At 44.1% G+C, this 144,179-nt stretch overlaps 3 protein-coding genes, 1 long non-coding RNA gene and 2 pseudogenes across 6 annotated transcripts in view; 3 read left to right on the top strand and 3 right to left on the bottom strand.

The window, feature by feature from the left end:
• LOC311631752 overlaps window positions 1-32,038 on the bottom strand; it is a 37,003-nt gene extending 4,965 nt beyond the window's left edge. Inside the window, exons 1-2 of the long non-coding RNA XR_014796644.1 lie at window positions 31,543-32,038; window positions 20,406-20,559 (exon numbers count right to left, since the gene is read on the bottom strand). This is a non-coding gene — a long non-coding RNA (uncharacterized lncRNA). The remainder of the gene's footprint in view (window positions 1-20,405; window positions 20,560-31,542) is intronic.
• On the top strand, window positions 16,892-17,788 carry LOC311632149 (dynein light chain roadblock-type 1-like; annotated as a pseudogene). Its single transcript has 2 exons — window positions 16,892-16,915; window positions 17,450-17,788. The product of its transcript is annotated as a dynein light chain roadblock-type 1-like (transcript).
• A 97-nt stretch (window positions 32,039-32,135) lies between the features above and the next one.
• DYNC1LI1 (dynein cytoplasmic 1 light intermediate chain 1) lies at window positions 32,136-62,261 on the top strand. The gene is made up of 13 exons (XM_084902215.1): window positions 32,136-32,472; window positions 32,710-32,783; window positions 44,741-44,857; window positions 45,569-45,799; window positions 48,710-48,879; window positions 51,341-51,434; window positions 54,668-54,803; window positions 55,326-55,437; window positions 56,778-56,837; window positions 57,203-57,247; window positions 59,178-59,298; window positions 59,912-60,067; window positions 61,338-62,261. The coding sequence occupies exons 1-13, from the start codon at window positions 32,327-32,329 to the stop codon at window positions 61,448-61,450; spliced, it is 1,575 nt and encodes a 524-aa protein (XP_084758341.1). The 5' UTR covers window positions 32,136-32,326; the 3' UTR covers window positions 61,451-62,261.
• Window positions 62,262-68,005: 5,744 nt separating this feature from the next.
• On the top strand, window positions 68,006-91,440 carry CMTM6 (CKLF like MARVEL transmembrane domain containing 6). Its single transcript, XM_084902222.1, has 4 exons — window positions 68,006-68,244; window positions 80,603-80,779; window positions 85,662-85,760; window positions 88,813-91,440. The coding sequence occupies exons 1-4, from the start codon at window positions 68,107-68,109 to the stop codon at window positions 88,945-88,947; spliced, it is 549 nt and encodes a 182-aa protein (XP_084758348.1). The 5' UTR covers window positions 68,006-68,106; the 3' UTR covers window positions 88,948-91,440.
• On the bottom strand, window positions 79,334-79,969 carry LOC311631751 (large ribosomal subunit protein eL42-like; annotated as a pseudogene). Its single transcript has one exon. The product of its transcript is annotated as a large ribosomal subunit protein eL42-like (transcript).
• A 16,892-nt stretch (window positions 91,441-108,332) lies between the features above and the next one.
• On the bottom strand, window positions 108,333-143,563 carry CMTM7 (CKLF like MARVEL transmembrane domain containing 7). Its single transcript, XM_084902223.1, has 5 exons — window positions 143,335-143,563; window positions 117,931-118,104; window positions 113,503-113,601; window positions 109,637-109,718; window positions 108,333-108,995 (listed from the first exon to the last, which is right to left on the bottom strand). The coding sequence occupies exons 1-5, from the start codon at window positions 143,506-143,508 to the stop codon at window positions 108,982-108,984; spliced, it is 543 nt and encodes a 180-aa protein (XP_084758349.1). The 5' UTR covers window positions 143,509-143,563; the 3' UTR covers window positions 108,333-108,981.
• Between the last annotated feature and the right edge of the window lie 616 nt (window positions 143,564-144,179).

Below are 144,179 nucleotides of genomic sequence, written 5' to 3'. Positions count from 1 at the left end.
AAGTCTGTGTGCAAGTGGTCACTAGAGCAGGGCTTAAGAAAAAGGAGAAAGCACGATAGTAGTGTCTGAATAAATGTTTAGCAACCAGCTTTTAAAGATAGGAAAGAAGCTCTGATTTGTAACGTTGGCCAATATCCATGGTATAAATACTCCCACCAGGGTCAACTTCCAGCCTCCAAGGTGCTGCCATTGGAGACAGAGTTGGGAAGAGATGTGCACAATGGACTGGTAGGAACCAGCTCCAGGACACCTATGGAAAAGGATGTGGAGTAGTGCCCAAGCCTTGCATGATACCCTATTATTCAGATTCTTATAGTTGCAACTCAAATTAGTTTAAGATTTTAGAGCATTTTACGCAAAGAGGAAATGTATTGGCTCACATGATTAAGAGGCAGAGGAGAAACTGACCAGATAGTTGCTCAAAAAAATGTAGGTGAGCATCTGTTTTCATCATTCGCCTCTGTCTTCTTCCTACTGGCTTCATTCCCAGGCAGTTTCTTCCCCCATAGTAGCAAAATCAACTTCAAGTTTACATAGCAACTATCTTTTCAAATCTCTAGTGCATTTTTATATGGAGGTTCCCCCCTCCTTGTCTACATATTTCATAGATCTGCCATTGAAAAGTTCTAGAAACAATGATAAAATAAACCCAGTAGAAATGAGCACCATTAGCATCCAGAGTATAGTTTTCAAAGTTCATTTCCCACTGGAAAAATAGAGGCTCTTTGGGGAAATGGTTGCTTCCAAATTTGGAATAATAATAATAAAAAAAAGTGTACAAGATAAACCCAGAACATCCTGTCATATGAACTAGCAAGGAAGCTATCCAAGAACCTGCTGTCAAAAGTATTCAGAAACCAAGTTGAAGGGTTGCACTGGTCAAATGTGAGACAATCTGAACATTAAAAAAATGCAATGGGCCCTGGCCAATTTTGCTCATTGGTAAGAGCATCAGCCGTGGACTGAAGCAGGCTTGCTCTCTGCCCCTAGTGGGGGCAAGTGATGGAGACAGCTCATCAATGTGTCTCTCTCTCTCTCTCTCTCTCTCTCTCTCTCTCTTTCTCTCTTTCTCTCTCTCTCTCTCTCTCTCTCTCTCTCTCTCTCTCTCTCTCTCTCTCTCTCTCTCCTTTCCCCTCTTCCTTCCTTTCACTCTCTCTGAAAATTAATGGGAAAATAATCACCTCAGGTGAGGATTAAAAAAAATTCAATGAATTAAAAATTTTTTTTAAATCCATGAGTCTATAGTAGTGTTCAAAAATTTTAGTGACCATTTCAAGATGTTAGTGAACAAGTTCAGTTGGAAAGCTTAGAAATAAAGGTAAAGAATCAGCTATGTATGCTGCCTTCCTGGTCCCTACTGGTACTGTCCCTCCAAGTAGCCAAATAGTACATGCAGAGAACTGCTCTTTATAAGTATTCCAGACAATACATGAAGAAATGACCAAGTTAGAATATCACTATATTGTAACTCCTAAGGAATAATTGATCAACACTTGATCCTAAGAGAGACACCAGTCATTATGTGCTTACTAATAGGAAAACACAATATAATCTATGAGGTAGTCTTACCAAAAGAAAACCTAACCCAAAGCAGATTAAACCTCTAGATCTAACTACAGGAAATACAGAGGGCAGAGGAACGTGTTAAATACACCATGAGGAATGCAGTCAGCAAAATTGAGCCAGCACTACTAGAACTTAATTAATTAATTATATTGATTTAAGAGAAGAAGGAACAGGGATCATTGATCAACTGTCTCCTGCAAGCCCTCTACTGGGGGTTGAGCTCATAACCCTGGCATGTGCCCTGACCAGGTATTGAACTGTGCATGAAGCACATTATGTATATACGTCAAAATGACAGAACTTTTTTTTATATAAATAAATGGGAGATGGTGATGTAACCGTGAAACGACGTACATCAAGTCTGACGTAGCCCAAGGATTGCCTGTATATCCATATAGTGTAATGCCATTCGGCCATAAGAAAGAAGACAATACCAAGACTCACAGATAGGCAAATCCATCGACACAGAAAGTAGATTAGTTGTTGCCAGGGTTGGTGGGAGTGGAAATGTGGAGTGACTGCTAATGGTAAAGGGGTTTCTTTTAGGGGAGATGAAAATATCCTGGAGTCAGATAGTGGCGATGATTGCACAACTGTGAATATACTAAAACCCACTCAATTGCACTTTGCTCTTCTTCAATCTGAAAAGAGTTCTTCAGTCTTTCATGGCATTTTGATACCTTTGAAGAATATAGGTCAATTATGTTGTCAAATGTCCTCTATTTGAGTTATTTGACGTTTCTTCTTGATTAGATTCAGATTAAGCATTTTGGGGCAGAAATGATACAGTTACCTCAATACATCATTTTAGGAAGCACCTGATGTCAGTTTTCCTAATGTCCGTTGGTCCCGATATTGGTGATGTTAGCTGGGATCATTTAATAAAGTTGGTGTCTATAGGTCTTACCACTGTTAAGTGACTATTCTCCCCTTTACAATGTATATGTAATTTGTGGGGACTGATACTATATAAATAATTTATTCCCCACTAATTTTCATTCACTAGTTTTAGCATCCTTTCATGATTTTCTCAATACTCTATGGTTTAAAATAACTTGTTCCTACTCAGACTAGAAGCTGTTTAAATAAATTATTGTCTTACTCCTAAGTTAATACCAATTCCTCTACAAAAAGCTGTTGTTTTTTAAAGTCCTGATACTCTGAATATGTATCTTCTGATCACAAGAGAGGCATTTAGGCTGAGAAAGAGTTTGACACAAAGAATTGAAAAACAGCAGGGTGCATTCTCCTTTCTGTTCTCTTGTTTTCAAATGCAAGCTCTGTGTCTAGACATAGAAATAAACACACAATTGTTCGGTGTAATTATATGTATTGTTTATGGGACTGAATAAGCCTGGTGGGGGAGGATAGACTAATGAAGAGGTTAACACTATTTCTTCCTCCCCACTCAGGCACAGATTGGAAGCAGTACAGTTTTGGAAACACAAAATAATGTTTATTAAGCCCATCATTTGATTTCCGTTTCTTGTCCTGGTGATGGTGGGTGCAGATTTGTGGTGAAGCTAGTGGCTCAGGAGACATTCTGGAAATAAAATGCTGCAGGAGCAAGCCATTGGGGCTCCATTGATTGAGGCTCTCTGCATCAGTTCTCCCTGGCTATTTATGCCCTTACCTTCAGCTTTCCAAGCCTGTTTCCTCATCTGAAAAAATGGGAAGGGGGTGATAATAATAATATCCAACTAATTGTTTAACAGATGAAATGACTGGCATATGAAGCACTTGAAATGGCCTTGGCACCAGGAAAAAAGTAATATTGGGCCGAAACCGGTTTGGCTCAGTGGATAGAGCGTTGGCCTGCAGACTGAAAGGTCCCAGGTTCAATTCCGGTAAAGGGCATGTACCTTGGTTGCGGGCACATCCCCAATGGGGGGCATGCAAAAGGCAGCTGATCGATGATTCTCTCTCATTGATGTTTCTAACTTTCTATCCCTCTCTTCCTCTCTGTAAAAATTCAATAAAATATATTAAAAAGAGAAGTAATGTTGGTTATTATCATTAGTATTGAGCAGTTTTAACTGGGCTGAGGTATATGTAATGACAATTTATTTATTTATTTTTATTTTAAAAAATATATTTTTTCAATTCTAGTTGACATACAATATTATGTTAGTTTCAGCTATACAACTCAGTGATCAGACATTAATATAACTTACAAAATAATCATCCTGATAAGTCTACTACCTATCTGATACCATACACAATTACTGCGATATTACTGACTATGTCCCCTATGCTGTACTTTACATCCCCATGACTATTCTGTAACTACCAATTTGTACTTCCTAATCCCTCCACCTTTTTCACATCCCCCAACTCTCCTCCCATCTGGCAACTGTCAAAATGTTTTCTGTATCTGTGAGTCTGTTTCTATTCTGCTTATTTATTTAGTTTTTTAGATTCCACATATAAGTGAAATTATATGGCATTTGTCTTTCTCTGTCTGATTTATTTCACTCAGCACAATACCCTCTAGGTCCATCCATGTTGTTGCAGATGGCAGGATTTCATTTTTTTCAATGGCTGTGTCATTTCATTGTATATATCCATTCATCTATTGATGGTCACTTAGGTTGCTTTCATATCTTGACTACTGTAAATAATGCTGCAATGAACATAGGGATATATATGACTTTTCAATGTAATGTTTTGGGTTTCTTCAGAGAAATATCCATCTATGGAATTGCTAGGTTCTTCTTTGTCTCTGGTTAGAGTCTTTGTTTCATTTAAAAAATATTTTTATTGATTTCAGAGAGGAAGGGAGAGGGGGAGAGACATATATAAACATCAATGATGAGAATCATTGATTGGCTGCCTCCTGCACGCCCCACACTGGGGATCGAGCCCACAAGCAGGCATGTGTCCTGACAAGGAATAGAACTATGACCTCTGGTTCATAGGTGGATGTCCAACTACTGAGCCACATTAGCCGGGCCCAAACACTTGTTTAAATACAATATGAACTCAGGACTCTTCACCAAAAGCCTATTATGTAGGTTGTATTAGGATCTCTGTTTTGCAGATAAGATATGTCTCAGGGAAAAAGAGGTCACAACTAGTAAGGGTGGAACTGATTCAAACTCAGGCAAGTTCATGCTTTTCATCTACAGGCCGTTTTTTAACATCCAGAAATACAAGAAGGGTAGAACCCAACATCACTAAAGACTTAGATCATCACAGACGGTCATCAGGCACTTAGGGCTTGGTTTATGGAGACAGGAACTTGCTACAGGGGTTTGGCACCCTGGGGATTCACTCCTGCTTTGTGGGGCTTGTTTAAGCAGGAGCCTCTGTGCAGGTATAACAACACAGCATTGCTCTCTCCCTGTGAAGACTGTATCTATGGGGGTGAGGTGGGGAACAGGTTCCCGGTGCTTTCTAAAAAAATAAAATAAAAGCTTTAAAAATCCATAGCTCACATTATATTCTCACAGATGGAAGCAAGCTCACCTCAATTTGCTAAACCTGGCAGCCCTAGGCATTGGCCATTCAGCTCTTCTGCCCCATGTTTCCTTCTCTTGACCCAATTTTTCTTCCAGCAGTTGCTGAAAAACCCTGCTGTGAGCAAGTATAATCTAACAATACCTATTCTGTTCAGATAGCCAGATTTTTTAAATAAAAAAGTAAAATCCAATAAAATTCTAACTATGAATTTTTGCTTCAAAATTGGGACCAGTTCTGCACTCTGCCGAGGATTTAAGGGAAGAGCCTAATTTCAATTTAGAGTCATTATTTTAAGAGCATCCCTTCCTGATTAAGGCTGCCTGCTTTGGAATCCCAGCTCCACCATTAATTAACTGTGCTATTCTGTACAAGTTCCATGATCTCTCTGGGCTTCAATCCCCCCATCTAATAAAACCAGGGTAGTACCCGTCTAATAAAATCAGAGTAGTAATACTACTTAGTTCATGGGATCATAGTGAGGCTTAAATGAAATAATGCTTTAAAACAGATCCGTGTCTGGAATGTGGTTAATAATGAGTGTTCTTTACTTTTCCTAATCCTGTATTTCCAATGAGCTGTGCGTAAATCATGTTTTGGTGTATTTTAATTACACCTGAGAGGCCATACTAAATGATAAGGCCTTACGCCTTACCAAGAGATAAATTTTTTTTGGCATGCAAATAAATGACCTCTTAATCGATCTATTTAATTGTAACAGCCTTTTCCCACAAAGCTTTCAAGGGAAGAATGACAGCCCCCCTCACTAGGTGGCGCCAGAGTAGGCTCCCCCTAGGGGAAAACTAGGGCCTTAGAGAGCATCCCAACCAGAGTCTGGCTCACCAGCTGCCAGATAGCATCATAGGTGTGGTCAATTTGGCCTGCAAGGAATTCACGTTTTTTTAAAAAAAAATTTTTTGCCAACATTAAAAAATCAGAAGATTTTATAAAAAAAAACAGATATCCAGCCAGTCAATAAGTCGGAAGATCTGACAACCCCAGGCCTGCAGTGGTGCCTCCAGAAGATGGGGCTGGTCCCCGAGTCCAACAATGCCTCCAACTGCCCCCCCAGACCACCTGCCTCTCTCACTTGTTCCTCCCTGGCTCCTCTGGGCCTTTGAGTTTATAACCCCCAATTCTTCCAATCCCTCCCTTTTCAGATGTGGAGGCTGAGGTCCTAAAGAGAAGTTGAGGGCTGGACCTACAATCGCAACACTCAGACCAAGGTCCTTTTTACACCTATTGTTGTTTCTTTTACTTAAGTTGTTTGCAGAGAAGGAATGAAGTGAAACAGCAAGAAAGAGACATAATGGGAGAACTGAAGTTTGGGGGAACTTGAAGCATCATTTAGATGTCTAAAATGAGATGTGGGGGAAAGTTGAGGTCAGAGGATTTTTTTTTTCTTTGTGGAAAATAACTTCTTTTTGTGGGGGCGGGAGAAGTGATATAGGTTCAGTGCAAAAGATGCAAACAATATGGAAAATACAAAGAAGAGGGGAAATGTGGTGATTACAGAGGTGGGATGGAGGTAGAAGAGAATCTAAGAGGGATAAATGGTGATGGGGGGGAACAAAAGAGGGTAAAGATTACCCAGAATTTCACTTTCATTTACAAGTTCCATTAACATTTTGGTGTCTATCCTTCCAGCCCTCTCTGTGTATTTATAGAAACACTTAATATAGGCACTGTATGGGCCAAGGAATACCTGAGAGTGTGGGATTTTGGGATTCCACATAATTTTCATTAGCTCTTCTCCAACTAATCCCTCCCCCCCTCAAATAATTCTTTAATATGGCCAACTGAGGGTTTTTCAATTATACTGAAGTGCTTGAGCAAATGCAATGGCAAGCCTTTTTGCTTACCCTACCTCCCTTCCAATCAGATTGTTATTTAGTCCACCTCTATAGAAATTCTGGAGCTGCCAGCGTGCATGTTTGAAAATTTCCTAATTGAGAACATATAAGTTTTTCTGTAAACCGAGTACTCCCTAGTTTATAAATACAAATTTTAAAAAAAATCTCACGTCGAAGCAGGTTTGGCTCAGTTGGTAGAGCGTCGGTCTGCGGACTGAAAGGTCCCAGGTTCAATTCCGGTCAAGGGCATGTACATTGGTTGCGGGCACATCCCCGGTAGGGGGTGTGCAGGAGGCAGCTGGCCGATGTTTCTCTCTCATCGACGTTTCTAGCTCTCTCTCACTCTCTCTCTCCCTTCCTCTCTGTTAAAAATCAATAAAATATATATTTTTAAAAATCTCACCTTCAAGAACATCCTTAGTATTCTCAAGACAAGCTAATAGGTATCCTTGCATATTACCACTTTATTATATAGACTATCCTATTAATAAAAGCCTAATATGCCAAAAGTGTCCAGTTGTCCAGTCATCCGTTCAACCAATCAAAGTATAATATGCTAATTATATGCTAAGGCCACTCAACCTCTTGCTATGACATGCACTGACCACCAGGGGGCAGACAGTCAACTAGTTGACCAGTTGTTATGATGTGTACTAACCACCAGGGGACAGATGCTTCGACCAGTAGGTTAGCTTGCTGCTGGGGTCCAGCCAATAGGAGATGGGTCCTACATGCCCTGGAGCCTTCCCATGGTCCCTTCCCAGCTAGCCAACCTCCCGCATTCCTCCCCGGCTTGGCCTATGTCCTCTCACAATCTGAGAATATATATATATTCCTCCCCCCCCCCATGCTCTTTAGGGTTGTGGAGACCTTGTTTGGGTATTTTAAAAAAAGATTACGCTGGCCTATCCATTTTTGAGTGTTGAGAAAACTATATTTTCTTTCCCTTTCTCTGCCAAAGCTCCACCAATCAACAAAAATAAATTTCCCTGTGAATAAAATCAAAGAGTACTGCTGCCAGGCAACTAAGAAAGTGCTATTTTTGTTTTTTGGAAGGTGTTGCATCTTGCTCCGCTGTTTCCATGGAGAATCCCAATTGTCAAGATAAATCAAATGCTGAAAAATTGAAATTTATCCAAAGAGACTAGCTTAGTAAGCAATTATCTATGCTAAGTGACAACCAGGAGAAATATTTAGATGAAACCTCTTAGCACGAATCAAGCATTATCCTCTGGCATCAACTGACTCAAGTTAACACTTTCATGTGTGCCAACTTGCTTTTCTAAAGTTATCACAATGATATGCCATTAAAATCACTAATTACGTGTATGTCATTCCCAGTGTAAATCAGCACTGGATGTTTAGAATGCATTTGAACTGCATCAGAATACTGTAAGCAATATATGTAAGGAATGGTTGTAAACAAAGTTGTCTCTATTTTGTTAGCATGATAATGTGTCAATTTTTGAAGTTCTCCCCAAAAATTAATAAGAGAGACTATCCAAGACAATTCAGAAAAAGTGAAAAAAACAAAAAAACTCCTACAACTCAACAGCATAAACAAACAACCAGATTAAAATATGGCCAAAGGACTTGGATAGATATTTCTATAAAAAAGATACACAAATGGCCAATAAGCACATAAAAAAGATGCTCAACATCACTAATAATTAGGGAAAAGCAAATCAAAACTACAATGACACACCACTTACACCCATGATGATGGCAATAAAACAATCAGTAAATAGCCCTAGCTGGTTTGGCTCAGTGGATAGAGCATCAGCCTGCAGACTGAAGGGTCCCAGGTTCAACTGCAGTCAAGGGCACATGCCCGGGTTTTGGGCTCGATCCCCAGTAGGAGGCATATGGAAGGCAATTGATTAATGGTTCTCTCTCATCATTGGTATTTCTCTCTCTCTCCCTCTCCCTTCCTCTCTGAAATCAATAAAAATAAAAATATATATTTTTTAAAATCAGTAAATAGTAAGTGGTGAGGAAGTTGAGAAACTGGAATCCTTATGCATTGTTGGTGAGAATAAAAAATGGTAAAGCTGTTGTAGAAAACAGTATGGTGGTTCCTCAAAAAAAAACCCAAAATCAACCATAGAATTAGCACATGAACCAGAAATCCCATTTCTGTATATATCCAAAAGAATTGAAAATATGCATTTGAATAAATATTTGTATACTCATGTTCATAGCAGGATTATTCACAATAGCCAAAAGGTGAAACAACCCAAATGTCCATCAATGGATGAATAAAAAAAACATGTGATATACATATATATCATGAAATAATATTCAGCCTTAAATAGGAAGGAAATGCAGACACATGGTATAGAAAATATGGACCTTGAGGACATTGTACTTAGTGAAATAAGCCAGACACAACAGAACCTGAATATAATTTTAAAAATCCTAAATGCTGTTGCTGTGCTATTGCAATATTTATTACAATCATGGTGTTTTTTATTTTCCCCCCCTTCTGCAGGAAGGAAATGCTGCAGACTTTTCTCTCTTATTAAAGAAGTGATGTTTAGAAGGTGAGGTCCAATGATTATCTGAACTGTTTTAAAATTAGGGAGAGTTATATTTACAGGGATACAAAATTTAATATACCTACTAGAAATACACAGGAAATGATTTTTTTAAAAGGGAATCCAAGAAGTGTGTATAAAGGTTACTGTTTCTGAGACGTGAAAAGGAGTATGGTCTAGCACCAGCCCAGGCAGCAGGTTATGAACCATCAGTGCTTTTGGGAGGAAGTTGCAAGAATTGAACTTCCCACTGCAGGTAACCCTCCACACTGCTGGGGAGCCACAAGAGAGGGGAATCTACATCAATGTCAGGGTCCTTCTAAAGGGGATCAGTGAGGGCCAATCATTGGCAGCAGGCTACACAGAACACACTGACCATCCAGGGAGGGGACAACACCCATGGGGACAACACCCAGCACAAGAGCCTAGAGCAGAAGGTGAAAAATTGGATGTTGAGAAGGATCTGGTGATGAGGAAAAAGGAAAAACTCAGCACTTGACTAAACTGAGACCAGAAGGACCCAGCCATAGATCCTTTTCTGTAACACTTCTCCTACAATGTGATGGACCAGATTCTGCTCTAAAAAAGACTAACTCAAAAAAATAGAGACAGAGTCCTAGGTTACCTCAAAATATGTGCACTATAGAGAGACCCCATAGGGACTCAAATGCCTTTCCTAGACAATTATTCCACCTCTGGCTATTTCTTGGACTAACAGTGTTTTGGTGGTAATAGTGACTTAGTTGTAGACACAACTTTCTGAGGATCAGTTTAACCAACTTGTGTTCCTAAGGTTGAGTCGGGGTTGAGTGAGGGGATGAGAGTTTTGAAGGGCAAAGAGGAGGCCAGGAAATGAGGAGGACGGAAAGTGCTGAGAGGGAGGTGTGAGAATAGGACCAGGAAGGAAATCAGGAAGAAACGGCCTATTTCGTAGCCATTTAGTTAGCCTTTTATCGGTGTTTCAAATTCTTCCAGTAATTTCCCTTTTGTGTAAGGTCTCTCACTCAGGTTCTCTTTGTTTAAAATATATGTTTATTGGTTTCAGAGAGGAAGGGAGAGGGAGAGAGAGCTAGAACCATCAATGATGAGAGAGAATCCTTGATCGGCTGCTTCCTGCATGCCCACACTGGGGATTGAGCCCGCAAGCCAAGCACATGCCTGGACCGGGAATTGAACCATGACCCCTTGGTTCATAGGTTGATGCTCAACACTGTGCCATGCTTGCTGGGCATGGAATCATAGTAGTACAGCTACTTTATTTTCTTTTGTCTATGTGCAGAGTAAAAAAAAAAAAAAAAGAAAAAAAAAAAGAAGAAGAGAGTAAATTAAGACCTTCTGAGCTTGGTGAGAAAAAGCCTACTTGGACAGCTCTCTTTGTGTCAACGAAGAGGTAGGAGCTAAAAAGCATCTCTCAACTGGTTAATTTATACTTTCATCCTATGTCAGAGGCTGAATTAGTTTCTCCTCTTAGAAAGTTGGTGTCTGGCTTTCAGCCTCAAAACTATACACTTCAATCTGCAACCCCCTTTCAGTTGGCATTTTTCCTTTTTTTTATATGTACATGCATTTCCCCACATTTTTTCGTATATGTTCATGCAATAATCCTGAAAATAGAGCAATTTGACTGCATGAAGATAGCTGTACTTCATAATAAAAATATCTTCTGAAGAAAAAGAATCTTCCTTGTGAGTGAAATTTTTATCCCAAAATTGTTCAGTTTTTAAATTGTAATGAAGGAAATGAGCTCAACAAAAAAACCAAAATAGACACTCATGACTCCAGATGAATCTAAAGACAATCCTCCAATCTGAGTTACCCCTGGTAACTATCTCTCTGAGGATGCTGCATTTAAATTTTATAGAAGAATCAGGCACGTGATTTTCTGACTCAAGAGACTGTGGGATAATAATGAATTCATCTTTTAATATTTTAAAAAAATTATAAGCAGAAACCTCTCTCTTGCTTGGTGCATGCTTATTGTTTTTTTCTTTCACAGTTTCTTTGTTGTGTGCCTTCTGGCAGGCAGAAGCAGTTAGGGGCAATCAGGCAGGCAGGTAGGCGAGCAGTTGGGAGCCAGCAGTCCTGGATTGTGAGAGGGATGTCGGGCCGAGACTGGTTTGGCTCAGTGGATAGAGCGTCAGCCTGCGGACTGAAAGGTCCCGGCTTCGATTCTGGTCAAGGGCATGTACCTTGGTTGCGGGTGCAAGAGGCAGCTGATCGATGATTCTCTCTCATCGATGTTTATAACTCTCTATCCCTCTCTCTTCCTCTCTGTAAAAAAAATCAATAAAAAGAAAAGAGAGGGATGTCAGACTGCCCATTTAGGCCTGATCCCTAAACAGGCAATGGGACATCCCTTGAGGGGTCCCAGACTGGAGAGGGCGCAGGCTGGGCTGAGGGACCACCCCCCCCCCACCTCTAGAATAATATAAAAACTAACTAGAGTATCTACTCCATTCACAAAGTTTCCCAGTTGCTGGGAAGACTAAAATATATAAGGGCAGATCCCTCTTAGTCACGTGTGAGCCACATGAACCTACCACTCTGGTCATGGTTGTTTGGACTAAGGATGGGCCAATTAGGTTCTCTCCCCAGAAATCTGAAAACTTAAGCAGAGGGACAGAGCACTTGGGACTTGTTGGCTTGAGTCACACCATAATGGCATCATCACCGCCCAAAGGGGAAGGTCCATGAACTCCTGGTCCTGCCCTATCCAGGGCCTGGATGTTTAACTCTTTCAATAGTTATATTCCAATAAATTTCCATTTTTGCCTAAATTTGCTAGAGTAGCTTTCTGGTTGTTGTTGTTTTTTTGTTTGTTTTGTTTTGTTTTTGTAACCAGAAGACTTAACTAATATCATATATTAACATCTGGGATAAACATTACTTATTTGTCTTTTTCACAAGCTTAGTACAGATTAGGCACTCAGTGAATGTTTGGTGCCTCAATAAACAGCTCTCTGCAGGAAACAGAAGAGTAGCTTGAATATATATAATACATATATGATTTGGATACATGTACAGGCTTGAAAATGGGGAGATGAAGGCAATAGAGTGATTGAATTAAAAGTGTCTGACTTTTTTAAAATATATATTTTTTATTGATTTCTTACAGAAAGGAAGGGAGAGAGATAGAGCGTTAGAAATGTTGATGAGAGAGAAACATCAATCAGCTGCTTCCTGCCCACCCCCTACTGGGGATGTGCACGCAACTAGGTGTGTGCCCTTGACTCGAATCGAACTCGGGACCCTTCAGTTCACAGGCTGACGCTCTATCCACTGAGCCAAACAGGTTTCGGCAAGTGTCTACCTTTTGACAACAACAACAAAAAAACAACAATTGGCCTGTGTTTCTCAAAAGTGTTATGCTCATGAAAGATTTTAAAAATAAAAAAAGTTGAGGAATTGCTGCTAATTAAAAAAGGTAGAGCGTGTAATCATGGATTGGTTCATGATGAGAAGAGGGGAAGGTTACTTGTAAAGGATATAATGGGGCAATTTAGAAGTCTGAATATGTGCTATATATCAGATGACATAATTATTTCTGAAATGTGACTATTCTATTGTGATTATTTAATGTAGTATCCTTGTTCTTGGGAACTACACACTGAAGTATTCAGGGGTAAAGCTGCATGATGTCAGCAATTTACTCTCAAATGATTTATCAAAACTACTACTGCTGCCTGGCCAGCATGGCTCAGTAATTGAACATCAACCTATGAACCGGGAGGTCACAGTTTGATTCCCGGTTAGGGCTCAATCCCCAGTGTGGGACATGCAGGAGGCAGCCAATCGATGGTTCTCTTTAATAACTGATGTTTCTATCTCTCTTCTCTCCCCCTCTCCCTTTCTCTCTGAAATCAATAAAAATATATTACGTAAAAGATATATACCTTTTTACACTGCTTAAATGAGTCAGGACTATGAATAAGGAGAAATAAATCTGGAGATATAACTTAATGAATTAAACCATGCTGTTGCTTCTCAAGCATCTTGAGTACAGAGCCAGAAATTTTACCTTCAGAAATCAGGATGTTGCTGACACCATAGAAAGTCAGGCCAGCAGAAGGGTGTTCTCAGGCACAAAACAACTGCTTTTGCCGGTGGTGGCTTCTTAGATAACATGACAGTGTTAACTGTCGCCATCAAAACAGGCAGAAACCCAGAGGAAAAAAAGTTGGGTAGTTGTACCTCCTGCTTATCAGCGGACAGTCTATAGTTATTTTTGAAGTGATTTTGAAAGTTCAAGCAAACAGAATAAGCCCTTTGAAGGATTGTTAGGTACTGCAGCTTAATTAGGAAGGGTAAGCCAGAGGCATAGGCATGGGGCACGGGGACCCAAAGAAAATGCTTTTGTGTGTGCAGAAGAAAATGGACTTGAACCGTAAGAAGTGTGAAGTGTTTTCATTTTCTGCCATTTGAAAAGGATCTGTGACAAAGGTGTCATCTGAACTTAAGAATAGAAAACAGCCTATGAAAGACACCTTACTATGCAAGGGTGTGGCAGTTAATGAGAAAAAGGCCTTCTCTCTGGGACTCCAAAGCATTACCTCATTTTGCCTTAGGGTGGCTCAAATCAAAGTAGAGAAACTGTCTGAACACGGGGAGCACACCCACTAACATGCTGTTTGTTAACTCTGGACCTGCTGATGACAGTGGGTTCTTGCTTCCACTCTTTTTAAAAATATATTTTATTGATTTTTTTACAGAGAGGAAGGGAGAGGGACAGAGAGTTAGAAACATCGATGAGGGAGAAACATCAATCAGCTGCCTCCTGCACACCCCGCACTGGGGATGTGCCCATAACCAAGGTACATGCCCTTGACCGGAATTGAACCTGGGACCCCTCAGTGTAAAGGCTGATGCTCTATCCACTGAGCCAAACCGGTTAGGCTTGCTTCCACTCTTAATCCCATCCTTGCAATAGGGAGACAGGGCACCATGTATTGAGGTGTTTTATTTATTAAGTGTGCCAGGCACTCTGCTAGGCCATCATTCACACACAGTCACAAAATCTCCTGGACAATTAATTCAATTTGGCAGCTAGTATGCCCTCCCACTGTTTTACTAACGAGGAGACCGCCTCAGAGGGGTGAAATGACTTGTCCAAGACCACACAGTGGGTGGAGAGCCAAGGTTAGCACACAACTCCATCTGATCCCAAAGCTCAGGCTCTGAGCTGCAAGGAAATGCCCAGACAGACTGAAGTGTCTGTTGCCCTTCGGAGCAGCAGGAAGATGTCCACCGTCTGCCCCATGCCTCCCTTGTTACTTAGCAACATTTCCTTGCTGAGTGTGATCTCCAAATCAGCATCAGCCAGAATCTCCTGGAAGCATCTTAGACTTGCAGAAACTCAGGCCCCACCCCAGACCTACTAAGCCAGAATCTGCCCTCTGGAGAGGAAGCCAAGAGGGCAGAGGACATGACCACCTTCCTTAAGTGCTAATTATCCTGTGGCAGAATGCAACTCTGAAAACCTATTTCTGTGCCCTTTGTCAAATCTTTGACTTTTAAAGGGTGTTCTACTTCAAAAGGGATGTCACTTCTAACTGGCCCCTGGAAAGAACAGAAATCTCCATCAATCCAGCAGGGGGAAGAAAGAAGGGCAGTATTAGGAAAGTTTTGCTGGTAAGCCCAGCCAGCTGCATTTACTGGCCCGTGGGTAGTAGAAGGTAATGCTAAATATTAGCATCTAAGAAGATTAGCAGAGATTGTAAGGAGGAAGATTTTAATTGTGTTAAAGGTCATTTATTCCCAACTCTCTTCATTTCAAGGGAGCCTCAAACAGTCCTTGAGGAGGGGCCTCATCCTGGAAGTGACAGTGTCTGCAATACACAGCAGACCTGGAGTCTACGTCTCCATTCGACAAACAAGGAGGGTTCTAGTCTAGCTGCCCTCACAAAAGTGCTTTGCCTTTCCCAGGGTAGTTTTCACTGAGTCAGTCTGACCGGATGGGCTGTACTCTCTCTGGTTTATTTTTGCTCCTAGGCACCCCACGGAACCTCAGGGTTCTTCCAAACGTAGGAATGTATATTTCATCTTATGTGTCGTCAGCTGATGGGGAGGGAGGCACCCTTTCAGGGAGTCCCCCAGCATCAGAAGAACACAGCCTCCCTTCTGGTTGAGGAGCCAGTTGTCTGATCATTCCGTCTTCTGCGTCGTGATGTAATTTAATTTCTAAAAACAACCCAAGTCTCGAGTCTGAGTCTGGCCCATGTGTGCTTCTTTCAGAGGCTTGTCAAGGGCTGCTTACATGCGTGCCAGGAGAAGAGGTACATAATTGCCAAAAATTGCAAGAGGCTAAAGCTCTTTGAGACGCAGTTTCCTTATCTGAAAAACAACAAAGAGGGTTTGGGAGGAAACCATCTCTGGGGTTCTTTGCAAGTTCAAGGATCCTGTATGTTGGCACACCTGGCCTGGCACTCCAGAGCCAACGAATTATCTCCACCAGGGAGTACTGCCGGAGAGCAGGAGAGATGGTCTATGCTAGACATCTTATACTCATTGGATTTAATTGTCACGGCCATCATAGGTAATCAACAGTGTCCTGCATCGTCTAGATATAGATGATGGAGTCTGAGCCCTGTTCTGCCTTGCTTCTTGCAAATACTGTCGCCTCAGTTTTCTGCTGAGTGTCAGTGGCGTCATCTTCTGCCCACACTTGTGCTGACTCTACAGGGAGAGGGTGACCTCATTTACTCCGAGTACAGTTGGAGAAGGGCGATGGAAATGACAAGTGGTGAAGGCTTCAATTCTAATTTGCTTTTGCTCCACAGCCAGTAGCTACAGCTGGGTTTTCTGCTACCTTACTTAAAGGCAAACATACCTTGCAAGGCAAAAATGGTCTTTCAAAAAGACAGACTCTCTATTTTAAATGAGGAACACAATGCTTGTTTATGAGTCTGTCTTTGACACTTGTAACAGACGCTGTTAGTGTCCCATCCATCATGTCCTTTGCCTACCTCGAGGGCTTCCTATGCCTCTGTTTGAGGACATTCTCTGACCTTGGAGGGTGGGGCTGTTCAGTCCCTTTAGGGCAGGCCAGCAGTGTCAATTAATGTCCCAGGAGCAATCTTCAATCATTGAGGAATGGAAGTTGGTGTATCAGTACCCCAACTCATCCCCCATAGGGAACGTTTTGAGGCATGTACCTGCAGACTCTCAGAGAGTCCTCAGCAGGATTAAGCACCAATTGCCCACAACTGAAACTTGCTATTTAACATCTGCTTTACCGACTCTCCACTCTCCCCTTCTCCCTTACCCACTCGCTCATGTGGTCCTGAATAAACTATTGGCACCAAAATCCTTGCCTCAGAGTCTGCTTCTGCATTTGAGGGAATCCAACTAAAAAGAACCTCACTCCTTGTCAATCTGACAATGTTCTTGGGCCATTTGGAACAAAAGACATCACCTTTATCTCCCCCCATCCCCTGGTATTAAGGATGTTGAGTTCATCCATGGTATAGGTCATAAAGCATGAAGGTGCCCTACATTCCAGTGGTTTGAAATTCTCCAAGTTGCCGAAACCAGATGGCTCAGTGGTAGAGCGTCGGTCTGCGTACTGAAGGGTCCCGGGTTCGATTCTGGTCAAGGGCATGTACTTGGGTTGCGGGCACATCCCCAGTAGGGGGTGTGCAAGAGGCAACTGATCGATGATTCTCTCTCATCGATGTTTCTAACTGTCTATTTCTCTCTCTTCCTCTCTGAAAAAAAAAAGAAAAGAAAAGAAAAGAAAGAAACTGTCCAAGTTGGATATGCTTAGTCTCGGTTAAAACTCCTGGTTCCAGTAAGCAGTGAATTATTTCCTGTTACTACAGAGAAATAATTCATTCTGGTCACTGGTTGCAAAAAAAAAAAAAAAAAAAGACAGAACCTACTTCATTTCCCTAACCTTTGAAGATGTTGCCCCATAGGCAAGTGTGCTTTTCAATTATTGCACCCTAAAAATAACATTCTCATTCCCAAATGGGTTATAGAAATTGAAATGGCGGGGGCTATGCTGGCCATGGGGAGCTTGCCGATTGGTCTGCAAAGGCAGAGGCGGAGGAGACACTGAAGTGACGTCAGAGCCAGAAGGGAATGCAGGGAACCATCATGGTGAACTCAGAAGGCATTTGCGTTAAGAGCACCATGGACAATCCCACCACCACACAGTACGCCAGCCTCATGCACAACTTCATTTTGAAGGCCTGGAGCACTGTGCGAGAAGTTGACCCCCAGAATGATCTTTGAATTCACCCCCAAAAAAATGAAATTATAGTTGTACCAGATAAAGAGTATTTCCTGATTGTGATTCAGAATCCATCTGAATATCAACCAAAGAATTTGTATGCATATATGCATAACCCATGGATACGGACAGGAGGATGGTGAAGACCTGGGGGAGGGGTGCGGAGAGCACTAGAAGGGGTCAATGGAAGAAAAAAGGGAGCATATGTAATACTTTCAACAATAAAGATTTAAAAAAGAAGAAGAATGCAACTGAATAAGCCATTCTCTTGGCTCCACACGTCATTCCTTAATTTAATGTCCCCCAAGAATAATAGTGTTAATATGTCAACCAACTGGCAGGGGGTAATCACCTTAGAGTCCATGCAGACCAATTCAGTGACCAAGGTGGGCTGCAGCTCCACGCCATTCCACTAGGCACGCCTCTGCCGGCCAGTTGCCCCTGAGATCCTAGGAGGGCCTTCTTTCCTCAAGTCCAGGTTTTGGAGCAAGAGCTTGTGAGAAGCCTATACCCTGCTTCCTTCCAACCCTCAGTTCACTTTGTTGCCCTTGAAAAAGGCTGTTTTTCTTTAACTAAAAATAACTGAAACTTGAAGAAGAAGAAGAAAAAAACTGAAATGGTGGGTTATTTTCATCCACCTCCAGAGCAGCTGCTCAAGAACTCTGAATGCTGGAGGGAATTATGCAATGACTTGGTGCTGTCTTCAACTTGGCAAAGCAAATCATTGTTCTGTGATGGGCTTTCAAGGTAATGCAACAGGACATTCGAGGCTTTATGCAGGAAGGGAAGAAAAGGGATGAAGACTGGGACAGATGAAGAGAGGACTAGATGTCTGCATTACATGCAGGGCCTATCTACCTTCCTGCTGGACACAGGCTCAGGAAGGCCCTGATCCTCTGCTTTGTTCTCCCTACCTGTGATTTCCCTATACTACCCGTAAAATTGATCACTGACCTAGAGTTAACCAATGACTTCATACTGTAAACCATTCACCTAGGGTTGACCACTGACCGAAAGAATTTGCTGACAGGTGTCTGGAAAATGCACAAGCTTTTGAACTGTCTTCTGATGTGGAGTCAAGCACCCCAGCTTTGTAGAAGAAGCCACGGAGGCCACAGTCGATTGCAATTCAATTCACATAGTGAAGATTACTGCAGATGCCACTGCTGTTTAGCATGACGAGAGCACCAAACCAGCCCAGCATCTTCATGGGAAGCCACAAGTTCTCAATGCTTATTTAAAACAAAGCAAATTCTCCATTAGCGGTGATCATTCCTCTGCAGCCCACCACTTTCTAATATTCTGAGCTTCTGAACAAGCCTTTCGTTACAATATAGGAGATTGTGTAATTATACCGTGTTTCCCGGAAAATAAGACATCCTCCGAAAATAAGACCTAGCACATGGAAAGATAAGACATCCCCTGAAAATAAGACCTAGCACAACTTTGGGAGAAAAAATTAATATAAGACACTGTCTTATTTTTGGGGAAACAGGGTAGAAAACATGGAATATACCTACCCAGTGGAGGAGAAAGTACAGAGTAATGGGAAGTATACGTGGACAGAGGAAAGGCATTTCTTAACTATTTCACATTTAATATGGGGTCAATAAATGTTCATTTGAATCGGAAAAAAAAAAAAAAAGACTGGATGGGCTTTGTGAGATCTAAGAATATTTTCCAAACAACAGGGATGAATGATAATTAATATTTGTATTATGATTTCTACCTTACAAAGCCCTTCCATCTACTTAGCCTTACTCAACCCTTAACAGCTCTGTAAGTATTTAACCCATCCATGTAGAGATGAAGAAACTAAGGCTCAGAGAGGTCAAGTAATATGCTGCAGTAAACCCTGTCAATATAGTTGAATGTCAGTTGCCACATGACATCCCTCTTGGTAGTTTTGTTATAATAAAGGGGGCAAAGAAATATCTCTGTATGCATACTCTAACAAAAAAAAAAAGGGAAAAATTAAGTACAGATCACAATGGCTATGTATTTAAAGAAAATTATGAGAGCAGTGTTCTTTGTGGAAGAATATTTCTAAATCTTTAATGTGCACAGTATGTGTATATCAAAAGGAGAGAATGTAACATGCTGTTCTGAAGTGGCCCACAGGAAGAGTTATAATGGGTAGAGAGGGAAAAGGCCTGCTGAAAAACTTATTCCTGAAAAAAATGGGGTTTAACTCAGTTGGTTAGAGCACGGTCCCAATAAGCCAACTTTGTGCATACAAGAACAATCAATAAATGCATAAATAAGTGGAACAACAAATCAATGTTAAGTAGTGGTCCCAAATTACACAGATAGTAAGTGGAGGAGTGAGGATTCAACCCAGATAGTTTGACCCTGAACTCCAAGCTATTCACTATTGCTTTCTCCTTGAGAACGATAGGTTAAATGGATAAACTAATCTATACCAACATTAAGTTGTTACCTAATATTGGTTTATTATTTCTTCAGAAAACATAAAATCATAATTCATTATATGTATAGAGGGCCCTAAAGAAATGAATCTAATGAAGGGATTTGGCCCTTATGATAAGCCACTGCAGATATAATTGGAAGGTGGTATTTTTTTCTCATGCCCCTCAGATCACACTCTAACTTCAAGGAAGGCCAAGGTTCAGCAAACTGAAAACTTACAAAGAGAAATTTTTGCGGAAAAATACTCTTTTGACCATGTGTACTCCACATAGGGAACACACATACTGGATGTCAATCAATGAAAATACAAATACTTCAGGACTTTCTTACCCTTAAAGGTTTAAGAAACTTGGCTTAAATTCTCCTTTCTGAGGCTGGGCAGGTCCAGTCCTGCCTGGGATTTTAGACTCCACTTCCTGGTGCTTGTTTATATTCTTGTCTCCATGTCATGTCTAGATACAAAACTCTGCCTCCTTAGTGGTTCCTGCAAAAATATCAATGAGACCAAGCATGTGATCTTTTCTCTTTTTACTAAAGATTGTAAGACACAGAGGAAAGGATCACATCACAGATTATGTAACCATTTCCAATCTCCTGAGGCCCCAATCCGTTCCTCAGGTCACAAAATCTTTACACTCTCTACACATGGAGTATTGGGTGGGCAGTCACCCAGCACTGGCTGCTTCTCTCAAGAGGAACAGTCCTGCCGAGACCGGTTTGGCTCAATGGATAGAGCGTTGGCTTGGGGACTGAAGGGTCCCGGGTTCGATTCGGGTCAAGGGCATGTACCTTGGTTGCGGGCATATCCCCAGTAGGGGGTGTGCAAGAGGCAGCTGATCGATGACTCTTTCTCATTGATGTTTCTAACTCTCTATCTCTCTCTCTCCCTTCCTCTCTGTACAAAATCAATAAAATATATATTTTGAAAAAAAGAAAAAAAGAAAAAAAAAAAGAGGAACAGTCCTATGAAGCCACCTGTTTTTCTGGCTTTCAGTCACCCTTTCCCCTAGAATTCGGATAAATACAAATTTAAAAAATATATATTTTATTGATTTTTTTACAGAGAGGAAGGGAGAGAGCTAGAGAGCTAGAAATGTCGATGAGAGAGAAATATCGACCAGCTGCCTCTTGCACACCCCCTACATGCCTTTGACCGGAATTGAACCTGGGACCTTTTAGTCCACAGACCAACGCTCTATCACTGAGCCAAACCGGTTTCAGCCAGATAAATACAATTTTTTAAATTTTGTTACAGTAAAAAATATTTTACAAAAATGATGAGTTAAGATAACTTGATTACCAGTCCCTCACAAGAAGATCTACAGATTTTCTATAGGTAAGCTATTGGAATAAATAAAATAGTTCAGCAAAATAGGATCATAGGATTGATATATAAACATTAATAGCATGCCAATATGCCAGGATTATTATTATATTAACAAACAATAATAAATTATAAATGAACCAATATATACTGAGTGGCCAGATTATTATGACCTCTGAATGCATAATAATCTGGCCACTCAGTGTGTGTGTGTGTGTATTAGAGGCCCAGGTGCATGAATGTGCATGAATTCGTGCATGGGTGGGGTCCGGCCAGCCTGGCCAGGGCTGGCCTGCCTGCTGGTCGAACTCCTGGTCAAGTGGACAATTTGCATATTAGCCTTTTATTATATAGGATATACACTGAGCGGCCAGATTATTATGCGTTTAGAGATCATAATAATCTGGCCACTCAGTGTATATTTTCAAAGCTTCCATTTAGCCTATTTGCAAAATTATAGGGTACCTAGTGATAAATATAAAAGAAGTTGTCCAACAGAACAACCCAAATGTTCCTCTCTGAGGAAGAGTGAATTAAATAAACTGTGGTTAATTCATATAGTAGAATTCTATTCAGCAACTAAAATGAATGATCTAAGATCCACCTATATATCTACATAGCTCAATCTTGAAAACATTGGGTAAAAACAGCAATTTGCAAAATGTACACATCATATGTAATTCATATAAACATTTAAAGCATTCAAAACAACCTGGCTGGCATGGCTCATTTGTTGCGTGTCGACCTATGAACCAGAAGGTTCTGGTTCAATTCCCAGGCAGGACACATGCCTGGGTTGTGAGCTTGATCCCCAGTGGGAGGTGTACAGGAGGCAGTTGATCAGTGATTCTCTCTCATTATTGGTATTTCTATCTCTGTCTCCTTTCCTCTCTAAAATCAATTAAAAAAATATTTTTTAAAAGAATATGAAAGGCTTTTATTTTTTTAAGTATAATTTTATTGAAAGGTGATTTCATTCTGTGCAGATGTATGTTTATACATACAATTGTTTTGTAGGTTTTATTTATTTAAAAAAATATATATTTTATTGATTTTTTTTTACAGAGAGGAAGAGAGATAATTAGAAACATCGATGAGAAACAACGATCAACTGCCTCCGTCACACTCCCCATTGGGGATGTGCCGTAACCAACGTACATTCCTTGACCGGAATCAAACCTGGGTCCCTTCAATCTGTAGGCCGATACTCTATCCCACTGAGCCAAACCGGTTAGGGCTGTATGTTTTATTTTTAAAAACGTATTTTTATTGATGTCAGAGAGGAAGGAAGAGGGAGAGAGAGATAGAAACATCAATGACGAGAGAGAATAATTGATTGGCTGCCTCCTGCATGCCCCACCCTGGGGATCCAGCCCACAACCCGGGCATTTGCCCTGACTGGGAATCAAACCACGACCCCCTGGTTCATCGGTCCACGCTCAAACTCCGAACCATGCTGGCGGGGCACCTTTTATATTCTTTAATGACTTGTGTGTGCTCTAACCATGTTTATTTTAAAATGTCAAAAACACACTCAAAAAATACTTTAACCCTTAGTAGGTAGTCAGAGAGACTAACCAAATATAGTAAAATAAGAGACAAAACTCGATTGAAATTTAATGATGATAGAAAGGTCAGATTAGATGTGAAATACTTGGTTCTTATTTTGAGAGGTTTTTAGGTAATCATGAGACAGGACAAATCATTTTACATTCCTGCCTTTGTGTTCATATGTAGGGGCTCAACTATGAAGTTCCTCCCAACTCTAATGTTTTACGAGATCCTGGGACTCTAAGCTCTTTGTGAGAGTTTAGAACTCTGATCAGCTTGCCAGGAGTGACCTGCTCCTGGCAAAAGTTAAAAGCAGTCTCCTTCTATCAGCTGGAGAGAAGTAAGCAGGGAATGCTCAGGATACGGAGGACAATGTGGAAAGAAAATTGACACCTAGAGTTGGCAGGCCAATTAGGAACCAGTAGGAGCAGTGAGAGGAGGGATGCTGAGAATGCTAGTTCTGCAGATGAGATAATTGTTCTGCTTTGTTGGGTAACAGCAATGTTTAGGGAACAAGTATATCTACTTTGTTCTTAAGTATTGGGATATTTTGAAATCTATGTTATATATATATCTCTTTACTTGTAGTAAAAGTTGATGGTAATTAAAATAAATACTGTCAGCCAAAACCGGTTTGGCTCGGTGGATAGAGCGTCGGCCTGCAGACTGAAGGGTCCTGGGTTCGATTCCAGTCAAGGGCATGTACCTTGGTTGCGGGCACATCCCCAGTAGAGGGTGTGCAAGAGGCGGCTGATCGATGATTCTCTCTCATTGATATTTCTAGCTCTCTATCCCTCTCTCTTCCTCTCTGTAAAAAAATCAATAAAATATATATTTAAAAATAAATAAATAAATAAATAAATAAAATAAATACTATCAATTCAACAGTTGCATTTTTGTTTGAAATGACTAGTATAGCCCTACCCAGTTTGGCTCAGTGGATAGAGCATCGGCCTGCGGTCTGAAGGGTCCCAGGCTCGATTCCAGTCAAGGGCATGTACCTTGGTTGCAGGCACATCCCCAGTAGGGGGTAGGGGGGTGTAGGAGGCAGCTGATTGATGTCTCTAGCTCTCTATTCCTCTCCCTTCCTCTCTGTAAAAAAAAAAAAAGAAAAAGAAAAAAAAAGAAAAAATGATTAGTATAATGGTATTATAGTTATATATATATATTTTTTTTTTAAATATATTTTATTGATTTTTTTACAGAGAGGAAGAGAGAGGGATAGAGAGTTAGAAACATCGATGAGAGAGAAATATCGATCAGCTTCTTCTTGCACACCCCTTGCTGGGGCTGTCCATCTTAGAGATGAGGAAGTTTGGCCTTGCTGAAGTCACATTGCTAACATATTTGGGGCCAGGATTCTAGTCGGTGGGTGGATAAATCCAAAGCCTGTGCTGTTTCTACTGCATAACCTTGGTTTGTAGCTCAGCAGTAAGAAAACCCACCTGGAAGCTTTCAGAGGTGCAGACTCTCAAGCCCTCCTCACCCCATTCCTACTACATTAGAATCAGCATTTTAACAAATGCTGGAATTCATATGTACATTTAAACCATCTAAACATTAAGAAACCCTACTCTACAAAACACCTTATAAGATTACCTCAAATAATAACAGACATTTCTGCTAACATTTATATGGTCCTTACTATACGTCAGATTTTGTTTAGTCCTCACAAAGCTAGTAGAGCTGAAAGCTAGTCAGCCTACAGAATTTAAATAACTCCAAGGTCACAAAGTGACTAAGTGGCAGAATTTAGATTTGAACTCAGATTTGTCTGATTCTAGAGCTTGGACCCATTACCCCATGTACCTCACTTCAAACATTGAATCCAAACATTTTATTTTCTCTAAAGGATGCAAATTAGCTGTCTATATCACTCAATTTTTCACTAGTATTGTTTAATCTAATACTTAGGTCTGATAGTGTGGACAAAGTCTCAAATGTCAGACTCAATATAATAGTGCTGCTATTTAAAACGCATTTCAAAACCATGAGATCATATAGCCAATATACTTCTTAGACTGCGGAGCCAGGGTATCCAAATACATCATGGTGAAAATTCTAGTAGGCTTTCTGGCTATTCCTCATTTACCAAAGGGTGAAGTGAAATATAAAATGAGCTTGACTCCTCAAAACAACCCTGGGGTCTACTGAGGAAGGATTAGAAAGAATGTTCTGCTTTTCATTTCATTTTCACATTCCAAGGCAACTCTAACTTTGTTTCCTAGTAGTAAAATGCTTAAGATCATTAAAATCTACTCAAACACCTTCAAATAAACAAATCTTTGTTTTATATCCAGTTATTTTAAAATAACTTAATAGTTTTGCTTATAAGAAATTTCACACTGGGCAACTCTTTTGTATTCTTTCCCATGTGAAGAAACAAAAAAAACCCCACACAATGTTTTTGTTGTTGCAAAATATAGTTTATAATGTCCCGCAGTTCATAATTCTAGGCTTACTTTCAGTAAAGGCAGTAAGAAACTATAATTAACTCTAGACTAACAGTAGACTGAATTATTATAAATATGAAATCACCTGCAACTACAATAGAAAGCATTTTTTAAAAAATACCAGAGAATTTCATATTCTTTTCTACTTTGCCTCATATAGGGTTGCCGAAGCAGAAAAACTGGATGACTTTTATGACCAAGTGTTGGCATATCTCAATCTATAAAACCAATTATTAGGTAGGTAGCTTTTCCTTTAGGAAGTAAGGAGGTTGGCAGAATATAACACTGGAAATCTAAGAAGTAAGCTGCATTAAAGTCACAGGGTTTTTTTTTTGTTTTTTTTTTAAAGATAATGGATTTGAACTTCAGAGTATTTGATTACTTGGAAATGAGATCCTTCAAAAATACATACTCAGCTAACAATACACTAGTCAGCGAACCTTTATCTTTCTTCTTTTCAGTGGTAAAGAACAGATTAAAACAATGACACTAAGTAATTCTAAAAATCATATCTATTGTGTATTTTAAAATGTATAAGTAGATAATCAAAACACATTGATGAAGAATAAATTTCTTCTAGCCAATAAGATAGTCTTTTTGTTTTCCCTGTGCATTTTACTGGTTGTCTAGTCAAGCTACTGTGAATGTAAATTGATTTATAGGTTGTTACCCTTCCAATCATCACATATTTCCTAGGAATGAATTATTTATAGTATGGTGGTGGGTTCAGCCTGAAATAAAAAGACAATTCCAAATATTGCTTTATCTAAGAATTTAAAAATATTCAGGGTATATATTTCAATCATGTATATTTAAGCAAATACATTTTTTTCTTTGTAAAATTTAATCCTAAAGTATGCTTGCACACAAACACACACATATACATACATCAGTAGATTCTAATGATTTTTTTAAGAAGGAGGGGGGTGAAATTAATCTTAGACCTACAAATAGAGATTTTTTTTCCTAGTGTTTTCTATGAAGGGAAAACACTCCTTGCTTATTTCCTTTTCTTTTGGTTTGTGGCTTTTCAGCTGGCATTTATATCCACTGTGATTGCCAGCATTTGGCACAGTGGGTGAAGTCAGTCTTATCTGAAAATCTGCTGGAGGCAGGCAGCCTGTGGGAGCTGGTACAACAGGAAACTGCTCAAGGGGTGGCTGCCTTGTCCTAGTTCTCAAACATAGAAGGAAACATCCCCAATAGAAAGAGGAAGTGGTCTCTACCACCCGGCACCCCCCCCCTCCCCCTTTCAGCCCTCCAGAAAGCTCCCCTCCCAAGCCAGTTTTCTACGGAGCTCTGTGCCTGCCAAACGACCACTTTTCTTGAGATAAAGAAATGGCCTTCAGAAAGCTGATGAGTAAGCAGGGGATGATGATGATGATGATGATGACAGAGAGAGAGAGAGAGAGAGAGAGAGAGAGAGAGAGAGAGAGAGAGAGAGAGAGAGAGGTGTAACTCCCAACAGATAGAAAGCCAGAAAAGAGATAGAGCTGTCTCTTTTCTGGCTAGCATCCCATTTCCCACTTCCAGGCCCTGAGGCTTAGCTAAATCAGAAACAAAAATGAAAAAGACATCTGGGGTACACCGCTGGGCATCCCAGCAGTATCTAAGCACTTCCTTATGAAAGCAAGTTATTATTATCAATAAACCTAAGGAAACCCAGAGCCTCCAATAAAAAAAATCTGTGTTCATATTACCTGTTAACGTAGCAAGAGAAATGTGTAATATATTTTATTTATTTTATTTTATTTATTTATTTATTTATTTTTATTAAATTATTATCTGTGTACATATTTTAACATTGCCCCCCCCCCATACATACCCTCCCTCCCCAGAGAGAAATGTGTAATATATTTTAGAAGGATTTATATTAAAAAATAGTTAAAATATTGTAAATGAGAGCTTTTAGCTAAATCAGAAACAAAAATGAAAAAGACATCTGGGGTACACTGCTGGGCATCCCAGCAGTATCTAAGCACTTCCTTATGAAAGCAAGTTACTATTATCAATAAACCTAAGGAAACCCAGAGCCTCCAATAAAAAAAATCTGTGTTCATATTACCTGTTAACGTAGCAAGAGAAATGTGTAATATATTTTAGAAGGATTTATATTAAAAAATAGTTAAAATATTGTAAATGAGAGCTTTCAGGTGTTGGAGTGAAGAATTTTTTTTGTGTGTATCCACTTCTTTTAAAACACACACACGCCGAAACCGGTTTGGCTCAATGGATAGAGCGTCGGCTTGGGGACTGAAGGGTCCAGGGTTCAATTCCGGTCAAGGGCATGTACCTTGGTTGCGGGCATATCCCCAGTAAGGGGTGTGCAGGAGGCAGCTGATCAATGACTCTCTCTCATTGATGTCTCTCTCTCTCTCTCCCTTCCTCTCTGTACAAAAATCAATAAAATATATTTTTAAAAAAACAAACACACACACACACACACACAATAATAAGTACATTATATACTAATGTTAGAAGGCAATAAATGTTATGGGAAACAAAAAGGCAAGCAAGATATGAAGAATCTGGAATTCCAGGGATAAAGGTTCAAGTTGCAGTGTTAACTGGAGTGGTCAGGGTAGACCTTATCAAGAAGCTGAAAACTGAGCAAAAACATTGCAGGAGGAGAGCGAGTTAGCTAACAGATTTTCAGGTGAGATTTGCTTCACCAAATGCTGCCGATCACAGTTTATATGAATGTCAGCTGAAAAGCCAAAGCCAAAAGAAAAGGAAATAGGCATGGGAATAAGCTAGTGTTTCCCTTCAGAGAAAACACTAGAAAGAAAAATCTCTATTTGATTGTTTAAAGAACAAGAGCGGGGCCAATATGGCTGGATAGGAGAAACTGAGGGAGAAAGGGGAGCAGAAACATTCAGAGAGCCAATGGGTCCAGATCCTGTACAGCTCATGGGTCACTTTAGCTTTTGCTCTGATTAAAATAAGGAGCCCATTATAGGTTCTGGATAGAGGAGCTACAAGATCTGGAGATATATATATATATATATATATATATATATATATATACACACACACACACACACACACACACACACACACACACTTTACAGAGAGGAAGAGAGAGGAGAGAGGGATAGAGAGTTAGAAACATCGATGAGAGAGAATCATCGATCAGCTGCCTCCTGAACATCCCCAACCGGGGATGTGCGTGACTGGAATTGAACCTGGGACCTTTCAGTCCGCAGGCTGACACTCTATCCACTGAGCCAAACTGGTTTCGGATGCATTATATTTTTTAAAGATTCCTCTAGCTGCCATGTTGAAGAGTCTTTTACAGTAATATAGGCAAGAAATGATAGCTCAGACCAGGGGGGTATCAGTGGATGAATGATAAAAAATTGGATTGAGGGTATATTTTGAAGGTAGAGTCTATAGGATTCCAAGGGGATTCTATGTGGGAGGTGGGAGAAATACTTAGGCAACAAAGAGTTGCTACCTAGTGGGAAAGGCCTTTTGCAGGGATAAGAAGTAGTTCAGTTCGGAGCATGCTGAGTTTGAGACACTATCAGACATCTGAGTGGAGGTGCAGAATAAGCAGTTGAGGTACTAGTCTGGAGTTCCAGATGGAACTCTGGGCTGGAGTTTTGACAGAGACTTGACTTGGGGTGGTGAAAGCACAATACAGTTTACAGATAATGTATGGTAGATCTGTGCACCTGGAACCCTATAATTTTGTTAACTAGTATGTCACCCCAATAAATTCAATAAAGAAAAAAATAAATAAATTTGGAAGTTTAATCACAGAGATGAAATTTAAAGTAATAAGACTAGAGGAGGTCACCCAAGGAGTAAGTGTAGGTACAGAAGAGGAACAAAGGCTGAGTGAGCCCAGGAGTCCTTTAACTTTAATTGGTCAGGAAAAGGAGGAAATGGTGAAGGAGTCTGGGAAGGAGCAGCTAGTGAGGCAGGAAGAGAACTTCAAGAGGATATGGTGACCAGAAAGCCAAGCGAAGAAGGATACTCAGAAGGGGTGATGAACAGTGTCTAGTGCTGCTGATGGGTCAAGGAAGACAAGGATGGAGAATTTACCATTAGATTTAGCAACAAGGAGGTCACTGACATAAGGGCTGTTTCTGTGGCGTCATAGGATAAAAATCTGATTGAAGTGGGTTATAAGGGCAAGGGGGGAGGAAATTGAAGATAGTCAATAAAAACAATTATTTTAAAGAGTTTTGCTGTTAAAGGGAGGGATAAAATGTCCTTGAGTTGAGGAGATGGAATTTAGTGCAAAAATGGAGGGATTGCTTTCAGTGTAATAGCATGGATTATTCTTTTATTTACTATTATTTATTATTTTTATTAAAAATATTTTTACTGATTTCAGAGAGGAAGAGATAGATAGAAATATCAATGATGAGAGAGAATCATTGATTGGCTGCCTCCTGCATGCCCTCTACTGGGGATTAAGCCCACAACCCAAGAATGCGCCTTTGCCTGGAATTGAACCTGGGACTCTTCAGTCCGCAGGCTGATGCTCTGTCCACTGAGCTAAACCAGGTAGGGCTCTTACTATTTTTTAAAATGTATTTTTATTTATTTCAGAGAGGAAGGGGGAGGAAGAGACAGAAACATCAAGTGTGAGAGAGAATCATTGATCAGCTGCTTACTGCATGCCCCACACTGGGAATCGAGCCCATAACCCGGGGCACGTACCCTGACTGGCAACAGAACTGTGACCTCCTGGTTCATAGGTTGATGCTCAACCACTGAGCCATGCTGGCTGGGCTCCTGTCAGCTATCTTTTTTTTTTTTTTTTCTAATATATTTTATTGATTTTTTTTACAGAGAGGAAGGGAGAGTGATAGTCAGAAACATCGATGAGCGAGAATCACCGATCAGTCGCCTCTTGCACACCCCCTACCGGGGATGTGCCCGCAACCAAGGTACATGCCCTTGACTGGAATCGAACCTGGGACCTTTCAGTCCGCAGGCCGACGCTCTATCCACTGAGCCAAACCAGTTTCGGCTTGACAGCTATCTTAATGGAATAATGATGGGTATGGATATTATAAAACCACAATGAATACAACTTTGGCCTCAATATAAGCTGGGCATCTAGAAGTGATGGGGCGTTAGCAGCCTGACACTGTTATAAAATTAATACTTCCCAGAATACGTAAATATGATATGGAACTGACAACTCTATATATAAACAAAATTGAGGGGGGAAATGCTGAGGAAAAAAGATGACTGGGGGAATAAAGTACTGACAGGGCATTGACTCTGAGGGGCCAACTGCACTACACAGTTCTTTACAACAGTGACTTCGAGTCCCAGCTTCCCCCTGGGAGTCCCCACCCTGCTTGTCACCATAGAACGCCTGGGATTCCAAGGCAGGGTTCTGGTTCCTTTCCTAACCATACAAACAAACAAAAACATGAAGAGTTTTAGCTGCAGGAGTTCATTAGGCCCATCAGTTCCGGGGTGTGTGTGTGTGTGTGTGTGTGTGTGTGTGTGTGTGTGTGTTTGGTCAGATATCAAAGGTTTGAAAGGTAAACTTCAGTTACTAATCATAAACATGTATTGAGCTCTTAAAATGTGTCAGTCACTGGTCTAGGTCATTTTACCCGAATCATCTTAACCTTCATAACAATCCTGGGTCCTTTTATACCCATGGTACAGCTAAGGAAACTGAGACTCGGCGAGGTTAAGGAAATTGTCTAAGGTTACGTTGCCGGTAACTGATGGAGCTAAGACAGAACTCGGATTTGCCAGCTTCCAAAGCCATCCAGGCTAACTGCAACACTCACGCATAGCAGTCTGTAGCTGTGGATGTTCTCACTAGCCTAACAGAACGGATGAGGTCATCTATTATCAAGTGATCTTCAAAGACAAGTACATTTCAGTGAAAATGTACAAAGCCCAGATTATTTTAAGCGACTGCTCTTCTAAGGTGTGCCAGAATAGCGCCTTTTAACCCGACAACTCTTTCTGGACATGGGGCGCGACCGATATTCAAATATTTTGAACCAGTCAAGTTTCGAGAGAAAAGGGGGCTTTTTTTTTACAGCTCTTTTAGGTTACTTCTCTTCCATCTGTGTATTCCCAGGACCCACTGCGCCTAGCTTGGTAAGTGTTGAACAAAACGTCTGTTGACTTGGAGGGATGAATAACTCACCTAGTGGATCTTTTCGAATCTCATCAGGAGCATCTCCTACAAAATCCTGGCCATGAAAACAAAGTCTCTCGCCAACACACTTTTTTTGTGTGTGTCATGCTGCTGCTTAGGAGCTGGGGGAATCTGCTCCTGATTTGGGGGGGCGGGGGGGAAGACAAAGGTTTGAGGAATACGTTGCCCCCCTTGAGAAGGCAGAGATCGGGACCAAAACAATACTGCAGACCCCGGGCTATGCACAACGGCGGCCTCTTTTGCAGCGGAGCGGCCCGCTTCCCTGGAGGCGCCGGGGAAGCCCAGGCGTAGGCTGGGAACCAGGCGCTGAGCCTGAACGGTGGAACGGCCATGGCAGCGCAGGCATTCCACGCCGGCTGCGGCGTTTGTGGACCCAACTGAAGGCTGGGAGGGAGCCCTGTTCACCTGACACACCCCATTCCGCCCAGATGCAGCTCAGGGCTGAGAGCGGGGCGGCGCGAAGCAGGTCAACGTGCTGAGCTCGGCGGAGCCGGAGTTGCAGCGCACACCGGGCGTCTCGGCCGTACGCGGCGCACGCGCATGCGCACGCACCCCCCCCTGCGCCCGCCAGCCTGTGGCGCACGCGCAGTCCGTGCTCGCGCCCTCCCTCAGTCCCTGCAGGGCCTGGACTCCGCCCCCACAGGCCACGCCCCGCTCCCGTGCGCCGAACGCTCCATATCCGGGTTCCCGCCGCCGCTGCCGCCGCCGCCGCCGCCGCCGCGGCCGCCTCGCTCATTCAGCTTTGCCGGGAGTGGTGTGATTCCCGACCAAGATGGCGGCTGTGGGGCGAGTCAGCTCCTTCGGCTCTTCTCCGCCGGGATTAGCCTCGACTTACACGGGCGGCTCCTTGGCCAGCGAGCTGATCTCGGGCAACGGCGGCGCTGCCGCCGGCGACGACGAGGACGGGCAGAACCTTTGGTAACGACCCCACCCCTCTTCCCTGGGTCCCCGCTGAGCACTCGCTCCCGGCCCTGCGGGCGGGCGCCTCGGGATCCGTGCCCGCCCGAGCTCGGCGCCCGGGCCCAGGCCACCGCGTCCTCCGCAGCCCCCGCCCAGGCGCGCCGAGGCCGTGTCCATCCCTCCCTCCCTCCGTCCCTGCCGCCCGCGCTGTGGCCTCAGCTCCTGGCCTCAGCCTTGCGCCTTGCTCCCCGTTAGGTCCTGCATCCTCAGCGAGGTCTCCACCCGCTCGCGATCGAAGCTCCCCGCGGGGAAGAACGTCCTGCTGTTGGGTAAGTGTCTCCCCCATCTCCCTGCACCCTCTCGCCCCGCCCCGCCCCGCCGGGGTCCGAGCCGCCCGCCGCCGGCTCGCTTTGTGCGGACTGTGGACCCGGGCCCCGCCCCGCCCCGCCCGCCGCCGCCGGCCTGGGTCTGACAGCTGCGGGAGCCGGAGAACCCGGACCCCCTGGCCTGGGACCTGCCGGGACCCGCCCTTTCCCGGGCTCTTCTCCCTCCTCTGGATGTGGGGGAGGCCCTGCCAGCCACCAACCACCTCTGGCAAGGACGGAATCCGATAGAGCCTATCGGAGCAATTCTTAGGGTGTATCTAGAAAAAGAAGGATGTTTTCCCCCTTTCCATAACAAAAACCGGTAGCAGGAGGCTCTTCCTTCAAAGAGCTCCAGTGCAAATGGCAATGCCATTAATATTTAATAGCCGACTCTTTGTATAATTGACAGAGAAGCTAGACCTGGGACCTGGTGCTCGGGGGGTAAATGTTCTTCTTCAGCTTTTTTTTTTTTTTTTCTTCTCCCACGTACCATGGGCTCATGTTGCAGCTGCCTTAACTGTCGCTTAACAATTGTTGAAATTTATAAATGGCACCAGGACACCTTTGAGAGTTCAGTTCCGCGGGCCACATGGATGATGTACGGAAGGAGAATGGTCTCATGTCTCAGTTCTCCTGCTTGTTCTGTGTGTATCTTCTGTTCTCTGGAAGTTATGTATTTTTGTTTCTTTATCGATCCTGGGGGTGGGGTAGAGGACAACAATTCACAGGGTTCATAATTTTTACAGGCGTGGCTCCTGAGTCATTTATGTGAGATATTTCTTCCCTATTTTATATATATTGGCTTATTTTAAAAGTTTGGTAGTGATGTCTCAAGACGTTTTTGCTAAGTACATCTAAAAATAGGAAACACGTCAAATCTATTTGAAAGGGTCTGCTTTTAATAGGAGTGTTTAGATAGAAGCAAGTCACTTCTGCATGAACTGCTGCCAAGCTAGAATGTGATTATTGAAGTTCTGTTCTTTAAAGGTTACACGTACTAGTGGAAAAATTCGTTTTTACCTTACTAGCTGAGTGATCTTCAGCAAGTTTTTACATCTATAGACCTCAGTTTCTTCATCTTTTAAAAAATGGATGTTGTAGAAAGAATAATGTCTACCTCCTATGGTCAGGTCAAGTAATAACAGCACAGTGACTTTTTATGGTGGATTTGTTTTAACTGGATCAGAAAATATTTTATCAGAACTCTTTAAAAAAAATTGAATTAGTGCCTGCATCAGTGATATTTATATTGGCAAGGATAGATTAGGATCCAAAAGCAAAAATAAATAAATAAAAAATCCAGAAAATACTGTAAAATTTACGAATTTAAACAAATTACTATTGATTAGCATATTAGAGTGGACTTAATGACTTCATTGAAGTGAATTATATTTAATTACTTTAAATAAGACTTCTTTTCAAATATTGCCATTGTAAAGACAAGATTCCTGAATTTTGTTTTCATTTTATAAATTCCTCCCAGTTATTCCTGTGCATTAGATATTACTTGGATGGTTCTGTTTGTCATGGAACAAAAGTGACAGTTTTGTTCATTTCTTGATGTTTCTGATTTGCACTGAAGTTGCACCATGTTTGTTTTTTTTAGCATGCTTTAAAAAAATACACCTGCTTTTGACACTGGGTCAGTGCATGGGACTGTGTGTATTTAGAGGCCCCAGACTCTTCCATTCCTCCATACTTAGGATAGATTAAATTTCCTTTTTTGTGTGAGCTTAATAGTTTATAAAGCTCCATTTAGTATCAAGTTATACAAGCTTGAAATGCAAAATTTTTATTTGAGTATATTGGGATTTTCATCAAAGTCTTTTTAGCTTTGGAAGAAGGTAATAGATTTGTGTACTGATTGTAGAAATATGATTAATTTCCTAAAATAACCCTAAAGATTTATTTTTTTTCCTATTTTTTTATTCAATTATTATCTGTGTACATATTTTAACATTGCCCCCCCTCCCATTTAAAGATTTCTTAAAGACATTTTACTATCACATATTATGGTAGCATTCAGTCTGTGCTGGTTGAGGGAATAAATATATAAATAGGGATTGTGGTTTTCTTTGTTATGAGTTTGAGACTGTTAGGCGGGAAGATGATTGGCCCTAATATGGCTTTCATGAATTATGGGGATCTCTGGAGTCCCATATTTAAAAAACCAAATCTGAGACTATATCAAGGTTTTACATTTCCAGAAACAGCCTAGAATAGGAATGATGATCAAAGCTTAATGTATCCCAGACACAAATGGCAGTTTAACCTTAGCTTGCTACTTGTCCTCCTCTCCCATTGCCTATGGGAGGAAAGGGTCAGGATTGGCGATGTGTGAGCTATTCTCGAAGCATTTTCATAAAATCTTAGTTTTCCTCTTCATTCTCCTTGTTCTCCCCCCATCCCCAAAAAATAAGTCCGGGAGATAGATGTTAGCACCAGTTTTTGGATGAGGTAATGATTTTAGAGACCTTTTAAGTGAGTGTTCCAAGGTCACATAGCTATAAGATCCTGTGTTCTGTGACTCTGGCATGACTTTCTAACTTGATAGAAGTTCCTGCAAGGGAGAGTGCTATGTACTCTTCCTACTGGATAACTTTAAAAGGCTGTCTTTGGCCCTGGCCAGTCTGCTCAGTGGTGAGAGCATTGGTCCTTGAACCAAAGGATGTCTGTCAGGTTCGATTCTGGTCAAGGGCAGTACCTGGGTTACAGGTTTGATCCCAGGACCCCAGGCAGGGTGTGTACAAGAGACAACCAACAGATGTGTGTCTCTAGCATTGATGGTTCTCTCCCCCCCTTCTCCCTCCCTTCTACTTCCTTTAAACATCAGTGGAAAAAATATCCTCAGGTGAGGATTTTAAAAAAGGTTATCTTTGAGTGAAATTGAAATCCAAATATTTGTGGAATTCTAGGATGAAGCTTATTAAGGGACACCACTCTGGCTGTGTCACTTGTGTTTAAGCAATCATTTAATTATCTAGGCCTGACCCCTATCAGAATGTCCAAACACTGTGACATTAGTGTTTAACCATTGAGAAAGAGCTTCTGCAAAGTTTGTTTTTGAACATTAAAGGCAAAACGTCTTCTGTATGTTTTTTTTTGTGTGTTTGTGCATGTTTATTTAGTAGGATTTGACTCATAAATTGTCCTTTTAGGGACTTTTTAAAAATATATATATATATTTTATTGATTTTTTACAGAGAGGAAGGGAGAGAGAGAGAGAGAGAGAGAGAGAGAGAGCTAGAAACGTCGATGAGAGAGAAACATCGACCAGCTGCCTCTTGCACACCCCCTACTGGGGATGTGCCTGCAACCAAGGTGGTACATGCCCTTGACCGGAATCGAACCTGGTACCTTTCAGTCCGCAGACCGATGCTCTACCAGTTTCGGCTACCCTTCATGTTTAATCAATTTTTTACTACAGTGATTGTAATTACATTTTAATAGCTGCTTTTATAAGAGTACTTTATTCATATCTTAGTTACTTTCCCATGTTTTGATAAGAAAACTCCCTTTGGGAAATAATAATTATAATAATGACTAATATTTATAGAATACTTACATGTACTAGCCATGTATGATTGTTTACATAGTCTGATTTTTCCTTTAAACATCAGGAAGTAGACACATAGCTATTAATTAAATTGCCATAGGTTACACAGCCAGAAAGAGGCAACGTAAGAATTCTAAATTGTGCAGCCTGGACCCAGAGTCTGCATTCTTAACCTATACGCCGGACTGTCTCCCTAGAGGAAAAGAGAGCTCTCTTTGTAGGAAACGTAAGAAGGTGTTTAGCAGTTATTAAGGAATTTAATCTGATTCTTCTGTTGTATCAGTTTCATTGCAAAAAATCTCATTGCTGTAGATTAACTGACTTCATTGTCTACTAAAATAACTTATAGAGACCTGGACCCCTGGTTTATAGATAGGACATTAATCTCACTTTCTGAGTTGAGGTATCATGAATTAATGAAAATTAGCTGGCCTGCCGAAACCGGTTTGGCTCAGTGGATAGAGAGTCGGCCTGCAGACTGAAAGGTCCCAGGTTCGATTCAGGTCACGGGCATGTACCTTGGTTGCGGGCACATCCCTGGTAGGTGGTGTGCAAGAGGCAGCTGATCGATGTTTCTTTCTCATCGATGTTTCTGACTCCCTATCCTTCTCCCTTCCTCTCTGTAAAAAATCAATAAAATATATTTTAAAAAAAGAAAGAAAATTAGCTTTGAAAATGCAAAACTGAGAAGAGCTTCAGCATGGGACTCAATCTTTTATTAATTAGTGAGTGACCATGAACTAACCTTTTTGGGCTTTATTTTATTTGTAAAACCAGAGCAGTAGCTGTTAGAAAGGTTACCTCTTTATTCATTTATTCATCAAACACTCATCAGAACGTGCTGTGCATAAAATACTTTGCTGAGTCATGTGGGGAAAACATGGCTAGGACTTGGTCCCTACCCTCCAGGAGCTTATAAACTCCTGTGGGAAAAGATTCAAAGTAGCAAAAATCAAATATGTCAGCATGAAATAATTGGTAAAAGGGTCACATTATTTTGATGAAATGGTGGTATCTGAATAAATTTTGCTAAGTAGAATGGGGAGAAGAAAACACTGGTGGCTGTGGACAAGGGAACGTGATGCAGTAAAAACTTGGTGAAAAGGACCATGGCAGCTCAGGTTGGTGGAGTCCTTACCGCGTCTGGTAGTCAGCCTTCCTACCTTTTGAAGCTAGGGGATTGTGGGCAAATAATAAGCTCTTGACTTGCACATTGAGATTCTTTCATACTTCATGGGATTAAAGGAATTAAAAAAAATATGTCTAAAACATCTTCATCTCAAAATTAGGACTCATTATTTTACATTATAAAGGTGTCACTTATTTTTTGCTAGAGAGAAAAATTTGACAAATCAAAATGATGTATGATCCCATCATCTAGAGATAATCACTTTTTTTCTTCTATGTGTGTATTTATTTAAACAAAACAGGCTTATTCACACCTTATATACTGTTTTAAAATCAGATTTTTAAAATTTATGAATCAGGGTTATAATTGGCAGAAGATATGGATTTCTCCCTTCCAGTGACTGAATAACAACATCTATGGCTATACCATAAGAATTGATTGGCAGATTATTATTGTTATACTTCATTTTCTATTTGCTCAGTATTTTTTGAGATAAATTCCTATAAGTTGAATTGCTAGGTCAAAAGTATACATCTTTTTAAGCCGTTATATATATTACCAAATAGTCCTCTGGGGATGTCGTACCATTTACATTCCTACCATCAGTAATTGAGAGTATTTGTCTAGCATAATTGCCAATGCTGAATATTATTCATTTTAATCTTTGCCTATCTGGTAGGTAGGTTAAAAATTGCCAACTTAATATAAAGGCAATTTAATTGTAGAATATATATAAAATCTGATTAAACATGATTGCTTTAGTGTGACTTTGACCTTCGGGAGTATAGGAACTGTTAACCATTGGGATTAGCATTTATTGGCCTTCATAAATGTTTGTTGAATTAAACAGTAGTTCCCAGTTCATGTCTAGTCATTCTGTGAGACTGAGGGAAAAGATAAAGTACAAGTTTTTTTTTCTTAATGTAATGTGGATTGCTGAATGATGGTATTCAAAGGTAGGGCTTTGGCCAGCCAATGGGATGGAAACAGGTATTATTCCTGTTACTTGGGTGTTCTGATAAGTGTTTTATTATGTAGCATGTTCACTGTTTTACACAAGTGGATTTTAAGGTGAGCTAGGATTCAAAATTGGGTTTGCCTAACTTTCCATTATACAGGCACTCCTTAACATATTGGAAAGATGTAGTCTTGAACAGCAATGCATAAATGTTTATCTGTAGCCACTAGGTGCAGATGCTGGAGCTAGTTAACAACAGCCTCTCCCAGCCTTGCTGACTGACACAAAGGGAGGGGACACTCTTTGTGAAATGGGGAGCAGACCAAAGCCCCCCCTTTGCCTGGATCATCCGATAACCTATGGGAGGTCATGCAGAAGGTCTGTGTTCAAAAGTAGTTCCAGTGAAGACCCCTCATAGTTTTTGTCATCAGAGTTTTCAGATAAAAGAGGATGATTTACTTTATGTCATGCAAGGCCAAATCAAAAATGTCAACTTTACAATGTTGATATCTCACTTGGATAAAGAAGGAATATGGCAGGCTAGAATTCTCTGTTCTGACTATGATTATCATGATGCTATGAATCATAATGTATCCAACGGAGGTATGGAAATGTGAATCAAAGTTCTATGTAGAATGCAGGCATCAGGCACACAGACCTGTGTGGAGCAAGAAGAGTATAGTACTTTAGCCCTCAGGATAACAGGGAAGGTACGGAGAAAAGGAAGGCAGAGTACTGTTTAATTTTACCTTTTCAACCCTGATAATCTTAAACTGGTCAAGATTAGAAGTTGCTCCAGGAACAATGGTAGTGTCATAGGGTTTAGCAGCATTGCTGGATTCAGACCATAACCTTTCTTTAGTATAGGGGTGTCGAACTCAATCAGAGAAGGGGCCAAAATCTAAAATCCAGCCTAAATCGCGGGCCGAATGGTTTACTGAACAGTCATAAACTGACAGTGTCATAAACTGACAGCGGAGTGCAGTGATGACAGCGCGGTGCGGGCCACATTGCAAGGCCTGGCGGGCTGGATTTGGCCCGCGGGCCTTGTGTTTGACACATGTGCTTTAGCAAGTTGCTTAATCTTTCAGACTATAATATTTACCTTTTGGATTATCATGAGGATTATATGGGATGTTTGCAAAACACTTCAAACAGTGGCATACATTGAAGTGTTCAAGATAACTATTATTAATGTATACTTAAGTGTTTTGCTTTGCTCATTTTCACATGGTTAATGTTTTTATGTCTTTTCAAAAACAGTTTACTTGTAAAGGAATTTTATTTCTGATATATCATTGACCAAGAAGTAATGAATAATAATAGTTATTGAACTTTAAATCCATCACCATAGGAATTGTCTTGTTTTACCACCTCTATTTGGGGGGTTAGGGCGGGGAGACACACAAACGGAAATACCTGATTTGTCCAGGTTCATTCAAATAATGGTACAATGTTGCAGTTAGAAATTATATCTTAATCTTCTTGTTTTTAATCTGTTTGATAGTTATCATTGTAAAGTTTATGGACATTACATCCTGTTGTTGAATTAGAGATCTGTTGGGGAGATAAAACAGTATTATGAGCATACCTTTTTTCCTATACTGTTTTGGTGATTGTTTAAGGAGATTTTCTTTTACAATTAATTTGGCTTTCAAATTTGAGCGAAGAAGTGAGAATTGATGGCTGTTATTGCTTTATGGTAAAACTGAAGTACTTGGATCTTATACTTGGCTCACAGAGAGTGACTAATTTGGACTGGGTTCAGACAAATTTGGAATACAGGTTTATTTGCTATGGAGAATTTCACTGTAATCTGATTAAAAAGCCTTTCCTCCTTTGCTCTCCCAACTGGGACATGCTTTGGCCTGTATGCTGTTTTTATGTGGCCAGCAAGCTCAGAATGGGGTTTGTTTATTCACATTTTTAAGAGTTGGGGGAAAACAAAAAGATGAATATGTGACAGAGACCTTATGTAACCTGCAAAGCCTAAAATATTTGCTACCTGGTCCTTTATAGGAAAAATTTCCCAACACTGGGATGAGGGCGTGAAAATGGCTTTATTAGAATAGAATTTGATTTAATGAAATGTTTTGATTTGTTTTAAAGATATCCTTTTTTAAAAAAATAGATTTTATTGATTTTTTTTTTTCAGAGAAGAAGGGAGAGGGAGAAAGAGCCAGAAACATGGATCAGCTACCTCCTGCATGCCCCCTTTAAGAAAATTTAGTATAAGTGCAAATTTAGATAAAAATATTTAGAGAATAATTTTAACATCATCTCTAAAGGATTATTTGCTTTATTAGAAGGACTTTTACATTAGCTTGTGTAAGTAGGTACTCTCTGCTTGTGGAAGTGTATGTTTACAGATCATTAACTATTTGGCTGGCATGTGTAAAGCTGGTATGTCTGTTTCACTGCCAGCTGAAGGCCCAGGAACTGAAGAAAAAGCTTTCTTACAGTTGATTGACAATCGGCTGATGAATTCTTTCATCAATGTTTGAAATCACTCAGGCTCCATTGCACTACTTGCCACTTGAAAGGTATATTAATTGCATAAATGAAGTACATATGTAGTTTGTTGTTTTCTTTTAACTCCTCAAACTATTAGGTACCACGTGCTGTTTTATAAATAACTTGGAATTCAGTGACTTTTGTTTCTTAAATGGTTTGGCCATTAAAGCTGATTTAGTCACAGGCACTCTCTGGGCACTGTGGCTGCAGCAGCAAACAAAACACAAAATGCCTGTTCCTCTGGAGCTTTTGGGGGTAGGGAGTGACTAAGTAAAATATGTATTATGTTCGTAAGTTCAATGAAAAAAAATAAAACATACAGGAAGGCACATAGGAATGTCGGGTGGTTGTGATTTTAAATTGGGTGGTTAGGGAAGTGATGGTTGGGGAAGGTAGGAAGAAGGTTAAACAACATATGGATTTCTGAAAAGAGCATGTTCTAGGCCAGTGGTCAGCAAATTCATTAGTCAATAGAGCCAAATATCAACAGTACAACGATTGAAATTTCTTTTTTGAGAGCCACGTTTTTTAAACTTAAACTATATAGGTAGGCACATTGTTATTAACTTAATTAGGGTACTCCTAAGCTGGCCTTTGCTAAAAACGTCCTCAATCTGATTGAGGCATGTGGCTCGAGAGCTGCGTTTTGCCGACCACTGTTCTAGGTAGAGGAAACAGTGGCTATAAAGGCCTTGAGGTTGGAGTCTTATGTTAGTAATTATATAAGTGAGTGTGTTGGGGAAAGGTGCCAAAATAATGATACTGCTTTTGTGCATGTTGAGATTTTGAGGTATTTATGGGACATCCAAATAGTTACAGCTAGCAAGCAGTTCAGGAGAGGCTAGGGCTGGAAGGAAATCTGGGGTCACTAGGTTATAGGTGGTAGGTATATTGAAGTCATGCATGAAGATTCTCCTGGAGTTCATGTGCAGCGATGTGTATACTAGTACTTATTCTCTTTCTTTTTTTATTGAAGTACATTAGTTTCAGATGTACAACATGGTGATTTGACATTTATGTACCTTATGAAGTGATCACCATAAGTATAGTAACCATCTATCACCATACAAAATTATTACAATATTATTGACTATATTTCGTATGATGTACATTATATCCCAGGACCTAATTATTTTATAACTGGAAATTTACATCTCTTAACCTCCTTCACCTTTAAAATATATATATATATATATATATATATATATATATATATATATATATATATATATATATATAAATTGATTTTTTACAGAGAGGAAGGGAGAGAGGGAGAGAGCCAGAAACATCGATGAGAGAGAAACATCTATCAGCTGCCTCCTGCACACTCCCCACTGGGTATGTGCCTACAACCAAGGTACATACCCTTGACCGGAATTGAGCCTGGGACCCTTGAGTTCGCAGGCCGACGCTCTATCCACTGAGCCAAACCGGTCAGGGCCCTCCTTTTTTTTTTTTTTTTTTGTCCATCCCAGGGTCCCCACTTCATCTGAAGTTTTTTTTATTTTATTGTTTTTAAGGTATCCTTTTACTTTCTAATATCTAAACTGAGAATTAAAGAAATAAGGTAAAAAAAAAAAAGGTAAATCTTGTGTCAACTTAAATGAAGTTAAATATAATTACTGCCTATTTTTATGGATCTATATATACTTAAGAAAATTCTTGTTGAGTATTCTATTGTTGATGTAAGCTTCTATCATAAATCTGGGCACTAAGTTTTTGCTTGCAGTACATAACATTGTTTCTGTGGGATAATCATTTTTCAGTTGGTGCCATTTTCACTCAGAGGATTCCTTTCAGGAAAGTAACCTGCCATAGGAAAAGCCATGATTCTTTTTTTTTCTACAACAGGCTCAGGTACTTCTTTAAGTTAATAAACTTTATTTTTTAGAGCAGGTTTAGATTCACAGGAAAGTTGAGTGGGAAGCACAAAGAGTTTCTGAATATTCACTGTTCCCACATTCCCCCATCATCGACATCCCAGTGTCGCATTTATTACATTTATCGCATTTATTACCTTTATCACAATCAATGAACTGACATTGACACGTTATTGTTAGACAGATCCTATTCACTTTAACCTTTCAGTTATCACCTGCAGTCCATAGTTTACAAGTATAATGAAATGTATCTAACATTGTAGTCCATACAGAATAGTGAAACTATTAGAGGCCATAAGAGGCCTCTACTCTGCCTAGTTAGACTCTTTAAATGGCTTTCATAGACCTCTTTACCCAGTGATTTAAATTATTTTTATGTCTCATTTTCATGCCTATTGAGGTGAATAGAAACAAATTCTTTTTGTTTATAGTTCTTGGACAATTACAAAGCTAAAATGAATTATAAATTAAATGCCATTAAAACTATAGAGCTGCCCTGGCCAGTGTACTCGGTAGTTAGAGTGTCAGCCTGCACACCGGATGGTCTCAGGTTTGATTCTCAGTCAAGGACATGTACCTGGGTTACAGGTTCTATCCTGCCCCTAGTTGGGGAGGCAACTGATCCCACATCAATGTTTCTCTTTCTTCCCCTCAGTGTTCTCTGCCATTCTCTAAAATTGACGGAAAAATAATCCCCACTCCTTGGGTGAGGATTAATATATATATATATATATATATATATATATATATATATATATATGTATGTATAAAACAAATGATGTCTTATTGAAATTAAATGCCATTTGGGTTTAATAGTAGACATCAATATTTATGTATTTTACTTTTCCCTGATTTACTTTATTATTTCCATTTTTAAGCATTATGGATCATCATAGGAATCATTGTCATTATCATGCATATTAATGTTTACAACCCAATCTATTTTTTTGATGGGCCATTTTAATAGTACACTGCAATAATAGTGCTAAAAAATAAGTACTCATTTAATGGAAAGTTCTTTATTATCTATTTAAAGCTATTTATTGCTATGAAGTGTTAGAGGGTGGTTCATAAAAAGAACCAGTCTGGCCATTACAACTGAATATAGAACTGACAGCTCTATGACATTTTTTTTAGTTTGGCATACTTGTTCTGTCTCAGCTTGACACAGTAGGGTTATAAATACCAATGCAGAGGTGGGTACTGCAGTCTTGTTGCAGCATTTAGATTTAAAGATGGTCATTCAGAAGATCTAACATATATATATAATTAAAAAAAAAACTTAACATGAAAATGAAAACAATTTTTAAATTCTCAGAGAACTCATGAATCTCCAGGAATAAGTCCTTAGATCCAAGAAACTACTGTTAACATAATATTGCTAATAAAAATAAGTTTATGAAACGGTAACATGTAGTATTTAAATAAATTCACAATTTAAAAAAATTCTTACCAAAATATTGGATAGCTAGCCTAGTTTTAAACTTTTAAAACTTGTGCCAAGTTTAAATGATATGAGTGTTTTGTTATTAATATTTTTAAGAGTGTTTACTCGGATTTCTTCAAACTGAAAGCTGAGGGTATTTTGTTCCTTATAAATTAAACTATGATGACATAAGAGTTGAGCTTCCTGAAAAATACCCACAGAGGAAGCCATTTGTAATAGGATAGTCCTAGAGACTTAACAAGAGAAACAGAGACACTGGGAGAGAAAATCCTGGAGGCAACGTCTGCCTCTTCAACTCTATAGTTTCCTGATTATTTTCCATCAAATTACCTTTCTGGTTGAAGCTAGTTCCAATTAGGTTTTTCACTTAGCAACAGAAAGCATTTGCGTGTATGTGTGTTCCATATTATAATTAAAAAGATTTCTTTTTTTTACAGGTGAAGATGGAGCTGGAAAAACAAGCTTAATAAGAAAAATTCAGGGAATAGAGGAATACAAGAAAGGAAGAGGATTGGAATATTTGTACTTAAATGTTCATGATGAAGACAGGGATGGTGAATATCATCTATTTGTAACCTAAGTTTTCTGAACTCCTTCCAAGGTTCACTGCTGCTCATATTAGTCTCGAGTGTGCCATTTTTCATTAAGAGTCCTACTATATCATGCCAATCAGTAAATAGTTATGTTTGGTCATATCTATTGGTTTGGGATTGGGAGTCATAGAGTCATACTTTTAAACATCTTTATGTATTCTGGTGTGCAGACCTGTTTTCTTGCTATCATTGGAAATATCAATTTTCAGTTTATTTTCCCTCCGATGATGAAATAATAGTATCCCATGATTGTTTGCTGACCCCTTTATCTCCTTTTCATTTTTTGACATAAAAATGTCATCTTCCCGGCTTTTCTTATCTGATCAACCATTTTTTTCTTCTATAGATCACTTGCCTTCTCATTTTTATAAATAATATCTTGAATATGCATGGCTCTATCTGCTGATGGTAAGAATAGCAACATGTTATTCAGTCTGTGATTTGGGATTAAGAAATATGAAGTAGAGGATGCTGAGGTTCCATGTTGGCAGTTAAATCATTTCCCTGAATATTTGACAGGCCTTTACTAAATTGGTAGATGTGACCTAAGTAGTTGAACTTTGTTAAAAGAGGCATCTCCTGTGGAGATGATCTAAAATACCAAGTATTGTTAGTTGGATGATGAAATAACTTAATCCTGTTGCCTTGGTAACTTTCCTTTGTCTGTTGTAGATCAAACAAGATGTAATGTGTGGATCTTAGATGGAGATCTGTATCACAAGGGCCTCCTTAAATTTTCACTGGATGCCATTTCCCTGAAGGACACTCTGATTATGCTGGTTGTTGATATGTCAAAGCCTTGGACTGCTTTGGATTCTTTACAGAAATGGGCAAGTGTTGTTAGAGAACATATAGACAAATTGAAAATTCCTCCTGAAGAAATGAAAGAAATGGAACAAAAGTGTGAGTAGTCTAGAAATACTAATATAGATTTCAAAAGCAAATTTCCTAACTGGCAATCATAATTTTTGGGATTTTTTTTTTTTTTTTTTTTTTACTTTGAATAAAGTTTAATATAAGAAATACAATGTGAGTTCTGTTTTTGAAATTCAGCTTAAATGCTCTGCTAGATTTCAGTGTAGTTTTAAATTGGAAATGTCTACAGAATGGCAGACTCTTTTGTAGAGGAGCCTTAGCTTCTTTGCCAAAAGGCCATATGTGTTCATTTTGAAAAGTTGTTTTCAAGATCTAAAAATTTGAATCCTTCAGCTGCTCATTTTCAGCAGTTCACTTCTTGATAAGCAGAACAATCTTATCAACCTTGTCAAAATGAAATATGTCCAAAAAGATGTTAACAACCCAAATATAGGGTGTCTCAAAAAAGTATACACACAATATCTATAGATTCTATTACATCTTGAAAATGAAATGTATTTTAATAAACATTGCCTTTACAATTATTCAAAGTGAATATACATTTTTTGGGGGGATACCTTGTATAAAGATATTAAGCTGGTTTTATTCAGAAAAGTACATAATATATTTTGTACATGCCCATGTATAATAAATTGGAAGTTTTCATGGATATTATGGAAATGATGTCATTTCTAACTATAAACCAATTGCCACAGTTCTGAATTTCATCAAGAGCACTTCATTTGTCAATGTTTTACTTTGCTTAAAAAAATATACAGATGGAATACTGCTTTTCTTTGTTATTGTTAGTTCATAATAACTTTTTGGGGAGAATTGACACTTATTATAATTTATATGCAAGGAAACAAAAAACTTGAGAGATTATATGTCCTAAATCATTGAAAAAGATGTCTAGCTGTTCTTAATCTAAACCAGTGGTCGGCAAACTGTGGCTCGTGAGCCACATGCGGCTCTTTGGTTCCTTGAGTGTGGCTCTTCCACAAAATACCACGTGTGGGCGCACACGTACAGTGTGATTAAAACTTCGTGGCCCATGCACAGAAGTCGGTTTTCGGCTCTCAAAAGAAATTTCAATCGTACTGTTGATATTTGCTCTGTTGGCTAATGAGTTTGCTGATGATTGATCTATACCTTTCTTTCCTGTTGGCCATTGCTTTGGCTTTTCTTTTCTTTTTAAAAAAATATATTTTATTGATTTTTTTACAGAGAGGAAGAGAGAGAGACAGAGAGTTAGAGACATCGATGAGAGAAAATCATCGATCAGCTGCCTCCTGCACACCCCCCACTGGGAATGTGCCCGCAACCAAGGCACATGCCCTTGACCGGAATTGAACCCAGGACCCTTTAGTCCGCAGGCCGACGCTCTATCCACTGAGCCAAACCGGTTTCGGCTGCTTTGGCTTTTCGTTAACCCCTCTCTAAATTTATACTATAGCAGTGGTCCCAGGACTACGAGCATCAGTATCAGTACAGCTGAGAGCTAGTCAAAAAATACACATTCTTAGGTGCCAACCCAGACTACTAAATCAGAAACTCAAGTGCTTGCTAAAACTTGAGAAGCACTGTTAGATTTCAGCCTTTGGTTTAAAGATTAGTAGCTACCAGAGCTGCTAAGGAGGGTAAATGCATATTCCTTTGTTCTTGGAGGAACTGCACTCAGGTGTTCAGGATTCCCTCTTCCTTGACGCTATGTACGTTTAAGATACTTTCTTCCTTTATATCTGTATAATATTCCCTCATATACTGTTTTATTTTTTAAATATATTTTATTGATTTTTTTACAGAGAGGAAGGGAGAGGGATAGAGAGCTAGAAACATCGATGAGAGAGAAACATCGACCAGCTGCCTCCTGCACACCTCCTACTAGGGATGTGCCTGCAACCAAGGTACGTGCCCTTGACCGGGATCGAACCTGGGACCTTTCAGTCTGCAGGCCGATGCTCTATCCACTGAGCCAAACCGGTTTCGGCTCATATACTGTTTTAATCCTATGCTGTGGATAATTTGTTTTGCTTTTAAACATGAGAAGCAGTCTTATATGGGAATCCCAGTCTAATATAGGAATCACTGGTTGTTTCTTTGAGAATTCCTCAAAGAATAATTACTGAGTCAAAGTATATATTGTTTAGGCTCTTCATACATTCACCTTGTTTTAAGTGAAGATTTTGAAACCTTGCAAATGAGTTGTAAAAGTTTATCAGTGTTGGTAATACTTCATTAATTCTCACCAGGGTTAATGAATGTGGCCCAAGATTGCGCCTGTGTAAAAAGGAGAAGATCTGAATAAAGGGTTTTGAGAAGAAAGCTAATATTTAGAAAATCATCTAGGATTGTCATTGTGGAATTCTCCCTGCCCCCTGTCTTCCCCAATCCTCACACATATATTTTTCTTTTATCCTTTCTCAGTACTCATTGTGAATAAGAGAAGATAGACAAAGCTAGATTATGACTTGCCTAAAGTAATTTGTGCAAACTAAACTATGCCTATGTTGAATCCCACTCTTTTTAAAAAAATATATTTTATTGATTTTTTACAGAGAGGAAGAGAGAGGAATAGAGAGTTAGAAACATCAATGAGAGAGAATCATCGATCAGCTGTCTCTTGCACACCCCCTACTGGGGATGTGCCTGCAACCAAGGTACATGCCCTTGACCGGAATCGAACCCGGGACCTTTCAGTCCGCAGACCGACGCTCTACCACTGAGCTAAACCGGTTTCAGCGAATCCCACCCTTTAGAGCTATTCAGTGTTGTACTCTGCCTCCTAATTAATGTGGGGTCAGTGTTTCTGTATTGTTCTTGAAATAGTTTTCACAAATCCTTTTTGTTCTTTTACACAAACTCTAGTAACATATACATGATTATGGTAGAAGAAGATACCTGCTGAAATAAAGCAATTTCTAAACTATGTGTTAAATTATTTACTTTGATTTTCAGTGATTAGAGACTTTCAAGAATATGTAGAGCCAGGAGAAGATTTCCCAGCCTCTCCTCAGAGAAGAAATACCATGTCACAGGAAGACAAAGACGACAGTGTGGTTTTACCCCTGGGTGCGGATACACTTACACACAACCTGGGCATTCCAGTACTAGTAGTTTGCACAAAGGTTAGTTTGCTTCCTAGAGATTATGTTACTGATATTAACCAAGGATGAACAACTGTTTTGTTTCCCAAACCCCTTTTGGAGTTGACACATTATTTTCCCTAGATTTCTTAAATATAAATAATGGTTTAAAATAATTGAGTGATATTTACATGTTGGTTTTATGATCATGATCATAGTTTCTTTGAAAGAAAACGTTACTTTGGATATTCTCTTTGTAGTTGAATATCATTTTCCAAATTTTAATTAGACTTCATTATACAGTCAGTTTAAAGAAATAAACACAGGTAAGATGATAAGTTAATTATTAATTTTTATAAATTTTCCACATTAAATGTTGTAATACTAATATCCTAATATGAGATTACATACTTTAAAAAAAAAAGCTAGACTTTTAAACATCTATTTTTAATGCCTAAAATAAAATAGGCTTTTAAGCACTCATATGTGAAGTTAATATGCAGTTACCAGGGGCTTTTTACTTATTTAATAAAGAGGTTCTGAGAGGATTGCTAAAATCAAAATTCTGTTCATTTAATCTGTCACTATATACACTTTATAATAAAGTCAAATTTCCTTTAAAAATTATTTATCAAGTTTATCTTCTCTGTAAGTCATGGAATAGTTAAGAAAATGACAGAACAAATAAACCCTTTCGAGATCTAAAATTAGTAATATTTTTTGTAATACATAAAATTTGCATGTATAATTGGAGGGTATGGAATTTATTCATCTTGGGGATAAAAATGATTAAAAAAAATTTAATCTAGCTTAAATTTTACTTTAAACACTACAGAATTTATCAAAAACAATTTTGGAAGGGTAGTATTTAAATCAAGTCTGTTATCTGCTTTTCAGATGATGACCTGTTTTAGTTCATTGTTACTTATTCCTTTTCTTTAAGACTATTTTTAAACTGTCACACTAGAATCCTCTTGTGAGTGATTTATTTTTGTTTTGTTTGGCAAAGAGTTGTTTATGCGCAGATATTTTCCTGCCAATTACACAATAACTTCCTTCATAAATTTCCAAAGGAGAAAACTGTTAAGCTTAAAGGAATCTGAATCGTTTAATAATGTTATAGATGCATAAAACTTTCAAGCCAGAAGAGATCATCTACTATATTTCACAGAATCTAAAGCTCCATCAAGTGTTCTTCTGTTTAAGAGCTTTTAAAATGTGTAGGTGGATTGGAGAATGTGTATGCTGGGGTGGATGAAGAATGGTAGTTCCACAGGGCTTAAAAACTAGACATTGAGATTCAGAGAGACTAAGCTTCTTGCCTTAGATCCAGATCCTCTTATTTTATGTAAAGATTTCTTTACATATCAAATTTGACCCCAAACTAATCTATCTATACAATAGAGGAATATGTAGTTAGTCCAGACGCCATAACGTCATGTCTGAACAGCAGGGACCTGAGGCTGCATGGCTCCTGGCCGGTGCCTCCCCGCCCTGGGGGCTTGATAGGGGACCTGAGACTGAGGGGGGGGGGGGGGCACCCGGAAGGGCTTGACAGAGGTGGGTCCAGAGGGGTCTGGGTCTCACCCAATAGGGTGGAGCCAGCCAGGTCTGGGTCTGGCGTTTTTCAAGTGCATTGTAGGTGGTGGGCGGGAACTTGACTCTAGGTCCTGTGCCGAGCCCCAGACTCTGACAGGAGGGAGATTTTCATATACATTTTACTAATTTTCTTTCATCTCTGACTCTTCTAGTACAGGGCAAATAGCAATATTAAAACATTTCCTCTAATTCCCTTTTAATGTGCATGAATTTCGTGGACGGGACCACTATTATTAGGTATAATTAACATTATTGAGTGTTTATATTTAGATTTTATACCTTCAATTCAGAAAGGTTTTAGTGAAATATTTGAACATGGCTTTTTTCCTGTAACATTTTTCTGTAGCAAGTAGAATCTAGAATTGGTTTCATTGATTGTACAGGCGACTTAAAAATAGCCTGTAATCTCCCCCAGTTTTTGCTATGGGTGAAATTGTAGTGAGAGTGAAAAGGCACCAGAAGAGAAATGAAGGTCAACAAGAGTTATCAGATAAACAGAGGAACAAAGAGGAAATAGTGAGAGATGCAGACTCCCTGGGAACACAGTGTTTTATAGAACTAGAATAGATTTTAGATCTTAAAAACTTTGTGCTAGGACATAAATAGTTGAATTAGCAAGTATTTTAAGCTTGTCTTGTTCTGTACTAAAACTTTCTCCTTAGTGTTTTCACCACATTCAGTATAACTTTGAATTTAATGCCTTTTAAAGAAATAAAATTATTTATTAAGTCTTAAGATTCCAACTAAATGGCTCTAGACAAATAGGAGTAATTGATATTCTAGGTCCTTTGGTTCAAAGTGGTAGTTTTATGATATTCCCCAACCCAAAATTGAACTGTTTAAATCATTATATTTAAACTTGATTATTTAATGTATTGTTTTTTAAATTATTTCAACCCAACAGTGTGATGCCATTAGTGTATTGGAGAAAGAACATGACTACAAAGATGAACATTTTGATTTTATTCAGTCACATATCCGGAAGTTTTGTTTACAGTGTATCCTTTTAATACATTGATTAGTGCAATGCACCTTAATGTACCTCACCTGTTTATTTCTTTGTTTGTTTATTTTTAAGGAAAGGAATTAAATAATTACTTTAGAAATTCCATAAGCTTTGTTTCTTCTGCCTCTGGCTAGAAATATCATTTTAGTTCTCAAATCATTTTTATCTGGGTATTTTGAGATGTAAAAGCAAATATTAAAGTATATTAACTTGATTTGCTGTGTTTAAAGTACTAAAGAAAAATAAATATTAGACTTATTTGGAAAGTTTTAATGAGTATGCATTGTAATCATTCTGATTAAAAAGTTGTATTCATACCACCAATGAGTTTATATCCTAAAATGCTGAGATGAAACTGTTATGAAACCTAGTATGTATTATTATCTTTTTTTAAAGTTCAATTCCCAGTTATAAATGGAATAATTCAATACTCTTAGTATAATTAATAATCTTTTAACTGGCCATTACACTATTGACATTCTGTTTTAGAGTCTTAATAAATGAAACCAGTCGCGCCCCCCCCCTCCCCCAAAGTGGTATTCATTTATTTGGTGGATGGTGGGGAAAGATCACATTTAGGCTCGTGTGTTCTTATCCTATATAATAAAACCCTAATATGCAAATCGACCAAAAGGCTGAACAACTGGTCGCTACGACATGCACTGATCACCATGGGGCAGATGCTCAACCCAGGAGCTGCCCCCCGGTGGTCAGTGCTCTCCCACAGGGGGAGCGCTGCTCAGCCAGAAGTCGGGCTCACTGCTGGGGAGTGCAGCAGCGCTGGCGGGAGCTTCTCCCACCTCTGAGGCAGCACTAAGGACCCCTCGTGGTTTCCCGGACTGCGATAGGCCTCAGGCCAGGCTGAGGGACTCCCTTCAGTGCATGAATGTCATGCATCAGGCCTCTAGTTTTTAATATGTTTGGTATGTTATCTCCACATATAATCTAAAGTATTGGTTTCAAAATCTGGCTGTGCCATCTAAGACTTACTGAATGGGGAACATTACAAGGTCAGAATCTATACTCCAGAAAAGCTTTCTGGGTGATTTTGATAATCACAAGGTTAGAAAACGTATCATAAGGAATCTTGTCTAGTCTGGGTTACAAGGATTAGATGAGCCAATTAATAACATGTACAACTAAAAGGAGGATAAAGTGAGGATTAGGAGTGAATGCTTTTAAGAGAATTTACTGTCAAAAACTTCACCACAGTTTGAGTACACTGGAGGGAGAGAGTTGTGCACCAGATAGTTTGTGGGTTTATTCCACAACCAAAGCTTTTGGGTCTGAAAAGTGAAGAAATTATATTAGGAGTAGGTAGAGATGATAAATAATATACATGTATATTTTTAGTATCAATAGTTTTTCATTTTCATTAATGGACATTTAATTTAAGGACCACTTAATAGAAAGCCCAGCTGAATAATGAATAAGATCACTCTGCACTGGTAGTTTCCCTTTCCTTTTTCCTTCAGTACTTTGTTCTCTCCATGGCCCTTTCTCATGTCACATAATGGTTGAGTCAGGTTGAATTAAAGGGCATTAGTCTATATAAAGAGTCTTTAAAAAGAGAACAAAAAGTGAAAGTAATTGAAGTAGGTATATAAAGCCCTTTTTATCTTTGAAGATTACAAAATTTGAGAACAGTCTCTTTTAAGATTGTTAATGCTCTACTTGAAAATGTACATACAGAAATGTAATCAAGAAGTAAACTGTCCACTGAGATAATTACATACCTTTTAGTAGAGCTAGTTGACTTGAAAAGAATACAGAATGTGACAAGTCACTTCAAGATAGGGGTGTGTGTGTGTGTGTTAGTGAGTGAGGGCAACAATTCAGAATCATCTTTATTTTTAAAATTTTAATTGCAGTGTGTATTTTTCAACTGTAGACATCTTTCAAATTATAAATTGGTTCACATGAGAAAGATCATTAATTAAAAATTTACACAATTAAGCTTTTAATTAAGACTATGATATTTATTTCTACCAAGATTTATGCTAAGTAGTATTTAGTAATACCACTTTTAGGTTCATGTCCTAGCAAATATGCATGTCTCAGATCAGAAGTCAGCCCATTTCCAGCATTTCCTTTGGCATAAGTTACCATCTCTTTCAGGACACTATGGCCAGTGTCACAGAATTTCTGATAGCTTCTCTGACCACATTGTCAGTAGTCACACTGACCCTTTTTTCCACAGGCCTCTTTCAATTTATCATGTTGTTTGGGTAAAAGTTATGATCTGCTTTAATTAATATATCATGTGAGATTGTCTTAGCTTAAGTTTTGGCCATGAAATTTACTTTGCCTTGGATCATTTCTGAAAGCTTCCTGGTAATACCTATTGGTTCATCTTCTCTTTTTTGTGGGTCTCTGGAGCTTTGTCCCTAAAGTCCTCATTCCTGGAACTAGTAAAAATCATAAGAGGTACTTGTGCAAACCATTTTTGTTGAAAAGGCAAACAAAACAGTTGTTGGTAAATAATACCCCTTCATGAAATTTAACAAAGCAATTGCCTCTTCATGTGCTTTAAATATAGGTAGTAGTAGTGTCAGTATTACTAAATTTACCTTTTCCTTTTTGGCTTAATGAGACTTTTGGTTTTATTTTATAACTAGACGCCTGATGCACAAAATTCGTGCATGGGTAAGATCCCTAGGTCTGGCTGGCATCCGGGCCAGTCTGTGGAGTGATTGAGGGGGGGGCATGCTGGCACCTGCCTTGGCCAGCCTGGTGCTGCCTGCTCATCGCCACCGCAGCTGGTTGCCTCCCTCTGCAGAGGCGACCAGTAGGGTGATGGAGGGGCAGTCCCCTGATTGCCCCACTGCCACAGGTCACCTCCCTCTGCAGGGCAACAGGCGGGGCAATCAGGGAGCCCCTGCTGGCACCTGCCTTGGCTGGTCTGGGGCCTGTGGGCTGGGGGTAGCTCCTGCGTTGAGCATCTGCCCCCTGGTGGTCAGTGCATGTCATTCTACCAGTAGTTCTGCCATGCGGTCAATTTGCATGTTAGGTTTTTATTATATAGCATAGCTTATTATAAAATGTTTTATTTGCCTTTTAGCCTGAATTTAAATATTTTATACTTTTGAAATATTCGATGATATACCTTTAGACATTATTTTTGAAATGAATAAATTATGTAGCTGTGAATGTTAGGCTGAGAACAAGAACTTTATGACCTGTTTGTGGAATTTGTCCAGAAATTTCCTTAATGGTTCTATTCAGATGGTGCAGCACTTATTTACACGTCAGTAAAAGAAAACAAAAATATAGATTTAGTATATAAATACATTGTCCAGAAACTGTATGGATTTCCGTATAAGATTCCTGCTGTGGTGGTAGAAAAAGATGCAGTATTTATGTAAGTATGCTCTTAAATATATTATTTTGTCACATATTTGTTGCTCCATGATGGTGAGTCATCATTTTCAGTTTTGAGGTGAGACCAGTAGAGACCTTTCCATGATGAGTAGGTGAGAATCTGTCCCTAGACTGTTTTATTTATAACCTGCCCTGACCTATTTATCATTATCTTTTAGATTTACTGCTGGCCTGAGCCCTCTTCGAAAGGCCATGTTATTGCTATCTATTGCGTGTATATATCAGTATATCTACTTACTCTTAAAATGGTTCTGATATAACATAAAGCACCCAATGTATAATTTAGACATGATTTTTAAAAGTTACCTGAATAAAATTGGGAGGTGATTTAGTAAACCATAACTTGAGCCCTATAATTTATGCTGCTCATTTATGCTGATTAGTTTTCCATAATTGGTCAAATTTATTTTCATAAAAATGTTCTTGTTAAGCTGATCATGGCTTAAATGAAAAGAATGACTACATAAATGCTTGAAAATTTCTCATGTGTGTTTCTTTCCAGTCCAGCGGGGTGGGATAATGATAAGAAAATAGGAATATTACACGAAAATTTTCAAACACTAAAAGCAGAAGATAATTTTGAAGACATTATAACTAAACCACCTGTTCGAAAGGTAACAGTTTTAGTGTATACACATATAGTCTCAATACTTATGCCTTTAAGCTGAGGGGGAAGTCCATAATTTTATGATTTTAAGGTAGAAAGATAAAAGTGTTTTATCCTTTCAAAGAGGTTTCTGGGTGTAATTTGGGTGTTGATAATGTATCATTCAAAATAAAGATCTGTTTTATCAGAACATAAAGCAACTCTTCAGTTACTGAACCATGCCTTAGTCTTTGGCATATTTGTATTAGAAAATATTAGTTCAGAGTTCATATTCTAATGGAAATCACAGATTAATTAGTATGAGTATATGGATCTTGAACAGTTTGAATAGGTAGAAGCTGTGAACTTTCTAACCTAGAGTCTTGACTATTACATGTCACTCTTATGACTGTTAAATTGGGTTCCAGAAGGTACTTTTTCTTCATACATCTTAATTTCATGTTAAGCAGTTCATTGTGTCCTATAGTTAGATATTACAGACATTTCTGAAAAGTTGTACATAGTACTTCTCACTAATTTGAATTTGTATGTTTGAAGAAAAAGTAATTTTGATCTAACATACATTAAGAGTCTTACTTAAGAATCCATGTACATTCAGCAGCTGTCTTCTGTTTGTGGATAATCAGAAAAAAGAAAAGTAATGTCAAATGAAAAATCAGTTGATGTGGTATTTGGTTTGGATGTCTATTAAAAAAAATGCACACATCAAAAAGCAATGGTTTCCCCCAGTTTTTCTTTTACCAACAAATTGGGCTTTGTTTTAGTAGTCTTGATTGAGCCATGTTTAGGCACTAGGTGCTAATAACTAGGTGGGTGTGATGTAACAGTAAATCAATACATGGGCCAGCTCTCAAGTAGTCAGAAGTGCTCTGCAGGTGAAGCAGAGGGGAGAAACCAGATGGGGACCAGAGGCGTGCTGTTGTTGAAATGGCTAGGGAATGTCCGTGGTAAGAGGGGAGAGTGGTGAAGGCGAGGGAACCTGAAGTGCACGTGCCCAGAGGCAGGAATGCCCAGCGGGTAAGGAGATGAAAGACAGAGTTAAGGTCTTTTGGGGCCTCACTGGGGCTGCAGAAAGTACTTTGGATTTCATTCTTAGAGGGATGGAAAGTGCTTGGAGGGGCCATTTGAGTAGAAGAGTGATGTAATCTGATCTAACCTTTTAAAAGGATCACTCTGGCAACTGGTGGAAAATAGACCATGTGTGCATGAAAAGCCACTTGCTCCTGGTTTCTCTGAAATAAGAATGTGATGGCTCTTCTGTCTGCTGTATAATTAGAAAAAATGAGTTGCAAATGTTTCTGCTTCTACTGCTTCTAGACTTGCTCATTTATGCATTGCTCATTTCAGTTTGTGCATGAGAAGGAAATTATGGCAGAAGATGACCAAGTATTTCTTATGAAGCTACAGGTATGAAATTACATCATAAACAGACTTAGTGTGGTTAATGGGTAAACTGTTATTGTATATAGTTTATTTAAAAATACAATAGAGCCCTACCCAGTTTGGCTTAGTGGATAACCGTTGGCCTGCCGACTGAAGGGTTCTGGGTTTAATTCTGGTCAAGGGCACGTACCTGAGTTGCAGGCTCGTCCCCGGCCTGGGCCCTGGTGGAGGAGGCAACCAATAGATGTACTTCTCTCACATTGATGCTTCTCTCTTCCACTCTCTCTAAAATCATTGAGAAAATATCCTCAGGTGAGGATTTAAAAAAAAAAAATACAATACCTGTTATATGAGTATCTAACCTAGAATTCTGTTGTAATTTTTTTCAGACCCTTTTAGCAAAGCAACCACCAACTGCAGCTGGGCGGCCTGTGGTCAGTATTACAGATTTTGACAAAATTATTAAAATGCAGTACATACTGCTTTAGTTCTTTATTTCTTAAAGCATAGACATGTGTGCGTTAATATAAACGTGAATTAAGAATTCTTCTGAAATTTGTGAGAGTTTTTAAAGATAAATTTTACTCCCTTTTAGATGACTTAAATGGTAAAGATCTATTTTGCAGTGTTTGTTATTCATCAGTTTTGAACCATTTATGTGTATTATTTTAGAAATCCTTACAACAGCCCTATGAGGCAGGAACTATTATTAGCCCCATTTTTTACTGGGGGAAATGGAAGCTTTGAAGGACACTGGCTTCCCTAAGATTATGCAGCTGGTAGGGTGTAAGTCCACATTGGAACCCGGATCTGACTCTCAAACTTATGCCAGTAACCACCCTTCATTACTCAATATGTTTTCTTTTTCCATTGAAGGGAAAATTAGTATTCTAAAATGTGAAGGGACTTTAGTATTTTCTAATAATGAAGATGTTAGGGTTTGGCCAGTGAATGAATTTACAACCAAAAGAAGAGATGTAGAGAGGAAGTTTATTTTACTTTCCCAGAAGGGAAAGTCCTGGTGCATTGCTAATCAATACAGGGAAAGAAATAAAGAGCACCTTCCCTTTTTAAAGAGTAATGGCTGCTGTTGCTAGGTGACAAGAAAGGGAGGAGGAGGATTTGGGGTTGAAGCTGAGCAGACATCGAGGAGGTTGTCTTGAAAATATAGTTTGTTTTTCAGGAGATGGGGACAGATGTCCTAGGGAGGTGTCTTATTAGTATTTTTCCTAAGCCTATAAAATGGGGTTCTCAACCTTTTTTTTTTTTTGGCCATGCCTCACCTAAGCATCTCTAAACTCTAGATGCCTACCCTGTGACATATAATTCTTCTTATTCAAAAAGTGAACTCATGCTCACACAGAGGAAGCCTAAAAGGCCATTAACTTGGTCTAAACAAGCTTCCAAAGAACATGGCACCAATAAAAGAGAAAAATAAAAGAATGAAAGGACAGTTGAAGTACTGAGGAAGAAATCATAAATTGTTAAAAAATAATAATGAAGTGATATGAAAAAATAGCAAATAAAGATTCAAAACATAGATAACTGAAATGCATAAATATGTCACTATACACACACACACACACACACACACACACACACTGTATATGAGGCCTCTATAACCATAAGAAATGCAAACAATTCACTGTTAATAATTCTCAAATTGCCCCCATAACAATCAAATTGTCCCCCTATAGAGCATGTGCCCCACATTGGGAGCTACTGCTGTAAAGCATGCTTAGAGGAAAAGTTATGAAGAGTTCAAAAGAGGCTTGTTTGAAGGGGAAGAGGCGAGGGAACTGTCTACTAACTAGAGACTCCTTGGTGTGAATTATCCCTGAGTTGTAAAAACAGCAGGGAGGAGGAGGAGTGCAAGAATCTAGCCTTGAGAGTAGCTTATCTTGTCTTGCAGTTTGAACAGAGGGGCTGTTTGAATCAGAGGAGCTAAAAATACTGGGATTTAATTACCAGGTGCTTTTCATAAGTTGTGGAAGACCACAGCAAAGAAAAGGGCCTTTTTTTCTGTCCGTAACAGAGGACAGAGATTGCTAAACAGTTTTGTCACTGGTTTGCAGTGGAAGAAAACACATGGGGTACGGTTGCAAAGTAATTTCTTCTATAATAATAAAAGCATAATATGCTAATTAGACCAGACGTCCTTCTGGATGTCCTTCCTTCCAGACAAAGCTGTAGCGGGCGGGGGCCACGGGAGAGGCCCCCTGCTGAGGCAGCAGTGGTGGTGGGCGGGGGGCAGGGCCAAGGCCCTTGCACGAATTTGGTGCATTGGGCTTCTAGTTTATAATCAGAACTTTTGTGAAGTTGAAAGTTTCCAGTTTTTATAATTATGGCTTTCCTATTACACAGGATTCTTCACCAAGAGTCCCAGGAGGCTCCCCTCGAACACCAAACAGATCAGTGTCATCCAATGTTGCTAGCGTGTCACCCATCCCTGCTGGGTCAAAAAAAATTGATCCAAACATGAAAGGTACATTTCTTCTTTTTATTGGAGAAAACAACATAGTACGTTTTCAGTAGAAAGAGTCTACATAGAATCCCCTTTTACCATAGCAGTTTTTGTGCAATAGCTTCTAATCTTTGTCTCTATAGATATAATCTCATAGTTAATCAGACTGAAAACCATTTTAATATGTTATTTCTATGATGGAAGCTTTATGATAGTTTTGTGTTTATTTAATCATTCTTCTATGGTAAGTCATTAAAGAAATTAATATTTTTATAATAATAGGTTTCCTGCAATTAACATGAAAAACTATATGCATAATCATATAGGGGTATTAGATATTTTTTTAATACTTGAGGCAGATATTTTTCAACATATTTTTAAAGAACCTCTTTCAAAGCAGAGATATATAGCAACTAATATCTGTTTAATATGCCTTTGGTCTTTTTAAAATAACATTCTAATATTTTGTTCTAGATGAGTAGATTAGGCTCTAAGACCAAAGTAGACTTGAATTTGGAACGTACAGTTCTTAAATTTCAAGTTTAGTATTCATTTTCTGTGTGTGATTACTAAAATAATAATTTGTAGAAAAATCTGATGTTTTGATTGAAAGTTTCTGTTTTTTGTCCTATAGCTGGAGCTACAAGTGAAGGTGTCCTGGCAAATTTCTTCAATAGTTTGCTGAGTAAAAAGACTGGTTCTCCGGGAGGCCCCAATGTTGGTGGTGGCAGCCCTGGAGCTGGGGCTGGAGGTGGAAGCAGTGGTTTACCACCATCTGCCAAAAAGTCAGGTATAGTTACCGGAGCTCACTCGCTCTCTCTCTCTCTTTTTTTTTAATGAAACAGCTTTATGGGGGTATAATTTACATACTGTGAAGTGAAGTTCATTCATTTAAAGTAGACAGTTCAATAGTGTTAGTATAGTTACAGAGTTATGCAAATCATCACTATAATCTAATTTTAGAATATTTTCATCTCCCCAGAAAGAAACCTCCAACCTAGTAGCAGTTACTTCCTCCCTCCCCTGAAGCCCTTAGTCCTAGGTGACACTAATCTGATTTCTGTTTATGTGGACTTGCTGATAGGAGATTTCATATGAATATGGCTTCCTTAACAATGTTTTCAAGGTCCTTTTATGTTTCAACTAGAGGCCCAGTGCACGAAATTCGTGCATGGGGTTAGGGGTGGGGTTGTCACAAATGCCTGCAACTACCATGTTTTTGAACCTTTTACACGTTTCTGGATATAAATTGAATTACTCTTTGGCTTTTCTTATGGACAATGTAGAAGATTAAGTTTCTCAGTACTGCTAATTTAGTTATCACTAATCCATCTTTCTGGATTTCAAAATTTTATTTTCTATTTTACTATTCTTATTGTCCTATGCCGTTTTTGAAAATATCTTTATGAGATTAACTGATAGTTTTTACTTCCATTCAGACGCCACAATTTAAAATGAGGGAATTTATTTTTAAATTAGAATATTTTTGCCACTTAATGTTAACCTAAAAATAAAAGACCAAATGAGAGACAATAGCATTTATTTGAGATCCAAAAGAATAGCTAGTCAGGAAGCACTGATTCAGTCAGTCAGAAACCTAAAGAGTTTTAGGAGACAGAGGCCAGGGGGATCAGGAATATTTATGAGAAAGGGAAGGGGAACAATTCCATCAACTACTCAATTATGTCAGCTTCTAGAAGAAGGCAATTCTATAAATACAGATAAGCTAACATAGTGATGCTAATTCTAAAGAATGTTTTTAATCTTCAGTCCTGTAGCTATAACAGTCTGATTTTCTGTTGTCTTTGCACACAGTTGTTTGGGATACAGTGCTGCTTTAGGCCCAATCAAAGATTATTTTGCCCTATTTTAACATTCCAAAGGTTGGAGTTATCCTCTTGGACCAAAGCTCTGACTTCATTTTAAAGTGGCTTCGTTTATATATGCTTTTTACTTTAGTATGCTACATAAAATTAATGAAACCATTGGCAGTTTCTTTAATAAAAAGACATTGCTATAAAAGATACTATTAGTTATATCTAAATCTCCTTTCTCTGTAGGCCAGAAGCCTGTCCTATCAGATGTTCACGCGGAACTGGACAGAATTACACGAAAACCAGTCACAGTTTCTCCTACATCACCAACATCTCCTACGGAAGGAGAAGCTTCTTGAAGATACCAAATAAAGCCATTTATTCAGTTTTCTGGGATAATGTAAACTTGCCTCTGCCTTTTCCTTCAAGAGTGGAATTAGGGAACTGCAGTGCTTTGTCAGATGGACTAAACTTACTTTTTTTTTTTTTTTTTTTTGCCCATTTTTATAAAAGGAAGCTATACAGAAGAAAAATTATTCTTCCCTATGTAGGATTGCTATTTGCATTGCCACTTTGCATAAGGAAGTTTGGATTTTAAAAAACTCAAAATTTATAGATATGAAATTCAACCATGTGATCATATTCTAAAGGCTACTTAAAGCATATAGGAAAGATTAGGGAAGGGCAGAAAACAATATGCTTTGGGCATTTGACTGACTTGGAAATCCAAGCTTATTTTAGTTAAGACTATTCAAAATCATTTTTAAAAATTATGTGTTAGCTTTACTGGAAAAAGATGATTATCAAATTTTCCACACCGACATAAATATACCACCACAAATGGAATATGCTGAGAAAACTATCAGATAGCATTTGATACACTAGTCATTGTCTAAATCAATGATCCTGTAAGTTGTTATCAAAATACAATTTAAAATATTGGTCAAGATTCATTTCTTTGAGAAGAAAGCACACTGCCTAAATGTGTAAAAGAAAAATGCAGAGGTTATTAATGTAAAGCGGTAACAGTCTTTGGATCTGTCTATATATATATGTCATATATATGTATGTCATATATATATATGTATATATATGGCTCTGCCTTAATACACCCCTTTTTTGTTTGTGACTTTCAATTGTAATCAGTTAATAAAGTATTTATTCTCTGCATTCAGGTTCAAATAACTTGTTGCATTCTCTTATATTTAAATTTTTTTAAGTGTTTGATTAATTAGGGTTATTAAGCATTCTGATTTTTCTACCTATTTTTTAAAAAAATATATTTTATTGATTTTGTACAGAGAGAAAGGGAGAGAGATAGTTAGAAACATCGATGAGAGAGAGTCATCGATCAGCTGTCTCTTGCACACCCCCTACTGGGGATATGCCCGAAACCAAGGTACATGCCCTTGACTGGAATCGAACCAGGACCCTTCAGTCCCCAAGCCTACGCTCTATCCATTGAGCCAAATTGGTCCCGGCTGATTTTTCTACCTGTTTCTAAGAGACTGAGTACATGAGATTCAGTATCTTGGTAAGTTTGCTTAAATTGGGAGTTTACCTTGATCAACAAACCTTTCCCACATATCTTGAACTGCAGAATCCTGTGCCAGCATTCTTAGTAGATAAAAATATAGCCTTTTATCATTAATTAATGCACAGAAGCTGTTTTTAAAAGCTTGTCAAATACACTGACACATAGCTACTCTTGTAGAGGTGAGAACACCTGTTAGTAGTTCTACTTTTTCAATATGTAGTTTTCAGTGCTTGTTTTATTTTATTTATTTATTTTTAATTTATTATTATTGTTATTTAATATATATTTTATTGATTTTTTACAGAGAGGAAGAGAGAGGGATAGGGAGTTAGAAACATCGATGAGAGAGTATCATCAATCAGCTGCCTCTAGCACACCCCCTACTGGAGATGTGCCCACAACCAAGGTACATGCCCTTGACTGGAATCGAACCTGGGACCTTTCAGTCCACAGGCCGACGCTCTATCCACTGAGCCAAATCAGTTTTGGCTTCAGTGCTTGTTTTAGAACCTTCATAAGAACAATTTCATCTTATTGAAGTTCACCTAAAGAACACATACATTTGACCGTTGAGTCATTTCAGATAATTGGAAAATGTGGTTACTATATTTTAAATTGGGCTTTGTTAGTACTTTAAAATACATATTTCAAAAAATTTCCCCCCCCCCAGCAAAATGTTGGAAGGATACCAGTTCACATAATACTTTCATTAGAACAAAGTCTGTTTAGTTTTATAATAGTATTTGGCTCCTAATAGTTGAGTATAAATGCTAAAAAATATATGAGGGTAATAATTTGTTTCAATGTGGAAAAAATTTAGTTTGTCAGGGCATGGAAAAAAATATGCTTGATAAACATGAGATGAAAAATGCCACTGATAAAATTTTTAGTCCAGAAAGTGTTGTATAACATGGTGTTGTAAAGACAATTTTTCTAAACTAGCACTTGATAAAGTAAGTAAAGCTAATGAAGGGAAGAAAATTGTAGACTGTATATCGAGCTCTGCTTTACTATGGCTGCTATGTTTGTTTGTTTAGACCAACTCATTTTTTCTGTAAGACATTGGAGTTGTAGTAGAAAATCCTTGAAATGAATAATTGAGTTGTTACTTGAAATAACTGTAATTGTTCCCTTTATATGAGATTCGTTTTAACTAATCTAAAACCTTGTGTTTACCGTATTTAAGCCTAAAACCTATGTCCCAATTTTGCAAGGAAATTTGATTTTAAGCTTTTTTTTAAAGCAGTTTTTATTGAAGTATACATTACAGAGAAGTAGAAGTTATAGGAGTATAGCGTGAAATACCATACAGTGATCACATATAACCAACACCATGATCAAGAAAAACTACATTACTGGCACCCCAGCTCCCTGTGTGTCTCGGGAGAATGCTTACCCACCCACCTACCCACCAACCAACCAACCACTGTCCAAAGCCATAGGTAAGTTACGTTTTGTGTGTGTGTGCCTCTTTGTATGTTTTTTTCACTTCTGGAACCTTTATCAGTGTTTCACATTTAAAAAATAATAATATTTAGTCAACTGAGGAAAAATTGAAGACCCTTTTCTATATATAGAAATGACAAAGCTCTGTGTTAGGGTTGCCTAGTGACAGGATCCCCTGTCATCCAGATACCAAACTGGGGCCCCCCCCTCACTTCCCCAAGAAATCAGAAGACCCCACCTTTCTTTATTACATCGCTCACACATAATGAGACTGTTTAGACTAAAGGACAACTAACATTATAGAAGCAAGGAGACTAAGTGACCCATAGTCTTTCCCTATTCCCAAATACCACTTAGTCACGAACGAGTGCAGAAACCCTAGGACAAAAGGCATTGTGAACATTCCTTTGCCACTGTGGCCCTCTGGTGGTATAAATGAACCTGAGATTGAATGATTTTGTTTGCTTATCCTCAAGGCTAATTTAGTTAGGAGAGGAGCTTTGTTAAACTAACCCCTGGAAAAAGTCCAATCCAAACTTCTCTTTGTTTCCCTGGCACCCTTGTCCATTCTGAGTTGTTTGGAAATGTAGACAGAAAAACAAGACTTTTTTTTGGCTTTACATCACACATCTATTGAGTCAGAAACTCGGGGGGGTGAGGTCCAGAAATCTATGGCCTGCCATGTGATTCAGGTGATCAAACACACTGGTCCATTCTCACTGATTTTATCACCCACAGCTTTTCTTGGAACCATCCCCTCTGTTTCCCTGACTAAAGCCTAAATTTAACCCCCTATGCCCTCTTTCCTGAATTTTACAACCCTACCTGGCTCTTTGTAATCAATCCAGTCTACACAAGTCTGCTGGAAAATATTCCCAAGGAAGATCTCGGGCCATTTCACTTTCCTACACAAAATCCTCCCTGTTCAACCGCAAAGGAAAGCCTTCCAAAGTCGGACCCTAACTGTATCTTGTCAATAATAATCTCCACAACCTGTGCCAATATGCACTTTCATTACCTTCCTTCAAGTTGCCCCTTCCTGTTTCTGCATGTCCAAACCATTCCTTAACTCCCAGTTTGAAGCTCCCCCCCACCTCATGCTGATCCTCTTATCTTTCTGCTGTGAATTCCCAACACATTTAGTTTGTATCTCTCTTAGGGTACACATCACTTTCTATTTTGAGACATAGTCCTTTAGGGAAGTTTCTATGGTCTCATTGTAAGACAGTCTTTAGGACCCAACTTTGTATTCACATTGTTACCTATCTGTGCTAATACTGGTAAGAGCCAGTGAAATTTTTGAGTAGGAGCCATTGAAAAATTAAAATCCCAACTGAAAAAAGTAGTACCAAATTATTTTTTGAATGTATAAAATCTCATAAGTTTTCCTAAGCTTTTTGTGACTTTTCTCACATTTAACAATATTAGTTATTTAATATTAAAAGAGAAAAATGAATGTTCTTCAAAACTTAAGTGAATCTTTTTTCTATTTGATGTATCTTTTCTCCATAAACAAGGTTTCTCATTTCACTGTGGCAAGTCCCAGCGTTTAATTATTCAGTGTTGTTTATTCATTAGTGAAGATGACAGTTTTCTGTGTGGACACATCCATCAAAAGGGCTCCTTGATAGAAGTGTTTTGTTCATGAAGCCCTATAGTCTTTATCTGGCCTTTTATTTCATTAAAAAAATAAGTGATGCATACTTTTTTTTTTTTTTTTTTTTAACTGGGAGGGATATTAGTGTCTAAATTTTGGGTACCCCAAATCAATCAAGGCAAAGGAAGTTATGGCACATTTGCCGTCTCCTACCTACTGGCTTTCATTCCGATCACATTAAAATATAGTGTTCCTTCATATGAATGGATTTCTCATGAATATCATCTGGAGAGCTTGTTACAAAAAAGTTTCAGGACCTACCCAAATTCAGACCCTTTGGAATTGGGTTTCTTTCTGTCTTTTAAAAAATATATTTTTATCGATTTAAGAGAAGAAGGAGGAGGAGGAGGGGGAGGGGGAGGAGGAGGAGGAGGAGGAGGAGGAGGAGGAGGAGGAGGGGGAACATCAATGATGAGAGAGTAAGGAATGAGTTTGCAACCTGGGCATGTGCCCTGTCCCGGAATCCAACCATGACCTCCTGGCCCATAGGTCAACGTTCAACCACTGAACCACAATGGCCAGACTGGAGCTGGATTTCTAAGAATCTTTTTTTAATTAAACACCCAGATGATTCTTATACATCCTGGTTTGTAAATTTTTTTCCTCTTCTAAATTCAAACAAAAGCAGAGACCCCTATAAGAATTGCTGAAGTGTACTTAAACCAAGAGGGTTGAGAGACTGCTTATCTTCTCTTCTGACTCAAAGTGTTCCTTTTCTTTATAACTTTTACTCGATGTTTTATTTTGACAATGTTCAAACACTCAGAATAAGCTATGGCTTTACTACAAGTCTATCCTCTTATCCATCAATAAATTTCAGATGTCAGTAGTGTCTCATTTGGGATGGTGGTGACTTGAAGAACAGGACTGAATCCTTGTAGCCTTGGTGAAAATACAGTGACTTCATTTTATTGGACAGAATCAGTGACTGCTTGGCCTCACAGCACGTTTAGAATGCATTTAATCAAAGACAGAAGGATAGCTTTGGCTGGCTGTACACAACCCCTGCTAAGTAATGTCTACTTGTCTCTATTCATTTGAATGAGAGCTTTTGTGTTGTTTCTGGAAGAAAAAAGGGAGGTTTGGGAGAGAAGATAAGCATGGAGGAAGGTGGCAGCAGTTACCCCTCCCCTCTTCCATGGAAGGATGGGTTAGAAGTTGAGGTTTTGCTGGCTTATTTGTCAACCGCAAGATTCCAAGTACCCTAGTCTTTCATTCCCACTGCCCCTGGATGCTTGATCTGGGATATGATCCTCAGACTTTTGGCCTAACTTATTTCATCTGTAAAATGGAAGCAGTGCTAGTACCTACATTATACTGGCGTGGAGAAAAATATGTGTGCCTCATGTAATTTAATCAGTTTCTGGTGCTAAAATATAGTAATTACATTCCTTGATGAGTTTCCATAAATTCACAGAAAATTAATGTGATTGCAGCAGCTGAACAAGAAAAATTAAACTAAATGATGTTGATGAATAAACCTAAAAGAAATTAAGAGATGCAGAAAGTAATATGCCTCAAAGTCCTTCCAGACAACCTATTTCACTTAAATTCAATTTCTTCACTTGCCCTTTAGGGTCCCCTAGAGGCCCCTACATTATCTGGCCTTTGCCTACATCTCCAATTTCATCTCTCCTCCCTGGCTTAGTCTTTGGTTTCAGAATGAGCAGGACCTGTGTACCTGCTATTCCTGTGAAAGCCTCTCCCAAGATCTTTTCCCCCCCTTTCCCCAGATCTTTTGTTTATTTATATTTTTAAATTGAGTTTTGAGAGAGAGAGAGAAACATTGATTTGCTGTTCCCACTTATTTATGCATTCATTGTTTGATTTTTTTTTAATGGATGACTACTTTTTAAAAAAAAATTTTTTTTAAAATATATTTTATTGATTTTTTACAGAGGAAGGGAGAGAGAGAAAGAGCTAGAAACATCGACCAGCTGCCTCTTGCACACCCCCCACCGGGAATGCACCCGCAACCAAGGTACATGCCCTTGACCGGAATCGAACCCGGGACCTTTCAGTCCGCAGGCTGACGCTCTACCACTGAGCCAAACCGGTTTCAGCTCATCGTTTGATTCTTGTACAAGCCCGGCTGGGGATCAAACCCACAACTTTGGCCAGTGGAGCCCATGCTCTCAACTGAGTCACCCAGCGGGGGATCCCCAGATCTCTACGGGGCGCGTGACGAGTGGGAAAGGCCTATCGGCGTCAGGGGGCGGGGCCGGGGGCGGGGCCGGGGAAGGGGTGTGGCCCGCCGGATGTCCCGGCGGAGGCCCCGGAAGTGACGGCTCCACCCAGGGGGGGAAGCCTGGAGTCGGTGAAGTTCGCAGCACCACCATCGCCGCGGTCGGTCGCTGTGTTCCCCGGCCTGGGCGATGGAGAACGGAGCCGTGTACCGCCCCACCACCGAGGAGGACCCGGGCCCGGCCAGGGGCGCCCGCAGCGGCCTCGCCGCCTACTGCAACCTGGGCCGGCTGCCCCTGCCCCGGCGCGTGCTCAGGGGCTTGCAGCTGGTAAGTCCCGGCCGGGGTGGGCGGGCCGGCCGGGCGGGCGGGGAGGGCTCCGGGCCCGGGCCCGATCCTGGGCCCTCGGCCTGTGGGCTGGGGAGGCCGCCCGGCGTTTCCACACCCCGGTCCCCGCGGCCGCCACCCCGCCCGCTGGGCGGCCCCTGGCCCCCAGGTGGGTCCCGGCGGCGATGGGGGGCCGCTGAACGCGGTAGGCGGGTCCAGGGAAGAATTCCTGCTAATCGGAAGCACTCTCACTGCTTAAAAGACGCCATCGATAGTCATCTGTTGCCCATTACATCTATTCTCAATTGCCTTTATTTCTGTTATTCCTAAAATCGGAAATAGCAAAGCTCAAGTAAAGTTTTTCCCAAGGAAAAACTTTGTTTATAGTTGAACAAACTATAATGGTGTATGTTCAGAATAGAATACAGCTAGAAATGTTGGTGATACAGACTTAACTTGGACTTCTCCTTGACTCTGTAGCCACCTTCGTTCTCCCCCCACCCCCACCCCCCCGGCCCCCGCTGTTCCTCTGCTCCTCTGCTTTTTCTCCCAAAGGACCTGAATTTAGACTGCCAAGTGCTTTTTATCTTTCCCGGGTTCTTGCGGTTTTCCTGGCGCGAGCCCATGGGGTCCGTGTCATCTGATGCACCCGCACTGGCATTGGGATGTGTGTTGTTCAATAAATTGCCTCCCAACCTGACTGGTTTGGCTCCTGGATAGAGCGTCGGCCTGCGGACTGAAGGGTCCCCGGGTTCAATTCCGGTCAAGGGCATGTACCTTGGTTACGGGCACATACATCCCCACTGAGAGGTGTGCAGGAGGTAGCTGATCGATGTTTCTCTCTCATTGATGTTTCTAACTCTCTATTCCTCCTCCATCCTCTGTAAAAAAGTAATAAAAGTATATTTTAAAAAATAAAATAAAAAGTATTAAAAAAAATAAATTGCCTCCCAAAAGTTTTCTGTGGATTGGAAAAGAACCGCTTCTGCACGGGCGACGCATGTGAAAGAAGTACAAAGTCAAAAGGACAGCTCTTTGTGTGAGAGGGCAGAACTAGGGCACGGTGTTTTCATCGAATTTCAGTTTTCGGTAGGCAGTGAAGGTAACCTTTAACCTACTAGTAAAAATACCAAAACACCTTTGCGATTTAAGTTTTAATTCCTTTTACATACATTGAGCTCCTTCCTGTGTTTTGTTTTAACCTACGGTGAGCAACATTTTCTGCAAGGCAGAAACGCCAGGCTGCTGAGAATGCTTACAGGTTGGTTTGTGTTTTTTCTAAAACCATCCCAAGTAAAAATAGCCATTTAGTTTCTTTGGGAGGAACTTAAATTCTTAGAACTCAGATAACCAGAGCTTACGTTCTTGGAAGTCAGGTGGCCTGCTTTTATAGGATAGAATAGCAGGAAACGGGCACCACGACAGTAATTGGGAAATCACGTAGAGGCGAGTGGTAGCTTGGCCTATGGATCCTTAGAGGTTCTGGCTGTCTCTCCAGCCACCTCAGTAGATAGGCCTTTTAGGTTCTTCAAACCACAGGGCTCCCTATTTCTTGCATCAGCTATTCAGTCCTTCTGCCCAAAAGTGCTTCCTTCCTCTCTTCCTCTTGTCAGCTCTCACATGACTTTCAGATTTCAGCTGTTTCTCTGCAGTAAAGCTACTTAAGAACTCTTTAGAACAGAAAAGAATGAATATTAACCTGAAGCATTCTTACTGCTTAAAAGACACCATGGATATTCATCTGTTGCCCATTATTAAATCTTATTTTCCGTTGCCTTTATTTTTTCTTCCTAATCAGAAATAACAAAGCTCAAGTAAAGCTTTTCATTACCGTATTTATAGTGGAACAAACTGTAGTTGTGTGTATCTTGGGAATAGAATACAGCTAGAAATCTTGGTGATGGATAGACTTAACCTGGACTTACAGAAGAGGGGAAGATGAACTTGCCTTGCCAGGTTGTTAGACTATTCCTGCTGTTTCTCCATCATCCATAAGGAGGAAGAGGAAAAGAATAAAAACGAATGTCTCTTTTGAACTCTTATTAGTTTGTTTATGGGGAACTGGTAATATTGTAAGGATGCTTTCTTTAATATACATTTTAAACAGTATTTTTTAATTTCATTTTTATGGTTGCCTTTTTGTCCCACGAGTCACACAGAAAGTAAATTAAAACTGTCATCCAGCCTGGGGCAGCAAGCAAAGTCTTATTTGCCTTAACTCAAATTCTGTGTTTAGGTTGTTTTTAGACCAGAGGCCCGGGGCACGAAATTGGTGCACGGAGGGTCCCTAGGCCTGGCTGGTGATCAGGGCCAGTCTGTGGGTCACTGGTGGGGCAATTGGGGCCAGCACTGTGCTGATGCCTGTCACGGTCTGTGCCACCTCCCAGTCGGTGGAACTCCTGCCTGTGGGGACAATTTGCATATTAGCTTTTTATTATATATGATGATTTATTTTTTAAAATTAAATAGAATTTCATGCCCTACCCAGTTTGGCTCAGTAGATAGAGTGTCAGCCTATGGGCCCAAGGTTCCCAGCCTATTCCGGTCAAGGGCACGTACCTTGTGAAGCGAGGGGGGCACGGGGGATGTGCAGGAGGCAACCGATCGATGTGTTTCTCTCACATTGATGTTTCTGTCTCTCCCTCTCTCTCCCACTCTCTCTAAAAATCAATGGAAAAATATCCTCAGGTAAGAATTAAAAAAAGAAAAGAATTTCAGAGTTCCAATAACCAAACACTGTAATGGAGAAATTCATAATCAGAAGAGGAGATACTTTAACAAGGGACCTGCATGCCCTCTGACTTTTTAGTCAAAATATAGTGCATTTTTGTGTTTGGGTATGTGATTCTGAACTCATATATCTTATCAGATTCTCAAAGACTTCAAAGAGAAAGGAACCTTGCTTAAAACTTAAAAGTCAGAGACTGTTTACTTAGGAATCCTTAGAATCCTAGGAAGTTGAAATGGATTTCTTTTGAGATTCTTTCCACTCTTAAGATTTTTTTTTTTTTTTTACAAATTTCTGAGGCTCTGTGGGACGTGCTGGTACAGAACTGAACCCCAAAGGGGTAGAGAATGGAGCCTGCAAACCTAGAAGGGGAGTTTAGAGACAGAAGAGGGTGACTAGTTCTTGAGTGATATGAGTTGGAGTTGTACAGCTTTGTCTTCATTCAGGTGCGATCGTCATTTTGTTCAAAACATAATCATCCTCCAGAGCTGAAGAAGAATAAAGGTTTGGCTAGGAATTCACTATAAGGAGTCATTGCAGACATAAATTTATGCATTGTTTATTACCAGTTTGTTTTATCTTTATTTTTACCTTTTAAAATATATTTTATTGGTTTTTTACAGAGAGGAAGGGAGAGATATAGAGTTAGAAACACTGATGAGAGAGAAACATCCATCAGCTGCCTCCTGCACCCCCCCCACTGGGGATGTGCCCGCAACCAAGGCACATAGGCCCCTGACTGGAATCCAACCTGAGACCTTTCAGTCTGCAGGCCAACGCTCTATCCACTGAGCCAAACCGGTTTCGGCAGTTTGTTTTATCTTTAGATTGGTCCTTATACCCATGTATTTTATTTTGTGAGGTTTTTGGTTGTTACTGTTACTTTTGGAAGAGACTGTTTTTGTTTTAAGGGGTGAATTGGCCTTTGACAACCTAATTCCCATCTAGTAAGCTGGTGCAGTGACCTAAATATGTGTAATATTCTCTCTGCAACAAGCTGACATTGTGTTTATGGCACCAGTTGAATGTCCTAAGGGCTGCACAGTACTGTGATTATAATGACTCTTCAAGCAAGCAGTTTGATTGGGAATTCACCAGCGATTTAAATTTATTAAATTATAGATACTGTTACTCTATAAGCGCCTCCTATCGATAGACAAATCACTTAGAAGCAATTTATCTTATACTAGTGCTCTTTTCATTCTTTAAAATGTGAAAATGGCATGTACTCAGTTTAAATGCTCCATTTTTACATGAGGAAGATCCAAAATGTCAACAGATTTTATCTTTGAACCTTTGTGAGAGTAAATGTTTGCGTAAGGCAGAGGTAGGTGGGAACTTTTTTTCTGCCAAGGTCCATTTGGATATTTCTAACATCATTCACTTAATATAATTCACATAATATAAATGTATGTTGCTATCCATAAAACTCCTAGATTTATCGAATTTTGAGTCCCCCTGGCAGTTGATTTCGAGAGCCTTGTATGGCCCCCCGGGCTGGCTGTTCGACAGATTTGTTTACTTGAACCTTGAGTATGACTATAAGTTCATTCATTCACAAATTAACATAATTTTGTAGATGGAGTTTTATAATCGGTAGCAAACATTAAAAAGTTTTTTTTATAAGACATTTTTTCATAACCCACTTTAAACAAATGGAGAATTAATACTTAATGCAATGACTGTTCATTTTAAGGAAGACTTGAAGTTTCAGAAAAGGTAGTGAAATTGGAATGGAGAGAGGCACAGGGTAGTAATTATCTGAATGTCTAAATCACTGGAACTGTAAGAAATTGGTTTTAACGTGTGATTTAACAGCAAAGGGGGAAATGCACATGACTATGGTTGTAACCTCAAAAACCCAACCTTACAGGGAAAACCTACACAAACATATTTGGTCGCTAAATGAACTTAATAAGGAGTGTTTTATGGGGGGAACAAGTACAGAGTAGGAGGCAGGAGACCTGGGTTCTTGTCTGTGCCTGGCTCACTTGGGACTTAACCTGTCAGAGATTAGTTCGGTTGTTTGTAAACACGAGGGTGGGAGACCACATGCTTTCCAAAGGCCCTCCCAACTCCCAAAGCTTGATCATTCCCTTAAATATATTTGGGTAAAATTTTGTGTCATCAGAAGGAGCAGCATTAGTGTCATGTCATTAGGGGGTTAGCTTCATATTTAGTAAGCAGTACTTTGTATGATGTCTTCGTGCTATTGAGAGCAAAACTGTTCACCAGACAATAATAATTGAGCCTTTTAACTTATGGGTTGCATTCACTATTTCCTTGTCCAATTCAGTGACCTTATTTCTTTTTACTGGCCTTAACCACTTTGGTATTTAGTGTTGGTGATGACCCAGTTTTAGAAATTCTTCCTTAACTCTCACTTAAAAATTTAAAAAAAAAAATAATTGTCTGCTTAGAAAAAACACCAACTAAAAATATGACTAAAAAAAGGCCACACTACTCCCCCTCCCCTCTCTCTCTCTCTCTCTCTCTCTCTCACACACACACACACACACACACACACACACACACAGTACGCAGCATCACTGCTTTTCAAGGGAGTTTTCCTAAGAAGTGCAAAATGTCCTGTGACTTCTTGTCTGTGTTCCTTGCTCTCCCTCAGACTGGGAACTGTGCTGTTCCTGCAGGCCCCACCCAGTCTCTGTTCCTTTTGTTTCCTATCCAGCCAAGCCAGGCAGGCAGCCCCTGCTGTCTTTAGAAGTCCATGCTGCCTGGTGTGATTTCCACATAACCACACCCAACACCTTCACCTTTATTCTCAACACTCCCCATCCAGTTAGGTCAGTTGCCTTATTACCCTTTGGGGATTACCATGCTAATTCCTTTTTTTTTTTTTTTTTTTTTAATATATTTTATTGATTTTTTACAGAGAGGAATTGAGAGGGATAGAGAGTTAGAAACATCGATGAGAGAGAATCATCGGTCAGCTGCCTCTTGCACACCTTCCACTGGGGATGTGCCCGCAACCAAGGTATATGCCCTTGACTGGAACCAAATCCGGGACCTTTCAGTCCGCAGGCCAACGCTCTTATCCACTGAGCCAAACTAGTTTCGGCCTAATTTTTTAAAAATATATTTTTATTGATTTCAGAGAGAAAGGGAGAGAAACACAGAAACATCAATGATGAGAGAGAATCGTTGATCGGCTGCTTCCTGCACTCCCCCTACTGGGGATCGAGCCCACAACACAGGCATGTGCCCTGACTGGGAATCAACCGTGACCTCCTGGTACCTAGGTCAGTGCTCAAGCACTGAGCCACACCAGCTGGGCAAATTCTTGCTTTCCTTAGTCTGTTCTTGTTTATCCCACTTCCTGGACCCTGTGTGTCTCTTGGCTCTGGTCTGAGTCTTGCTTTTCTACCCATCCTTCTTGTGAGCTACTCTTAGTCCAGGTGAACATTTTCCTGAACTTAGATATAATGAACACTCAGTTGTGAGATACAAAATATATCGTGTTCTTATTGTCTTGAACATTGGTCTTACTGCTCTGTCATCACATGTTCCAATGCATCGTATAGTGCTGCATACATAATACTCAGATACACCTTATTTTTATTGAGCTATAATTGGAATGTAACATTATATTTGCTTCAGGTGTCCAACTTAATGTTTCATTATATGTACATATTGTGAAATGATAATTTTATTTTGTACCACAGACTGTATAGTGCTGTGGGGGATATCAAGGAAGCTTAACAGCATTAGAGATGGGGAGTGAGGAGTGAATTCCAAACTGAGTATAGCTCATAGTGCTAATTGCTTCGCCTTTACATAGGAACTGGCATTAGTAAACGCCCAAACTTGATATTGTGCCCCTTCAGTCTCTTAGGACACCCATGCAGAACCCGCCTCTTAATACTGCTCTGAGGCATAAGCTTAGAAAGAAAGACTTCTGCCGAAACTGGTTTGGCTCAGTGGATAGAGGGTCGGTCTGTGGACTGAAAGGTCCCAGGTTCGATTCCGGTCAAGGGCAGGTACATTGGTTGTGGGCACATCCCCAGTTAGGGGTGTGCAGGAGGCAGCTGGTTGATGTTTCTCTCTTATTGATGTTTCTAGCTCTCTATCCCTCTCCCTTCCTCTCTGTAAAAAATCAATAAAATATATTAAAAAAAGAAAGAAAGAAAGACTTCTGATAAGTCTGGAGCAGGACTTGTAATTACTTGACACTGATTGCTCCTGGCCAGCTGGATCCTGCCTTTCTCTTCCTAAGACGTAGGTAAGCAGGCTGAATTGATACTACAGAGAAGATTTCTTTTTTGGTCAGCCTACACAGATGAGTGTTCCTGATAATTCAGTTATTGTAATAAACAAGCTTCCACTATTCTAAAATCCCAATTAGAGTTTTAGGCTATCTTCTCATAAACTCCTAAGATAGAGGCAAGATTGAGACATGTGGAACATTAGACAGTATTTTATTATACTCTAGACCTGTAAAGACTCATCCAGTAACTATAATCACAGGAGACCAAGGAAGTTACACAATGACCTTCTGGGTTTGCCTTGGTGTGGCCTTTATGTCCTACGGTTTAGTGATTGGGAAAACCGCACCAACGTCTGTGTGAAGGAAGTTGTTTGGGATATACTGGACGGTTTTATGCTTCACTGACAGGAAATACAGCAGTAGGATCTATATTTGTCTTTCTATGATTCTTTGAAGTTGTGGGGATATATGAATTTTGTATTGCTCAGTAGTAGAAGGGGGGAAATCCCAGTGGTTCTCAACCTTCCTAATGCCGAGGCCCTTTAGTAGAGTTCCCCATGTTGTGGTGACCCCCCAACCATAAGATTATTTTCATTGCTACTTCATAACTGTAATTTTGCTACCGTTATGAATCGTAAATATCTGTGTTTTCCGACTGTCTTAGGTGACCCTGCTAGCAGTTCGTGACCCACAGGTTGAGAACCACTGCTGTAGAGCCTACGGCCATCGGAAAGCACAGATATTTACATTACGATTCATTAACGGTAGCAAAGTTACAGTTATGAAGTAGCAACGAAAATGATTTTATGGTTGGGGGTCACCACAATGTGAGGAACTGTATTAAAGGGCTGCAGCATTAGAGATTGAGAACCATTGCCTTAGACGCTTATATACCAATTTAGATTTGACCTTTAAAAAACACTTTTATTTTGAAGTAACTATAGATTCACAGTAACTTGCAAAAAATGTATAGGGAGGTCCTGTGTGTGTGCACGTGCGCGTTCCTCTTACGCAATTTTGTCACGTGTGTAGCTTCCTGTAAGCACTACTGTAATCAAGATCTAGAACTGTCCGTCACCACGGGGTCCCCTCATGCTTCCGCTTTAGCCACACCACTCCTCTCTCCCTTGGGCACCACTAACTTGTTCTTCATCTCTATAATCTTTGTGTTCTGTGGAAGGCTATATGAACAGAATCATGCAGTCTATAACCTTTGGAAATTAGATTTTTTTCACTTGGCATAATTCTCTGGAAATTCATCTAGGTTGTGTCATATGTCAAACTTGTTCCTTTTTGTTGCTAAGTAGTATTCTGTAGTACGGATGTGCCTACCACAGTTTGCTTAACATTGAAGGACATCTGGATTGTTTCCAGTTTGGGGCTATTGTGAATAAAATTGTTATGAACCTTCATGTGTCAATTTTGCACTAACATAAGTTTTCATTTCTCTTGGTTGGATGCAAGATGCCGAAATACAGTTGTTGGGTTCACGGCAGTTGCGTGCTTAGTTTTTTTTAAAGAAAATGCTAAACTGTTTTCCAACTGTACCACTGACTTCTTTTGTATGGAAATGTTTTATAGGTTAAATTTTTATTGTGCCCTATGAACTGTATCTGTTGACTCTGGTAGCAGTTTTGTTGCCCTTAATATATCTGGTTGCTCCTGTTGGCCTGACACGGGTGAGGTGGCATTTCCCCATAGGCATCTACTTGGGTCATCAGCTATTTTGATAGTTTTAACGCTCAGGAGGAAACTCCCTCCGCGTCTTCAAAACCCACACAAACAGCCCAAGTAAAACTCCCTTCCCTTTCCCCCCCTCTTATTTCTGGAGAGTAGCTAGTCCCACTCCTGAGCTCCGAATCCTACCTTTGAAGATCCTCTCTTGTTCCCCTCTTCAGACACACCCATCTTACTGATTCTGCTGAAGAGGTATTGAACACACCCAGTTCTCTCCCGTCTTGTCATTCCCTTCCCTTTGACCTCATCTTCTACCCTATCTGGCCACTCTTGAAACCACACGTCTTGCCTGTGCTGTCTGGATTCCACTGCCTTGTCTTCCCCTCACTTCCCAATTCTGTACTCTGATTATCAGTGTCTAAGATCTGGATTCCACTGCCTTGTCTTCCCCTCACTTCCCCTCACTTCCTGCGCAGTGCTGCAGGCTAGGCTTCCCGGTCTGACTACCCTCAAGTTGTCTTGCTGATGTCACCAGCAACCTTCTTGCAGCTCAGTGTAGTGTAAGTGTTTCAGTTTTGTTCTTCCCCGACTCCTAAGTAGCATTCAGCACTTTAGATCCCTTTCTTTTCATAGAAATACTTTTTTCTTGGTCTGCTACCTCTTGGACTCCTCCTCCTAATTGTCCTTTGTTGGTGTCTCCCCCTCTGCATATCCTTTCAATCTTTGGGTTCTTCAGAGTTCTCCTAATTCTAGGTGAACTCACTGACTGACTCCCAGATCTTTGTTTTTTGAGAGAGAGATAGAGATACCAATTTGTCATTTCCCTTATTTAGGTATTATTGGTTGCTTCTTGTGTGTGCCCTGATGAGGGATGGTGCCCTCAATATTGGAGTATTGGGACGATACTCCAACCAACTCAGCTACCTGGCCAAGGCCCCACATCTTTATCTCCACCTCCCACCTCTCCTCTGAGCTGTATATCCTAACTCTCCTACAGTATACACAGCATAATTAAAACACAACTCTTCTTTCTGCAGTGAAGCATCAATATGTTAATACTGCATGTATGTATAACAGTGGGAACACGGTTAAAACCCACTTCCATTTAATTGAGTTGCCAAATCAACCAGAGTTAACCATTCACTCAGTGCACAAAGTCATTCTGACCTATTCCTGTCTATCCTGCACAGCCATGGGGCTTCCTGGTCCCTCTGGCTCACTCTTCACTCTGTTTTCTTTAATTGTTATTTACAAAGTATTTTTGTTTAGGGAGACGAAGAGAGAGGGAGAGAGAAACATTAATCAGCTGCCTTTTGTATGCGCCCCAACTGAGTGTGGAGCCCGAAACTTCGGCATGAGCTCTGACTGGGAATCAAACTGGCAACCTTTCAGTGCCCGGGACGATGCCCAACCAACTGAGCCACATTGGCCGGGGCACCCTTTGCTCTTAACCTCTGCCATCAGTTGACTTATGTTATTCCCATAATGGTTTGTACTATTTATAATTTTTATGGTCAAACTGAAGGATCCTGGGTTCAATTCTGGTCAGTGGCACATGCCCAGGTTGCGGGTTCGATCCCCAGTAGGAGGCAGCCAGTCAATGATTCTCATCATTAATGTTTCTCTCTCTCTCTCTCTCCCTTTCTCTCTGAAATCAGTAAAAGTATATTTTAAAATATGCTTTGGAAAGACGAAAAGTAAATTATTAAAATATTTGTTGTGGAATTAAGTGCAAGACAAGTGTGAAAGGCTGGCCCAACTCTGGAAAGATTCTGTACTCTGATTATCAGTGTCTAAGATCTTGCTCCCCTTCAAATACTATCAGTCTGGGAATGGTTGTCATAAATGATTAAAGGGATTAATGAAAAAACACAATGTGGAATTCCAATTTTGTAGGCTCATACTCAAGACACAAGCCCACTTCAAATGATGGTGAATAAATGTTTTGTGTGAAGTTCAAATGTTTCCGTACGTGTGTTTCAGTATTATCTTGTTTTCTTCTCTGTTGTTATCCATCCTGTTGAATAAGGCCCTACTGCACTTCTCAGTGATTGGCCATTCTTATTCTCCATCATTACCGCTAGCTGCCCTGGGCGCTCTCTTTTCCTGAATGTCACACATCAGTTTCCCGACTAATGTCTGCCTAAGTTTGGTCCTTCCTCCTGTCCCATCTCCATACTGCAGCTCGTGAGAACAATAAAAAACAAGGACCTGATTATGTTACCCTTTGCTTTAAATCCCTTAGAATCCAGAGTCCTTAAACTAAAGAGGACATTTAGATCTGGCCTCTGCTTACCTCCTGTCTCCTTTAATCATTTTTGTGCTGCTATCTTCTTCCTTCAAACTGGACAAGTTAGTCATGGTGACTCAACTCGCTTTCACAGTTGAGTTGTGGTTGGTGGGATGTGTGTGTGTGTGTGTGTGTGTGTGTGCGCGCGCGCACGCGCGCGCACATAGGGGAGGGAGGGTGCCATGCTTTCTCACCTCTTAGGTCTCTATATGTCTTGCTTCTCTGCCTGGAACTTCTCTGCTATCTTTAAACCCCCAAAGGGACTCTTCTGCCCTTCAGGTCTCAGCATTTCTTCAGGAAGCCTTTCCTGGCCTCCCAAGTTTCATGGCTCTTCTGTGTGTTTTATTTTATTTTTTTTAGAACATATCAAGATTGCATTGTCATATAATAAAGCAAAATATGATGCTCTAGAACTGGATCACTTGACCCTTTCTCTTCTTATCTCCTCCCAGTTCAACATGCTTGCATCTCTTCATAGCCAGCTCTCTCAGATCTGCAGTTAGGCTCAACGCATTCAAGCCTCAGCACAATCTTCTTTGTAGTTTTAGCCTTTTTTTTTTTTTTTTTTTCTCTCCCCGGAAAACAGGCTTAATCTGCCCACCATAGCCACTTTGCTTCCTGTCGTAACGTCCCTTTCCCTGCGCATACAGAGGACCCTTGCCCTTCTTGTACTGTGTTACTCTGTGGGTTGATGCTTGCCACACTTCTTACAGAAAGTTCGGCGGGTTTTAGGAATGTTCACCATGTTTGCGAGCGCTATCAGCAGTGAAAGCTAATTTTTTTTTTTTTTTAAATCCTCACTGGAGGATGTGCTAGAGCACATGTGTCAAACACAAGGCCCGCGGGCCAAATCCAGCCCGCCAGGCCTTGCAATGTGGCCCGCACCTCGCTGTCATCACTGCACTCCGCTGTCAGTTTATGACATTGTCAGTTTATGACTGTTCAGTATACCATTCGGCCCGCGATTTAGGCTGGATTTTAGATTTTGGCCCCTTCTCTGATTGAGTTCGACACCCCTATGCTAGAGGAAGGGAGAGAGAAACATCCATGTGAGAAAGAAACATCGACCCATTGTTTTCCGTAGATGCCCCAACCAGGGATCAAACCCAACAACCCAGGTACGTGCCCTGACTTGGAATTGAACCAGCAACCTTTCGGTGCACAGGGTGACACTCAGCCACCTGGGCTGGACTTCTGTGTGTTTTTTATAGCAATACCCTGTGTTTCCCGTATTCTGTAGCACGTGGTAATGGATTAATCATTTGTGTACCTATCTTCCCTTCCAAGCAACCAGACTGTAAGTTCTGTGTAGGTCAGCCACTCGGTAAGCTTGTTTGCCATGGTCTCCGCTTTATAAACAGTTGGGTGAACAGATGGTGTTTTCTGAACACGGGAGGTTTCTCTGGAAACACCGAAGTGAAATGCTGTGTTTCTTTTGCAGCTGCTGTCTCTGCTGGCCTTTATCTGTGAAGAGGTGGTATCCCAGTGCACTTTGTGTGGAGGACTTTACTTCTTTGAATTTGTAAGCAGCAGTGCCTTTCTCCTTTGCCTCCTTCTGCTGATAGTGTACTGCACCCCGGTTTATGAAAGAGTCGATGCAGGAAAAGTCAAGTCCTCGGTAAGCATGAAAAATACAACTTCTCTACTAGCAACATAGCTATTTTGGAATCTTTGTATAGTTTTATTCTACAAAGTAGTAATGCTTTCAAAACTCAGTAACATGAGAACTCAGTTTTCCCTGCCAAATGGGATGATAGGAGGGAAAGGGGAATTAGAAAGAAAGTGACAAACACTACCCATAGTTTACAATGACTGATGGTTTAACCTAATTCACTATATATATATAACACACACACACACACACACACACACTAATATATTGATTTCAGTGAGGAAGAGAGAGAGAGAGAGAGAGAGAGAGAGAGAGAGATAGCAATGATGAAAGAGAATTGGAGAATTGATCAGCTGCCTCTTGGATGCTCCCTATTGGGGATCGAGCCCAAAACCCAGGCATGTGCCTTGACTGAGAATCAAACTATAACCTGGTTCATGGATCAACACTCAACCACTGAGTCACACCCGCCAGGCTGTTTTGATTTTATTATGAGAAAAATGTTGTAAGTGAATTAAGAAGGTTCTTATTAGAGATGCAGAACTTTCTGAAGACTTAGTCTGCTGACCCTGAGTTTTTATTTGGGTATAAGTATTTTTGAGATGACAGATGATTTTGGGTACTGCATTAAAGAAAGAATTGAGTAATTCACTTCTGCAATATCATTTGAATCATCAGTAGTGTGTGGTTCATTAAGAATTAATTGTACATAAGAAAGAATTCATATCTCTGAGAGAAATGATAAAAATTAGAAGAAATTTGTAACTATTAAGGATAAGAGATAATAGAATAAATACAAAGCAGTATGGTTATGTTTTTGTTTAAATTAATGAGAAGCAAGCATTGGGTCATATGTTATTATACACCTAAGATATTTATTAATAGTTTTTTTCTGTATACCTTTTTGTCCCTCAAATTTTGTTGCCGAAGGAGTCTATTACTTACTTTTCAAATAATTTTAGATTTAAATTTTTAAATATATTTTATTGATTTTTCACAGAGAGGAAGAGATAGGGATAGAGAGTTAGAAACATCGACAAGAGAGAATCATCGATCAGCTGCCTCTTGCACACTCCCTACTGGGGATGTGCCCGCAACCAACGTACATGCCCTTGACCGGAATCGAACCTGGGACCTTTCAGTCCGCAGGCCGACGCTCTATCCACTGAGCTAAACCGGTTTCGGCAGATTTAAATTTTTAAAAAATGTTGTACCAAACAGTTAAAAAAATAACTTTGAAAAACTACAGGTAGAGTCTGAGTCAAATCCAGCAAGTCTTTGAGCTCCTGCACATGGTTCTGGGTATGGCCAGTACGTGTCTGCTTTGTGCTGCTGCTGTCAGTGCAGACTATAATATGTGCCAGGCACTTTCTATGCAACATGGTTTAGAGTCCTCAGACCTCAGTGCTCCATTTTCCTGTTGCGGAAACTTACTATTAGGTGCAGGTGGTTTAGTAACTTGACCAACATTAGTAGAAATAAACTGAGATTTGACCCCGGTAAAGCTCTCACACTCTGCATTCTATTATGTGGCCTAAGCAGAACCTTACTACAACCAAGGCCCTGCCTAGCATAGCAACTTTAAAAAAAAAAAAAGAGAGACTTTTGACTTTTTTTAGGGAGAGAAAGAAAGGTTTGTTTGTTGCTCCACCTATTCTAGTGTGTGCTCTGACTAGGGATAGAACCCACAGCTTGGTGTATCGGGATGATGCTCTAACCAACAGCACTATCCGGCCATGGTAGCCCGAGGAACTTGAGATGCTATCAGGGCAAATATCACCACAGGAGTTTCTCTATAACAATGACAACAGCACCACTCATTTTATGAACTACATATTAAAGAGAGAATGCAGAGAATACTTTAGAATTTTTGTATATGAGCTGATTGATTTGTTGTTCATATAAATCTATATTTTAAACATTAAAGATTAAAAACATTGCCTGACCAGTGTAGCCCAGTGGGTGAGTGTCAACCTATGAATCAGGAGGTCACTGTTCAATTCTCAGTCAAATGCCCTAACTGGTTGCAAGCTTGATCCCCAGTAGGGGGCGTACAGAAGGCAGTGGAGCAATGATTCTCTCTCTCATTATTGATGTTTCTCTCTCCCACTCCCTTCCTCTCTAAAATCAATAAAAACATAAAACACAAACACATCCCACATCATTTTCATTTCTTATCTCTCAACAGCAAAACAGTATCACTATCCATAAGAATCTTTTTAGAAATGTTTTTACTTTGGTGCTGTATCAGTAGTATTTAAAAACATTAATCTTTTTGACAAGAAACAATAGTTTAATGTTTTCCATTTAGTGTAATGATCTAACTAAACTAATTATAAAACATTACATGAAACTTGATTTTTATTTTATTAATTTTTACAGAAGGGAGAGGGATAGAGATAGAGAGCTAGAAACATCAATGAGAGAGAAACATCGATCAGCTGCCTCCTGCATACCCTCTATGGGGGATGTGCCCGCATCCAAGATACATGCCCTTGACTGGAATCAAACCTGGGATCCTTTAGTCCCCAGGCCAACGCTCTATTCACAGAGCCAAACCTGTTAGGGCCAAACTTGGTTTTAAAAGTTATTTTCTAGTAAATACTGACTTAAAAAATACTAGGGAATAAAAAATAATTCAATTATTTTATCTTAAAACAGCTTTTGTAAATAATGTACTATCTTTTGAGTCTTGTTTCCTTTAATAGGTGATTTTTAAAATTTAAAATATGTTACTACAGAAAGTTTAAGTGGCTCAAAAACATACTATTGACATGATTTTATTTAATAAATGATGAATAGTTCTTTTGATTCTCTCTTTCCCAAAATTTAATAGGTAATCATTGAGTTATATACATTCTGCTTTTTTTCTAACTACGTAAGGATTGATTTCATGTTTGCTTCAATGGTTTAAAAATCACTTTTACTGTGTGCATATTAATATACTTGACTTTTAAATATATTTTCATGTAAGCGAGGTTTTCTGTTCTAGAGAGAACATTCTGAGTGGATGGTGGTGGTGTCTAGGGCAGAAGGGTAATCTTTTACAAGAAAGAATCTTTTGTAACCCGTGCTATTGTGGGTCAGATTCTAGGGAGAATAACAGTAGTCAGCTCCTATGGGACATTTATTGTGTGCCTGGCACTGATCTAAGCACTTGCAGTGGATTAACACTAATCTTAAGAATCATCTACTGAAGAAGATACTGTTATTTCCTCCATTTGCAGATGAAGAGACAAAGGCACATAGATGTTAAGTAACTAATTCAAAGCCATAGAGCTGGAAACAGTGTAACGGGAGTTTGAACTCGGATAGTCTGGCTCTAGAGCCCATTGTACTGAATAGTACATTATTCTGTCTCAAAATGACTGTCTTGTTTAAATACCTCCCTGAATGTAATCCAAATATTAGTGAATAGGGTTTTATATGTTTGTAGATTTGAAATAATATTCAAGGGGATAGAAATAAAACACTGCAGAAAAACACCTATTCTGTTTATTTTTAAAATGCTTATTGTTGAAAGTAATATATATATATATATATATATATATATATATATATAATATTACTTTCAACAACATGCATATACATATATATATATATATATATATATATATATATATCCATCCCCTTTTCTCCCATTGAACCCTTAGTGCCTACCTCTACTCCCTTGCCCCAGAAAAATACTTTTAGAAGCAAAGAGAAAAAACATCTTTAATTTTTTATAAATGTTAAGTGAACAAATTGACAGTGTGATAGGAATCCTCTGTTGCATAGTTTTATTGATATTAGGTTTAGTGGAGATTACATTTCTGAAAACTCAAAGTATCAGACTTAAGCACTTTGGAGTGGTTACCATTTACGCTTCTCCTCTGAATCAAGTATGTATGTAGAGCAGTTTTCAGCTGGCATATGAGAGAGAGAGAGAGAGCCTTATGAGGCGATGCTGAGAGAGCACTTGGAAATCCATGAAGAACCTCATTGTTGGAAGCTTCATTGTGATGAGAAGTGGAAGCCTTTATGGTAGTGGATAGTCCATCATACAGGCTCATTTTGGATTACCCACCCACTTGGAATAATTGAAAACAATATGCTATTACAGAAAGTTTAAGTGGCTAAAAAACCTATTGACGGATTTTAGTTAACGATGGGGAGTTCTCTTGATTCTCTCTTTTCCAAAGTGCTTTCAAAGCACCACAGTCCTCTCAGGCTGTCCTAGCACAGAATACAAAAGAAAAATGCTTTCTTTTGCTTGAAGTAAGTTATAGAATTTAATAAACCCTTTGGCTTTGATAAATTTTTAAAATTTATTTTAGAGAAAGAGGAAGGGAAGGAATAGAGAGAGAGAACCATCCATTGGCTGCCTCCTGCACAATCCCTAAGGGGGTCAAGCATAAAACTCAGGGAAACACACAGTCCTTGCAGAACTATTTCATAAAAAGATTATTTTGTAACGTATTCTCTGAATGTACCCTGTCCAAAGCATAGATGATGTTCCTTTACAGGATGTCAGACTAATTGAAAAGTTACAAGTCTCACCCTAGCCGGTTTGGCTCAGTGGATAGAGCATCAGCCTGTGGACTGAAGGGTCCCAGATTCGATTCCAGTCAAGGGCACATGCTTGGGCTGCGGGCTTGATCTCCAGTGGTGGGGGCATGCAGGAGGCAGCCAATCAATGATTTTTCTCATCATTGATATTTCTATCTTTCTCTCTCTCTTTTCCTCTCTGGAATCAATAAAAATATATTTTTTTAAAAAGTCTCAAAGTATGTAAATTTTGGTTGTATGAAGAAAATAAATCACTAATTTTTTTTAAGAGTAAAAAACTGAAATATTTGTTTCTATCAACCTAACCTTATGTATTCCTTATGCATTTGTCTATGTATAGGACTTTTGGATTACTTTGGGGATAGGACTTGTGTTTTTGTTGGCGTCCATCATTTTCGCGTTCACGCATGACCATACCTCAGCTGAAAAGGCTGCAATTGTAAGTACCTCGTATTTTTGTCTTTGCTTATTTTCATTTCATTAGAAACATGGAATCTGGAAAGTACTTGACAAGCTATACAATATGGGAGAGTAGTTTGTCTTTTAACTTATTTTTTATTGTAATTTTGAGTAGAAAACGTAAAAGTAAATAATGATAGCTTTAAATCTGATAGCCTGAAAAGCCCAGAACCTGGCTTTAGAACTTGAGTTTTGTTAACAAAAAGCCCATTTACTCCACACATGACTATGTCATTGCTAATGCAAGTGGTAAAATCGACTTTATTATCTTATTCTCTACTTTTTGGTTCAACAAAAATACATCTGCATGCCAGGTGTAGAGACTACACAGGAGAAATGATCCAAAAGTTGAGCCTAATGAAAGATACGATTTTTTTATGAAATCCTTGGCAGGGGGAAGCAGATTTTTTTTTTTTTAGAATTCAGAATATTTTGGATTTTAGAAACGTATTGCTATACATAAGCTTTATTCCACAATACCTTCAGAGGGCCTGAGCCATATCCTGTAATCCAGCATATTAGTATTTCTGAAACGTGAATATCGGCAGTAAAACGAATAAGTAAAGATCGTAAATAGTTCTACCCCGTGTTGAACCAAGCAAATCATGAAAACGTTGAGCTTAGGGACCTGAATTGGTACAGTGCTCTGAATGTGAACAGTTTCCAGTAGTCGGCTAATAGATAATTAAAACTACTTTTACTTTTTTTTATTTTTTATAAATTGCCTTTATTGAAGAAAATAAAATTACATGGAAATATACAAATCAGCAAAAGTGATGTGTATCAGTTCATTCAATCTCCGTTGCCATCATCCCATGGTCGAGGGCGATGGTAAAACTACTTTTTTTGATAGAACAACTTAAAAGGAGTTCAGGAATTGCATGGCTCTACCTACCTATTCACGGTTTCTTAGCATTTACATGGGTAAAAACAAAATAAAATTAATGCAGCACTGTGACTCATTCTAGCAGTAGTAATATTTATCCAGGAAGACATGAACCAATTAAAGAGAAAACCAAACATTTTAATAGAGCCTTATGGCCAGTTTCAGTTTACATACATATTTTTATAGTGGAGGATGATGATAGAATGGTCAGGAAAATATTTTCAAGTATAGAAATATGTTATTATAAATCCTGTGGAGAAAGTGAAATGAAGTTGAGGAAAAGTTGAGTTTAGCCCTAACTGGTTTGGCTCAGTAGCTAGAGTGTTGGCCTTCGGACTCAAGGGTCCCAGGTTTGATTCCTATCAAGGGCATGTACCTTGGTTGCAGGCACATACCCGGTAGGGAGGGTGCCAAGAGGCAGCTGATTAATGTTTCTCTCTCATCGATGTTTCTTTCTTTTTTTTTTTTTTTACAATATATTTTATTGATTTTTTTTTACAGAGAAGAAGAGAGAGGGATAGAGTTAGAAACATCGATGAGAGAGAATCATCGATCAACTGCCTCTTGCACACCCCCTACAGGGGATGAGCCCGCAACCAAGGTACATGACCTTGACAGGAATCGAACCTGGGACCTTTCAGTACGCAGGCTGACGCTCTATCCACTGAGCCAAACCGGTTTCTGCTCATCAATGTTTCTAACTCTTTATCCCTCCCCCTTCCTCTTGGTAGAAAAGCAATAAAATATATATATATTTTAAAGTTGAGTTTAAGGGAGAAAAGCATGCATAAAATTCCCATTTATTAAAAATGAGCTTGCCGAAACCAGTTTGGCTCAGTGGATAGAGCGTCGGCCTGTGGACTGAAAGGTCCCAGGTTCAATTCTGGTCAAGGGCATGTACCTTGGTTGCAGACACATCCCTGGTAAGGGGTGTGCAAGAGGCAGCTGGTCGATGTTTCTCTCTCATCGACGTTTCTAGCTCTCTATCTCTCTCCCTTCCTCTCTGTAAAAAATCAATAAAATCTATTTTATTTATTTATTTATTTATTTATTTTTATTTATTTATTTTTAAATCTATTTTTTTTAAATGAGCTTATTTACTTAAATTAGATGATATGTCAGATCGTTACAGTATTTGGATTTCATTTGGATTAAGAATGACTGGCAGTTTAAGAACAATAAGTGCCGAAAGTTACCTTTTGCACTTTAAATTATGAAACATTTTGTAGAATTAAATGAGGGAATTCATTAAAAATGTTTGTGTGTGTGAATTAAGTCAGCAGAAGAACTGGAAGGTCACCTACCTGGGTGCTACGGCTTAGAGAGCTCTGCATGGACTGGGGGCTCCGGGATCAGCCATGGCCTCTCAGACAAAGTGACCTCTGTCTACCGTTAGTTCTGAATCGGCCAGGCCAGTGAGGGGCAGATGCCACCAGGCAAGGAGAGCACCATGGAGATGGGGTGCTGGAGTTGGCAGGGACGTTAGCCATTACCTGTACCAGTTCTCTCTCTCATGGAGCACTTTGGCTCCCAGTTCCCCTGTGGTTTTGCTAGTGAAGAGCTAAATTTGAACCAGGTCTTCTGTCTCTTGACAGAATTCTCGGAATGTCGATCAAAGAAGTGCAATAATGAGGAAGTGGTTTAAGGAAGAGGAAGTCAATAGTGTCGTCATGTTGCTGTGTCATTAGAGACTGACAAGTAACTGGAAAATATATTTTTTTAAGATAGTTCTATTCAAAATAGAATTTGGTGGGTTTTTGTGGGTTTTTTTTTTTACATTAATAACTTTTTCCATTTTTACATAGGCTCAGCTTCCTACTCACATATGTCCCTTATCTCATTGTGGGTCCATTTAACCATTGCCGGTAATCCCGTGTTTGTATCATCTTACAGGATTTTGATTTTCATCTATTATCCTTAGTTTCATAGATTGGCGGCACCCCACAAGTGAACATGTACTTTATAAGACAGGGCGCTTGTGAGGTCTTGACTAATAGCTATGACCTTAAACATTTCCTTACCACTGAAGTTAAGATAAAATTGATGAATCGTCTTGCTCGTATGAAACACTCTCAAAGCCAAGTAGGAAATGTGAGATGATATTATAAAACTCCTCCTATAACTTCTGCCCCTTTTTCCTCCTCAGGTGTTTGGCTTTCTAGCAAGTTTTATGTTCCTGGGCGACTTTGTCTTCATGATGATTGAAAAGCGACGGGAGTCCCAGATGAGGAAACCTGAGCCTGATAGGGCAGAGCCCCTCACCGAACCGCTCAATGCGTGAAGACTAGGGAGCAGGTGTCACGCCAGGAGGCGGCTGGTGGTACCCGAGCCCAACAAAACCACTAGTGCTCTCTGCGTAATTGCTAAACCACTTCTGAAGAGCAAGGGGAAGGGCCAGAGGCAATTTTATCAATATTGGACAGGGAGGCAGTCACCACAAGTTAGGCCAGAGGGGTTTTTTGTATAGCATTTGAAACTAGCATCAATGAAGTTTATTTTTTTTGGGAGGGGAGGGCAGTTTCTTTAAATCTCAGCTCACTGATGATAAATTATTCTGTTATTGTTACTAGGCTTAGCTATATAAACAGCATGATTAAGTTAATCCATTTAGATATTATTTCATTTTTAAGGTAATTTGCTTAGCTATGAGCTTATTTTTTGATGATTAGATAAAATGTAATGTATATTTAAATTTTTATATTAAATATTTTAAATGTTGGTCTAGGTTTTTTTCCTTAAAATATAATTGCTTAGGCTTTGCTGTATTTCCCTTGGCCTTAAAATTATAACGTTTTAAGATAATTGTTATAAGCTCTTTTGTTGCCTAATGGAAAATGTATGGGAGATGTTGGTATTTTATATGTATAAAAGCAACATCAGCAACCCAAAATTTATACTGCACTTTGGTGGTGGTTGATATCAAGTGAAAAAATTTTTTTATGTAACACACAGAAAAATGGAAGAAACTGATATCACACCTAAGGACCAAAGACAATAAAGACATACCTTTTGTGCAATACAGTGAAATTACAAGAGCAGGCTTCAGCCATTTACCAAGTGTCTGAAGAGGTGAGTGCATACTGTGAGGGAGAGAGGGTTCGTTCTCATATTGGCACCTGATTATTTCCACTGAAACCAGCGGCTCTGCAGGCCCTCCTCGGTGTGCTCTGTGGAGCCAGACTCCTTTTTAAAACCCCAGCCTTCGATTCCTCATCTGAAATGCTTGCGTTTCTGTCTCCGGGCCGGAATGGCCCACACACTGCTTCCCCGCCCAGCAGAGGCGGGTCTCTGGCTCCTTCTTGTTGGCAGTGCCTTTCGGTGGCCCAGGATCTTGGGTTCTTATTGCCTCGAGTGTTAGCATGGTCCTTAGGGTTTTGTTCCCAAGAGGCACTGCTCTAGTTTCTCTTTGGAGGAAGACCTTAAAGCGATAATCTAGAGAATCTCGCCCAGGTTAATACTGTTGATGGCGTAGGGAGTAGTCACACTATTCTCAAGAGACACTTCATAACCAGTTCTGATAATCGGGAAGAATTGTCTGGTGCAGGGTCCCAAACTAGATCTTTCTTGCCCTCCTCCTCCTGGATTTTTGACTCAAGTCTTTGGTGTTAAGGTGCTGAGACTTTGCATCAGGTCCTGAAGGACTTTGGTGGAGGTCTCCCCAGCTAGGCATCCTAGGTTTTCTATCTGAAAAAGTGGAGTCCTGTCTCCAATGGGGCAGTTTAATGACCCCATCCTTTCTTAACTTCTCATCTGCCTTTTGTACAAGATAGGTTTTAGCTGAGTAAATGTGCTGATGTGGTTCTCAAAAATTAGCCCTGACGGCCAGGCACAGCTTCTGCGCTGGCTTAGTGACTCAGGCTTACCTATGTGACTCAGTTTGGATGCTAGTGCTAGTGGTGATGTCACCAACACCTGCCTGGGAGATAATGAAACCAATCATGGATGCTGGAGTGACTGGGCGTGCCATCTAAGGGAGGAGAAATAACCTGGGTCTTGGGCTCAAGAATAAAGACTGGCCAAAAAGACCAGCTTATGGTAGGCAAGTTTTGGAATTTCACATCAAAATACTGTACCATTGCCATTGTAAATATCACCCCGATCCAGCGAGGGGTGACAGCAAACCACCTGGACTACCTCAGGGTTCCCACCCATGCATTGGGTTTGGTGGCCTTGTCTCAGCTGGCTTCACACACAGAGCTGGCATGAGCATAAGCCCTGGTTGTTCTGACGGTTCCTTTCTCTTTGTTTTCTTGGCATGGGGCCACTTAATCTTTACCTTTTTCAGAAGGATAATATACTCACTGGCATTTTTTGTCTCTCTGGAACCTTTCTTCACTCTGATTTTTATGGGCCTTATGACTGATTATCCTCCCTCTTCTATTGTAGAAGAAATTAGGAGTAAAAAGACCATTGTAAATAAAGTTCGAGGAGAACTTGCGACCAAAACCACTGTTACGTACAGGAAAAGGCAGACTCAGTAAACTCAAGATTAAAATAATTATTAACATCTATGATACATTTAATTTGTTATATTTTATACAAATAAACTGTTTAGAATAGTTTTAAAAAAAATAAGGGAAATGCACTTACAACATAAAAATTTTATAATTGCTGTAACTTAAATTATATTCTGTCTTGGGATGGGAAATGTATTTTTACATTGTTTATAGCCAATCATTTTTGTATTTATCAACTGAAATTCTGTGGGTCTTTTTTATCTCTCTTCATGTCAAATTTTGAAGTCTTTTTAAATAAATCCATCATATTATCCCTACCTTTGTACTTCTTTAATTATTAGAGAACGGGGGCATTTAGAAGAAAGCTTTTTCCAGAGCTAGAGGAGCTGGCACCTCTATCCTCACTATGGTACAAGTGAGTGGGTCTCCACAGGGGTGGGCACAAGCAGAAAAGACACACACCCATGGGGTTCACCTCTTGTTGGAAAACACATTCAAAGAAGACTTTTAGGGAACTAAGGGCGAAGAGTTATAAAGGAATGTGACAGCCTTTAAATTCTACCGAAGAAGCACATGCGGACTCATCACATTTCTCAACGTGGCTATCAATGCAAAAAGCAAAGTCGGCACATTCTCTTTCCGACCATTCGACGATTAGGAAAGTGTGAGGCGGAACTGGGGTGCGTGTGTACAGCTGCAGCTATTTGTGCAGTTTGCAAAATCTCTGCCTCCGGCTCGTATGAGAATAACAAGGTCTTTATAGCCATCCAGAACTCACTGGGATTTGTGCATTCGTCAAAGTTTTGTGTTCCGTTTTGTTAAAGAGCAATTCAGTGGGTCTTAAAACAGGAAGAAAAGTGGGTTTCACGAGAAGTCTGGGCAGGACAATCCCGAGATTGGTGAATTTGCCCGCTGAGGGGCGTGCGCAGGGACTTAGGGTCGTCCTTTCCATGTTTTTCTGCCCATCCAGCTGCTGCTGCTTCCTTGGGATGGGCCCTTTTTTTTTTTTTTTTTTTTAAATTTAAAATCTTTATTGTTTAAAGTATGACATGTTTCTACCCCCCCCCCCTCCCCTTGACCTCTCTCTGGCCATTACCACCACCACCACCACCCCTACCTCCCCAAGGATGGACCCTTTCCGGTGGAGCAAGGCTGTATCAACATCTCCAGGCATCACAACAATGTCCGAAGCCCAGAAGAGGAGGGATTGTGTATTACTCTGTGTCTCTGAGATGTTCCTTTTCCACAGAGGCGCCTTGGACTTTACCTACTTGCGCGCTACAAGACATTATTAATAGCTTCCTGACACGGGGAAGGGAATTCAGGCCCTGGCTGTTGAGGTTTGGTTGAGGGTTGTTCCCTGCACCGAGAGAAGGGAATTACTGTAATTGCCTTAAAAGGATTAAGATTCCTCCCCTTGGTTGTGGAAACCCTTTGAACCCGGACAGAATTGGTTCTGGAAGCAAGAGAAAGGGCCATTGGGTTGGGGACCAAGAGTGTCTGTCATTGTCCTGACTGGTTTGTCTCAATGGATAGAGCATCAGCCTGTGGACTCAAGGGTTCTGGGCTTGGTTCCAGTCAAGGGCACATCCCTGGGTTGTGGGTTCGATCCCCAGCGGGGGGCTTGCAGGAGGCAGTCAATCAATTATTCCCTCTCATTGATGTTTTTGTCTTTTCCTCTCCAAAATTAAATATATATATATATATATATTTTTTTTTAAAAAGAGTGTCAGTAAAAGGAATGTGCCCCAGTTAGGAGAAATAAAATGCCCAACTTAAGTCATTTTTTGTGGGCCTGACTACCCAAAACAATTTAAAATAGAAAAACTAAGTTTTATTTTTTTAAAATGTTTTAATTGACTTCAGAGAGGGAGAGAGAGAGACAGAGAGAAAGAGCGAGAGAAACATCAATGATGAGAGAGAATCATTGCTTGGCTGCCTCCTACACACCCCACACTGGGGATTGAGCCCACAACCCAGGCATGTGCCTTGACTGGGAATTGAACCGTGACCTCCTGGTTCATAGGCTGATGCTCAACCACTGGCCCACCCTGGTTGGGCCTAAGTTTTATTTTTTACTGAATTATAATTCTACCAGTAATTTGTATCATAAAAAATTGGTTTACTAAAAGGTGGGAAGCATTGTTTTTCTCCTGATATTTTTGCATTTGGCTACTTTTATTTTAATTTTTAAAATAGGTCAGGCACTGCCTTGGCTGATGTGCTTAGTGGTTAGAGCATTGGTTCACACACCAAAAGGTCTTGGGTTTGATTCTAGGACAAGGTCATGTACCTGGGTTACAGGTGTGATTCCTGACCCTACAGAAGGCAACCAATTGATGTGTCTCTTTCACATCAATGTTTCTCTCCTTCCACTCTTCAAAAAGTAATGAAAAAAATATCCTCTGGTGAGGATTAACAAAAAATAGGTCAGGCACTGAAAGTACCTCAGAGGATAATTTCTATTGTAAATACACCCAACTTCATTAATTTTAAATATATATATATATATATATTTCAGAGAGGAAGGGAGAGGAGAGAAGAAACATTAATGAGGATCATTGATCAGCTGTTGCCTGTACGCCCCCTACTGGGGATTGAGCCCACATCCCGGGCATGTGCCCTGAACGGGAATTGAACCGTGACTCACCCACTGAGCCACGCCAGCTGGGCAGCACCACCAGCTTTAGATCACAACATTTGCTCTGTTTGCTTGAAGGTTCATATACAGGTGTACCTATAAACAGATTGCGTGGCAGTTGTGCTGTATGTACCCTTTTACAGCTTGCTTTTCCCCTTTAGTATTTTGAAATGTATCTGATGCATGTAAATCTAATTCATTCCTTTTAAGTGCTGTTTGGTATTCCATTGTATGAATATGCCACAATTTACTTCTAGTTTCCCTGCTGTTAGGAACATTTTAATGTGGCTTTTTTTTTTTTTATCATTTCAACCAACGTTAGAGTGAACAAACATATTTCAACATCTTGTGCTCATGTGCAAGAGTTTATGGGCTGAGTGTGTACTCAGAAATAAAATGAGTGGGTCAGAGGGTGTGTGCAATTTCAGCGTACCTCACTACTCCCAAACGGGTCTCCCCAGTGGGAGAACCAGTTCACCTTCTCATCCGCAGTGTAGCAGAGTGCCTGGTCCCCCACACTTCTCCTGTACTTAATATTAGTCCAACTTTTGCCCATGTGAACTGAAGTGGTCTTTCATTTTATTTTATATTTCCAGTGAGCCTGATCACCTTTTCATTTGTATGTTGACCTTTTAGGCTTCCACACATTTGTGAGTTTTGTTTATATCCTCTTTTTTTTTTTTTTTTTTGTATTGAGGTCTGCATTTGAGAGTTCTCAACATATTATGGATATATTTATTAAAAATGTATTTTATTGACTTTTTACAGAGAGGAAGAGAGAGTGATAGAGAGCTAGAAACGTCGATGAGAAACATCCATCAGCCACCTCTTGTACAACCCCCACCAGGGATGTGCCCGCAACCAAGGCACATGCCCCTGCTGGAATCAAACCCGGAACCTTTCAGTCCGTAGGCCGTTGCTCTATCCACTGAGCGAAACCGATTTCGGCTATGGATATTTTTATTAAAATATATTTTTATTGACTTTTTACAGAGAGGAAAGGAGAGGGATAGAGAGTTAGAAATATCAATCAGCTGCCTCCTGCATGCCTCCCACTGGGGATGGAGCCCGCAACTAAGGTACATGCCCTTGACCAGAATCAAACCCGGGCGGGACCTTTCAGTCCACTGCCCGACGCTCTATCCACTGAGCCAAACTGCTCAGGGCTATCCTTGGTTAGTAATATGCCTTGGAAATACTTTCTCACAGTTTGTGATTTATATTTTAACTTTGCTTCACTGGCTACCTCAAGGTCAAAGATATTCTGTTTTCTGAAATGTTGAAAGATTTACATTTTATTATATCCAGTACTTGATTCTACCTTAAATCTTTCTGAGTTAGTTCCTCAAACCACCTGATTTCTTGCTTCTGCAAGTGACTCCTTGTTCTTCTGATAGATAGGGTTGCCTCTATCCTTTACCAAGTTTTTGTATGTGCATGGGTCTGGGACTGGCTTTCTTGGGCTATTTTTCTCTATTTGATTAAAAAAAAAAAATCTATCTGCTAGAGTAAGTTCAAAATTGCTTGTTCTATTCCTGGAACTAATTTTTTTTTTTTTAATTTAAAGACTTTTTTTAGGGCAGTTTTATAGTTACAATGACATCAAGGGGAGGAAGCTATACATTTTTAAGATGGAGTTGGCGAGTTCCATAAAATGCCCTTTCTGATACTTTTCTCTTCGAGTTGCATGGAATTTATAGATTAATTTGCAAAAATGCGACTTATGACTGAACTTTACAGTCATTAACGTAGGATCTCCACTGATTTAAGTCTTTATTGTTTTTTGGTAAAGTTTTATGGCTTTCTTTATAAAAGTCCTGCACATCTTTTTGTCATATGTATCCCACATACTTTATTTTTATGGCTACCCAGAATGGGATGCTTATTAAACATTTTCATCTTCTGATGAGAAGAGTCCAATGTGATGGATTTTTACTGACCTTGGACTCAGCAATGTTGCTGGCATCGTTTGCTCACTGCTAATAGTTTGTCTGTGGATTCCTGTAAGACCTCTCACGGGGTTTAGCGGTGGTGTCCTCGTGTTGTTTAACTTGTTCCTCTAGTCCCATTATTCTCTCTAAACGGAAAGAAAGCACTAAAAGGCTTGATTAAATTCAGGTTCTGCTCTAACTGGTTTGGCTCAGTGAAGAGAGCATCAACCTGCAGACTCAAGGGTCCCAGGTTCGATTCCGGTCAAGGGCATGCATCTTGGTTGCGGGCACATCCCCAGTAGGGAGTGTGCAGGAGGCAGCTGGTCGATGTTTCTCTCTCATCGTTGTTTCTAACTCTCTATCCCTCTCCCTTCCTCTCTGTGAAAAATCAATAAAATACATTTTTTTAAAAATTCAGGTTCGTCTACCCTCCCCCCCACCCCCGCAGGTTTTCTTTTGGGGGGCTGCTGTGTACTTTATCTGGCAGGGCGTCCTCTTGAGAAGCACCACACTTCACGCACACTTAGTCAGTGGGTTCAGGTCCTGCAGCCTGATCCCTCCTGCTGTCAAGTTTCCGTCAACGATTTAACTCAAAGGTCCAACTTATTGATTTTTATCTTAAATCTGTTATTTGATCAGAGGTCACAAAGTGGTGACTTTATCATTCTGTAATTCCTGACTCCTTTATTAGCTTAAAATTCTTCAGGGATTCCTGTTACACTGTTAGCATGCACCTTCGACTTTATAAAGACCCATAAAGTTCTAAGATTCGGAAACAGCCCAGGTGCCCATTGGGAGATGAACGGATAAAAAGGCTGAGGGGCATTTGCAGGGTGGAATACTATGCACCTGCGGAAAAGAGGGATCGCCTCGCCTTTGGGGCAGTGTGGACGGATCTGGAAAATAGTACGCTAGGTGAAATAAGCCGAACTGAGAAGGACAAATATCACAGGATCTCACGTATTTGTGGAATCTGATGAACAAAAGGAATGGACCAACACAATATGACCCGAACCATGGAACAGACTGGCACACATCGATGTGGGTTTGGTAGGATGAGAAGAGATAAACCAAAGAACTTGTATACTCATATGCATAGCCCGTGGATATGGGTGATAGGGTAGTGAAGACCTAGGGAGGAGGGGAGGGGCTGGGAGAAGGGGAGGAAAGCAAGGGGGGGGGGAGACTGGGAGAGATAGCTGTTATGCTATCAACAATAAAAATATTTTTAAAATTGAGAGAAAAATGAAGTTAATCCGTACTCCTAACCCTCTACTGTGTTGTTATTGCCTAGTAGTTTAAATTTATCTTGTGTTAACACCGCCCTGAAGTTAGCTATTATTGTTTGTGCAGTCATTGCTTTTTGAGATCTGCCAAATATTTTTCTTTGCCCATCATTGCTTTCTTGCCTTCTACTTACGTTTGCACTCCGTTCTCTTCTGACTCAAGTGTTAGTTGCCATTAGCCAGATGTGGAATTCTAGATCGGCAGTTATTTTTCTCTATTGCTCCCAAGATATTATTCCATTGTCATCTGGCCTCCACCATTACAAAAAAAACAAACAAACAAACAAAAAAACTCCATTCATCGTACATCATTTTTGGTTCTTTTTTTCCTTTTGTATTTGATATTGAGTTTTACTGGGAGATGTGTAGGTGGATTTCTATTCATTTAACTTTCTGTGGAGGAAAGACTTGATCCCTAATAAGGTAACTATTGAGTCTATAAATAAATAGTTCTATGTCTCCATGAGAGATGGACCCAATCCTAGTATGTGGTGTGTCTTTCCTAGTCCAGTCCTGAGAGGCCCACAGACCTGACCACACAGACAGGCCGTTAGTGACAGCACGTGAGCCTCTGTTCGGATATTGCTCAGTGAATCTCAGGGTGGTGCTCTCTGGCTAGAAGCCCCATTGCATGGAGTGACCATGGCTGTGGGCCACCGGCCGTTTGCCATCACCGGATGGCGGTAGCCTGCAGGGGACCTGCTCACCTTGGAGGTGGGCGGGCTCTTTCATCAGTGATTCTTTTTTTTTCCTTTCTTTAAAAATGTATTTTATTGATTTTTTACAGAGAGGAAGAGAGAGGGATAGAGAGCTAGAAACATCGATGAGAGAGAATCATCTATCAACTTGCACCCCCCCACTGGGGATGTGCCCTCAACCAGGGTACATGCCCTTGACCGGAATCGAACCCGGGACCTTTCAGTCCGCAGGCCAACGCTCTATCCACTGAGCCAAACCGGTTCCGGCTCACCAGTGATCCCTGTCAGCTGGTCTCTTGCAGGTGAGACCTTCATTAGACCAGCAGTGCATGAGGGAAGACACACTGCCTCTGTCTAACGAGTGAGCCACCAGCTGCTGGGGAAGAAGATTCAAGGCTGGTTTTGGTCCTTCACTTGAAATCAATCTTCCCGCGGTCAGAGCGTGTCCCACCTGGGGCACTCAGTTCAGGCTTGCACCGGGAGGAAGCCAACGCGGAGACAGTTTGGGGCAGAGCTCTAGCTGCCTCTCAGCCCAAGGAAGTCCTGAAATGAGAGCACGCCGGGTTCCGGGGGCAGCGGAGGAGTTTCTGCTGGAAAGGCCCCAGGCCCTGGGCACCGGCAGTTCCAGGAAACCTGAAGGAGGCCAGCTGTAGGGGAAGGCTGCTTCGACGGCCTGAACCACCTCCGAGACGGTCGCTGGGTGCTCCCTCAGACGTGGCCACGGGCCTGGGGCCGAGGCTGCAGGGACATCCCCGGCTCAGGATGTACTGCCTCCGTCAGCCAAGATAGAGCGCAGCCGATTTTGGCGTGGGGCCACTGTCTGGAGTTGGTGGCGACTAGGTACAATGTTTGTCCTTTTTTTTTTTTTTTTTTTTAATATATATTTTATTGATTTTTTTACAGAGAGGAGGAGAGAGGGATAGAGAGCTAGAAACGTCAATGAGAGAGAATCATCGATCAGCTGCCTCTTGCACGCCCCCCACAGGGGATGTGCCCGCAACCAATGTACATGCCCTTAACCGGAATCGAACCCGGGACCTTTCAGTCCGCAGACCGACGCTCTATACACTGAGCCAAACCGGTTTCGGCTACAATGTTTGTCCTTAATGGATTGCGAAATATTTCTCTGAGGTGTGACAGTTCCCAAGATGGTTCCTGGGAGGCATGTCACTTGGATTTTGTCCTCCTTCGGGGCCCATCTGGCTTTCCCGAGCGGCGCCAGGGGGTGGGGCATGTCACGGGGCCACGGTGGCAATACCTGCACATCCGCTAACGGTTTGTTTTCTACCAGGTGTGTCCAAGCCAGTGGTCGGCAAACTCATTAGTCAACAGAGCCAAATATGAACAGTACAATGACTGAAATTTCTCTAGAGAGCCAAATTTTTATTTTTTATTTTAAAATATATTTTATTGATTTTTTTACAGAGAAGAAGAGAGAGGGATAGAGAATTAGAAACATCCGATGAGACAGAATCATCGATCAGCTGGCCCCTGCACACCCCCCACCGGAGATGCGCCCGCAACCAACATACATGCCCCTGACTGGAATCGAACCCGGGACCTTTCAGTCTGCAGACCGATGCTCTATCCACTGAGCCAAACCGGTTTCGGCAAGAGCCAAATGTTTTAAACGTAACTTCTTCTAATGCCACTTCTCTCAGGCCGTGGTATTTTGTGGAAGAGCCACACTCAAGGGGCCAAAGAGCCACATGTGGCTCGCGAGCCTCGGTTTGCCGACCACGGGTCTAAACCACTGATACCCCATCACTAGGGAATTCAGGGCCATCAATGTGTGCTCTATCCTGTGTCAGGTGAAGGCCAGCCAATACCCCCAACCCCAGAGACCTAAAAAATAAAGTGTTAGCAATCCCTGCCTAGGCTGCAAACCAAGAACCAAGTATAAGGGTGGCTTGTGTAAGCTTCCATCGTCCTCAGCAAAGCCCCCAACAGCAGTGCTCCCACTGGCCCAGCAGCAGTGCTCCGCGGACAGGAAGTTTGGAGCTCTGCCCAGCACACCCCGCTGCCCGGCTGCAGGAAACTCTGTGTGAGGAGACCATGGACTTTTCCTCCTTCTCCCAGGAAGAGGAACTGTCTCAGTTGTTACGCTTGGCAAGCGTTTTGGGCAAATGCCCGTTCTTGTTTCTGCCTGTGGCTGACCCTTACGTGAGCTACCAATGCATGTGCCCCACGAGTAGGTTCTTGAAAAACCATAAACACATTCCAGGCCAAAAAAATCCCTCAAACAATCAAAAACAGCGCCCCCTGCCCCCCTCCCCCCGCCCCCCAAACCACAGCCAGTATCTAGTACCTGTAGGAATATTTGGGGCTTTCTGGGGGAGCAGGGGGTGAATCTGGAGACCCAGTCCCATACCTGATTCTTGTCCCTGCTGGTCCCATTGCTGGGATTTGTCCAGCCGAGTGGTATCATCTCAGACGTAGGTCTTTGCTTCACAGGAGTGGTGAAATGCACTCCAGGTTTTTGCATCTGCTGTTCTGTGCACCCTCAGCCAGTCCTTTAATTCTATCAGTCCCCTGGCTTCCAGACATAAATACCTGCATATGTGCAGGGCTTTTTTCTGGGGTACCTTTATTTATTTATTTATTTATTCGTTTTTTAAAAATATATTTTTATATATCAAGAGGAAGGGCGAGGGAGAGAGATAGAAACATCAATGATGAGAGAGGATCATTGATTGGCCTGTCTCCTGCAAACACCCCCACTGGGGATTGAGTCTGCATGTGCCCTTGATCGGAATTGAACCTAGGACCCCTTAGTCCTCATGCTATCGCTCTTTCCACTGAGCCAAACCATCCAAGGCATGAGACACCTTTTATTAAAAAATAATAATAATAATATATATATTATTTTCAGAGAGAAAAAGAAAGGGAGAGAGATAGAAATGTCAATGATGAGAGAGAATCACTGATTGGCTGCCCCATACTGGGGATTGAGCCTGCAACCTGGGCATGTTCCCTGACCAGGAATCAAACTTGACCAGGAATCAGGACTCCTAGTTCATAGGTCAACACTCAGCCACCGGCCAGGCCTGGGGTACCTTTTTACCAGCACCCAGTGGCCTCATTACCCAGGATTCTTATTTTGTAGGAAACACACTTCTTTTTCAAATTACTTGCTCATTTGAGGACTTCTGCCTCAGCCACCCCAGGGACCTACAGGTCTCTCTCTTTCCAGCCCCTGTCCATGCACCAGTCCCCCAAGGCTATGCTTGGCCCGTTGGGGACATTTTCCTTCACTGCAGTCTTCTGAGGTCACCCAAGTGAGTGCGGCCGTTCAGGCAGCTGCACATGTTTTTGGCATGTCCCTAAGCTACAGCTGGGAAGGAGAGAGAGCAGGGACGCAAGGATGACTCACTGAGAGGTCTTTTGCCTGGTCCGAGGAGGATGTCCTTGGAGAACTGTATGAAGTTCGCCTTGGGACAGTCCCAGGAGTGAAGGAGTACAAGTGAATCCACTGACTGCTGTGTCCCCTTGGCCAATATTACCCTGCAGGGCAGACTCTGCAGGTGGCACATATGTGGGTGCTGAGTGGGTTTCCTGGCAGTGTCTACAGGAAAGCTCCAGCATCAAGAGAGAGAGGCCAAGCGCAAGGGGATGCCAAGTGTTGCATAAAGGGGGTGGGGGTGTCTGTTACAGCAGCGACTTTCAGCAGCTGTGCCGCCATACGTTTTTAAGACACACCATACCTGACACAGTGCCCTCAGTGGTCCCGCAGCGGCTTTTCCATATGAATGGCCTGTCCTGGCTTGGGCTTCAGACATTGCTAAAATCTCTCAAACAAGCAGCAGTGGGTGTCGGCATGCCCCAAACCTGTCAGCAAAAGGCCCAAGGCCCGGCACTAGCATCAGCCTGCCTTGCTTCACAGCTGGGCCTCACCTGAGCACTCCCAAGCCCAATACAAGTAGCAGCTGCAGACCTCTCTGGAGCTCCTGTCGAGTGGCCCCAGGCAGCGGCTGACTTCGCACCTCCCGGGAGGCCCCAGAGCCAGTGCACCCGATGGACAGATTCAGACCATTCCAGATTACAACTCTACACATCCACAAGTGACACACTCATGGAGAACCAAAGCGCCACTGAAGCAAGGCTTGCTCCATAAGAGTGTCTCCTGCACAGCAGCTCTCCCACTGTAGTTGCAGCTTTTCCTCACAGCCAACTGGCCTGGAGGTCAACTCCTCCCAGTAACGCCAACAACAATCAAGGATCAACTACAAAAAGCCTGTGCTCTCAGCCCACATAGAGGCGCAACTAGAGTGCCCAGCTCAGGTGATTGGGGAGGCTGAGCAACTTAGCACCCAAAGGACCAACAAGAGGAACCCAAAGAGGCCCACACCAACGCACATTATAATTAAAATGCCAAGGGTTAAAGACAGAGCATCTTAAAAAGCAGCAAGAGAAAAGCAGCTAGTTATCTATAAGGGAGTGTCCGTTTGACTGTCAGCTGATTTCTCATCAGCAATTTTGCAGCCAGAAGGGAGTGGCAAAAAATATTCAAAGTGACGAACCGTAAGGACCTATAACTAACATTACTCTACCCAGCAAAGCTATCATTTAAACCGAAGGCCAGATAAAGAGCTTCACAGACAAGAAAAAGCCCGAGTTCATCACCATCAAACTAGTATTACATGACATGCTGAAGGGTATTCTTCAAAAAGAGGAGGAGGAAGTAGAGATAACATATCTGAACAATGAAATGCCAACAAATACATATCAGCAATTGAATCTAAAAAATCAAAATAAATGAACAAGACAAACTGCTGAATAAAATACAGGCAGAGGCACGGACGCATGGAGCAGACTGACGCATCTCAGGGGGGATGGGGTGGGAGTGGGAAGAGATTAACCAAAGACCTCACCTGTGGACACAGACAATAGGGTGGTGAAGCCTGGGGTGGGGCGGGAACCAGGTGGAGGGGGGCGCTGGGAGAAAAAAAGGGGGATTCTGTAATACTCTACAATAAAGGTTTAAAAAAGAAAAACACAACACACACAAAGCAGTGTTTGGATAGAACAGACCCAGGCACACCCCTTCTTCCAGCCTCTGACCACGCTCCAGCGTCTTAGCCAGCCACCACCCTCAGCACCACCTCCGAGACCAGCCAACACCCTGTTTTTTTTTTCCTATCTTAACTCCTTACTGCCGAACAACCACGAGCTCCCAAATTCATCAGCATTGACTCCCGAGGTAGAAGCTGCCGTCAACCACCCGGCCAGCCTGCACCTGCGGGCCCCACACCTACCTCTCTCTGGGCTCCTTGTCCCGCCGCTGGGATGTGCCTCCGGAGGGCGTGGGTCCCGTCTTCCCTGAGTTGGGGCGCTGTCTCCTAAAGACACAAACCCAGCGCGGTGGCCGCATTCTCCCCCAGGACGTGCTGACGCCTCTCAGGATGAGCGGGGGTTGGGGGGGAGGGGGGGGAAACTCAGGCCGCCCCGGAAGCCGCCCGGGCCTGGAGAGGAACCGAACCAGGCCCTTGTGGAGCTGCAGGCCCGAGGTTCTGCCCTTTCAGACCCTCATCTCCGTGACTTCCTACAGAACCACTTCCGGGGGAGCAGGTGAAACTCATCAGGAAGATGGGCCACACCTGGCTCACCTCCGCAGGCTGCCCGGCCCCCAGGCTGGGCTGGGCGAGTGTCTCTTCCAGAGACTCAGCCTCCAACACCACCAGGAGCCTTTGGAGCCTAGAGGCCTGTGAGGGGCCCCTCTGCATCCCCCTGGTGTCCGGCTTTTGCCTGAGTCTCTCTCCAAAGCCACTAGCCATTCTTTTTAAGTCTTCATGTTGAGTATTCAGACACCCTCCCTTTTTTTTCTCCCATTGCCCCCCTTCCACCTGGCCCCACACTGAAGCCCTCTCTCAAGTATTGGGACCAAATGGCAACAATAAAGCCTTTTGCACCAAAGCAGGCAACAATAGCTGTCTGATGTGAATGAATCAAAATTACACCTATTTTTGGTTGTCAGGCCGGCAAAAGAAGTAATTTTGTGTGTGTGTGTGTGTGTGTGTGTGCGCACACACCACAGAATTTTAGTAATTAGTCTATGTGCACCACGAGATGAAAAATGTTGGAAATTGCTGTTACAGCAATATAACGCCAAGCGAACAAAGTCCCAAAAGGTTGCCTATAGGTGGCGCGGCATCCTTTTCAATTAATTATAGACAGTTATCACCTGCACTTTTTAGGCAGCACATGTTCTACAGTGGAATATATATAGAGAGGCAAAGAAGTGGTGAATGGGAGATCCTGGAGGTTACTTCTGGGGAGGACAAATGGGCAGAGGAGATAGATGGGGAAGCTTGCGGTTACCGTTAAATGGAGGAGGTTACATCATGATATGCTTCATGGTGGCTGCATTATTGAAAACAGGAAGGGAGGAAGGAGGCCTCGCGTGGACCAACGATCACAGTGTGAGGGCGCCAGGAACCGAGGATGATGACTCATGTGTGCACTTCAGGCCAAAGAGAACCGACCAAGTTGGTGTATCCACTTTGAACCCTGGTTTTTGGGCAGACACTTTTCCAAAGCCTGCTGGCTCCTGCGCGGGGGACCAAGGGCGGCGCTGCCCCCAGCTGGCCGCCAGAGGGCGCGCGCCGCTAGGGGAGGGCACGGCCGCCGGCCCGGCCGCCACCTGCGCCTGGGGGTTTTGTTTTTGCAAAAGGAAAGCTGAGCCCAGCTGGGAGCTGTGGCAGCGCCCAAACAGGCAGGCGTGGCTGCTGGCAGGAGATCCCGGGGCTCCCCAGGGAGTGCCCCTCACCCCCCCGCCCTCGCGCCCGCCCCGGGGTTTCAGAGGAAGCAGCTGCCGACCCCGTGGAGCCTCTGTGCGCTCCTGGCCTTGGCCCTGGTTTCCTGCCGCGCGCCCCCATCTCCCTCGAGGCCCGCGGAGTTGCAAACGGAGGGCTCGCTGGCTGCATCTACTCCCCGCGCCGGCTTGGTCGGTACCTTTAAAAGGTTTATTTAACCCCCGCCGGCGTGGCTCAGCGGTTGAGCGTGGACCTAAACCAGGAGGTCACTGAGCCGAGTTGCAGGCTCAGTCCCCAGGGTGGGACATGCAGGAAGCAGCCAATGATTCTCTTATCATCATTGATGTCTCTCTCTCTGAAATACATTTAAAATATATATTTTTAAAAAGTTTATTTGGCCGAAACCGGTTTGGCTCAGTGGATAGAGCGTCGGCCTGCGGACTGAAAGGTCCCAGGTTCGATTCCGGTCAAGGGCATGTACCTTGGTGGCGGGCACATCCCCAGTAGGGGGTGTGCAGGAGGCAGCTGGTTGATGTGTCTCTCTCATCGATATTTCTGACTCTCTATGCCTCTCCCTTCCTCTCTGTGAAAAATCAATAAAATATATTTTAAAAAAAGTTTATTTGGCAATACTTTAAAAATCAGGAAATGCTTTGCCTAAAAATCCTGATTTCCCCTTCTCTGGGCAACAGTGTGCTGCCGTCCCCTCCCGGCCCTCATGCTGGCTGTCATCGCTGCCCAGGAGTGAGTGAGCAAGCCCCGTGACACACTTCCCACCACAGCACTCCCGTTCCTGCACACCTCTGCGTGGGGCTAACCAGGGGCCTCTAAAAAAGGTGCATAATTTTCTCCGCACACTGAAGAGTGTAATGAAACCCAAGAGATACAAGTGGCTTCAACCTCCTTGCAAGGTGCGGAGGCGCCAGGTGAGCTCAGGGCGGTGGGTGGCCCTCAGGGTGCCCCTCTGTCCGGCCTGCTCTGCCCCGGGCGGTGCCCTGCCCATGCCCCTGCCCAGCAGCCCGCCGGCAGCTCCTTCCATCGAGCTAGGGGCTTCCTCGTGTGTGCCTTTTCCAGGCAGAGAAACTCCCCTTTTCAATCTGAATCCTGTGTGAGACTCCCTATCAAACAGGAAATAGGATATCGATACAAAGCATCCATTTACTTATTATAAAAGCCGGTTCCTAAGAACGGCGGGTTAGTTGGAAAAGCCCAGTTTGGAGTAAGGAGCTAGTGGGGCTGTAGCCTCTTCGGTCTCATCCTGCTGCTTTTTCTTTCTTTCTTTCTTTTTTCTTTTTTTGTAAAATATACTTTATTGATTTTTTACAGAGAGGAAGAGACCGGGATAGAGTTGGAAACATTGAGGGGAGAGAAACATGGATGAGGCGCCTCTTGCACCAACCAGCTGCCTCCTGCACACCTCCTACTGGGGATGTGCCCGAAACCAAGGTACATGCCCTTGACCGGAATCGAACCTGGGACCTTTCAGTCCACAGGCCGACGCTCTATCCACTGAGCCAGACCGGTTAGGGCCCCGCTGCTTTTTCTTTCCTTTTTTAAAAATTTCTTTATTGATTAAGGTAGTACATGTGTTATTCCCCCCAATACTCCCCACCTCCCATTCATGCCCCCACCTCCCTGTTGTCCGTGTCCATTGACCAGCCAAGGACTTCCCTGATGCTTCTCTCCCTCTGGGCCTGTTTTTAATCGTGCAGGACGGAGAGGCCCGGCTTGCCTGGGAGGAGCTGGGAGGCGCTTTAGCAGCTGCAGGCCACAGGCAGGGCCCCGAGGCCGCCGGAGCGGAGGCGAGGGCGTGGCTCCGCGTCGACGCTGGCTGCTGATGACAGCCGTGTGCGTGTTGTAGGTGCTGCCGGATGTGGTGCACATGAAACCAGGTACCCGTGAGCCCCCCGCCCCACCCCAAAGCGCCGAGCTCACAGGATGCAGGTCAGAAACCGCCCCCCGGGGAAGTGGCGGTTGCCAAGGGCCCCAAACCAGCTGCGTTTCCCTGGCGACACCAGTTTGCTTTTCATGCTGGTAAGAGGCTGGGCGGCTGGGCCCAGGGGATGGGCCACGCTGGGTCACCGAGCATCCCTCCCAGCCGGAGGCCCAGGGTCAGAGTGCGTCAGGCCAGGGCCAGCGGTCCACGGAGGAAGCCAGGCAGCGCCAGCCCTGCCCTGACCCCCCAGGGGCCCCCGGTGGGGTGGGCCCAGGAGACACCAGACCTGGACTCACATTCCAGCTCTGTCACGTACCTCACATGCCCCCGGCTTTCTCCTCGAGTCTCCAACTCCACTGCCAGGTCGCTCAGGGTGCAGGTGCTTCCCCTCGGGCCCTCAGAGGCAGGGGCAGGCGGCCCTGGGCAGTGGGCTCCAGTCATTAGAGTGTTAGCCCATGCTGAGGGTTGCGGGTTCACTTCCTGGTCAAGGGCATGTGTCTGGGTTGCAAGTTGGATCCTACCCGTCGGGGTACATGAGGGAGGCAACCAATTGATTTCTCTCTCTCTCACATCGATGTTTCTGTCTACCTTCCACTCTAAAAATCAGTGGAGCCCAATGGCGTGGCTCAGTGGGTGAGCATCGACCAGGAGGTCATGGTTCGATTCCCGGTCAGGGCACATGCCTGGGCTGCGGGCTCCATCCCCAGTGTGGGGCGTGCTGGAGGCAGCCGATCCATGATTCTCTCTCATCATTGATGTTTCTCTCTCTCCCAGTCCCATCCCCTCTGAAATCAATAAAAATATGCACTGAGTGTCCAGATTACTATGATCTCTGAACACATAATAATCTGGCCACTCAGTGTATATCTTATATAATAAACAGCTAATATACAAATTGTCCCCTCTAATGGAAGTTTGGCCAGCAGGCAGGCCGGTCAACTGCCCATGTCCCCTCCCCCTGGCCAGGCTGGCCGGGCCCCACCAAATCATGCACTGGGCCTCTAATATATATACACACTGAGTGGCCAGATTGTTATGATCTCTGAACGCATAATAATCTGGCCACTCAGTGAATCTATGCAACAGACTTACCATTTTAACATTTTTCAGGTACACAGTGCAATAGCATTAATGACATTTACATGATGGTGCCCCACCACCACTGTCCACCTCCAGAATGTTTTCATCTTTCCGAAGGGAAACGGTACCCATTAAACACGGAGTCCCTGTTCCTCTCGCCCCAGACCTGGCCACCACCATCCTCCTGTCTGTCTCTGCATCTTCACTGCTCCAGGCCCCTACCGGGAGGGACTCGGACAGCAGCTGTTGCTTTGTGTCTGGGCTATTGCACACCACAGAGTGTCTCTCAGAGTCATCCCCGGGGTGGCACATGCCAGAATGTCCTCCTGTTTTAAGGCTGCCCGTGCTGCTTTGAGTCCTGCTGTATGCCTTTCGTGAACAGCACCGACTTCCACCCCTGAAATCAACTTACTTTGAAAACATGCAGATCTCGAGAGGCCACTGGGCTCTGCATCCTTTCCTGGTCTCACCCCCGGGCCTGCTCCCCAGGCAGCATCTCTCCCCGAGCCTCGCGGGCCCCTCACGCCACTCCTGGTTTTACCACCTCCACATCGACGGGATCCTACGCTGTGTGGCCCATCCCGCCAGCGTATCCTTCTGGCTTAATAAGAAATCCTTCCTGCCCTGGCCGGTTTGGCTCAGTGGATAGAGCTTCGGCCTTCGGACTCAAGGGTCCCAGGTTCGATTCCGGTCAAGGGCATGTACTTGGGTGGCGGGCACATCCCCAGGTGGGGAGTGTGCAGGAGGCAGCTGATCGATGATTCTCTCTCATCGATGTTTCCGACTCTATCCATCTCCCTTCCTCTCTGTAAAAAATCAATAATATATATATATATAGATATAGACATAGATATAGATATATAAATAAAAGAAATCCTTCTGCAATTGGCCAAGTCAATATTTTATTTAAAAAAAAACACAAAAAACCACACACGCACCCACATACGCACATGCACACACACACACACACACACACACACACACACACACGCACACACACACACACGCACACGCCCACGCACACACGAAGGCAGAGCCGGGAAAGGAGGCTGAGATCGCGTCTTTGGGGTCAGGCTGACCACCGCGTGCTTCTCTCCACAGGCCGGCCTCACGCGAGGGAAGAGCAGACGCCCAGGCTCCATACACCAGGAGCGGGCTTGGTCTTCACGGGGAGACTGAAGGCGGGTCGCTCCGGCGCGGAGCGGGGTTTGTGCGGGCGGGCGTCTCCAGAAACCTCCCCGCCGCGGGGTGAGGTGCGGTGGCCAGACCCAGCCTGAAAAGCAGGAGGCGGAGGCCAGATCTCCCCGGAGGCTGCTGTTCTCTCCCGGACATGGGGATCTTCTCCGAGGAAGGCCGGGGAGAGGCCGGAGCCGCTCCGGAGCCTGGAGGGAGGAGCAGGCCCTCCTGCGCCCACCGGCGGGCAGGGCGTTGGCACAGGCACACAGGTTCGGAGGTCTCTCGGGAGGTCACCGGCCCGCGGGGCCTGCTGCGGGCGGCCACACGTCCTGCGGGGCCCCCTGCAGGCCCGGAGGCCTCAGACGGCTGCATCTGGGGAGGAAGAGGCAACGTGAGGCCGGCCGGCCGGCTGGCCGGGGCAGGGCCCTCCCAGAAGTCACACACCAGCCGGGGACCCACATTCCGCTCGGGGCACTGCCTTCCTCCCCAGCACCAGCTTTCACTGGGACTATTTTATTGTCTAAATGCATCTCTAAAAAAAAAAAAAAAGAAAAGAAAAATTAGCCCTAACCGGTTTGGCTCAGTGGATAGAGCGTCGGCCTTCGGACTGAAAGGTCCCAGGTTCCATTCAGGTCAAGGGCATGTACCTTGGTTGCGGGCACATCCCCAGTGGGGGGTGTGCATGAGGCAGCTGGTCGATGTTTCTCTCTCATCCATGTTTCTAGCTCTCTATCCCTCTCCCTTCCTCTCTGTACAAAATCAATTTAAAAAATATATATTTTTTAAAAAAGAAAATGCTTCTCCATCAGAGGCTGGCACGTTGGGGCATTCCTGGGCGCAGTGGGCATGGCCCGAGCAGAGGTCCCGGGCGCCGGTGCCCTGGCGGCCTCCACTACAGACGGCAGCCTGTGATGTGTCGGGAAGGCGGGAACAGGCCGTGCTCGGCCCCTGAGCTCACGGAGAGCACCCGTGTCCGGACGGAGAGCACCCGTGTCCGGACGATCAGCACTCACCGGTGGACTGGGTCACACAGGAGACCTTGTAGGACAGCCACACGCTCGCCAGGCAGAGAAAGGTGGCCAGGAAGCCGAAGATCTGCACGGGAGAGAGGGGACAGGGAGCTCCGGGTCAGGGGCCAGTCCCCGGCAGTCTTTCTGCTCCCCATCCCCGTGCCTGTCCCTGCACGGAGGGAGCTCGGGGAACCCCCTGACCCAAACACCCCGCCCTGGCTCAGGGGCAGGACCAGGCCCTGTGCCCAGGGCTCTGGCTGGGACCCAGGTCTCCACCCCTCCCTCTGGGCAACTCCCCCGCCCACGTTCAGGTTTGTTTCAGCCGAGCTGGGCCAAGCCACTGGGCGTTAGTGATCCCGGGCCAGCGGTCGGCAAACTGCGGCTCGCGAGCTACACGCGGCTCTTTGGCCCCTTGAGGGTGGCTCTTCCACAAAATACCAGGGCCTGGGCGAGTCTATTTTGAAGAAGTGGCGTTAGAAGAAGTTTAAGTTTAAAAAATTTGGCTCTCATCCCAGGAGGGTATGGCTCAGCGGTTGAGCATCAACCCAGGAACCAAGAGGTCACTGGTTCGATTCCCGGTCAGGGCATATGCCCCGGTTGCGGGCTCCATCCCCAGTTCCAGGTGTGCAGGAGGAAGCCAATCAATGATTCTCTTTCATCATTGATGTTTCTATCTCTCTCTCCCTCTCCCTTCCTCTCTGAAATCAATAAAAATATATTTTAAAAAAAACTTTGGCTCTCAAAAGACATGCTAATCGCTGTCCTGTTGATATGTGGCTTCTGTGGACGAAAGAGTTTGCCGACCACTGACTGTCCTGGGCTAACGAGAAAAGAAAAAGGCGTGATCGTACATTCTAACTTGGGTTTTAAAATGTGTGATGGTCAAATGGATTCTACTGGTGCGACGGCACCGCTTGCATTTCATTCATGACGGTGCCTGCCTGGCCTCGGAGCTGGGGGAGAGCGAGAAGCAGGCGCACACGCTGGTGTCCGGTCTGGAACCGCAGAGCCTGAGGCCCGAAACCTGGCAGCTGCGGCTGGTTGACGGGCCCTCACTCTGTGCCCACCCGTCTTCCAACGCTGGCAGGTGGGTCCTGGGGGGACCCTCTCGGCCCCTCACTTTGCAGCTGAAGAAATGGAAGGACGGGGGTGGGGAGGCGGCCCAGGGCCACGGAGACAGCAAGGGCCAGACCCGGGACTGGAGCCCAGGGCGTCTGGCTCCGGGTCCACACGCCGCTCTGCCCGGGGCCCAGCTGTCCTCGGGCCGCTCTGCAGCCGCCAAGGGCCCTCGGGAACCACCGCTGCCATCTAGGACAGTGGTCGGCAAACTCATCAGTCCACAGAGTCAAATATCAACAGCACGACGATTGAAATTTCTCTGGAGAGCCACATGTTTTACACTTAAACTTCTTCTAACGCCACTTCTTCAAAACAGACTCTCCCAGACCGTGGTATTTTGTGGAAGAGCCACACCCAAGGAACCAAAGAGCCGCGTGTGGCTCTCAAGCCGCAGTTTGCCCACCACAGGTCCAGGAGGAAGGGCCTGGGGGGAAGGGCAGGATCTTCAAGGCTGGGCTTTCTCTCCAAGCCTGGCTGCTGGTGTGCATGAGGGGCTGCCCCCCGCCCCGCCCCCACCCCCCACAGGCCCACGCACCCTCTCCCCTCCCCCCAGCTCCATCCCCTTGGCTCCTCTGGTACCGATTGTCTGCGCCACACAATCGGCCCCTTGGAGCCGGTCCCGGCCTCTCGGCGTCGGCTCTGCACCAGGAGCACATTGTCTGCCACCCTGGCCTCCCATGGTCTGCACTGCGTGACCGACAGCTTCTTCTGTGGCCACAGAGGGCCTTCTGGGGGGCAGGGCCTCGTCTGCGGACTGTCCCACGCGCCTCGGCCTGGACGCCTGAGCGGCACCACCACTCTCTCCCATAAGCAAGGGCCCTACCTTCTTATTTCTTCCACAGAATTGGGTCTGGTCCTCGACACAGAGACGGCGTGTGATAAATTGGGGGGGATGGGGATATCAGGGGAAGGATGGGGATGCCAGGGCTAACACCATTTGGTGCAACCTGAGCCTACAACCTGTGGGCACCTCCCCATGGGGCCTGACGCAGTGGGCACAACTTCTCTCTGTGCCTCCTCCCCCAGCCTGCCTGCAGGAGGGGGTCCTGAGGGGTACAAGGTGGTGGAGGGGAGGGAGGGCTGTGGGCGGCCCTTGAGGGGGCAATGGTGTTTGGAGGTGTGGCCTCCTGCCCCACGCCGACCTTTCGAGGGCAGACCCGACCCCTCCGTGGGATTCCGGGAGCGAACCCACTCTTGGCCCAAAGCCTGGGGGATGTGGGTGAAGCCGGCCCATGGGAGAGCGGCTGCCACGCAGACAGCTTTCGTTCTGAAAGTCTCGCTGTATGGGGGGTGGGGCAATGTTAAAATATGTACACAGATAATAATTTAATTTAAAAAAAAAAACTAAAAAAGCCGAAGCCGGTTTGGCTCAGTGGTAGAGCGTCAGTCTGTGGACTGAAAGGTCCCGGGTTCGATTCCGGTCAAGGACATGTACCTTGGTTGTGGGCACATCCCCAGTAGGGGTGTGCAAGAGGCAGCTGGTCAATGTTTCTCTCTCATCGACGTTTCTAACTCTCTATCTCTCTCCCTTCCTCTCTGTAAAAAAATCAATAAAGTATATTTTTTTAAAAAAAAGCTAAAAAAAAATATAAAGAAATAGTATCAAATATTAAATAAATAAATAAATAAATAAGTCTCACTCCTTGGTGAGGCAAATCGGTACTGGCCCACAGGCCACCAAGCAGAAGAGAATTCACTAAACCAGACGTCGTATGACAGGATCTGTAAATCTTTACAGTGACAGCATACCCGTACGTGCACCTGTACATGCGTGTGTACTTGTGCGGTAGGTATAGATGGGCCCCACAGCACTGCAGTGTGGTCTGTTTCCAGGCTGCCTCTACTGAGGCTATCCGAGGGGTCTATGTCACCTCTGAAAGGAACAGGAGGTAGGGGAACAGGGTGGGGCTAAGGGGAAGAGATCAACCAAAGGACTTGCTGGGCCTAGCCAGTGGCCATGGACAACAGGGGGGTGGGGGCATCCGTGGGAGGGGGGGTGGTTTGGGATGGGAATGGGGGGGATGAGGACAATTATGTGATATCATAATCAATCAATAAAAAAAAATTAAAAATTAAATAATAAAAATAAATAAATTCTCAGAGCTTAAGAAAAAAAAAAAAAAGAAAGAAAAGAAAGGAACAGGAGGACTCCTTCCTGGCCTGGATGCGGCTAAACGTTAGGACCGATAAAGCTAGGACCGGCGGCCGGCCTCACCAGCAGATCTCAGTGCTGCTCCCTCGGGCCCACGAGGCTCCAGACCATTTCCCGGGACACGGGGGGCCGAGGCAGCCCCGAGCACACGACCACCCTGGACGCGTGGTTTCAAGTCCACGTGCCTCCCGACGTAAGCGGCGGCTGCGGGAGAGGGGCCCGGGCCGCTGGGGCGATCGGTGTAAGGTGACCGGACGTCCCGCTTTTGGCGGGACAGTCCCGATTTTTAACAATGTGTCCCGCGGCGTTATAAAAAAGTCCCGATTTTTTTCCAAAAATCGGGACTTTTTTAAAACGCCGCGGGACGCGCGGGAAGCATTGTTAAAAATCGGGACCGTCCCTCCCAAAGCGGGACGTCTGGTCACCTTAGATTGGTGTGCCCACAGCCCTGGTGATTCACCTCCCGGGACCCTCGGTGGAAGCCTCGTGGGAGCCCGGGCTGGCTGGACCGAGGTGGGTACCGATGCTGAGAGAGAACAATCCCTCCGCCGCTGTCCCCGTCAGGAAGGAGACGCGCTCGGACAGCGCGGAGCCTCACCGAGGCGGCCACCAGCTCGCTCTGGCTGTAGCTCTTGGAGGCGGCCACGATGGAGGCGATGAGGAGGAGCAGGGTGCCGATCAGATAGTGCAGGAGCTCCTGGGGGCGAGAACAGAGCAGAGCCGTGGGTCCGGGGGCCTCCGGGTGTCAAAGAGATGGACAGAGGGGAAGGCAGTGTAACACCCCAAAGACCACAGCCAACGGATGCATCAGGCGGCCAGGAGGATGCGTGAGGCTGGCCAGGATGCGGCCGAGCAAGAGAGAAAAGGTGCCAGGCAGGCAGGGAGGAAGGGAACAGAGAAAGGACGGAGAGGGGACGGAGAGAGGACGGAAACCCACTCAAGGCTGCTCCGCCCCAGAGACCAGCCTGCAGACCGTGCCTTTACCTCCGGCCAAAGCTGCTACCGAGCACCGGAGCGCCTCCCAGCACCCGGGCTGGCGAGCGTGAGCAAAGCTCGGGCCCCGAGAATCAGGGCCCCTGACAGAGACGGGTGCCTTTTGCTTCGACCTCAGAGAATGTTTCGGGCTCACAGGGTGCTGGGTCTGGGGGCTGCCTGTCCTGTGAACTGTTTTTTATTCTATTTTATTTTTTTATTTATATATTTTTAAAATATATTTTATTGATTTTTAAAAATATATATTTTATTGATTTTGTACAGAGAGGAAGAGAGAGAGATAGAGAGTTAGAAACATTGATGAGAGAGAGTCATCGATCAGCTGCCTCCTGCACACCCCCCACTGGGGATATGCCCGCAACCAAGGTACATGCCCTTGACCGGAATCGAACCTGGGACCTCTCAGTCCCCAAGCCAACGCTCTATCCATTGAGCCAAACCGGTTTCGGCTATTTTATTGATTTTTTAACAGAGAGGAAGGGAGAAGGATAGAGAGGTAGAAACATCGAGAGAGAGAGAGAGAGAGAGAGAGAGAGAGAGAGAGAGAGAGAGAAACATTGATCAGCTGCCTCCCGCACACCTCCCACTGGGGATGTACCTGCAACCAAGGTACATGCCCTTGACGGGAATCAAACCTGGGACCCTTCAGTCCGAAGGCCGATGCTCTATCCACTGAGCCACACCCGAGTCAGAGCCTGGAGTGTGGTCGCCGGCCCCTCGGCGAAAGGCTTGGGCATGTGGTGGGCGCCGGCACTCTCACCCCTAACTAAGAACCTCTGGCTTTGTCTGTTCTTTGTCTTCCCTCTTCTCTCCTCTCCAGAGGCGAACCTGAGGCCAAGCTCCCGGGTAAGTCTCCTGGTGGGACTGACTCCGCCTCCAGGCCCACAGGGCTGTCTGTCACCCTCCAGGATTAGGATGTCCGTCAGCGGCATGGAAGCACTTGTACCTCTTCCTCCTTCCTCCCCAGTAAACACCAGGTCGGAGCAGAACTGGGGTTCAAGGCCATTCGTCACGCTCACTCTGAATCCAGAGCGTGCGTGTGCACTTGCTGTCTCCAGCGAGAGCTCAGAGATGATTCCCTTCGTGAAGGTCTGCCCATGAGGGCGGGCAGGCGGCTGCTCAATGCTGGGCAAGCATTCCACTTGCTGCAGCTCCTGTCAAGCCAAGCAAAACCAAAGACCCCGACTTCTCCCCGAGCGACGAGAAAGGAGGATCGCAAGATGGGCCAAGCGCAGATCAGTAACTGGAGGTTCCCTATACCACGATTCTCCGGGGAAAAGGACTTGAGAGAGAGTCCTAAAGGGAAGGTGCCAACTTGCACTGGACTAAAGAAATGGGCGGCTGATGTATCCTTCCAACACGAACCCCCCTTTCAGCCATCCTCATTCTTCTCCCCCAGCCGTTATTCTTCCCTTTGCTTGCTCCTGTGAGCATCAGGGAAGCCCAGAGGAGCTTGCTCTCAAAAGCAGCGAAAAGGTGCCTTTGAAAGAGGCCTTACAACTTAGGAACCAAAGGAATTTCTCTTAAAACGTGAATGATTAAACAATTCAACCAAGAAACAGAGGTCGTCAGAATAGATTTTTAAAAAAATCCAACTATAGGCTTTCTATAGGAGACACACTTTATAGTCAAAGATACAAATAGGCTGAAAGTAGAAGGATGGAAAAGACGTGTGATTCAAACGGCAACCAAAAGAAAGCTAGAGCGGCGATAGTTGTACCAGACAAAGTAGGTTTTAAAACAAACAAAAAATGTTACCAGAGATTATAAGGGACATTTTTATAATGATGGAAGTGTCAATTCATCAGGAAAATATAACAATTATAAACATGTGTGCACCTAATAACAGAGCAACAAAACACATGAAACAAAAACTCAAATAAATGGAGAAATAGATAATCTGGAAATAATAGCTGGAGGCTCCGATACCACATAATATTGAACCAGCGAGAAAATCAACCAGGAAATAGAAGGCTCAAACAATACTACAGAGCCACTAGACATAACAGGCATCTATGAAACATTCTATCCAACAACAATAGACTATACATTCTTCTCAAACGCACATAAGACATTCTTCAGCACAGACCGTATGCCAAACCATAAAAACAACCCCACGAGAGGTGAAAGGACTGAAGTAATGGGAGGTGTGCTCTCCAGCTACAACGGAACGAAATTAGAAATCAATGGCAGGTAGACATTTGGGAAGCTCACAAATTTGTAGAAATCAAATAACACATTCCCTAACTCTGTGGTCGGCAAACTGCGGCTCGCGAGCCACAGGCGGCTCTTTGGCCCCTTGAGTGTGGCTCTTCTTCCACAAAATACCACGGCCTGGGTGAGGCTGTTTTGAAGAAATGGCGTTAGAAGTTTACGTTTAAAAAATTTGGCCCTCAACAGAAATTTCAATCGTTGTCCTGTTGATATCTGGCTCTGTGGACTAATGAGTTTGCCGACCACTGCCCTGACTAATTCATGGGTCAAAGTGGAAATCACGAGGGAAATGAGAAACATACTTGGAGAGGAATGAAAATGAACCCCCAATCCACCCAACGTAGGGGAGGCAGTGCTCAGAGAGACGCCTGTAGCAGTCAATGCAAAAAAGAAGGAAGGCTTCCTATTCATAACCTAACCTTCACCTGAGGACGCTGGCCAAGACGAGCAGAGTAACCCTAACGCAAGAAGGACGCCAGGGAAATAGCAAGTGCTGACAAGGACGCAGGAAAAACCTGGAACCCGAATACACTGCTGATGGGCATGTGGACGGATGTGCCACTTTGGGGGACAGTCTGGCAGGTCCTGGGACCATTAAACAGAGTGACCCTGCGGCCCAGCAATTCCGCTCCGAGCTAGGTATATTCCCGAGGGAGTGACATCGTGCCCATACAAAAAAACTTGCGCAGGAGTGTTCATGGCAGCGTTCCTTATAATAGCCACAAGGCAGACACAATCCAAGAGTCCACCAGGGATGAGCAGATGGGGTGTATCTGTTCGCTGGGATATTGCTTGGCTATTAGGAGAAGGAAAAGAAAAAAAAAGTACTGGACACACAATACAACGTAGATAAACCATGAAAACACCCTGCTAAGTGAAAGAAGCCAGCCACAGAAGACCACGTATAAGGTCCCATTTTCAGGAAATACCCAGAATAGGAAAACTTACAGAGACAGGAAGTACGTCAGTGGTTGGTCGGGGCTGGAGGGGACGAGGGGTGGAAGGGGACAGTGAAAGGGCAGGGAGTGTCTTTTCGAGGTGATGAGGTGTTTCTAACATTGACTGGTGATGGCGGCACAGCTCTGGGAATGTACTAAAACCCACCGAATGATACACGTTAAATGGGTCACGGTATGGCATGTGAACTACCTACCAGTAAAGCTGCTTTAAAAAATAATAGAGTGGGAAGAGAAAACCCTGGCAACTTTGAAATCTTCCCTCAGACTCGGCCGGTCCATTTTATTTTTTTAATTTTTAAATATATTTTGTTGATTTTTTACAGAGAGGAAGGGAGAAGGATAGAGAGCCAGAAACATCGATCAGCTGCCTCCTACACACGCCCCACTGGGCATGTGCCTGCAACCAAGGTACATGCCCCCAACCGAAATCGAACCCGGGACCCTTGAGTCCACAGGCCGATGCTCTAGCCACTGAGCCAAACCAGTCAGAGGGCTCTGCCGGTCCATTTTAGCTGAAAAATGTTATCATTCAATACTCACAACTACGCATCACCGTTGTCAGCTCTTCCTTCCCTGTCCCTCCTCCCAACCACCCCACACAGCCCAGCATCTGTCACCTGAGAGGATAAACATTGGGGTGAGAGGCAGAGTTTTCCCGTAGCTGGAAGGTGAGTGTTAGAAAGCAGCGGGACCTCAGACAAGCAGAGATGTCCACCCAACAGTGGGACATTCAGGGCTGAAGCAGAGAAGGACAGTGCCAGAGGTGGGCTGGGCAGACAAGAGGGCTCCAGGGGGGTCTCAGGGCCCAGCAAACACCCTGACTCCGGGCCGAGGGCAGGGCAGGGCCGGCCGCCCCTTACCGACAGGGGCCAGCTGATGCAGGTGAGCACGCGGTAGAGGCGGAAGAGGTGGACCAAGTAGAAGACGAGGATCATGATGAAGTTGCAGATGGTGACCACTTCGAAGTAGCGGTAGGCGCTCTGGCTGAGCCACAGGGAGCTCCTCACACAGATGAAGGCGATCAGCAGGCAGACCTGGGACAGAAGCACAGACACCTCAGGGACATGCCGCCAGGACGGGCGCTGGGAAAAACAGTGACGGCATAACGGAAACACGAACCACCACCGAAAACCAGGAACGGCTGCCGTTCAGGATGTTTTCCTACAAAGAGGAGGGATAAATTCTCTTTTTGTTGTTGTTAATCCTCACCAGAGGATGTTTTCCCATTGTTTCACCCCCGCCCCCCCCAGAGTGGGAGCGAGAGAGAAACATCAATGGGAGACACATCAATGGGTTGCCTCTCACCTGTGCCCCAACCGGGACCGGGGATTGAGCCTGCAACAGAGGTACATGCCCTTGACCGGAATCAAACCTGGGACTCTTCAGTCCACAGGCAAGCTGACACTCTATCCACTGAGCCAAACTAGTCAGGGCTAAATTCTTCTTTTAAAAAAAAGATTTTATTATTATTATTTTTTAAAAAATATATATTTTTTTTATTTCAGAGAGGAAAGGAGAGGGAGAGAGGGAAAGAAACATCAATGATGAGTGAGAATCATTGATCGGCTGCCTCTTGCACGCCGCACACTGGGGATCGAGCCCACAACCCCGGGCATGTGCCTTTGGCCGGAATTGAACCCTGGACCCTTCAGTCCCCAGGCTCCATCCACTGAGCCAAACTGGCTAGGGCAGGATCTGTTTTATTTTATTTTTTTAATTTCTTTTTATTGTTTGAAGCATTACAAATAGTAGTACATATGTCTCCTTTTCTCCCCCCTTGTCCTCTCCACAGCCTCCCCTAGCCCCCTGCATATGCCTTAACCTACCGCCCCCCCCCCCCCAATCAGGATCTGTTTTAAAAGGTAAACTTTTTTTTTTTTTTAAAGATATTTTATTGATTTTTTACAGAGAGGAAGGGAGAGGGATCGATGAGAGAGAAACATCAACCAGCTGCCTCTTGCACACCTCCCACCGGGGATGTGCCCACAACCAATGTACATGCCCTTGACCGGAATCGAACCTGGGACCCCTCAGTCCGCAGACCGACGCTCTACCACTGAGCCAAACCAGCTTCGGCTAAAAGGTCAACTTTTAGGACAAAACTTATTTTATGTTGCCCCTTCCCTACAGAACGGTGATTCTCAAAGGGTGTGTGTGTGGGGTGGGGGTGGGGGGTGGGTTGTGACCTCTGGCGATGTCTGGAGACATTGTTGGCGGTCACACCTGCGGTGGGGGGTGCTGTTGGCATCGAGGGATACAGGCACGGGTGCCGCTAACCAGCCCACCGTGCACACCCGGGATGGTCCCCGTCTCCCCCGTGGCCCAGACCGTGGTGCTGCTGCTGAGGAGGGACCTGCTGCAGGAAAGGGGAGTCTGCAGAGAGAACGGAACCTCAAACACGGATCTAAAGCGGTCCCGGCTAAGCACGCCTGCCTTCGGAAGCCCCTCGTTCCCAGCTCACCCCCCGGGCCCTCGGGAGCCGCACGGCGCCGGACGGGCCCCCTGGGCTTGCAGCCGGCGGTGCCCACGGAAAGGCTCTGCTCAACAGATCGGAGCAGAGGAGTGTGACCGAGGCCGAGGAGGGGCCCTCCCCCCGGCCCAGTTCCCTTTGCTAATGAGCAACGTATTTTCATGTTCTCGGTTCCTCCCAGCCAGCCGGCCGTGGTGATAGGATGATTCACACCTCGAGACTGTTGCAAGGCCCAAGGGGAGGCTTGCCGGCCTCAGGAGCGTGCCTGCCGGCCAGGGCTTGGCTGTGTGGGTCCCCACGCCCGGATCTCCTCTCCCTCTCAGTCCTGCACCGACCCCTCCCCTCGGGGCTGGGGGGGTTTTATTCAAAGGCCCGCCTTAAAGGATGCACACAACCCAGGGGCAGGCAGCGCGTCCCCAGTGAGGAAGCAGGTCTGCACCGAATTTAACGCAAAGATCAGAATAATTCTTGCAACCTTTCATCTGTGACGGTAGCTTTTTCTTGTGGTAACTTGCACAGAGATGCGTGGGGTTTCCCAGTGACCCAAAGGGGCCCCGGGCAGGCCTCCCCCGAGCTGCCAGGCCGAGAGCTCATCGCTGCTCCACCACAGCCCCTCAGCCCTCCCTGGGCAACTCGCTGTGAAAGGAAGCTTCCAGAACGCTGTCCGCCGGGCCTGAGCCCGCCTACCACGCCCTCTGCTTCAGGCAGGCCAGATTCTGGACAGTCTCCTTTAGACAGCAGAGGGCGTGCAAGTAGGCAAGCTGCTGAAAGCTTCCTTATTTTTTATTTTTATTTTTATTTTTTTAAATATTTTTATTGATATTGTACAGAGAGGAAGGGAGAGAGATAGAGAGTTAGAAACATCGATGAGAGTCATCGATCAGCTGCCTCTTGCACACCCCCTACTGGGGATATGCCCGCAACCACGTTACATGCCCTTGACCGGAATCGAACCCGGGACCCTTCAGTCCCCAAGCCGACGCTCTATCCGTTGAGCCAAACCGGTCTTGGCATTTTTTTTTTTAAAATATATATTTTATTGATTTTTTACAGAGAGGAAGGGAGAGGGATAGAGAGCTAGAAACATTGATGAGAGAGAATCATCGATCAGCTGCCTCCTGCACACCCCCTACTGGGGATGTGCCTGCCACCAAGGTATATGCCCTTGACTGGAATCGAACCTGGGACCTTTCAGTCCGCAGGCCGACGCTCTATCCACTGAGGTTAGGGCTCATCAAGGTTTGGTGGGTAATCCTCACCCAAGAATATTTTTCCCATTGGTTTTTTTTTTTTTTAAAGAGAGAGTGGAAAGGAGGGGAGAGGTGAGAGAAAACACTGAGGTGAGAGACACACACAGACTGGTTGCCTCCCATACACGCCTGGCCGGGCCCGGGAACGAACCTGCAACCCACCCAGGTACATGCCCTTGACTGGGCCTTGAACCCCGGACCCTTCGGTGTGCGGGCTGACACTCTAACCAGTGAGTCACACAAGCCAGGGCTCGTCAAGGTCTGTTCTTCTAGATTGAACTGCGATGAGCCCCGGAAATAAAATATCGAACATAAACGTCCATGAGCAAGCAATGCTGCCGGGACCCTCAGTGTGGGGTCTCTCTCACACACCCGCCCAATCGCCTCCGGTTAGAAACCAGCCCCTCTGCTCCACACTGTGTCCCTTCCGACTCCAGATGGCGAGAAGAGACTCTTTTTGTGAGAAACGAGCAGTGGGTTTCAATTTCACAGATGAAGCAGGCAGACATCCCCAAGAGACACACTGCCCCCTGAGAACTGGGGAACTCAGACACGCGGGCCCTAACCCCGAGCCAGGCGCCAGACAGCCCGGCCAGGCTCTCCGCCGGGGGTGTCCCCCAAACTCCCCGCCACGCCACACTGAAGACGCCGAATGGAGGTGACCTGACAAGCAGCCGGTGCCAGAGGGTCTCCCGTGACAGGTGCCTCCTGCTCCAGCGGGGCCGACAGAGACCACCGTGGGCCTCGAGCTGAGAGATCCTGAGCCAGAGGCTCACATAAACCCTTCAGCATAAAAAGGCTCCATCCCTGAGCCTCGTTTTACAATCCGAGCATCCTACTGTGATTCTCTCGTGCACATGCTCTGAACTGGTGTTTCTGCTGTTAGACGGATCTCGTGTCGACGTTACTATTTAAAAAAAAAAAAAAAAATGTATTGATTTTTTTTACAGAGAGGAAGAGAGAGGGATAGAGAATTAGAAACATCGATGAGAGGGAATCATCGATCAGCTGCCTCTTGAACACCCCCTACTGGGGATGTGCCCGCAACCAAGGTACATGCCCTTGACCGGAATCAAACCTGGGACCTTTCAGTCCGCAGGCCGACGCTCTATCCACTGAGCCAAACCGGTTTTGGCAATGTTACTACTTTATGACTGGCCCATCGAGAAGATCTCAGTAAGGGCAGAGGGGGTTCTCCCCCTCCCTGACACCCTGGGAGGAAGGAATGGAATTTTGAAGGCTGGCTGGACAACTTTTGGAGGAGACCCAAGAGGTACGTTCTGGAGATGCCCTCCTCTGAGCTGGACAGCGGAGGCCGGGGGTGGGCTCGGGGGCCCTGCGGCCTGTGCCCTCAGCAGGCCGGACCCCTCCATGCCCCTGCCCGGTCTGGTCCCCTGCGCATGCCTGGGTCTGGCTGAAGCTGGCACCAGACACATTTTGTTTTAAGAGCCCTGGGGTGGATTCTGGCAGGTCACCTGACCCCACCATCTCCCCGAGTTTTTTATTCAGACCTTGGAATACTGTGTCAGTGAGAGAGCCAGGCAGGAGGAGGGGAAGTAACGAATGAAACACCAAAAAGTCTCAGGCCTGCCCTGGCCGGTGTGGCTCCGTGGTCGCACCAAAGGGTCTCAGGTTCGATTCCCAGCCAAGGGATGTACCTGGGTTGCAGGTTCAATCCCTGGACTCATCAGGTGCGTGTGGGAGGCAACCCATCGATGTGCCTCTCTCACATCAATGTTTCTCTCTCTCTCTCTCTCTCTCCCATGCTCAAATGGAAAAAATATCTTCGGGTGAGGATTAACACACAAACAAACAAGCCTCAGGCCCAACTCCAAGAGGCTTTTCTGCAAAAGCCTGGGAGATGAAAGCCAGGCGTGTTTGAACGTCAGAGCCGCGAACGCTGAGGCCCAGGGTGGAGACGTCGTGGCGAGGAGAGCAGGCCCATAAATGGCTCTGCAGGCAGAGGAGTGCACACCGCTCCCCCCTTTGGCTGACTCCTGCCCTGGGGTGTAGGCAAATTCACCCCTGCCTTCCTGGTAAAGCCCCCACCCGCCACCACCAGGAAACAGCCCCGGTGCCATCTCCTCACCACCCACGGGCGGAGAACCTCACCCCGGCTTACTTCCTCTGGCCCGCGCCTCACTCACCGGCTACACAGGCTTCTCCCCACCCTCACGCCCAGCACACAGTTCTCTTCTGTATTCAAATGCAAAAATCCCATAGAAAGCCCATGGAAGGCCCTCGCTGGCATGGCTCAGCGGATAGAGCATCGGCCTGCGGACGGAAGGGTCCCGGGTTCTATTCCAGTCAGGGCATGTGCCGGGGTTACAGGCTTGATCCCCAGTGAGGGGCATGAAGGAGGCAGCTGATCCACGATTCCTCATCACTAATGTATCTGTCTCTCTCCCCCTCTCCCAAAAGCAATAATAAAAAAAAAAGTATATTAAAAAGAAAGAACACCCAAGGGAGGGGGAATGACCTAGGGAACATGCTGTCAGGGTCCTCGGGTCCAGGCCTCAAGCAGCCGGGTAATGGACTGGTTTCTGAACGGAACCACAGTCACCTGCAGGAAAAACCAGAGTCTGTGTATGTGTCCGTGCTGGGAATGTTTCTGGAAGGCCACGGAAGGAGCTGCGAACAGCGGTTGCTTCTGGGGAGGAGAGTGAATTATTTAGTGGTTTAGGAAATGCGTTTATTTTGTTCTCCTGTGTTAGAAAGACCACAGGTGAAGCTGTAAAACAGCATGTCTGAAGGACCTGTCTCGGGGATCTTTCATGGCACATATAGACAGACTACCCTTTTCTCTTAGTTGGCTGCAGCTATATTTGACCCAGGGATTCTGAGCCTTAGCACTGGTGACATTTGGGGCCATCTTATAGGACTTTTAGCAGCCAGTAGTGACACCCAAAAATGTCTTTGGACATTTTCAAAAGTCCTCCGGGCAAGAACCACTGCTTTAGACAGACTTTTATTAACGGGTGTTTATCCCATCCCGTTTCTGACAAATACAATCTTTTAAAAAATATATATATTTTATTGATTTTTTACAGAGAGGAAGAGAGAGGGATAGAGAGTTAGAGACATCGATGAGAGAGAAACATCGATCAGCTGCCTCTTGCACATCCCTCGCAACCAACGCACATGCCCTTGACGGGAATCGAACCTGGGACCTTTCAGTCTGCAGGCCGATGCTCTATCCACTGAGCCAAACCGGCTAGGGCCATTGTGCGGTAATCTGATCGGTAACCATAGTGTCTGGAGCAGGCACCGAAACAAAAACAAAAGAAGGTCCCACTCGCTCTGTTTTGAAAGTAGCACATGAATTGTTCTGGGTTTCATGTTTTCATTCTTCGCCACCAAGAGGCTGCGTTCTGTCCAGAGGGCGGTGAGGAGCCCAGGTGAGAGAGAGAGAGAGAGAACATCTGGGACTGCACCTGGGACGCTGTCCCCTCCGCAGAGATGCACTGGGGGCAGGCTCGGTGGAAAGGCAGCTGTCGCCTCTGGGAACGCTGTTACTGCATATGCTGCGACAGAAACCCGCTGTGGCGGAGGTGACTTGAGAATCCCCGCCGCCATCCTGTATCACCGAGTGGATGTGCATAGGACTCCTCGGCGGACAGGAGGCACTCACCAGTGGGACTGAACCCGCTGCTTCAGGTAGAGGGGCACAGAAGGAAGGCATTCTCTCAGCCCCACACCCGAGCAGCTCAGCGTGGGAGGGTCCTTGGTTGATGCTTCCTGGTAAGATTTCATTGGAAAAGAAGATCCTACGACCAACTATAGCTACATGTTGGTTTTCTTTAAATTAAATGCGGCATCTGAAACTGGTTTGGCTCAGTGGATATAGAGCGTCAGCCTGCGGACTGAAGAGTCCCAGGTTCGATTCCGGTCAGGGGCACGTACGTTGGTTGAGGGCACATCCCCAGTAGGGGGCATGCAGGAGGCAGCTATTCGATGTTTCTCTCTCATCAAAGTTTCTAACTCTTTATCCCTCTCCCTTCCTCTCTGTAAAAAATCAATAAAATATATTTTAAAAAAAACTTTCTTAAAAGAAAAATTAAATGCGGCAATTCTCCCCACAGTGCTGCAGCACAGGTAGGCTCTTTCGAGTTTGGTGAGCTCTTACCGCCGAATGTGGCCAGGAGCCTGCTGGTCCCAACAGGAGGAAAGACACGTGGCTGGCCAGTGCCGAGTCACTCCAGCTACCTCAGCTGCCTCCTGCCCAGCTCAGAAGACAGAAGCCAACCCCCAGACATGGAAGCCAGCCCAGTTCACGATTACCAGAGCCTACCCCAGAGGACTTCAGTCATGTGACTAACAAACACTTATTGGTGACTATTTGTTACGCAGCAAAAGCTAACCGATACACCCGTTTTCAGAATTTTCTTGGTTTCCCAGTCAGGCAACCCTAGTTTTTAAAGTGGAAAGAAGAGCCCGGCTGGCATGGCTCAAGGATTGAGCACTGACCTAGGAACCAGGAGGTCAACAGTTAGATTCCCAGTCAGGGCTCATGCCTAGGTTGCAGGCTTGGTCCTGGGTGGGTGGGGGGGGGGGCGGGGGAGGGAGGAGGTATGTAAGAGGCAGCCAATCAATGATTCTCTCCCATCATTGATGTTTTTCTCTCTCTCTCTCCCTTTCCCTTCCTCTCTAAAATAAATTTTAAAAATATTAAAAAATGGAAAGAAGAATAAAGTTATTTATTCAACGATTATTTATTGAGTACCAACCACATTCTCAGTCCTGTACTGAAAACTAGCGATAGAAGGCGACGTTGGTTTCCATTTTGCCAAAGACAATGCTAAGGAAACCTGGGTTCTGCTCGGGACTCTGGCCACTGTCCTGGGGAAATAAATATAAGGAGGAGCTGCAGGGCCAGACTCGGCAGGAGGCCTGGCACCCAGCCCTGGGCACCTGGCAGAAGCCCTCGCTTGTTGGATCTGAGAATGTGGGTGTGGGATGCCTTGGCTACAAACCCAGGCAGCCCAATGCCAACTCAGTGCCAGGCTGGGGAGGAAGGAATTAGAGATAAAAAATGACAAAGCAAGTACACAAGCACCATTAAGGGTTTGAAAGCATGCGTCACTAAGGAAAAACCACAGCGGTGAAGGATGTGTGCTTGCCGTACGGTACCCAGTGAGGCGTCGAGAAGGAAGTCTGATTGCTGGCCAAGGGTTGGCCTCCGATCAGAATAAGTGAGGATGGATGGGCGCCTAAGGCATGGCTGGCAACCCCCGTAAGTCAAATAGTCGTTTCACAATCACAGCTACTTAGTGGGCCAGTTAGCCTCCCTGGGCCTCAGTTTCCTCACCTTTATTTTTTATTTATTTATTTTTAAAGAGTAATATTTAAAAAATATATTGATTTTTTACAGAGAAGAAGAGAGAGGGATAGAGAGTCAGAAACATCGATGAGAGAGAATCATCGATCGGCTGCTTCCTGCACACCCCCCACCGGAAATGTGCCTGCAACCAAGGTACATGCCCTTGTCCGGAATTGAACCTGGGACCTTTCAGTCCGCAGGCCAACGCTCTATCCACTGAGCCAAACCGGTTTCAGCTTTCCTCACCTTTATAATGGGGATAATAACAGACCCACCACACAGAGTGATATGAGGATTAACGGGGCTTTCATTTGGGTACACTTTTTAGAACAGCAGAGGGAACACTGTGAAAGAAGGCACCGGGGTGGACAAACATTTGGGCACATTTGGGAACCGGGGAGCTGTCGCTTTTAGGCAAACTCTCCGCGTGTGTGCAGGGGCGCAGTGGGATGAAAGATGGCAGGGAGCAGCGGGGCATCAGGTTCCAGGCTGAGAAAGCGGGCATTATTGGGGAAGGGGGGGGCAGTGGGGAGTCAGTGCAGGTTACTGAGCAGAAACGAGCCTGAGGCAGAATTGCACTTTCAGAAAACCAATGTCCCCGTGGACGGGAGACGGGAGGAGGCTCAGAGGTCAGTGAGGGGAAGGCGGTGTCAGTGCCAGTGAGGTAATGAGGATAAGAAGGAAGCACCAGCTGGAGGGGTGGGCGAGGACAGCAGTGGCATGGAAGTCCCAGGGCAGCCTCCGGGGATCCAGGCTGCATGGCGATGTGGGGAATAGACCCTCTGACACACACACACACACACACACACACACACAAAGAGACACACAGTCACACACACATATGCACACACAGACACACACGCAGATACACAGACAGAGACACACATAATACACATACACACAGACACACACGCAGATACACACACACAGACACACAGACACACACACACACACACGCACGGTCTCTGCAGCTGGTGGGGCCAACAGGAAACTCCCCTTGCAGCTGCCTCAGGTCCCCCAGGCTGCCGGCAGCTTGCTCAGGATGAGCTGGCAACTCCACGTGTCCAACATTTCCACCTTCGAAAACCACCGGCTGCAGGAAAACGCACCGCGCCTCACCCCGCCACAGGCCCTGGGTCCTGCTCTGGGGCCCGTTCTGGAGCACAGATCCCGGAGAAGACCCATCCCACTGCCCTCTGGCTGCCCGGGCCTCTGGGGAGCAGAGAGCCAGCGTGGCGAACCGCCCCCTCAGACGGACAGGACCTGGGGGCTGCGGGGCGGACGCCTCGCCCCTTCTTCCCTCCCTCCCCCAGCTGCCCTGTCCTCCGTCCACAGACACGATCAGAAAGTCCCGATGATCAGAATTCCAGCCCATTACACAGGTAAGTCACGAACTGGGCACCCTTTAACATAGTAATTACTTAATTGAAGGAGTGCAAACCACTCACATGGACCGAGTAAAGTAAATAAATGAACTGAAATCTTTGTAATAAACACAAACTATGAAGAGAGATGACCCTATGGTTACTTAATGCCTCCTAAGCATTACTATCAGAATAGGTGAGTCTGCTATTAACAAGTCTTATGGGTATTTTTTCCAAATAAATTTGCATTTATTTCGGCAAAAACAAAGGCAAGATCACTGTGACCTGACCTGTGACCCCAGGCTCCGGGGAGTCATTTCAGGAGCCGCCGGAGCAGGCCCTTCTCGGATGCCGCACTCTGCACTCTCCTTCGCCCTCTCACCGGTGGTGAGTCACCCGAGTGCTGCCGGTAACCACAAAGACCTTCCTTCAGAAAGTTCCCTGCCCCCAGGGCCCTCGCCTGTTAAAAATGACCCGGTGAGGCTGGACCCGGTGCTCCCTGCATGTCCCCTCTCCCGGCCTGCAACAGCCGCTGGCGGAAAGACACAGAGGGGCTTCCAGTCCCCAAGGAGCAGCCCTGCTTCTGCCCTGGCCTGGGTACCTCTGGAAGAGGCAGGGAAGACATGAACAAAAGGCTCGCCCTCCATGCCTCCTCTCATGCACCTGCTGGTGGGGACTAACCGGGCCCCTCAGGTAAATCCCACCCAAGTGCACTGCCCTCCAGGGACAGCATTTAGCAGGACCCCACACAGGTAAGACAGATCGGCTACTGGACTCACATGCTGCTTCTTCTTCTTCTTTTTTAAAAAAAATATATTTTATTGATTTTTTACAGAGAGGAAGAGAGAGGGATAGAGAGTTAGAAACATCAATGAGAGAGAACCATCGATCAGTTGCCTCTTGCACACCCCCTACTGGGGATGTGCCCGCAACCCAGGTACATGCCCTTGACCAGAATCGAACCCGGGACCTTTCAGTCCGCAGGCCGACGCTCTATCCGTTGGGCCAAACCGGTTTCGGCTTAAATATATTTTATTAATTTTTTACAGAGGGGAAGAGAGAGGGATAGAGAGTTAGAAACATCGACGAGGGAGAATCATCCATCAGCTGCCTCCTGCACATCCCCCACTGGGGATGTGCTCGCAACCAAGGTACATGCCCTTGACCGGAATTGAATCTGGGACCCTTCAGTACGCAGGCCGATGCTCTATCCACTGAGCCAAACTGGTCAGGGCTGTAAAAAGTTTTAAAAATAATCTTAACAAATTTATTTTCCTTCACCAAATTTCCTTTACATATATTCACAATTTTTTAAATATATTTTAATTAAGTCTGAATGACCTCTCCAATAATCATAAATAATAATGCTAACTGGTAAAAGATTTGTGATATCATTAAAAGCATTTCCTTCCTTCCCTCTTTCTCTTAGCAGTGCCTCAGAGGTGATGGAACACCACACCTGTGTAGTGTCCAGATTTTCAGCCCACGGGGGAGCGTCCGGACCTGCCTTGTTCACCGCTGTACCCCCAGCAGCTGGCACAGGGCTGGGACAGAGTGGGCACTAAATACACATCTGGCGAAGGGACTTAAAAGCCTTGGCTGGGCAAAGAGACATGACTAAGACCCAACCAAAGGGTTAGTACCTGCGCCAGAAATAGAGATCCGAAAGTGAGCTGGCCCCGCCTGGCACTGGATTCTTTTAGCCTTTAATCCCATACAGGGATGCCACTATTCAGTGTTCTCTGGTGGTGTTTGAAACGAGGAGCCCTGTCCTGACAGCTGGACAGCCTGACAGACGCTGCTCTCATCCCTCGCCCTGCCTGTTTACCTTGGCTGAGGAACCCATGTTTGGACAGTGTGAGCCAGTGGAAACCTGTTAGCTCAACCGGACAGAAAGGGAAGGTGCTCCGGCCCCCAGCCAGTGCAGGAACCACATCTTTGTCAGAAACTCCGGTTGGGGGGCCTGCCTTCTCCTTGCTGGGGGGCCCACCTGCCCTGAGACTCCCCGCTTCCCGGCCCGCAGGCCTGAAATGATGCGCCTCTGGCCCCGTAGCACATTCTGGGCCTGGAAAGAGGGGCCCTTCCGCAGCTGGGCCACATGGCACCCCCAGCAGGCACCCCCAACACAGGCTTCTCAGGAAGATCCAAGTTGGCCAAGCACTTCACCCAGATCGAGTTTTTTTTTTTTAAAGGAGTGCTGTTACCAAAAGCTTTGGCCAAGAAAATATGCTTTCATTCATTATTCACTAAAAAAAAAAAAGATTGAGTGCCATTTAAAAAATGTTTTTATTGATTTTATTCATTTATTTATTAAAAATATTTTTATCGCTTTCAGAGAGGAAGGGAGAGATAGAGATAGAAACATCAATGATGGGAGAGAATCACCGATTGGCTGCCCACTTCATGCCCCCCACCAAGGATGGAGCCCAAAACCCGGGCATGTGCCTTTGACTGGAATCAAACTTGGGACAGTTCAGCCCACAGACTGAAGCTCTGTCTGCTGAGCCAAACCAGCTAGGGCTGTTTTTGTTGATTTTAGAGAGGATGGGAGAGGGAAAGAAACATCAATTGACTGCCTCCTGCACGCCCACTACTGGGCATTGAGCCTATACCTGGGCATGTGCTCTGACCAGGAATCGAACCAGTGACCTTTCGGTTCATGGGTCAACAATCAGCTGAGTCATTCCCTCTGGGCTAGGAGTGCCTTCTGTGTCCCAGGTACCCCCTTAGGGACCAGGTGACCAAGACAGAGAAAGGTCGCTGCCCCACTGCAGTCCTGGTCCTGGTGGTGAGGACCACCACAAAGGAGCAGCAAAGCAGTGAACAGGGGGCTTCTGGGGGGTGGTGTCAGGGTGGAGCTAGGAGGAGGGGTGTCGGGGAAGGCTCTCAGATCTGGGGTTGTTTCCGTTTCCTGATCTTTAAATATAAAAAATGGGGCCTTGGAGCCCTCTGCCTACAGCTGACAGTAGAAGAGTAGAGGATCCTGCCTCTCAGAAGCCTCAGACCGGAAGTGGCAATATCACTTCCACAATCATTCCACCGGCGAGAGCCAGCCAGCCGCACGGCCTCGCTCAAATACGAAGGCTGCAGGAAACATCTGTCTGCACCTCGGTCACCAGGAACAAGCCCACATTGTAAAAGAGGGAGCATGAGCTTTGGGGTAACAGCTAAATATCTCTGCCATCAGGTTGACCCCATACATACAGCAACAACTGTGGTACATAATTATCATGAATTCTAAGGCTGGCTACATAATTATCATGAATTCAATCTGGGTGAAGTGCTTGGCCAACTTGGATCTTCCCGAGAAGCCTGTGTTGGGGGTGCCTGCTGGGGGTGCCATGTGGCCCAGCTGTGGAAGGGCCCCTCTTTCCAGGCCCAGAATGTGCTACGGGGCCAGAGGCGCATCATTTCAGGCCTGCGGGCCGGGAAGTGGGGAGTCTCAGGGCAGGTGGGCCCCCCAGCAAGGAGAAGGCGGGCCCCCCAACAACAACAACAAAAGAAAGATGAAAAAATAAGAGTCCCTAAGTAATAGGGGCTGCTTGCTGTGAGGATTCAATGAGGTAATTCATGTCAAGCTCACCGAAGAGGACGTGGTAGGGGAAAAGGCCTCCATAATGTTTAACCATTGTCCCAAGACGTGCTGTTAAGCTCAACGTGAACCATTAACTAACTTCAGATCGGAAGTTAGCAAAAAGGACTTTTGTGAACACAAAAGCGCTAGCATTGAGATGCGGCGTGCCAAGATCCAAACAAGTCTCCTGTTGCCTCCGTGGTAGCTACAATAGGCTGAGAGTCAGAAGGGTCCTCCAAACTAGCTTTAACGTCCAATCCGGGGCTGCTCTGGCCTGGACCATTCTCACAATGTCAAGGTCATGAAGGACGAGAGAGACTCAGAAGCTGTTCCAGATTGAAAGAGATTCAAGAGACAGGACAACGGAACGTGTGGCCTAATGCAGTCCCAGACCAGAGAAAGGACATTAGTGGGTCAACTGGTGAAATCTGAACACGGCCCTAACCGGTTTGGCTCAGTGGATAGAGCGTTGACCTGCAGACTGAAAGGTCCCGGGTTCTATTCTGGTCAAGGGCATGTACCTTGGTTGTGGGCACATCCCCAGTGGGGAGTGTGCAGGAGGCAGCTGATCGATGTTTCTAACTCTCTATCCTTCTCCCTCTCCCTTCCTCTCTGTAAAAAATCAATGAGATATACTATATATATATATATATATATATATATATATATATATATATATATATAAAATCTGAATAAGGCTGGTAGGTTAGATAATAGCACTGGTGTCACTAATTTCCTGATTTAGCGACCTGTACCTTGGGTGCGTCCAAGAAGGTCCCGTCCCTCTTAGGAAAGCACACTGCAGTGGTTCGGAGAGAAAAAGAATGCGTATGTAAGTGGAAAAGGAGTCAACAAATGTTAACAATGTAAGAACCTGGGGGAAGGGCATCAAATCTGAAATGACTTTGTAAATGAAACGTCACAAAAGTGTGTATAGATGTCTGTGTATACACAGAGAAACATAATTTAGAGACACCGGGCACTTCTAGAAACATTTGAGAAACGGCAGCTATATTTAATAAGTAGATGAAACAGGGCTCCTTTGCAAAGCGCTTTCATCTTTTGCTTTTAACCTGCTGTCTGAGAACGACTCTGAGGTTCTCATGTTTTTATATTTCTGTCTTTACAATTCTGCCTTTTTCAGCGGAAATTCAATATTGCCTTTCTCTCTGAATAAGCTATTAAAGCAAGAGATGTACTTACATAAGGAAGACTGAGATGTAATTGCCACCCACAGTGGCAGAGGGTGGCCACTCTGAAAACCTCTCTGAAACGTCTTTCCTGGAAATGAACAAGCCTTTCTAAAAAAAGGAAAACATTCACCCTCTCTCTCTCTCTCTCTCGTCTACACTGCTGGAGATTTTGAAAATCTGACCACCATGGAAAGTCCTTCATTGGCTGTATGAGTTTCCTCTAGCTGCTGTGACAAATGATCCCCAACGCCGTGGCTTAGACTAAGAAAGCACTCATTCTTTCCCAGCGATGGAGGCCAGAAGTTAAGAATCAGAATCCCTGGGCTGAACACCAAAGCATCTGCAGAATGGCCCTTTCTCTGGAGCTTCTAGGGAAAATCCAGTCGCTGTTTCTCCCAGTTCCCGACGGTGGCTGCCCTGGGCTCCTGCGCTCCTGGTACAGCCTCCGTCACATTCTGCACATCGCCATCGCCTTCTCCTCAGTGTGTCACTTACAGAAACGCCTGTCATTGGATTTGGGGCCCATCCAGATAATCCAGACAACTAACTGCGTGTTGAAGTAACGACCACGTGTATAATAACCACAGGATGGATGTCACCATGAACTGTGACGGCAGACTTCACGGTCAGCAAGGAGATGCCCATCAGACCCCGGAGGGGCCTGCTACGCTGCAGAGTTTTAATTCCGCCCGAAGCGACAGCCAGCAAACGGGACACACTGCTCAATCACGGGGACACGCAGGGAACCCTTGGAAAATCAACGTCACGTTATAAACACAAGGGTCAGAGGGGTCTCTTTTCCCCCCTCCACGTGAAATTCACAACGCGTGTCCACGAGGCCCCTCTCTCTGAAGTCACACGCCTGTTCTCCAGGAAACGTTTCCCCTGGTTACGGTGTCAGGTCCTCCCAAGGAGTTAAAGCAATTAGGGTCAAAGTTAGCCCGACAAGACAAGGCTTGCATTTCTCCCGTGAAAGGTTACGGAAGTAATTTTCCTTCCTCTTGCTTTTACTAGTTTGCATTCGGTAAACACTGACTTGCTTTCTTCTCGCTTCGTTTCAAATAGGAGTTGAAACACACACACACACACACACACACAAAGACTGTTGAAGTGGACAGCAAACAGTAACATTAGAAGCCAGTGCGGTCTGCCATGGTAGGTCCACAAGGCACTTGGACAAACGTTCGGATAAACCGGTTCTGCAGGTGGAGGAAGGAGGCTGTGGTCAGGGATGGCCCCAGAGGGCATCAGCTTAGAGCCCGGGCAGAGACCAGGCAGACGGGAAGCAATTCCCAGGGATGGCTCCCGAGGAACACCAGCAGGCACTCCGTTCGGTGATGCAGCCACAAGGGTGCAGACCTGATGTGGGGACCATGGGCTCCTTTGGGTCTAGGAAGTATCTACTGCTAAGTGGCTTAAAACAACATACATTTGACACCTCACCATTGCCACTGGTGAGGAGCCTGGGCAGGAGTCCTCTGCTCAGAGTCTCACAAGGTTGCAGTCAAGATGTTGGCCAGGCTTGGGGGTGGGGGGTGGGGGTGGGGTTGAATGAGGCTGGGGCTCTCTTCCATCCAAGCTCACAGAATTGTTGGTGGAATTTAGTTCCTTGCAGCTGTAGGACTGAGGTTCCCATTTTCTTACTGGCTGTCAGCTGAGGGCTGCTCTTTAATAATAATAATAATAATAATAATAATAATAGCCGAAGCCGGTTTGGCTCAGTGGTAGAGCGTCGGTCTGTGGACTGAAAGGTCCCAGGTTCGATTCCGGTCAAGGGCATGTACATTGGTTGCGGGCACATCCCCGGTGGGGGGTGTGCAGGAGGCAGCTGGTCGATGTTTCTCTCTCATCGACGTTTCTAGCTCTCTATCTCTCTCCCTTCCTCTCTGTAAAAAATCAATAAAAATATATTTAAAATAATAATAATAATAATAATAATAATAATGGCATCTATGATTCATTAAGTTAGGTGACAGCCACCGGGCTAGGTGTGTCACCTCATTTGAAGAGCCTCTTAGAGATCAGCCTTAGACGCTTAGCATGTAGTTCTCTCCCAATAAGGCAGTTTACTTCTTCAGGCTCAGAAAGAGAACCTATCCCTGTGGGAAGGACCCAGTACCTTTCCGAAGGACTTTCACCAAAGCCTGAAAGAGGAGACGGAGGGCCGAAAACCAGGACGACAGGCTTTACTAGAGGGGAAGGACCCCTGCCGGGCTGCCTGGCAAAGGAAGAGAGCACATGTGCAGGGGTGAGGGCGCCTTTTGAAAGGAGGAATAGGAAGGGATGGGGCTTAGGGTACTCAACATGCACTGATGGGTGGTTTCATATAAGGCACTTATGTACTTAGGAATCAAGGGCTTAGGGTATTTGGCAGGTGCTGATTGGTGGTTCAATGTAGAGTCCATATAAGGTGCCTGGTTAGGTGCTCAGGAATGTTCAGGCTGCAGGTGCACGTTACGTCATTCTCTGTCCATCAATTGGGGGAAGGGAGGATCTATCATTCCAGGCTTTTGGTAATATTAAAAAAAAAAAAATTTGAGAGTCCGGGCAAGGTCAGGGGGGTGAAGGTCCATCTTCCGTAGCTACTTCCTGCTGAGAGGGGGCGTCATTAGGGGCGTCTACCTCGGGTCTCAAGGATTCTGGTGACATAGGTGTCTCTAGGTTCCGAATTCAAGGCCAGGTAGATCTCCCACAGCTTCTGGTTGCAAAGTCAGGCCCACCTGGAGAGACTCTCCTTTTGATAAACTCAGAACCAACACATTTGGGATCTTAAGGACATCTGAAACATCCCCTCAGCGCGGCACAGAACCAACATGACCATGGGAATGACATCCCATCGCTGGTGTCCTATTTTGTTGGTCAGAAGCGAAGTCAACAGGTCCTACCCACTCTCAAGAGGATGGCATTACACAAGGTTGTGACTCCGTGGGAGCCACCCTCGGCTGGGTCTGCCACAGCGGGCTAGGCTGGGAACCTGCCCGCCACACATGGTGGGAAAAGGGAAGGCCGTGGCCACGCCCAGGTTCAAATGCTGACTCCACAATTTTAATGGATGTTTTGCAACGTGGGGCACGCTGCAAAACCTCTCAGCTTCCGTTCCACCGTAAGAAGGGGGGGAAACAAAGAACACACAGAGCCTCCAGAAGCGTTCAACTGAGAGAAACTGCATCTCAAGTCGCCTGACAGGAGAGCAGACGCGCAAACCTTAGTTCTACCTGGAGGAACTCATGCCTTTGTCATCGAGGATGGTACAGGGAGGGGCAGAAGTGGTTGACCGTTGTGAGTATGGGAAATATAGTTTGTGCTTGTATTATAATTGATGAATTACGATATTATCTTCCATGTGAACAACCTTCGTCCTGCTTTTGCCCAGCCTTGTATCAACGGCTTCTTCTGAAGCCTTCCGGCAGCCCTGTGGATGACCTGTGTGAAAATGCTGTAGAGAACACGATGCTATAGCACAGAATCTGTCCGTTCGATAGCCGGGGAGGGGTTTTCCCCACTCCAGCTGACTTCATCTCTGGGTGAAACTGTCACTGGGTGAAACCAGCCCCTGAAACTGTCACACCTCACAGCATCTCCTTTGAGATCTGCTACCGCGTGCCCACCAAGGAACCAAATGGATAAACTGTGATACACCCAAGGAACGGGCTCATGTGCAGTTATCGCAACATCATTTCCAAACAAGGTTTCACAACATGGGAAACTACCCCACGGCATATTGATCATGAGAAAGAAATGACCCCAAGTGGTCCTTCTAGGAGCTCAAGATCTGGACTCAAACTTCCTGGTCCGAAACCCAGCTTCCCTATTTCCTACGTCTCTGGACAAGTCACCTGACCTCTCTGCACCTCGGTAAAATGCAGGTGATGGCAGGGCCTACCTATCACGGGGATCAAATGAGGTGATACACCTAGCCCGGTGGCTGTCACCTACCTCAACAAATCACAGATGTTATTATTATCAAACTACTTTTATAATCTAAGAGGAAACGTGAAAAACAACAACAACAACAAAAAGAGACTTCTTCATAAACAGTATCAGCATTGCCGCTGCCTTCTAAGGGAGATGAAGAAAGCCTGAGAGGAAGAAGCGAGTAAAACCACATCCAAGTCATACTGTAGTTAGCAATGCTCTCTGCTTCCAGAAGCTTCCAATGTACTTTGTACCCGAAAGCACGGAATTAATTTCTCCGATTAATTTCTCCTGGCCATTCCTTCTGGAGGAACATCATTTTCTCCATCTTTAAAAATGAGGATGACACTCTCAAGTTACCTAGCAATGCTTTCTGTGGGTAAGCTATATAAATCACCCCACAGATGACTTCGTTCTTTCTCTATCTAAAATTAAAAAGGAAGAAAGAAAGAAAGAAAGAAAGAAAGAAAGAAAGAAAGAAAAGAAAAGAAAAGAAAAGAAAAGAAAAGAAAAGAAAAGAAAAGAAAAGAAAAGAAAAGAAAAGAAAAGCCGAAACTGGTTTGGCTCAGTGGATAGAGCATCGGTCTGTGGACTGAAGGGTCCCAGGTTCGATTCCGGTCAAGGGCATGTACCTTGGTTGCGGGCACATCCCCAGTAGAGGATGTGCAAGAGGCAGCTGGTCGATGTTTCTCTCTCATTGATGTTTCTAGCTCTCTATCCCTCTCCCTTCCTCTCTGTAAAAAATCAATAAAATATATAAAAAAAGAAAAGTGTGGCTGCCCCAGGGAAAGGAAGAGCTAGGTCACTGCCACTTCTGTTTAAACACAAACCAGGGCAACTGCTTCCTCTGTGGGAGGCCGAGAGCTTGTCCGTTAATGGTTTCCGCCAGCCAGCGTGGGATGGGCCGGGTGGGGAGAGATCCCATCCCGTCCTCCGTTCCCCTCCATCCTCCGTTCCCCTCAGGAAGACCCGAGGCCTGGGCGCCCAGCCAGCACTGGGCTCGGAGCCAGGCTGCTGATGCCAGGGGTTGCTAAGGACCCCGGTGAGGAATGCCAGCGAGTGAGCAGCGGGCGAGGGAACCCCGGAGCCAAGCTGGTGACAAAGAAGGCGAGCATGTGGCAGGCGGCGGGTCAGGGGGAGGCTGTCCGGCGGGTGGCATGCCTGGGCCGGCCCGCCAGGCAAATGGCAGGGGGAGGAAACAGATGGCTGTCCAGGGGCGCTGAGCAGGAAGTGCCAGCACTGACAGCCAGAGACCAGGGCTGGGAGGAAGGGAGCAGCAGGGCCTTCCCTGACACAGGAATTTAAATAAACACTCTGACCCCCACAGGGAGTGCCCCCCATGAGATCCAGGACGGCCCTGGAGGGTCTCCGGGATGCATGGCAATGCCAGAAAACCTGTGGGACTCTCTCACACACACCCCCGCTACACTCCACCCTGGCCCCACAGCCCCTTCAGCTGGTGTTTATGTCTCAGGACCACCTCCTCTGGGCAGTGGCTCCCAATCTGGGGGCAGGTGGTTATTTGGGGGGCTCTGGAGGGGAATTCTTGCCAGTGGTTAAGAAATACCCTAGCTGGTTTGGCTCAGCAGATAGAGTGTCAGCCTGCAGACCAAAGGGTCCCGGGTTCGATTCCTGTCAGGGGTTCGATTTTGGTTGCAGGCTCCTCTCCAGCCCCGGGCATGCAGGAGGCAACCAGTCAATGTGTTCCTCTCACACCGCTGTTCCTCTTTGTCTTTCCCTCACTCCCTGAAGATCAATGGAAAAATATCCTCAGGTGAGGATTAACAACAACAACAACAACAACAAAAACAAACAAACAAAATAAATCCACAGGCTCTTTAGCTGTGTGTTCCTCTCATCCCTCCAGTGTATGCACAAGCTGTTGCCACCACTTAAAAGCAAGTGCCTCCGAAATCTGTTTGGCTCAATGGATAGAGCGTCGGCTTGGGGACTGAAGGGTCCCAGGTTCGATTCCGGTCAAGGGCATGTACCTTGGTTGCGGGCATATCCCCAGTAGGGGGTGTGCAAGAGGCAGCTGATCGATGACTCTCATCAATGTTTCTAACTCTCTATCTCTCTCCCTTCCTCTCTGTACAAAATAAAATATATTTTTAAAAGCAAGTGCCTTTAACAGCACCGTGGAATTTCCTAGCCCGTCCATGTCACTGTTCCTTTTCCAAGTCATCGGATGCCAAACAGTCTATTATGACTTAAAACATGATTTCTACCCCATTTGGCTCCTGGAAATGTCTGGCTGATAAAAGGACACGCATTAATTTCTAGATGTTAAAGGGTCGAGACCATTGCTGAATGCCATCCTGCTCGGAAGGGAGAGAAGCCCTCCGTGTCTCCCTCTGCGGAAGGTCACTGCCATGTACGCTGAGGAAGTGTTTATGGATTTGTGCACGAGGACCTCTCTGCAGGGAAGTTCATTGCAGCCTTGTGTGGACGTGGACAGAACTGGAAGCTCCTTGAGCCACAAAAGGGGGTGGGGGGAGGAGACTGGTCACGCAGACCGTGGTACATGCATGACTGGCTACAGTAGCGTAGTTAAAAAACAAATTGCAGCCCTGCCGCGGTGGCTTGGTGGTTGAGTGTCAACCTGTGAAATCAGGAGGTCCTGGTTTGATTCCCGGTCAGGGCACATGCCTGGGTGGTGGGTTCGATCCTCAGTGGGAAGCATGCAGGAGGTAGCCGATCAATGATTCTCTCTCATCACTGATGTTTCTCTCTCTCTCTCTCCCTCTCCGACATCAATAAAAAAAAACACACACCACACATATAAAAACAAATTGCAGACAAACATTAAGTGACATAAGAAAACATCTCTATATATAAAAGCCTAAGCGACTAGACCACTGGATGGTAGCTATGATGCACATTGACCACCAGGGGGCAGACACTTGATGCAGGAGCTGCCCCGGGATGGTCAGTGCGCTCCCACAGGGGGAGCGCCACTCAGCTGACCATTGGGTGCCAGATGCCAGGCTCATGGCTGGCGAGCGCAGCTGTGGCAGGGCGAGCCTCTCCCGCCTCCTTGGCTGCGCTACCAAGCCCACAGGGAGTCCCTAGGAAGAGGGGTGGGAGTGGGGGCATTGGGAGGGGGCCTGACCTGCCTGGGGGATAAAGAAGGGCTTCTTCCAGGAAGAGATGCCTGAAGGATGAGGGAACAGCATCACCAGAAGGATCACTCATGTGTCAGCACTCCACTCCATTTTCTGCCGAGTAACATTCCGTTGTATGACCACACCACATTTAACTCAGCCAGTCACCAGGCGACAGACATCCGGGTTGTTTCTGCCTTTTGGCTGTTATGAATAATGCTGCCGTGAACCTCCCTGGACACATTTTTTCTGTGTGTGTGGACATGCTTTCATTCCTCCTAAGCAGATGATACCCAGGAGTGAAATTACTGGATCATATGGCAACTCTCTGTTTCACAGTCTGAGGACCTACCGTATTTTTCGGACCATAAGACGCACTTTTTTCCCCCCAGAAGTGGGGGGAAAAAGTCCCTGCATCTTATGGTCCAAATATAGCCTACACATATACTGTAAAAAAAAAAAGTTTTTTACTTGCCCGGCTCTGTGTAGTCTCTGTGTGCTTGCCCGGCTCTAAAATGGTTCTAAATGCTGCTGTTTACTTTACAGGGTTGATTACATGTGTTTATGACTGTGATGTTGGGTTTTAATGCACATAAAATATTTTAGGACACTATTTGTTTCAGAATCTTTTTTTCTTCATTTCCCTTCTCTAAAAACTGGTGCGTCTTATGGTCCGAAAAGTATGGTAATTGCCGAGAGGGTTTGCCACGGTGGCTGTGTCCACCGGACGGTCCCACCGGCAGAGTAGGATTCTGATTGCTTCCCATCCTCCACATTCCTGCCGCTTGGCAGTATGTCTTTTTGACTGCCATCACCCTATTCAGAGTGGCATCTCACTGTGGTTCTGATGTCCCTAGATTCGTTAATAAGCGATAACGCCGCAGTCTTCCGGGGGCAGGAGCCAGTCAAGCTTGGGTTGTCCCCACCTCTGCTGCCAACAGCTGTGTGACTTCAGTACCTCAAACTTTTGGCCGGTTTCCCCATCTGTCAAACACGTCACTTCACTGGATTCTCAATCACACACACACACACACACACACACACACACACACACACGGTATACAGTGTGTAATGCCTAGCATATTACTGAGAATAGTAGGATCAAAAAATATACCTAACAACAGCAAAGCAGTCCCTTAGAGCCAACAATTGTGATTGCATCTCTAGTCTAAAGAGGAAAACCACAAAGCACTAGGCCCGTGGTTCTCAACCTTCCTAATGCCCTGACCCTTTAATACAGTTAGTTCCTCATGTTGTGGTGACCCCCAACCATAAAATTATTTTCGTTGCTACTTCATAACTGTAATTTTGCTACTGTTGATGAATCGTAATGTAAATATCTGTGTTTTCCGATAGTCGTAGGCGACCCTGCTAGCGGTTCTCAACCTGTGGGTCGCCTAAGACCATCGGAAATAATAAGTAGCAACAAAAATAATTTTATAGTTGGGGGTCACCACAACATGAGGAACTGTGTTAAAGGGTCGCGGCATTAAAAAGGTTGAGAACCACTTCTCTAGACCATCATGGGTACAGGATTACAAGGATTCACTGGTCAAGTGTCAATGTTCACACAGAAACTCACTTCCTATTTTTTCTCACGTTTCTCATTTTCTAATAGTGGTGACCCAGGAGAGCCCCAACACAAAGAAAGGAAGCTGTTCTCCAAAGAGCCTTTTCAATGACTTTTAAGAATATATATATATATATATATATATATATATATATATATTATTTTTTTTTTAATTTTTTTTAATTGATTTCAGAGAGGAAGGAGAGGGAGAGACAGAAATATCCATGTTGAGCATCACTGCTTGGCTGCCTCCTGCATGCCCACACTGGGGGACCAAGCCCACAACGCGGGCATGTGCCCTGACCGGGTATGGAACTGTGACCTTTTGGTTCCTAGGTCAACGCCCAACCGCTGAGCCACGCCAGCCGGGTGTCAATGATTTCTTAAGGTAACATGTTGACAGACCGAGATGAAACCCTTTAGAGGAAGTTTAGGACAGAAGGCTCAGCCTCTTCAGGATACAAGTGAGACATCCATGGTCAAAACGAGAGACCCAGAGCATGCCCAAAGGGCAGGGCATTTTAGCTGCTTCTGCTCTCCCCCAACGTGAAACGGTGGTTATGCATTTTTCCAACCAAGAAGACAAGGGAACATCAAACCCCTAAGCAGGTACCCCAGAAAAATAGGAGGAGGAGGAGGAGGAGGAGGAGGAGGAGGAGGAGGAGGAGGAGGAGAATGGGGAGGAGTTGGGCAAGAGACCAAGGCGACAGTCCTAGTCTCTCTGTGGTAATAGGACCACCCTGCAAGGGCCAGTTCACTCCCAGGGGATCTGCTCTGACCAACCTGCAGCCTCGGGGAGTTCCCCAGGGAAGGAAGGAGGCGAGGCAATCCCCAGGGCACGCTTTTGTGAGGGGCACACAGAGCAGCCACTCTCCAAGCCTTTGTTCTCTTCTCTGGACCGGACCCCATCAATGCCACCTGCAACCTGGCAAAAGGGCCACAGGCGAGAGCTGCCGAGGGAGGAGCTTATTTAAAAAGAAAAAAAGAAAAGAAAGAAAGAAATGAAATGGATGTTTCTCTTCTCTCGTGTTTTGTCCACCAGACTCCCATCAACCAGAGCCTCTCCTCCCCGTTACCTCTGTCCATCACACTCACAGACCAAGAATCCACGGAGGCCTCTGACCCAACCTTTGTCCACCATCATTGGACACATGCATGCCTTCCAGGGCTCAGGTGAGCCTGTCGGTCCCCCCCCCCCCCCCCCCCCGCCCCATCTTTTAAGGATGGGAGGTAAACTGGTCCCCTTTGGTTGGCGGATCAGCTCTCCTAATCTGAACAACAACAACAACAAGCCATGCTCAAAACCAACACTTAGTACTGGTTTTTTTTGGTTTGGTTTGGTTTGGTTTCTGCTCGTGGCGGCTGACCTGCCTCTACTTCCTAATTTTTGGCCCGCCAAGACAAGCCTTCTTGGAGGAAACGGAACTCAGTCCCCTTCCCTCCAGAGAAGGCCCCGGCAGGAAACGAGAGACCCCTCTCCACATCCCAGAGTAAGAGCTATGCATGCGGGCAGCTCTCCCCCTGGGCTGGTCCCCCTGAGCGGGCCCCGCGCCCTTCCCCGTGCTCCTCTGCAAAACGACCAGCTCCCCCCCCCCCCCCCCCGCCCCCCATCACCGCTCTCGCTGCAAACATGACCATGGCTGGAGTCACCCCCAGCCCAACCCAGTTTCAAAACACAGCCCACGGGAAAGGGGTTGTAAGACAGAAACTTTTTTTTTTTAAAAGAAGAAAAACATGGAAGCGAGAAAAGAGTGGGGAACAAGAGGGCAGGCTGGCCAGCAGCCGCCCCGGGTGGAAGGCCCCTGCGCTGGCCACCCTCCCGGCCACCTTCGTCCTGCGTGGCTCCACAGGTGGTCCCCCCAAAATAAGCACGGACTCAACAACAGGCCTTCCTCGTGGATCATCTGCCTTCCACGGTCCCCCCCTCCCCGCCCCGAGACCCGGGCCCTCCCTCTGGACGCGCGTGGGCAGGGGCCCAGGGTCCCGATCCTCCCCACAGCCCGCCGGGGCGCAGCGCGCACAGCGCGGCTGGAGGGAGGGAGGGAGGGAGGCGGAGGCCGGGGCCGCGGGGAGGTCGGGTTTCGCAGCTTCAGCGCCGCGGCCCGGGCGGCTCTTCCGCCTCCCTCTTCCCCCCCTCCCCGCCCCGGACTCGGGTTCGAGCGGCAGCCGGCGGAGAGGAAGCCGCCAGGGAACTTCTGCCCGCGTTTCCATCAGGGGGCGGGAGGCCGCGCACAGGGGCGGCTGGAGCCACTGGGGACCTGCAGGGAGGTCCCAGGAAGCCGGGGCCCGGGAGGGGGCTGCACTGGCTGCAAACTTTCCGGCTGGAAGGCTCCCTCCTCCCACCCGCCCGCGGCGCGATGCTCCTGCGCGTCCCCCCCGGCTCCAGGCTCCAGGCTCCAGGCACTCGCCGTGCCCGTCCCGGGACCCGGACTCCTCTCTCCCTCCTCCCTCCCTCCCTCCCGGGGCCGCTCCGGGGACCCCGGCCCCGCGGCCCCGCCTCTTACCATCTGCGCCACCTTCAGCAGGGCGCCGTGGGTGCGGGGGTACACCGGGTCCACCAGCCCCTCCGAGGCGCCCGCGCCAGCCCGGGGCCCCGCCGCGCCCCCGCCGCCGCCCCCGCCGCCGCCGCCGCCGCCGCTGCTGCACGTGGTGCGGACCAGCCCGGCTCCGTGCGACATCGCGCGGCCCTGCCCGCCGCCGGCCGCCTCCCCGGGCCGCCGCCGCGGGGCCAGATAAGGCGGGACCGGCCGGGGGCGGGGCGGGGCGGGGCGGGGCCCGGGGGTGCGTCCCGGGGCCGTGGGAGGGCGGGGCCCGTCCAGCTGTGGCCGCCGGAGCCGGGGAGGGGCCCTGTGGTCCGTCCTAAGTGGGCAAGGCCGGCCCGTAGCTGGGACCCAGCTCCCTGGGATGGTGGGTGGGTGCAGATGTGTGCTAAGAGCACCGACTTCATGGAAGTAGAACTTGCCAGACCTTTCGTGTGTGCAGCTCCGTTAACTTTTCTGTGTGTGTGTGTCTACCCCTCTGTGTAACTACCACCCAGATTGACCAATAGAACATGCCCGTACCCAAAAAAAGTACCGTGGTGCTCCTTCTCGGTCTGCCTTCCTTCACAGCACCCCCTTTTCTGCCAAGCCTCAGGGAACCAAGCTATTCTGTTTTTTTTGTTTTTGTTTTTTGCAGTATAGTTTTGCCAGTTCAATGCCAACAGGAATCCCCAAGTTGGGGTTCAGTGAAAAAGGAAACTTTAAGTTTTTGTAAATATATATATTTTATTGATTTTTTTACAGAGAGGAAGAGAGAAGGATAGAGAATTAGAAGCATCGATCAGCTGCCTCTTGCACGACCCCCTCAA

Source organism: Pipistrellus hanaki, assembly GCF_964339955.1.
Source record: "Pipistrellus hanaki genome assembly, chromosome: 13".
Lineage (NCBI taxonomy): Eukaryota > Metazoa > Chordata > Mammalia > Chiroptera > Vespertilionidae > Pipistrellus > Pipistrellus hanaki.
This window is presented reverse-complemented; position numbering and strand designations above follow the sequence as displayed.

Bases quoted from the DNA above. Each gene is read 5' to 3' on its own strand.
- DYNC1LI1 (XM_084902215.1), top strand. From the start codon at position 32,327: ATGGCGGCTGTGGGGCGAGTCAGCTCCTTCGGCTCTTCTCCGCCGGGA. The intron at 51,435-54,667 runs GTATCCTTTTAA...GGTTCTATTCAG, and splicing joins CCGGAAGTTTTGTTTACAGT to ATGGTGCAGCACTTATTTAC. The intron at 59,299-59,911 runs GTACATTTCTTC...TTTGTCCTATAG, and splicing joins AATTGATCCAAACATGAAAG to CTGGAGCTACAAGTGAAGGT.
- CMTM6 (XM_084902222.1), top strand. From the start codon at position 68,107: ATGGAGAACGGAGCCGTGTACCGCCCCACCACCGAGGAGGACCCGGGC. The intron at 68,245-80,602 runs GTAAGTCCCGGC...TTTCTTTTGCAG, and splicing joins TGCTCAGGGGCTTGCAGCTG to CTGCTGTCTCTGCTGGCCTT. The intron at 80,780-85,661 runs GTAAGCATGAAA...GTCTATGTATAG, and splicing joins CAGGAAAAGTCAAGTCCTCG to GACTTTTGGATTACTTTGGG.
- CMTM7 (XM_084902223.1), bottom strand. From the start codon at position 143,508: ATGTCGCACGGAGCCGGGCTGGTCCGCACCACGTGCAGCAGCGGCGGC. The intron at 118,105-143,334 runs GTAAGAGGCGGG...CTTCTGTCCCAG, and splicing joins TGCTGAAGGTGGCGCAGATG to GTCTGCCTGCTGATCGCCTT. The intron at 113,602-117,930 runs GTAAGGGGCGGC...TCTCGCCCCCAG, and splicing joins GCATCAGCTGGCCCCTGTCG to GAGCTCCTGCACTATCTGAT.